The following is a 143315-nucleotide window of genomic DNA, read 5'->3' as shown; positions in this document are numbered from 1 at the left end:
GCCCTCTGGGCTTCTGGGCTACTAGGATATGGGAGTCCCCAGGAATTATCACCCTTTCTTTAAGGTGGCTGACACCCCCTTAAGATAGCTCTTCTGGTATGGAAGAAGAACACTGTATACATAATAAATAAATAAATAAATAAATAAATAAATAAATAAATAAATAAATAAGTAAATAAATAAATAAATTTTTTTTAAAAAAAGATGGCCTTCAAGCTTAATTACCCCACAACAAGCCCTGTCCCAGCAACCTCCAGGTGACAGGAACAACTGTCTTCACATACTTGGGAGGGGAAGAGGGGGACCCTGAGGCAATGCTCTTACCCTTTGTTCTTGGGTGGCACTGGAGAGGATGGACTGAGACAAGATTTGACCTGTAATCTAACTAGGCTGACCTCTTCAACCGAAGACAAGCAAGGCTCCCATTGTGAGCTGAGAGTCAGCCTGCATCTTGTCCCAGTGGATTTGGAGAGCCTCTAGTGTAAGTACTGCTTCATTTCTAAGAGGCAGGCGGGTTAGACAGTCAGTGACATGGGATGGCACTCCACTTGCTCCCTGGTTCTCCTCTGGAAAAGTGGAAGGCCCGGAGAGAAAGGAGGTTGTAACCACTCTGCCATGAATAGCCCATGGTGGGTAAGGGCTAGGCCTGTAAGCCACTCCAGCCTATGTTGGCACCTTTTTAAGAGCTGGGCAATCCAAACAGGCACGAAGATGAGCAGTTGGCCTGGTGACAGAGCTGGGCTTAACCCACTCTCAAGGAGCAAATTCACCAAGCCCCCATCTGTAAGTCGCCTGCCAGGCCAGTCCTGATCCTGAGAAAGAAGTCACCCCCAGTGGTCTCTGAGTAAACACAGTCTGAGCAATGGAATGGGTACCCAACAGGCTCAACCCAAGGCAATAGCTGTCCTAGGGACTAGGACAGAGCCCATGGTGGGGAAGCTGAAGCCCTTACAGGCCAGCAGAGTTCCAGGAGCCAAAGAGGGGGCAGTGATCATAGAAGAGTGCCAGGGAAGAAAGATGGGGTGTCAGAAAACCAGAAGGAATCTGAAGCCCAAAAGCAACAATGGTAAGGATTAGCCAGGGTTGATGGCCCCCATGAGTTGTTTGCTGGGTGTGATAACTCATGAGTGTCCATACTGACCATGGCTTTGTCAAGTCAAGCATGCATGGTAGGAGAGGAACCCTCCGAGGGTATGAACCCTAACTGGACCCAGTCACTGGCAGTTGGATTCTTGTTGTTTGTGACTAAGCAGGGCTGCCTCTTTATTCTTATAGGGACCTCCTGCCAATCTGGGCCAGGAGCCTGGTGCCAGCAGAAAGACCAGAGAAGAGACCAAGATAGTGGCAGGGACACCTCAGAAGCCATAGGCTATGTACAGAAGAGGCCAGGAAGTAGGCAAGGGCCTGGGCCTAGAACAACAGACTTAGGCATCACAAAGCAGGCAACGCTCTCCCTGCCATCCTCATGCTTTCTGGTCCAAATGGTTATTGCCTAACACAATGTCAAAATGAAACATGCCCCAACCCTGGGGGACCCTGGCCTGACCACATTCTTCCTGGCAGGTGGTTAACCCCTCTTTGCTAGCACCTACCCCCACAGCAGGGGTGAGGAGGATACAGACCTACATTCTTGTCCTGGCTACCCTTCAAAACAGCTCTCAGTCACTGTGGCTGCCTTTCTGAAACTCTTGCTGTGGATCTTGGTTAGCAGCAATGCAATGCCCTACTCTGGGACAATCAGAAGAACTGACTACTTCAAAGAAATGTGGGGGGGGGGGAAATTTAAGAGTATCAAAGGACAGAAGATGGTGCATGGGAAATAGTTGCTTGATGTGGACCCAGAATGAAACTGCCAAGATTCCAGCCTGCATGTTCCTGAGTCTGTCCAACCTAGAGTGGCCAGATCTGAGCAACAACAAACTGGACACCTGAGGTTTACGTGCCCATGCGTCCAAGGGGCACTGCAGCCTTTGCCTCCTTTCTGGGGGACCTGGGCCTGAATCTGGGAATGAGGACTACAAGTGGCCCAAAGGTTCCATTGCTTTGCATTGATCTACAATATCCAGCTGCTAAAGGTCAAGTCCAGAGAAGACACTGCAGGAAGCTCTCCAGCACGGTGAGTCGCATGATTTAGACCTACTGGGGGAAGTCCCCCGATCCCTTTACAGAAGAATATCCTCAATGGGTCTAGGTTCAACAACAGCTAGGAAGCCACAGTGAGGCCAGAGGGGTGTTGCTTGACTAGGATGGGCCTAGAATCATGCCCAGGAAGGCTTATGCCCTGAGCAGCAGATACACCCCCATCTTGCCTCCTCTCCCCTCCTCCCAGAATCGGAAGCAGCTGAAACCAACTTAACCTGAATGGAAATTCGCTGTAAACATTGCCAGGCTTGCCCCTCTTCCTGCTGGAGTTCAAATGCAATGATCACTTCCTGCAGGGTCTACAGCACAGAAGCTTATAGAGTGCAGGCAAGGGGAATTGTACCAGGGCAGCTGGAGGAAGCAGCAAAGAGGCACAAGCAAGGGAGCATTAGAGTTAGTTCACCAAGCCTCTCTGCCTTCCCCAAAGGGCTCAGCCATCTGCTGATGCTGGGAATGCAAGGGAATGAGTTGCATGATAGGAACATCTCCCCACAGGTTTTTTCGACTCAACACAAGCTAGAGTTACCTGGGAAAGGGGAGCCTCGATTAAACTGACTCCATCAGATTGGTCTGTGGGAATGTCTGTTACATATTTTCTTGATTAAAGATTGATGTGAGAGGGCTCAGCCTACTGCAGATAGTACTGCCCCCAGACGGGTAGTCCAGAATTATTTAATAAAGCAGACCGAGCAAACCATGAGGAGCAAGCCAGTAAAGAGCATTCTTCCATGACTTCTGCTTCAGTTCCTGCCTTGCCTTTCCTTTGTGATTAACTGCAAACTGTAAGCTAAAATAAACCCTTTCCTCTCCAAGTTACTTTTGGTCTTGATGGGATTTTTATTGCAGCAATAGAAAGCAAACTAAAATAGTTGGCATTCTCTCCCTTTTTATTCAGTTTAAGACTCCAGCAACATAGGGTGGTGCCACTCACATTCAGAGCAGGTCCCCAGTTAATTTTCTATGGAATTCCTCTCTCTCTCTCTCTCTCCCTCTCTCTCTCTCTCTCTCTCTCTCTCTCACACACACACACACACACACACACACACGTGCGCGCGCACGCGCGCGCGCACACACACACACACACACCACAGGTGTATCTCACTAATGTCCTAGGTGCTTAGTAATCAAAATCAAGCTGGCAATAAAAATTAACCATCACCTTGAGTAAAGACCACGCCTTCTTCGACCACACCATCTCCTGAAATGTCTACCACCATTTATTTGGTGGTGCTTTCTGGAGATATGAGCTGTGAGACTCAGGGGAGCCACGGCCTAGCTAGCCAGTTGGTGCTCCCAGAAACCTTGGCACAGATGGAGCAGTGTGCCTTCCTCATGACCCCTGGTTCTAAGAGCTTGGCACTAACTTCCTTAAAAAGATGATAAAGAGTATGCTGAATTGTAGCTATACCTGAGTGTGCTGGGATCCAACAGCAACTAGCTGCGGGAGGACTTCCTGGCACCCCAGGCATGGATCAATTCCATGAGTGTCTACTCTGTGGGGACATTTCTCTGAAAGACATACAGAAACCAGAAAAGAAGGAAAGGCCTCCAAAAACCCAGGAAAGTATAGAGGCCACTGTGAATCAGGAAACCCCAGCACCATAGGCCTGCTCTCAGATGGGTCTTCAGGTCACCTTCTATGCTCACAATCCAAAGAAGCCTAGGCCCTGTCACCACCTGCTCCTCTAAGTTTGTGCCAACTTCCAAGGCCTTCCCCCAACACTCCTCAACCTCCCGGTCCTCCTCCCTCGGCTATGTCCATGCCTGTCCTGACAGCACCCAGGAAGCCCATGTGGAGCTGTGGTGACAGATGGAGCTGGCCCAGAGCTGGTTTTAGCTGAGGCAATAGGGACAAAGAGGGACATGAAAGGGAGAAGCAGGACAGAGAGCTGTGGTGTCCTAGAGCTGCCGTCACAAAGCTCCACAACTGGGTGTTCTAACACGACAGAAACGTGGAATCCGGGTAGGAGGGAGCGAGCTCCCTCAGAAGGCTCTAGAACAAGATCCTTTCCTCTGGTTTGAACAGCTGGTTAGAGTGTTGGCATGAGCAGACCTTTCACTAGGGCAATGGCCAGTGGCCACAGGCTTAAGGGGACAGGAGAGAGTGGGAAAACCTAAGGGAAGTTAGGAAAGGACTGTCAAGAAGCTAATGAAGGTCTGTTGCTCACCAAGACAGGACAGGCTGGAGTAGAGACAGAAGGCAAGGGCCCACAGACAGTCCCACCCATCATTCCCAGGACCAGAACCTCCCGCCCTGTGTCTTCTTGTTCCAGGAAAAAGTTACCAGGACGTTTGGGTTTAATTATTCTTTTTTCCTCTCCCCTTCTTGCCAAGGGGGCAAAAGAAGCAGACGGCAGCCTGGGAGGGGCCACCCAGCTGCTTTCCACTCCCCCTCCCCCGTCTGCCTGCCGACAACGTGGGGCCTGGGCAGGGGGCTGGCGTCTAGTCAAACACAGGCTCAGCCCCTGTTTCTCCTTGACTGTGGCACTGTGCAGCTTTCTCTGATGATGGAAGGCATGGGGGCTGCAGCCTGCAAGGATAGGCGGCAGAGGAGGTGCCCCAATGGCTTGCCACACTTGGAGGTCACTGGAAAGAAGCCACTTTTCCTGTCTTCACCCATCCTGGCCATTACCCCCCTCTGTTCTTTCAGACTTTGAGCAGAGCAAGGGCCTCGGAGGTCCACCATGGAGTAACATGGGCTCATAGTGGCCCAGAGGAAAGTGGTGAGCTGAACTTTACCCTCAGCCTAACCTCCTTAAATCCCTCTGCCCTGGCAGATACCCAGTACTCATGCTCCATTCTCACTCTTGCTCTCGCTCTGCCATCTGATTTCTGCGTGGTGGAAGCTAAGCCCCATTAGATCTTTAGATCTTTGTACCGCTGCGACAGTCTTATATGTCACACACACACACACACACACACACACACTTCTTCACATGATTGATGAAGGTCTTTTCATTTAGCATATGACCTGGTGGAGTTCAAGGGACTGGGGGAGCACTGGTTTGCATTAACTGTAATAAATGCACCTCATCCAAGCCTCTAGCAACCCCCACCTCCATCTCAAATTTAAGTTGCATGCACTGAAAGCTCTTGCTCTCTTTTCCATGAAGTCCCTGGCTACATCCTAGATGCTGCTTCATCAGCAAGGGGCTCAGAGACCTGGTTGCCACAGCTCCTCTGTAAGCCTCCCCATGTTCCTGTCCTCATCAGAGTCCTGAATCCTTGCAATTGGCCCTACTTGTTCCAGGAACCACCTATAGCTGAGCCTCTATTAAGTTTCCTATGCAGGGCTAAGACCTACAGTGACATTTGGTTGCTGGTGCAGGTTGATAGAGAAGACCTAACACTTGTCTTTTGCCCTAAAGCAACCAGGAGCTGGTGACTGCTGCATATTAGTACCTTTGAGGCTCCTTATCCATTCCATATCCCATGATCCATATCCTTGTCCATGCATACCAATCCCAAAGTCAGCCTGCCCAATCCCCAGGGCTGTACCCACAGTTTGAAGATGAGAAACTAAGATGCAAGCAGGCAAAACAATTTGCCTAAAGTTATACGTCTCACTTCCTGAAGGACCAAGTTATAACTTATGTAGTCTGATATCAGAAAATAGGATGGTCACATTCACTTAGCAGGTACTGGGGACTAAGCCTTGATCTGTGCAAAGCCATGCCTACATCAGACGTCCAGGCCTGGGGATCTAGAAGTGACTATTCCCTGATCCAAGTTATTGACTGACTACCTGAACAAGACCGGCTGAATCTTGAAGACAAGGCTGGCCAGTTGTACTAGGTTGAGGATCTCGCTCTGAGGAGCCCCAATGAGGCCATGAAACACTTCCTTGCCTTGCCTGTGTTAAAGGAGCCACAGGGAAAGTGGCTGAGATTGCTGCATCAGCTTCTACAGCTTACAAAACCAGAGCACTGTGTGACAGGCAGGTGGAATGCAGCAGGAGAAAGACACTGCCACCAGTTCCAGCTGGGCTCTGGGCCTGAGAATACAGTCTTGCTTTGGTCTCATTTTGCAGCAATTCCCTCCTACCCCCACCCCCATTCTCAGCAGAAAAAGGACAAGCAGACTGGGGGTGGGGTGGCTATGAAGCTGGTGGAATGTTTGCTTTGGACTCATCCATGCATTCCTTCTCCTCTGGGGTCTGGGCCCACAGATATGGCACTTCCTGTTTGGGCTGGGTCAGAGGTCAGCAACCCTGGAGGCACTGGACCTGCTTTCCCAGCTTTCCCAACTCCTCCTCTCCAGCCTAGCCACCCCAAGCCCTGCCCATCCCGCCCTGGCCTCCTAGTCCACCCAGCCCCACCCTCTTCACAGTTGAGTTCAGACATAAATAGCACAGAATGTGTGGGATAAGTAACCCCAACATCCCATCCTCCCAATGCTTAGCCCTGTTGAGCTAATGAGTCAAGGAGGCCTACTGTATGTCAGGGCAGCAACTTCCAGGCCTTGATCTAGACCCTTCGGGTGGGAATCCCTTACATAGGTGGAGAAGATCAAGGGACAGTCACTCCTCAAGGATAGCTCCTGAGTTATTTCCAGTTTGTCTATTAGGCTGCTATGGACTGGCAGAGCCTGGGGCAGAGAGCGTAACTGCTGTGATGTTCCCAACACAATGCAGAGAATTTAAATTTAGAAATTCTATGAGATGATTTTTTGACTCACCTCCTGATAGAAGTTGAAATTAGACTGTGATCAACATAACCTCCATTAGTCCTAAGAGCAATCTAGAATTGGGCTGGTACCAAGTTGAGACAATGGGAACATGACTTTATGTTCCCAGATCATCACCAATTAAGGATACCTAGCAAACAAGACACAGTTGAGGCAAGGATGATCCAATTCCCCAAGAACTATGGGATCTTGGAGCTAGAGGATCCCAGAAGCTGGAGACCAGGGCCTCCAGTTCTGTGTTAATCTTAGAGGGGCAAGCCAGCAACCAGAATCGGGGCTGGTAATACAAGGAACATCCCACCAAAGAACCCCAGGTGGGGCTGAGCTTCCCAGCATCCTCTATTCCTTGATGCCATGCTTACTTTGCCTACTTTTCCTTAGGCACCAGGAGTATAGGCAGTCCAACTGGAACCTCAGGGTGCTGAGTCTCTGAGAGAATACAACAGTAGCAACCCAGTTGGTGGTGATGGCAAAGAATGGGTCCTAGGGTCATGTGGCAAAAAGGAGACATTCATCAGTCTCCATATTAAGATGGGGCCCTGAGGTAACAGAGCAGGACTGAAGGCAATGGCAGTAAGGACCAGAAGGGTGCTCCTATGACTGTTAAGTTTAAGTGGAAAATGAGAATGGGGAACAATGTATTTGTTGGGGTTGGCCTGTGGCTCCTACAGACCTTAACAGGACCTTGCACCTCTACTCCCTTTCTCCTGTTCCCATACAATCAGCTTTCTAGATTCTACAACCCACCAGCCTCCCTGCCTGATCTGCCCACATTCTGTTACACCAATCCTCCCTCTTGCTTTACATCCAAGGTCCGGATAAGCTTTGCTTAACCTGTTGCCACCCCCTAGCCCCTACCCCCTCAGCAGCCGCTAGCATCTCGGAGAGCCTGGACTCTGCAGTCCTCAGGCCTATGCACTGCCCTCTGTCAGGCACCTGTAGAGGTTCTGAAAGACAGGGCCTGGCCTGCCCTTCCCCAAACCTACTAGAGTGAGAGGAGCCTTCTGTTTCCACGGGCCATAGGCAGAACCAGACAGTACTCCTAAGATCTAGCCTTATTTAAAGAAAGAGCACAGGTCCCTGCTGCCTCATGGCCTCCTCCTAGCTCCCCAGCTTTGAAGACCATCCATATAGTGCACAGTACAGTCCTAGTTCACTTTCTCTCTTCTGGCCATGCTCCAGACTGTGCCTCTAAAGATAGCTAGACACACGCAGGCTGGGTCTTCAAGGAGCCCCCTTCAAACCCTGAAATTACAGCCCTGGTGACCCAGAGGGGAGAGATGCTGTGTGATTATGTCCTCAGGGGAAGGTCAAAAAAAGCTCCTGACATAGAGAGTGCCAACTTTTACCAGCCACGCCTTGGCCATCAGCACTGGGAAGCTTCCAGACAGTGGAGGCTCGACTCACTAGCACTACCTCAGTTATCTTTTGGGTGTGTAGACAGAAGCTGGGTCCCTAATTGCTCTACCTCCTATACTCAGAGCCCCCTCTCCCCCCCCCACTTACCGAGCATCTATTTCGTACATCTTGAGATTCCAGGTCATTACTCAGTACTCACTCTAGTGGTAGCAGGGGCTGCCCTCTAGAGTCTGTGGGTCTCATACTCTGACTCTGTTCATTGACGGTGTGGGCATCAACCATGAGCATAACTAGAGGGCCGAGAGTGAGGACTTATCAAAGCATTCTGGGAAAGATGCTTGCTAAAGAAGTGGCCCTGGTGTGCAAGTAACATGTCTCTAGCTGGGCTTTGTACTGGAGGCTGAGGCCCCCTGCTCAGGACTGGCTTCATGGGAGCCCACAGGAGCACTGCAGAGGGTGCTAAAAGGCGGCCCAGGATACTGCCTTCTCCTCGGTAAGTCTTCCCTGCCCCCTTAGGCTGATATGCTCTTGTCCCAGCATCTCTTTAATTCTTCAGGCATGACCACAGTCCAGCAGTATTCAAATTCCACGTGGACAGGGCCACTATCTGTTCAATTTATGAACTGTGGATTACCGTGAGTTCCCAAGTATCCCTTGGGTCTCTTCAGCTTATCCAGAAGCCAGACATTGGACTGTCACTTAATACAAATGGAAGAACCATTGTCCAGTCACTCTCCAGGTGGACTGGACACACTAGGGAAATAGAAGGAAAAGACTCAAAGGGAAGACTGGCATAAGAACCCCCAAACCCAAAGACTCATGAGTCAAGCAACTGGGTTAGCAGGAGCTCTGGTGGGTAGGAGTCCCTGGGAAGTTTTCTCAGAAGCTGCCACCTCTGCAAGAGGCACCTGCCAGGCTCCCAAGCCCTGTCCCCCAAGGATTCTCACCAAAAGTCAGTATTTTATATTCAGAGAACTAATATGTTTGCAGCTATCCTCTGGTTTCCCTGTCTGTCTTTCAGCACGGTGCCCCTCTTTAGCAAGAACAGCTACAAACCAGCTATAGGGGGTCAGGTTGCAGCCAATGCCAGATCCATTTCCACACATGCCAGGCTGAGAGTCTCCTGCCTAGGAAAAGGGGCCTCTAGTTTTCTTAGCTCCCTTCCTCCCTGCCCCTTCTACAAGACATAGACCCTTCTATATGTTCCATCAGCTACTGTCCTATCAGCTCTTGCCATGGGGTCTTCCCTGGGCAGACTAGGGGAGTAGTTGCCTAATAATGGATGGAGGGCTGGCTACTCAGAACAGAAAGCCAGCAATGTCTCCTAGCCAAGTGCCCAAGAGTGCAGGTGCCTGTGGCAATGGCAGCTGTTCACAGCAGTGCACCTTCTCCCAGAAGCAGTGCTGGATGCTCTAGAATGTGCTTCTCATCTATCTAAAGGGCTAGCTAGGCTCCTCCTGCCATTCTCGGCTCTGTACAGCAAGAGAAAGGACTTCCTAGGCTGTGAGGCAGGCCAAGGAAGACTAGGGTAGCTCCCCAAGGTAGCCTAACCTTCTCCAGACCTCTGGGGAAGCATACAAGCTAGAGTTGAAGGGGTATACAAACACAGAAGCTAGCCCCTCTCTAGGATAGCCTGGATCACACACAGACGTGTTGACAATGATGAGCTCTGTCTCCCAAGCCCTGCATAAGGCTGCCACTGGTTCCTGAGGAGCTGAGACAGCTGTGTGATTGCCTCCTCTTCAGGAGTCCTGGGGCCTCAGGAAATGCCTGTTCTTCCTTCCTATCTCCCTCCTCGCCACTACCCTCCCCCTGCCTTTCCAGTCTCCTCCCAGGCATGGGAGGCCAGAGGGCAAGAGATTGCTGCTGCTGTTGCTGATCTTTTCTGCTGGCCAGCAAGGATGTTCTGTTCCCAGCCTTGCTACAGCCAGCCTGGGTCCAGGTTGTTTCCTCAGAGAGCTGAGGCATAAGGAGAGGGAAGTAAAAGAGGGAGAGGGGAAGGCTCAAAGACTGAGAGGTGCTGCCTGGACGGTCTGGGAGTTGCCCCCAAATTAGAGGGCCAGGCTGAGTGACTCAATGGGCCCTGGGCTGGACATGCAGTTATAGCTTATTGCAGACTGCAAACCACAGACACAAGGACCTTCCAGGCACAAAAACTGTATTTACGGAAGTTTTGCCCTGACCTATCCCCCAACTTTGAGGAAGAACCTCAAAGTGCACAGTGCACCTCTCTCCTTTCCCCCCATCCAGGAAGACAGACTGGCAGGTTTACTGCTCAGCCTCCTACCTAAGCCTAGGGCACATTTCCAAGGCTGTTCCCTACACCCTCTGCAAGGCCAAGGCTCTCTCTGCCTGTCCTAGTCTACTCACTGTTGGTGACTCCTCCAGAAAGTCTTCCTGAGCCTCTCCTTGATGCTAGGTGTTAAAGCTCTGTCGAGACCAGAAACAAGAATACATACCTACCTCCTTGTGGAACTCAGCTATGTCCTAGGAAACCCCTAGTGTGGTGGTTCTCAACCTGTGGGTTGGGACCCCTTTCATAGGGGTCACCTAAGACCACCGGAAAACATTACAATTCATAACAGTAGAAAATTCCAGTTATGAAGCAGAAACAAAAATGATTTGGGGTCCCCACAATGAGGAAGTGTATTAAAGGTAGCAGCATTAGGGAGGTTGGGGAGCACTGCTCTAGGTCACGGCAGATCCATCTTGTGATTACTATCTCCAGGGTACTTCTCCCCACTGGTGCTCTTGGAGGCCTGGATAACAATTCCTAGAATGGTACAGACTCAGGTCAAATGGTACCATATCCAACAAGGAATTTGCAGGTGGGTGCCTGGAGCAGTGAATAGATATTCTGTGAGGTTTCACCCTTAAAATAAAAACCTTGACTAGGCATGACAGCATATGTCTCTAACTTCGGCACTCAGCAGGTGGAAGTAGAAGGTCGTTCTGGACTACGCAGTGAATTTGAGTTCAGCATTTACTACCGGAGACTATCTCAAAAGTCAAAACAAACCTGGCGGTGGTGGTGCATGCCTTTAATCCTAGCACTTGAGAGGCAGAGACAGGTGGATCTCTGTGAGTTCAAGGCCAGGACATGCTCCAAAACTACACAGAGAAACCCTGCCATGAAAATACAAAAAAATCAAAACAAAATAAAAAAAGGAAGATTGGTTAAGATATAATTATTGAGTGTAGTAATGGCCCACTCTTGTAATCTTAGCACTCAGGAAGCAGATACAGGAGGATCACCACAAGTTCAAGGTTACTTAGTGAGAGTTTATCTCAAAAATAGAAAAAAAGAGATAAAAGATATATAGAACACTAAGCATATAGTTTAAATGAACAACTCAGCAGCTTCCGCTCAGTATGTTTAGAGCATTCTTATCATTTCAGTCTGAAGACTCAGAACTGCTGAGATGATTTAGTGAATCTAATAATCTGAGTTTGGTCTCTGGGACCCACATGGTGTAGGCCGATAAACAACCCTCAGTGCTTGTCCTCTGATTTCTACTCAAATGTCATGATATGCACACCTATCCACCCACACACAAAATAAATCAAATGTAGTAATTGTTTAAGACCAGAAGACCTGTGTACTTGGCTGTCACTCCTCTATTCCCCCTGTTCTCACCCATTTGCTGTTTTTCTGTCTCTATTGAGGAGCCTATTCTGGAGAGGCCAGATATATTGTGGCCTTTTGCCGCTGGTTGCACTCACCAAGCAGAATGTTCCATATGTGCCTTGGACCTGCTTCAGCCTTTGCCACCTCTCTACCCCTGGTCTCTGTGACATGTTTAGCCTGGATGGTAAGTCTCAGAGTTCAAATCCACTGGAGAGAGAGCCAAAGTTATCACGAAGTGGCTGTGGATAAAGAATCTAAGGCTCCATGAGATTCTGTGGCTTCCAGAATGTTACTCTGCCAATGGCCATGTATGTTTGAGTATGGCTAGAACAAACGCAAAGCCAGGGGCTGGGAATAGTTCAATGGGAGACCATTTGCTGGGTATATACAAGGCCCTGCTCCCGTCATGAGTATTGAAAAGACAAAAAGAAAAAAGAGAGAAAAAAGAAAAGTCTGAAAGATATGAACCAAATGCGACTTGGTAAAGCACTCTGTAATCCTAGCATTCATAAGATAAAGACAGGAGGATCAGGAGTTCAAGACCAGTTTAACTTACATATTCAGTTGAAGGCCAAATAGGCTACATGAGACTCTCTCTCTCTCTCTCTCTCTCTCTCTCTATATATATATATATATATATATATATATATATATGTGTGTGTGTGTGTGTGTGTGTGTGTGTGTGTGTGTGTCTGGGGGTGCCTGTGTGCTCCCCAGTCTCCTGGTCTGGAACATAGAATCCAAAGGTGCTCACAGGCTCCCAACACATATCCAGCTTCTTCCATTTTTCTCCTTTCTGCAACAAGAGGAAAAGCATCTTGAAGGAAAAGCACCACAGCTGGACACTGAGCTGATTCTGGCTCCAGGCAAAATACTTACTAGAACCTCTGTCCCCAGCTTGAAACTTGTAGCGACCCTCACCCCTCACTCTGATTTCTAGCCAGTGGGCTTCTGCTTCCCTCCTTGTTTGCCTTTCCCTACTCTTGGTCCCTCGCTCCTTCTTCAGATTTCAGTGGGGCTCCCTGATTCAATCTCTCACCACCTAAGGGCTCTCGCCTTTATATCTTGCAAGCTTCAGTAGCAAAGGAGAATTAGATGCCACACTAGGGACCATGACTCATTTGGGCCCTCAAGAAGCAGCTGAGGCTTGGCAGGTTAGTCCAGTTATGCCCTAAAAGTGACCACAGGAAATGCCCCCAGCAGAGACCATGGTTATGGTATCCTAGGCACCCTGTAGGGGTTGAGCAAGATGAGGGACTTGGTTCTTCTTCTCCAAATCAACTTTGCCAATTTCTCAAAGGCTTCAGGGAGGTGAGCCAAGAAGGTCTCCAGAATCTGGGGACAAATCCCTTTTTAAAGGAGGAAGGGATGGAGAGGAAAGGCTTACAGAGCCCCTAGGAGCCTGGATCAAGCCCTTCCAGAAGCCTACCATACACTACTCTCTGATCCCCAAACCACCCACTTATTTCAGAGCAGGCAGAGGTCTGGGTAGAATTAGGACAGAATTCCCGGGCCTCTCACTATCCTAGCCATAAGGCTACCTCCCGTCATCTCTCATTTTCTTCTGCCTGTCAGCATGCCAGCAAGCACCTCAGTGTCCCCATTTGGGCAGTGGAAAGTTTGACTCTGTGAGGCTGTCTGCCCAGAGACACCAAGGGTCTGTCCCTAAGTAAGTGTGTGTGTGTCCTTTCAAAGTGTGCTTGAGGCAGGGGCCAGAGTGGGGGGCATAAGGGGGAGGGGTGTAACACAGCCTAGCCGTCTACAAGAAAATTGCTTCCTTTGAAGCTGCCAGGGGGCCGGGAAGCCTGCCCCCTCCCTCCCAGCTGCCCTTCCTCCCTCCTTTTCTCCCTCTTAGCTCCACCAGCCCCCTCCCTCGTCTCCCTCTCCGCCCCCTCCCTGTTCGTCCCCTCCCTGTCGGCCCGCCCAGCCTTTAGCCTCCCTCCCACCGCCTCTGTCTCCCTCTCTCCACACGAACTGCCCAGGAGTGAGCTGCTGCTCCCGGTTGGCCCTGCCTGACGGACAGACACACCGACAGCCTGACATCCTAGCCCACCAAGTAACCAGCCTGCACCTGGCTGCTTCCCCCTCCCCAGGTAGGGCCTGCTCAAGCCCCAAACTGACTCCACTCTCCCACAAAGACCCCAATCTGTCCTTGCTGTTTTCATTCCTGGCTATGCTGTCGCCTCACTAACCCAGAGATGCCCCATAGCAGCCCTACTGCATCTGCAAGCTCAGTCTGGCGTCTGCTGTCCCACTGTCTGTACCTCCACTGCTCCCTCCACACCCCAGGGCACCCAACTAAGGCTCCTGGTTTGTGTTCTTTCCTAGATACCTTGTGGCCCCTTTGGTCCTTATCCCATCTCTGCCTCTTCTCCCCACCCTCTTCCCTGAACTTTCTTCCCACTCTTCCTTTCCCTTTCCCCTCTGACCTTGCTTAGCTGATAAACTCATCCATGCTTTCCCTCTCTACCTGGGGGGAAAGGGGGTAGGGAGATTCCCCTTGGCTGCTGCCCAGAATATCACTGAGGCAGAGCTGGGTGACTGGCATGCTGGCAAGGCCCAGGCACACCCTTCATGCCAGCTAGCCTTGCTCTCCCAGCTCAGCCTTTCTTAGGGGCTTGGCACATGGCCAAGTCAGGGAGGATGGAGCCAATGAAAAACTCAGCACTGGCACAGTTTCCCCTTGGACTCCCAGGCACCCCTCAGGCACCTTGCCCTGATATTCCATACTCACCACAGACTAATGCCCTGCCTCCACCTTCTTCTGGGCAAGGGGTGGCTCCACCAGTGATAGGGGTCCTGGGTTGCCTGCCTGGTTACCTCAGTTCTATCTGTTTCCAGAACCCTAAGATGCACAATTGGCAGAGAATGGTATAGATGTAGAAAATTGGGCAATTGTGCCATGTTCCCAGGTAACAAATATGGCTTAGGGCCTTGAGGGACCCGTCAAGGAAAGGAATCAAGAGAGAGAGAGTCATTTGGGAATTCACCAAGTCTAGTGAAGTTTGGGGGACTGGAGTGCCCTGTCACTACCCCAGGGGTGGGGTCAGGCTCCCATATGCCCAGAGTCAGAGGCACAGGACCCTGCAGGGAGGTGAGGCAGGCATAGGAAATCTTCATTAAGTCAAGGACATAGCATCAGGGTGGCTCCAGTTTCCTCTTTAGTAGCTTCTGTCCATGTTCCTTTGCCCTGCCAGCTTTTTGCCTTGTAATGACTGGGATTGAGACAAGCTAGAGATGCTTCTTCGATGCCAGCAAGGTTTCCAAGGACTGACATCTGGACTTGCAATCAGTTGCCTGTGCCACCCACACCCTAGGAGAACTTGTGGGTGGCAGAGGTACTTTGTGTGGAACATGGCTGTGTGTGACTGCTGTATGGATGCTGAAGGCCAAAGCGGGTGAATCTTCAAAGGCAGGCGGTGCGGCTATACTGATGGGAGGATGGCAGTCTGCCTCTAAGCCACTAGGGCAAGGCAGCAGGAGAAGGCTCTGAGCCAGGGAGTGGACAGGGCTCCACAGCCAGCTGGCCACCTGGGTGTGGCAGCTGTGCCTCTCTGACCCACTCGTACACTGGCCCACTTTCATTCCACAGGACTCCAGTCCAGCGCTGCTTCTGCACCCTGCCCGGAACAGGGGTCAAGTTCCTACTGCATGCAATGCGAATCTGGGACCAGCTAGCTTTAGGGACCCAGAGGGGTGTGCCAGTCACTGACCATCATGTCAGATAAGTTGCTAGCGCTGGCTCAAATCTTTCTCCAGTCCCTCCCAAGCCCTAGGCTGCTGGAGGATTGGCAACATAGTGGGGTAGAAGGAGAAAGGACATTGTGGAGGTGAAAAGGAGCTTTCTTCAGCCGCATTCTGTAGCCATCCCATGACAATGTCTGTATTCCTCCAGTCACAGTGTCAAGACCTCAGAGGAAGAATTTGTAATTAAGGCTATACTTGACAATTTGCACTAGGATCCCCCCTAGGTCATTCAATTCCTGTTCCCTGGTGTTGAGGTGAAGTGGGGACTCCATTTTAGTCTCTATTTTGCCTGGGCTCTCTCATCATGATCTTTCTCCTGCTCTCCCTGGAGAAACGGAGTCCCATGAGTCTACCCAGAAGTCACTAGTCCTTAGACAGGATTCTCAGCATGCCTCCCCCATGAGGCAGCAATACCGAGAGCCCCTAATACTCCAATTACTGGAACTTCTCAGCTTCCTCGATCCCCCACAACACCCCCCTGACTACCTCCACATCCACCATGACTCCCTCCGGCTCTTCCTCCTTTGTCCCTGATCTAAAATGCCACACCCATCTTCTAGTCTGGCCTCCACATGCCAATAGTCCAAGCAGCAGGCCCACCCCATTGTAAGGAGGCACCCCAACACATGACCTCCCTCATGCCAAGAAGTAGGGGAGCAGTGTGAATGAATGTTCCCGGATACCTAGCCATAGATAGACCAAAGATTTCAGGGCAGGTCCAGTCCCCCTAAAAGGCAAACTAACCAGGGGACTCCTGCTCTGGCCCTGCCCACTGAATTCTGGGGCAATTGGCATTGTTTCTCACCCCTTCCTCACCCTCAGGAGACTTCCATTCCTTTGTGCTCAGGCACACTGGGATGGGGAAGGCCAGCAGCATCATCACATATTACACCTGGACCACCCACAGAGTCCTTTCTGCAAATCTCACAGGGTGGGGGCATGGTTCACACTTGTCCCACCTAAGACCATCCTCCAGCCTTCCAGAAACAACAGATTCAGGCGTTCTCAGAGGGAGGCTAGGGTTTGCTGGGCCAAATCCTCTGGTTCTTGAGAGCCAGGCTTTGTCTTCTGTCCTCTTCCAGGCCATTAAGTCCCTTACCCCACTTTTATATCCCTCAGTCAAAGACGCCTCGGATAAATGTGGGACTCCAGGTGTGTTTCTTCACTTTAATTACCTTCTTCCCTGATTCCAAGTCCAGAAAGCCCCAGGTGTGGCCTTTCCATGGGCTTTAGTGGCTGAAAATGAAGAGGTCTTTCCCAACTGACTGCATAAGGCTGGGAACCTCAGGCAGAGCTCCTGGCAACCTGGTACTGGGGAGAGAGTTCAGAAACCCCAAGACATGGGAAGAAAGGGGACTTTCTGGGATCTGGAACGTGTTGCCTTGCTACTCTCTCCAGGAGTAGAGATCGGAATGGTCAGGTAGACAGACACAGTAACCTCTCAGCCTGACTCTTACCTCACTGTGAGGCTGTGGGAAAGAGTTTGGGACAAATTCTCTTAGCCTCACTTACTAGGTGCCTATCAAATGTTAAAAGCATTCTGGTCACCAGGGGCTGGGTAGGTAAAGAAAGCACTTGAGTCTCCTCTTCCACCATTGAGAAGTGACGGCATCCTCCTCTCCTTTGAAAACTCTAGGAGCCCAGACTTTGTTACTAAATGGGAGGAGGTGGGTGGACACATGGGTCAGGTGCAAAGGGACCAGGAAATGTAGTACCTCCAACTGACCAGGGTCATCTGCCATCAGGCCCCTTTCCAGAAGTTTCTCAGTAGAGCATGAGCAAGCAATAGAAAGCTCTCCCTCAATGCACTCACCACCTCTCTATACATACTCCAGGCACTTCTGACTCCTGAATTCAGGTACAGCCCACCCCAAGTCTGTTGGAGAGCTGTATCTGACTGCCCAGATACTCTGCCAGTGCCAGGGCCACAGGTGGTAAGATGTGACCCTGACCAGCTTGACTTGGACTCTGCTCACCTTAGGGCATACAGGAAAGAAAGTACACATCCCATCCCTCTGGTTGACACTTAAATGTTAGACTGGAGCTAGGTGGCCTTAGAGGGCAGCAAGAAGCAGGTCAGTCGTCAGCTCACCTTTGATGATCAGAGGAAGGCAAAACAGTGCCTAGTGTCTCCCGTCTCTTACACATTTCCCCACCTGCACAGTCCCAGGAGCCCAGCAGAACTTAGTAGAAGGCAGCATCTTCCATTTATCCCAGTTGACGTAGGGTTACTCAGCAGGGCCCAATCCCCCAGAAGGAGGCTGCTGAAACTGTACTTGGTGTCTGCTCCTTGGCAGCTGCCAGCTCCACATCTGCAGGCAAGCTCCCATAGCCTGCCAGACCTCAAGCCTTGCCCCTGCCGCCCTTGGCCTGGCCTGAATGCCTGGCACAGCCCTTCCATGTTCTCAGAGACTGCCAGCATGTCTTGCTTGGCTGTGGCCAGGAGCAATCATGAGTGGAGAACTACACTGGCTTTCAGAGGGACAGACAAGGAGGGCCCTATTGGGGTGGCAACGCAGGCTCCAGGAAGCCCGTCCCCTTCCCTTGTTCGCACTTGCCCTTGCCAAGCTCAGCTCACCATGATGATCACTTCTTTCCTTTGCTCTGATGAGCTAGCACTCAGCTAGATCAGAGCTCACTTTGATGGAGCAGAAGCTCAGCAGAAGAGGCCCATGAAGGGAGACTGAGGCCTGGAAGCCCCCATGGCAGAAGAAAGTAGGGTTGGAGTAACTTTCTATAGGTCTTACAGGGTCTGCCCACAGAAGATCCCTTCCTGACTACAACTTTGCCTGTCTCCTCAGTGTATGGAGATGAAGACTCAGTTTGAGGGAGCTGAGGAAGGGAGGCATGTGAGACTCTCTGCAGCACCCCACTGTCACCATAATCCCACTTAGTGATTTAGTGACTCGCCCACCCATCCTGGGTCTCTGCATTACCCATGTATAGGCCCAGCATTTCTCAGAAGCTACCCTCATTCGTGGATGAAAAGCAGGACTGAAAGCTCAGACCCTAGAGTGACCAAACTGTACTCTCTGTTCAGGCTGTAAACAGGGGACTTGGGAGCAATCAGTTCTCTCACCCATAAAGTGGTACTATTGGCGGTGCAGACCTACCCTCTGTACTCTCTTAATTTAATGGATCCCTTTCTCTGGCTCTGTGTCCAGCACACCCCCTTCCCTGAAGAATATGGGAACTGAATCTAGTGTCAGTTTTTGAGTGAAAATGAGGGCTGTGCTAGGAAGCCTGCCTGGTCCCCACCTCTTAAGGAACATTGCACCCTGAGTGTCTGTGAACCACACAAGGTGTCTCAGGAGATTCCTGCCTAGGGAAGGGGTGCCCTGTGGAGATCTCCAGGTCACTCTAGTTCCAAAGGACCTGGGTTTGCCCCAAGAAGATGGCGCTCTGTCCAACTGCATCCCCTATCCATGCCGCCACCCCCCCCCCGATTCCTGGCCTGTACAGGAGGATTGTGGGTCCTGCAGCTCAGGTGGGCATAAATTTTAGCCTTGACTCATCTTTCTTCAGGATAGCTTTGGCAGAGGGGACAGGCAGGTGGGTGGGGCAGTGCCTAACTCCTTCCCTGCCATTCCATCTTGCTCTCTGGCCTCCCTTCTGCCTCTTTTGCCTGCTCTGGGCTGCTCTTGCTCCTCCTCCCAGCCCTTCTGGTCCATCTGCCCTGGACAAGATCCCCATCCTGTTCTAGAGGCCATGGGCTGAAAGATGACAGATCTTTCTAGCTACTCTGGGGTCAAGACCTTCTGGGGAATCTCCTGTGTCTTGCTAGGCCAGGCTTGGATGGGCATCTTGAGGTACTTGGGAGGAATGAGGGAAGACGGACACTCACCAAGCTGAGGACTTCTGCAGATAAAAAGGAAACTGAGCCGAGCCTTTGCCTGTGGCCCCTACTTTGCTGTGTGATCTTTGGGTATCAGAAAGGCTGCTCTATTCTCTCCAGGAAGCAGCTCATCACTACCTATGTGGAGGCCCTTCTGTATACTGGTATAAGATAGGAACCTGGGCAAGCCATGAGAACCACCGGGGTTGGGTTTCTGTGTGTGTGTGGGGGGGTTGTCTCCCTACTACACACACACACACACACACACACACACACAAACCTGGAATTTTTCAAGCAATAACATAGGGTAAGATTTCTTCTGGGGCTGACATTCACTAGATGGGCAGTGCTTGTGCATAACCAAAACGGGGTGTCCCAGCACCCCACCTCACTGCTGCTGAGGATTTCAAAATAGCAAGGAGTGCAGCCTCCTCATCAACTGTGCTCCTTCCACTTTTGCCTCCAGCAATTGAGATCAGAGGGGTTTAGTTAGCCCAGATGGAGCCCCAAATATCCCAGCTTTCCCACCAAAATGTGCCCCCATATGAGGCCTCCTTGAGCTGGGGCTGCTTCAAATCTTCAAGAGGCTGGGCTTCCTTTCCACACATGCACCAGGATAACCCCCAGACATCCAAGCCTGGGAGACTAGCAAGGCCAACATGGATCCCCTATTTAGAAAATGCGATGAACAGGCCAAAATACCCTGAGCCCTTGCTATGGAGTTGGGCAAGGAGTGGTAAGTGAGGCAGGGGCTCGGCCTTGTCCTACAGACTAGGCCATGCTTGCGTACTTAAATGTAGGAGAAAGAAACAGAAGATGTGGGTTCTGCAGGTTCAGGCAGCGCAGTCTCCACCCCCACCCCACTGCCTCAGCCTGGGGGGCCTCTAGACAAGCCCAACCCTGCCCTGTTACTCTGGCAGCAGCCTACCCTGATGCCAGGGCCATGGGCATAAAGAAAGCAGAGATAGACATGGGAGCCCTGAGTTCTGCAGACTGAGTCCTGGGAAATGAAAGGAAGGGAGCTGCCAAGTGCTGATCCCCTAATTCCCAGGACCTTTGCTTGGTGTTGCTACAGCATTAGAGAATCTGTCTCTCTGTCTCTGTCTCTCTCTGTCTCTCTCTGTCTCTGTCTCTCTCTCCCCTCCCCTCCCACCTCCTGTCTTGGCCTCTGAACCTTCTCAGAACAGCATGGGCACTGTGGAGAGGTTCAGACTGTGAAAGGATGACTCACTCACCGCCCACTTAAACTAAGAGCATCCAAATCTCCCAAGCTCACACTCTCAGGAAAGATTGCGACGGGGGGGGGGGGGGGGTGGAGGGGGCAATAGCTGGGCTTCCTCTCAGCCTCCAGTTGGCCTCACTGACCTCTAGCCCTTGGGGCAGGCTCTCGCTGACTCAATGGTGGTGGGGGCAACCTTGAGCTAAATGGGAAGACATTTCATTGCCCAATGAAACCAACTCATTCCAGCACTCCTACCCCAACTGGTGCTTCTTACCCATACCTCCTCCCTCTGCTGCCTCTTGTGAGGGATAGAGGAACACAGTGCCAACACGGTGGCCCTTCTCACGTTTTTTGCTCCCAGGAACATTCACCATGAGTCCCTTGTGGCTACTCACCTTGCTGCTGGCCCTGAGCCAGGCCCTGCCCTTTGAGCAGAAGGGCTTCTGGGACTTCACCCTGGACGATGGACTGCTCATGATGAATGATGAGGAGGCTTCAGGCTCAGACACAACCTCAGGTGTCCCCGACCTGGACTCTGTCACACCTACCTTCAGTGCCATGTGTCCTTTCGGCTGCCACTGCCACCTGCGGGTTGTTCAGTGCTCCGACTTGGGTGAGTCACTAGGCAGTTTAAGGTGAGAGTATCCAGAGAGGTACTGGCCCTGCCTGGGAGCCCCTCCTAAAGAGGACACATGGGCTGTCCTGTGAGATGGGTATAGAATGGTGGGGGTGGGGATGTTATGAGTCACCACAGGCTGAGGTATTGTGGTATGAGTGTTTGCGGGTGTCCAGTGTCTGGCATGTGAAAAGCAAGTAGAATGCAAGCTTGGAGCTGGCACCCATTAGCTCAGAGTCTCTGCATTTGTACTAGTGTCTCTGGGCGTGCCCATATGCATGTGTGTGCCCAGCAGCTGTGGGCACCTTTACACCAGCTGTGACAACAGACAGGATGAGCCAGGCTTATGCTGGTGATGATGCTGGTCCCCAGGTCTGAAGACTGTGCCCAAGGAAATCTCACCTGACACCACACTGCTAGACCTGCAGAACAACGACATCTCTGAGCTCCGCAAGGATGACTTCAAAGGCCTTCAGCACCTCTATGTAAACCTCCTTTTGCCCCCTGTCCTTTCTGAGGAGCTGGGGAGAGTTTGATGTTTCTCTAACTGGGAGGAGGGATGCTCACAAATGGGACTTGGAAGAGGGACTGGGAACCAATGGAGCTGAGATAAGTCTGGCCCTGGCTGAGGTGGGAACACCCAAGACCATGGATTATGTGCACGGGTACAAGACAAAATTCCTCAGGTCAGTTCCCTTTTTGACTGAAAGCTTTGCATTTTATTGGCTCCTCTGAGCAACACAAAAAGAGTAGATTCTGTTGTTGCTCTTGGAGAAACTGACTAGCAGACTGTGCTGGGCAGTAATGGCATTCCCAGGGCAGCTTGGAACTAAACTTAACCTTAGTTCCTTGCCATGTACTCTGCTCACAAACACTGACTGACCTCCAAGAAACCAAACAGGTTCAGATGCCTCTCAAGTGCTATCAGTAGTTAAGTTCAGGAGGCAGAAGAGGAAAGGTGGTGTCAGGGGTTGGGATGCTCACCTTGGTCCCCTGCCCTGCCTCAGGCCCTGGTCCTGGTAAACAATAAGATCTCCAAGATCCATGAGAAGGCCTTTAGCCCTCTGCGGAAACTGCAGAAACTCTACATCTCCAAGAACCACCTGGTGGAGATTCCTCCCAACCTGCCCAGCTCCCTGGTGGAGCTACGTATCCATGACAACCGTATCCGCAAAGTGCCCAAGGGCGTGTTCAGCGGGCTCCGGAACATGAACTGCATTGGTGAGAGTCAGGCACAAAGGAGCCGGGTAGAGGAGATCCCTTCCAGCCAGGGCAGCTGGGTCCTGGACTGTCCTGTACTCGTGGGGAAGCCCTGTATGCCTCAGAATGTTCCAAAAGCTTGTTTCAGGGCACAATGAAGGACACTGGGGTGGGTTTAAAGACTCAGGTAAAGAAAGAGTCTCAAAAGTAGTCTAAAAGAAGATTATTATGCTTCTTGACAAAAGCCCAGTTTGCATAATCATCGTGGGTAAAGGGATGGCATAGGACGCAGGAAGACCAGGCTAATCGAGAGAATGGAGAAGGGCAGCAGACCACCATAGCAGCAGAAATTGGAAGCCCTGACTTTCTGGAAGTTCTGACTTTATCTCTGCCTCTCCTATCTAATACTTTCCTATGCCTATCTGATACTTTCCTATTGCTTCCCAACTCCCAGAGGCCAAGAACAGTGCCAGATCTTTGAACTAGTCATCTTGAACAGCTGGAGTTTTCAATTAGTTAGCAGGGCAAATTCTTAAACTGCTTTCTAGAGGAGGTAGGAAGAGTCAGCAACCAGCAGCTCCCCAGCCCAGAACAGAATGGTGTGTGGGGTGCCACTGATTGGCTCCAGGCTGATGGGGCTTCTCTCCTAGAGATGGGTGGGAATCCCCTGGAGAACAGCGGCTTTGAACCAGGAGCCTTTGATGGCCTGAAGCTCAACTACCTGCGCATCTCAGAGGCCAAGCTCACTGGCATCCCCAAAGGTAGGAGAGTGACAGTGCCCGACCTCCAGGAGCATTGAAGGGGGTTTGTCCAGTATACTGGATCAGGGCCGCCCTCCTGGAGCAGAGTGGGATTTCTTTCTACCTGCTCCCGACTCTGCACTTACCTGCCAGCATGCTCTCTTCTGAATAGATCTCCCTGAGACCCTGAATGAACTTCACCTGGACCACAACAAAATCCAGGCTATTGAGTTGGAGGACCTACTTCGCTACTCCAAGCTGTACAGGTGAAGCTGGGACAGTCCTTGGGGGCTGCAGGACTCCATCAGAAAATGGGGCAAGTCATAGGGTGGCACCCAAGTCCCTGTGCTCCATTCCAGAGTCCTCCTCCCCTTGAGCCTCTGATGACTTCTAATTTACTTCTCTTCAGGCTAGGCTTAGGCCACAACCAGATCCGAATGATTGAGAATGGGAGCCTGAGTTTTCTGCCCACCCTGCGGGAACTCCATTTGGACAACAATAAGCTGTCTCGGGTGCCTGCTGGCCTCCCAGACCTCAAACTCCTCCAGGTGAGAGCTGGCTCTCCAGGGCTGGGTGGGAGCATGACACCAGCCTCTGAATTGCCTGGCTCCCCTGACCCCATTTTTTAAGGGACCCAGGGTAGAGAGCATAAGAGGACCTAGATTACTCCCTGGGTCCCAGGTCCTCATTCAGACCCCACCGGAGTGGTGCCCACTCTCTGTTTGCACCGAGACAGTACTAACTCCCATCTGTGGGATCTCTTGGGAAGGGGAGCCTCCCTCTCTGACTTAGCTTCCAGCCACATAGGCAAACTAGGTCTTTCCCAACCCTGTTCTGGACCTCAATTTTATGTCAACTCCATTCATGATAGAAAGCACATTCATCCTCCCCTGGGGCAGCACATGCCAGGCTGAGAGCACCCTCTACTGGCCAGTGACCTTACTACACCAGTGAGCTCCTAACCAAAGCACTATATCTCCTACATAGATAACCTCTCAGGTACACTGTTTGCTTCCTACAGCAGCCTCATTCTACCAAACATAGTCCCCACCCCATCCACCGCAACTCACCTCTCGCTATACACCTCACCTGAGCCCCTCATCCTGATCTGGGTTCAATCATACACTAGTACTCTAATCACAGCCAATTCCCACTAACACACTCGGGTCATTGTTCTCTTCTGAATTGGGTGAAGCATCACCAACTAGCCATCAAAGGGTGAGCATGAAATGACACTAGGAAGTGATCGATGGAGTTAAATATGGAGGCAGACCCTACCACTCTTACATCTGCCCTCCATCTTGCCTCCAGCCTATAACACCCACCCAGGCTGGGACAGAGTGGGAAGGGTGGTCTGTGGCCCTGGGCCCCGATGAAAATCCCCAGTCACATCCCCTCTGCCCCCAGGTGGTCTATCTGCACTCCAACAACATCACCAAGGTGGGCATCAACGACTTTTGCCCCATGGGCTTCGGAGTCAAGAGGGCCTACTATAACGGCATCAGCCTCTTCAACAACCCTGTGCCCTACTGGGAAGTGCAGCCAGCCACCTTCCGCTGCGTCACTGACCGCCTGGCCATCCAGTTTGGAAATTATAAGAAGTAGAGGCAGTAGTAGCCACAATGGTAGCCTTGGTGAGAGTCTCTGAGGAACATAACCAGATAGATGTTCCACAGGGGAAGGGGAAGCAAAGAAGCAAAGCCCCCCAACACACACACACAGACACACACACACACACACACACACACACACACACACCTTTGTTCCCCAACACTAACTCACTGCCCCAGCTCAGCCTCCCCCGGCTCCCAAGCCTGCACATATGCACATGGCATGGCCCTCTCGCCCGTTCCCTTCAGCTTTTGAGATTTAACACTCACCTTCCATGTCCACTCAAAGACTCCCTATAAATCTTTCTTCTTGTCTGTTCTGACCCCAGCTGCCGGTGGCAGGGGGAGCTAGCAAGTGTGGACACAGAACACTAACTACCGCAGCTACTGTTCTCTCCAGACATGTGTTCCTCTTCTTCCTCATCAATGTCTGTCTTGGACCCTACCTGCTGCCCTTGCCCTCTGGTGATCCCGAGTTTACAACCTGTCCATCCTAGGCATTACCTGGCTCTACTAACTCCCAGATCAGTCCTTTCCAGCCCTGCCATGCTTCCTTCTAGGGTAGTAAATATCTCCCCTGCCATCTCTGGACCCCATTCATATCTCTCTAGCTCTGTCTCTGTTTCTCTTTGCCTAGGTCTCTGTCTATCTCTCTATTTCTGTCTCTGTCTCTCTCTTACACACACACATACACACACACACACACACACACACACACACACTGACCATCCCCTAGGCTGCTTTCTGCTTCATAGGTCTCTGACCAGGCCTTGCACAAACAAATCTGTGGGCAACTATCTCCGTGATTGCCCTGCGCAGCACTTGACCCCCAGCCCTGGAGGAGGCTGGAAAGTAGAGGCCTAGAATTCTGTCCATATTGTCCAGGAAGGGGCCATACTCTGCTACCAAGATGAGGAGCAGAAAGCTTCATAGGCCCTGAAGAGGCTCAGCAGGCCACCAGAGCCTCTAGAACCAGTTTGCATTGGCCTGTGCCTTCACCCCAAGATGGCTAGGTCCCTTTCCCTCACCCCTGGGTCCCTGCTGAGGTAGGGGCTGGTGAGCAGTTGCACCCAGTTGGAGGGCGTGCTGCTTCTGAGGTCGGTTGTCTTTGAATTAAAGAAACACTGTGCAATATGACTCTGTGCTACTTCTCTGGAACATCATTGGGCATCAAGAAGAGAACAGAGGTGAAACGAGGGACCTGCTCAGGCCACCTCCGAGGTTCTGCATTTCCATGCCCCCTTCCAGTCCTTGCCCTCAGAAGAAGGCCCTCCTTACCACAGGTCCAAAGATATAAAAGCACATACCAATTGACCAGACATAAGACTGAGGTCTTGTCTGCTTTCCCGCTCCTTTCTTGGTCCTTCCATTGCTCCAGCTGTTCTTGATCTGAACCCAAAAAGCAGGCCACACCTAAGGTGATATCTGCCTTCCCGGAGTGGAGCATTTGTAAAGCACCTTCTGGCTATGGGATAACAAGCTCGGACCTACTCTCTTCAGAAGGGGAACTTCAATACCCCAGCAGATCCCTGTATGCCTGTCTAGATGGAATTAGGGGAAGAGAGTAATTCCAGAGCCCTGTTGCAGTTTGAGTAGTGACTAGTACCTGTGCTGACACTAGGAAAGGGCAGAGGGGAGGAGCCCTTGGCATCAGGCAGTATACTGGTACAGCTACTTGGGCCAGTCTGGCTTGCCCTCCCATTCAGCACCCCACAGGTCCCTGAGAGCTGAGAACAGGCTGCAGCTGGATCATGATGGAGGCTCTAGTTTGGGTTCAGGAAGGCAAACCCACTGGGAATACAAGCTGCCCTGAAAAGAAACAGAAGCCCCTGAGGGCTGAAGGGAGCCCATGCTAAGCACAAGGCCTCCTGCTCAGGTCATGGGAACTGGAGCTTCCCTATGCAGTGACAGCCAGACAGCAAAAATAGAGCAGCCAAGGCCAGCGTGAGTGACAGACCAGAAGGGGTTCACCCAGAGGCACTGTCTGTGGTTTCTCACACACAGCCATACTCTTATGCCTGGCCTGGCAACCAAGGCACCAAGCGTCCCCAGGTTTCTCCTTTTTGGGATGGGAGGCACCACTCAGTGTGGTCGCCCAGTGATAGAATGTCACCGAGCAGCATCATAGCACTATTCTGGGGCATGTGCTCCACAGCCTGGCAATCTCTGCTGAGCTGGGCAGACACAGGGCAAGGGCACTGGCCCAGGGCCAGGAGTCAGGGCCTCAGTCCGGTCCCTGTGCTGGTGGGAAGGAGGGGCAGACAGCAATGAGCCCTGGTAGAGACAGAAAGATGAAGTCCTCAGTGTGTTTCTCTGGGGTGTGTTCTGGGGGCAGGATTCACCTCAACAGGTCCCACACTGCGTTGCTTTTCTCTTCCTGCCTCTCTCCCTGGCTATTCACCTTTTTTCTCATTTGACTTTTTCTCATTTCAGTAAAGTTTACAAAGCTATCCTCCGCAGATCTCAGATGAGGGGCCCAGTAGGGCACCACCAGCAGCTCAGGAGACAAGTGTTCCATAGGTGTTAAGTTTAGAGAAAGGATTCCACAGGCAGCTCCTCACTGTCTAGACCAAAGGCTGTAAGGCCCCAGAGAGGAGCCCATGAAGCTGGGCTGTCATGGTTAAAGATGGACTCCATCTTCATAGCACTTGGTCTTGGTCACAAGGATAAATTCCTTTGCCCTGGGACTGGAGAGATGGCTCTGCAGTTATGAGCATTTGCTGCTCTTGCAGAGGACCCAGGTTTGGTTCCCAGAACACAAATTGGTATCTTACAAACAGGGGATTCAAATTCCTTCTTCTAGGCACCAAATGTCCTCTTGCATGGGCACCAAGCTTATGCATGGTGCACGTACATACACTTGAACACACACATACTCATAAGATAAAAATAAATAAATATTCCATTATGTGTATTTAAATTCTTCAACCTCACTTTACTATTGAATGCATTTCAAATTACCAGATAATGATCTGAAAAAAATCACAATGAAACCAGGTATGGGGGTGCACTCTCTAATCCTAGCATTTGGGAGGCAGAGGTAAGAGAATCGGAAGTTCACGGCTGACCTTAGCTACATGCGACTCAGTCTAAAAAACCTACAATTGTATTAAAATAGACCCTGGGACCCAGCAGTTCCTACCTCAATTTTCGTTAGGTTGGAAAGTAGATTATATTCTGAGCATTGGCTTTGGTCATAGGTAGCCCCATGGTGGTGGATTATGCAGAGCATAGAAGACAAGTTCCAGCCCAACATTTGTTTGAGTATGAGTTCCTGGACTTTGGGACAGACTAAATGAGGAGTGAAAGGAAGGGTACATTGCAGAGTACTCATGACACCAAAGCAGCCCAATGTGCTGAATGGGGGACAATAGGGGAAAGGGGCTGCGGGCACCAGAGCTACCAAAGGCAGTGGGCATGTTCATATGTGACTCCAAGCAAAGGCCAGCCGGGCAGCCATAAGACTGGCAAACACTCACGTGTGCACTTATGAACACACTGAGACAGAAATACATAGATGCTCACACAAGGATACAAGCTTACATGAATACGTGCAAACATATATGAACATACACGCACAGAAACCCACATGCACACAGACACAAATTAACACATACACAAGTATACACAAATATATACACAAGCACATATGCACATACAAGTCTATGTATGAAGACAGAAGCACATGTACATAATGTACATAGAAACTCAAGCAAACACACATTAATGATACACAATGTAGACACACGTGCACATGCACATATATAAAATAAACATATCTACACAGGCATACCCATTCATGCACTGCATAGAGAGAAACACACAAATAGATACAAATAGATGAGCATGTAGAAGTACATACACAGAGTACATAGGAATGTGTGCCATTAGTAACAGCTGTTCTATGAACAAGGTAGCTGCCAAGGAGTGGCCGTGGCATGGGGCTAGGATAAGGAATTTTTCTGAGCACTAACTACAGATCAGGTGCCTTCTGCATTCAGTGGGTCTCAGCTGGAGCCTAAGCCAAATCCACTGCTTAGGTTTAAACAAGTCAGATCTTGTAGAAGAGGCAGTTGGCCAGGTATCCTGGACCAGGGCCTAGATGGAAACAGGGCCCCTGGGGGGAAAAAATCTCTCCTTGAAGGGCTTGAGCAGAGGAGGTGAAGGACCTGGAGTGGGGGCTGTAGGGCTGCTCTGAAAGTGTGGTTCCAGGCGCTTCCCATGGGTTCCAGGCTCTCCTATGCACTCTGGGATCTCTTGGGAAAACAAAGATCATAGGAAGAGGTAAAGATTCTATTCTGGATACATAAGGTAGAGCCCTTGTTTCCCTTGGGGACCCAGAGAATCCAAGGTAGCCTGGTGATGAAGAGCCCCAGTGCCCACTGCACAAGGAGCGACTAGGGAAGAGGGCAGTGCCCTAGATAGTGAGCTGTCCCTGCTCAAGAGAAGTGGTGTTTAAAGAGTCATTGTGTGCATATGTGCAACCCACACACATATGCACACACACAAAACATAGCTGATCAGAGCTTTTCAAAAATCCCAAGTGTGGGATCTATTGAGGCTAAGCAGGCTGGGAGGTGGCGGGTTATGCAGTAGACAATACTTTGAAAGATGACTCTCCTTGATAACTAAGTTGGGGTTTATATGAGGATCCTTGGACTTCTGTGACAATTATTGCAGTTGATGAAAAACAGTATTATTTATTCTTTTATGTTTCAGGGGTCATGTTGGCAGGGTGGTACTTCCTGATAAGATCGTGCCTCTTGCAGCTCCTGGTAACTCCTTGTCTTGTGGTTACTTCACTAAGTCTCTGTTATTCACAGTCCCTTATTTCTATATGTGTTGGGAATTTCTCTCTGCCTGTCTTAGGATACTGTCATTGCACATGGGGCCTGCCTGAAACACCAGAGAACATCTGCTCAGCTCACCATTCTTCACTTAGTCACATCTGCAATGACCCTAGTTTCAAATAAAGCCCATTCCAGCAATGGCAATCAGCCAGGATGACTCTCTGGGTTCCTGTCAACCTGTTCCAGGGCTGCAGGTGAATACTGACCCTGGAACATTGGAGACGAGCTGTGATGTTAGCCTGGGAAGAGTAGACATGAAAAGGGATGGATAGGTCAGTGTCTACCAAAGGGACCAGGGCCTCTGGGCCTGACCAAGAAACTGCCATTCCAGAGGAGGTTGTGACAATCACACTAAGTGGCAGAAGTGAAGTTGAACAAGCAGGGGACATGACCTGGAGGCCAAAAGGAAGCAAGGTGGGTAGCCACAGGGTTCATAGAGTGGGGGTGGCTGGTAGTCGTGACAGAGTGGACTGAGGACTCAGGAAAATGAGAAGGGCTGGACATAAGGAGACCAGCCTGGAAGGTGGTCAGCTGACTGCTTCCTGCAAATTTCTAAGGCTAAGGTGACCTTTTTTGAGATTGCCCAGGAGTAGCATGAAAAACACAGGAGAGGACTGAGGTCCTGGAGTGGCAGATTCAGACACAATGGGGGTAAGGGTAGGACCAAGAGGAAAGGAGGGACAGGACAGGGAGGGAGCAGAGAGTCAGTCTAGTGGCTCTCCCCATCATAGACATCGCTGGATCTGTCTCCCTAAGGATTTCCAATGTATGGAACTGGGACAGGGCTTGGTGTAAGAAAGAACTTTCTAGCAAAGGTCACTAACAACTGGATCCTCCCTCTTCTCACTCTGGACTCAGGGCCCTCAAGACTGGCACAGAAGGACAGTGATACCAGGGATCTTCCCACATTGTGAAAGGCCACAAAGGGGACCCAGTCTGGTGATCTGGGGGAGGGAGGCCATGTTCCTGTGCTTGCAGTTCCTCTGCCCTCATTTGACACCTCATTTGCTAACTTTCTCTAGGTGATTTATCAAGACCCCCACAAGCCTCCACTTGTTTATGGAGAATGTGGGTGATAAAGAAGAGCAACTGGAAAGTGGCCAGCTCTGGTGCCTGCAGCCCAGAGTTGCCCTTCAGGGAAGCTGGGGCTGATTCCACTCTTAGTCCCCCTGTTCTAGGCAATGGAAATCAGGAAGTGTACTGGAGGCTCTGAAGTCTACTCAGTCCCTAAGGAACCAGCTGCTGATTCCAAGCATGCCCAAGTTCCAAGACAGCCATGAATCCTCCAGCAGAGCCAATGACACTGTGCTGGGGGTGGGGGGAGCTCTCACCTGGAGGATAGACAGAAGAAAGGGGAAATGGGGACAGTGTAGTGTGTGAGCAAACATGTGAACAGGGGTGTGAGGGAAAGTGAGTGAGCATTAATTAGTGTGGAAAGTAACTAAGTACTCATGTGTGAATCCCCCCCCCGTGTGTGTGTGTGTGTGTGAGAGAGAGAGAGAGAGAGAGAGAGAGAGAGAGAGAGAGAGAGAGATGAGGATGATAAGTGACTTTGTGAATCAATAGGCATGTGTGGATGAATGAATGCAGGCTAGCTTATATGAGTGTGAGGAAATATGTGTAAGTGACCTGTGAGTGTGACTGAGCATGTGCCATGTATGAGTGCATGAATGTAGGTACGGGTGAACATGTGAGTAGTGTTTAATGAGTGTGAGGGTACGGTGTGTGACTGAGCACATGTGTGAATTGCATGAGCATGGGGGTGTGGGGGTGAACATGTGAAGATATGTGTTGGATGAATGAGGAGTGGGGTGAGCTTACAAATATGTATGTTGGGTTCTTGTGGTGTGGGTGAGCACTTGAATGTACATGTCATGTGGGGGGGCTGAGGGTGAGCGTATGAGTGTGCATGTTGGTGGATGTGGACTGAATGTGGGATGGCATGAGTATGTGAGTGTACATGTTGGCAACTGTGAATGACTGTATGTTTAGTGAACGTGGCTAGGTGTGAATGAGAGAGTGTATATGTTGGGTGACTGTGGGATGGAGGCAAGCACCTGAGTGTACATGTTGGGTGATTGTAGGAAGTGGTGAGCATGTGCATGCTGCTGAACGTGAGTGTATTGGGTGAGTGTGGGTTGGGACGAGCACATGAGTATCCACTTTGGTGACTGTGGGATGGTGTGAATGAGTAGAAATGTATGTTGGGTGAGTGTGTGCAAGTGAGCACATGAATGAGCATATGGGGGGAGTGTAAGTGAGCAAGTGAATGTGGACATTGGGTACAGGGTAGGTACAAATATGAGTGTTCGCACTGGCTGAGTGTGGACTGGCTGTATAGTAAGCATGCTGGTGAGTGTGAAGCGGCTATGAATGTGTGTGTGCTCATGTTGTGAGTGTGGGGTAGTTGTATGAATGTGTATGTGAGTGTGCAAGTAGTCTGCCTAGGCTGAGAAGTGCCAGTATTGGCCCTGGCTTTTCCACAGAACTAGATGCTTCCTGGGGGAGGGGCTGACTATAGGGGTGTGACCTTCTCTGGTTCCACCACAGCAGTGCCTTCCTGTGCTTTAGATACGTGTCTTACACAGTGTCAGCTCTTCAAAAACTGCTTTCTCTGAACTCCAGAACCATATCATTCCCCGTCAATGGTTCCCCCATATCCCTTATCCCAAAGATCTGAAGAATCACTGTCTGGCAGCCACTCCCTTTCAGCAGACACTATTGCATCCCCATCACGCAACCCTGCCTGGTACATAGGCTCCCTTGGTGCCCTGTGTGTTCAGGTTTCTCCCTCTCTTCAGCAGGTTGAGTGACCCCAAGGTTTGGCCCATAGCCTTCTCCTCAGCCCCTACACCTGTTCACAGACCAAAGCAAGGTAGGATCTAGGGTCAGCTTCTGCTGTCCCAGCCACTGGAAAGCTCCATGCTACAAAGACCAGTGAAAGGTGCAGCTCCCCTCTTTAGGTCCAGGGGCACAAAAGGGTGACTGCCCTCACTGGTGCGCATGGGTGTTAGTGGGTACATGTGGGTGTCTGCTCTAGGGTATCCCCTATATCTGTGTTTAGGTGTCTACTTTATCCTGGAAAATGGTTGTGGCTTGATAACCTTTAGGGGTCACAGACTGAAAAAAATCTGTTATAAGCTCTAGCTTCCCTTTGGGGAAATGTGTTTGAATGCCTGCACTCCCAACGTTTACCAGGCGGTTTCAGACAGCCATCAACCACAGGAGCCCACCAAGAGCCCAGAGACCCCAAGCTACAAATCAGCTCCAAACTCTAAGGGTAGAGGGTCTTGAGAGGTGCTGTCCAGTCATATGCGGGGGGGGGGGCTTTCTTCACCAGCAGCTTATCAGCCCCACTTTCCAACCACGCCCATCGCTATTCTGCCAGTGTCCTTGGAGGGCCATGCCAGGCTAGGAAGTGCTGGCATTCCCTCACATCCTGGGGACAGAAGGGTGCACACCGGGTGCAAGGCTCAGGAGCACCTTGTCCCCAGAGCCTGTTCGTCAGTACACTGCCCCTCCATCCGCTCCTCCTCCTCCTCCTCCTCCTCCTCCTCCTCCTCTTCCTCCTCCTCCTCCTCCTCCTCCTCCTCTTCCTCCTCCTCTTCCACCACCACCACCACCACCAACACCAACACCTCCTCTTCCTCCTCCTCCACCACTATCTCCTCCTCCTCTTCCACCATCCACCACCACCACCAACACCACCACCACCAACACCACCACCACCAACACCACCACCACTAACACCAACACCACCAACACCACCACCAGCTCCCTCCCTCCCCCACCCCTTCCTCCCTCCCTTCGTGCTTAGAGCTGCGGCTGGAGTTGAGCGAGCGCGCAGCGTCGCCGCCTCTGGTGCGGAGCGTGGGGAGCACTCGGCCACAGCCCTCGCCTGCTGCGGAGGGTCCTGCTCCGCACTGCTGGTCAGGCCGCCGCGTGCCCGGGCCCTTCCGTCCTTGGAGCGGATTGTTGCCCGCCAGGCGCCCTCCCGCAGCAACAGCGACAGCCAGAGCAGAGGCCGCAGTGGCGGCTGTGTCCATGCCGGGGTAAGTGGTGCCCGGGGCGCACAGGCAGGCGCGGAAGGGGTGGGCGCGCTAGCAGGCGGGGGCGAGAGAGCGGCCCAGCAGGTGGCGCGGTGGCAGGTGGGGGGTACGCAGGATCCTGCCCCAAGGCACCTGCTCCCTAAGGGCCTTGCCTGCCTGTCCTTGCGGCAGTATGGGTGCGCGTCACCCTGGGGCCTCAGAGCTGGCGGGCAGCGCCCCGCACCCTGCACCTCGCATCCCGCGCGCACGCGCATTTGTGTCTAGGGAACAAGGCCGCTGGGGGCTGCGGGCTGTGGGCTGGGGCTCCAGGCAGGCATAGCCAGGGGCGCCAGGCCTGGGCCAAGAGTCTAGCCCCTGCGCACACACCTTCCCAGGGCTTCGAGGCAACCCCTCCCCCTGCCTCCCCGCACTGTATCATCCTCCCCCTCACATGTTCCTACACTGTCCCCTGCACGCCCACATAGCTGCCTAGCTGACCCTGCCACTGGCATGGACAGTGCCACCGGCAAGTGGCGGAGGCACACTTGAACAAGTCCTTTATCTTTGCCAACAGCTGCCTTCCTCTCCTCACCTGTGTGACCTTGGCCAGAGGGTTTCTGTGATGGGGAACCTCAGTGTTCTTGGGGTTGAAGGCTCCAGCTCTGCTATTCCAGGATGTGGAGCCACTGGCATCATCTCTGGAGCCCAGAAAGACCTGCTCCTCTCTCTATGACCTGGTCTCCCCCTCCTGTGAGCCACTATGGGGCTTAGTGACTCAGCCAACAGGGAGAGGCAGAAGGCAGGGTCCAGGGTCAGGGTCTTGGTGCCTCACCTGGGCAGGACAGGCAGGCAGGAGCTCCCTGTCGGAGCTCTGGCCAAGGGCTCAGGGAAGGAAGGTATGGGAGTATGCAAGCGTGCCTCCTTCACTCTCCTGCTGCAAGGTAGGCAGGGCCAGGATCTCCTCCTTCCCACTGAATGTTTGCCACTCCAAGACCAGACCCTGAAAGAGGCTACTACTTCTTTCACAGATGGGGCCTTGAGTTGCTGGCCTAAAGTGGGCTGCTACATAATCAAGTCTCCATCCCAGTCTCCCCTAGCTCTCTACAAGGATTTTGGCCGCATCCTGCAGATACCACCTGCACATACACCCCCACCCATAGTTCTGGGATCTGGATCTCTACCCTTGCCCCTTCTATTATGCGACCAGTTAAAGCAAAGGTTTGATTCTTAATCTACATGGACTTCCCAGGTGCCTGGCACAGGCTTGACAGAGTGGGCACTTGGTTTTTGTGTGGCACATTCATGACCTTGATTCTGCTAGATCTGCAGGCTCACTAATAAGATGAAAAGCTTTGGTCTCTGTCCCCATTTCACAGACAAGATTGTTGAGGCTTCAGGAGGGGAGAGACTTGTCAGTACACTGAGGGTATAGATGAAGGTCTCTTTGTTTTGTTTGAGCAGATAGCTGGAGATGCTTCTGTATATCTGTGGGTTGTGTGTATAAATAATGCCATATCACCCCCTTCCTGAGTTCCTCCTGCATCCACACATGGTTCTACGCAGGCTCCTGGACCCCCTGGTGGAGCCTTCCATCCACCGTATTCATGAACTGAAGTATTTACACCCACCACCACCACCCTCCCTCGACAAGGAAACTAAAATTCCCTGGCTTGGAGAGGGGACCTCGGAGGAGTGGTCTGCGAGGCTGTCAAGTTCCCTTGGGGCCCAGATTAGGCCTAGCAGAGGAGCCAAGGGTGAAGCTGACCCCTCAAGTCTGCACCAGGACAGCCAGTTGGTCAGTCGGAAGGAACTGGGCACTTGTGGTCCTGGGGCATTGATTGTCTGCCACTAGCCTTGAGGCAGGAGAAGGCCAAGGGCACAGGCAGCTCCACCTGGTCCAATCCCAGCCCTGCCAGGTGGTTTGAGTGGAAGGCAGCCATGCTCTAGCACAGAGGAGGTGAGGCAGGCAGATGGGAGCAGGGTGGGCGTGGGAGGGGGTTCTGCACAGAGCCAGAAGGAGAGCCAGTCCTTGGGGAAGGGAGCCCCTGAAGCTGGGAGTATGTTTGGAAGAACGCCAGCCTCAACAGAGGGAATGCCACTATGAACCCCTAGGGGCAATCAGGGTCACCAGCAGCCTGTGGCAGACACCTATCTTGGTCTCTGATGACAGGGGCTCCAGGGTATAGTGCCTGCTCTATGCTTGATGGTTTCTGTGACCTTGGCTGAGTCTTTCCTTATCTAAATCTGAGGAACAGGGTGCACCTTGCAGGGCCTGCACTGACATTTCAAGATTCCTAGCTGGAGATGCTAGGTTGAATCATTCGAGAGAGAAGAGACGGAAAGTTAGCCAGCAAGTGAACAAGTGAGCAAGAGAGAGAGGCCAGCCTGTGGATCACTGCACAATAGTCCAATCTGGCCCAACCAGTCAGAAAGGCATCCAAAGTGGACTGCAATGAGCTACCAAAGCCCCTCCACGTATGGCTGCTATGAGATGAGCCTAGCTGGACTCTTAAAGTTAATGTAGCCAGGTCCAACTTCTTCCAGCCATTTACTTTGATCGCCCACCACCTCTCAGAGCAAGTTGATGTACTGTATACCCTTCTGATTTTAAACTGGTGGAGCCTGTGATTCAGAAGTGATGGCTGTCTCCATCCCAGGTTACGAGCACATCAAATGGCAACAATGAGAACACTAACAGTGGGAGTCACCTTGTGCCAGATACTGTTCTGAGTGTCCCACAGACATCCTTTGTCCTGCCCTTCACTGAAATAATAACTGAATAAAGCAAGTGCTGTCCTTATCTGCAGTTGACACATTAACAGACTGAGGCCCAGAGAAGTTAAATAATTTCCTCAAGGTCACACAGCCAGAGGATGGCAAAAACACCTGTTGTGATATCTCCAGAAGTTTCTTCCATTGTCTCTAGAAATATGTGTTGAACTTTACTGAAGGGAACACCGAGTGTTTGAGTGGACTGTCTGGGGAACACTTCTGAGGTAGAGTACATACTCTTAGAAACATTCTGCAGCTCAGGAGCTGAGATATTGGTGTCCCCACCCATGTGCCCAGTGAGAGAAAAGGATAACATTTCTACCCATCCAAAGCACATGGAGAATGATTCACTTTCAATAAATTATCTATGTCATGCCTTCAGGGACACCCCTAAAAAAGAGCAGATAATGAATGGAGACCTGGACTGTGGCATCAAAGTTCCCTAAAGACCCTCCAGGGCCATCTCTGACTTCAGAGTGAGCCCTAGCTGTACCCCAGACTGGCTATGAGAAATCAAGACCTGCAATGAACACATGGTTCCTCCTTGTCCCCTATCATTTCCCAGCTCCTCACTGTAGCCTTCCTCTTTGCCCTGGCTGGGCCAGTGTAAGCCAGGCCAACAGTGCCCAGCTGGATAGCCCTCCCCTGCCGGGGTACCTTCTGTTGGGTGGGCAGTGCTGGTTCTTAGATTTAGAGGAATTTGGGCATCTGAGACCGTGCCAAGGTTTGAAAGGGAACAAGTCCAAGGTCACATGGCTGAGGAGATGACAAAACTGAACTAGATACATGGTTCAGGCAGATTCCCAAGGCTAGCAGCTAGACTCTCTTGGAGCCCCAAAGCTTTCCGGAGACTTGTGCCCAAGCCAAAGATATGTAAATGGGCGTTACTGTCATTTACCTCAAACTTTTCTTCTCTTTAAATATTTATTTCTTTTATTTTATGTGTATGTGTGTGTGCTTGAGTGTATATATGTGTACCATGTAAGTGCATACCACATACATGCAGGAGCCTGTGGAGATGCGAAAGGGGCATTAGACCCTCCAGAACTAGAATTGCAAGCAGTTGAGAAACCACATCATGTAGGTGCTGGGAACCAAACCAGGTCCCCTGAAAGAGCAGGAAGTACTCTTAAGCCATCTCTCCAGCCTGAAGTGTTCAAAGGGATATCGAATTCACTGTTCTTGGTTCTCCCAGGAAATGGACAGCCATTCCTTCAAATGAGTTCTTTCATGAGCCACAGTCTTGAGACACTTTCTAAAGCAACATTATCTGATATGCCATTTATTATCCACAAGTAAGAATTTAATTTAATTAAAGCGAAATTACAAGTCCCCATCTTCGGTTGCACTGAATGTGTTACAAATGTTTAGTAGCCATGCATGGCTGCTGGCTTCCCTATCGGATGAGGAGGTATAAATAAATGTTCCCATTGTTGTCCAAAGGTACCACCTCAGCTTAGATGCAGACCTAAGTCCTTACATGTCTCCTAAAGCTACCTGTACTACACTTCCCTGTGGCATTCAAGCTACTAGTCCAACTATGGCTCAAGATTTCCCAGAAAGCCTGCCAGAAATGAAGTCCCTAGCGAGTTCTGGGCACTCATAAACATTTGATTAGCTAGACTCTGATCGGAGGGCTTAACAACTGAGGATACAAAGTGCCAGAATGAATGTATTCTATTGTTGAGATGTGCCCAGCCATGCCAGGGGCCACATCTTATTGGTGTGATGGCCCTTGGGGACTCTGTTCCATAGTCATTCAACCGTATTTCTAGTGACCCTTGTGCCCTGTGTCTGCTTCTGTGAGAGCGGGGAGGAAAGCACAAGCGAATGAGCTTCACTGTGTTCATCAAAGATGCTGCTGCTACCAAAGCGCCCAGCTGGCTGGATCCAGCAGCTTCAGTGGAGGCTGTGAGGCTTTGAGGCCAGGTTGCATCTGTCACAGCACAGTCCCCAACTTTACCCCTGCCCTGCCCATTCTGCCTAAGCAACTCAGACTTAGCTAGACAGCCTGAGCTCCAACTTCTTAGGAGCCACGCAGGGCTGGTGCTTGCTAGACTGGTCACAGGAACTAGAGACAATCTAGTCATTCCAGCATGCTCAACAAGGTCAACTCAAAGTCCCTACACAGACCCTGAAGCACTCTCATCTGACTCCTTGAAAGGGAGTAACGGAGATAGATGTGGACATTCCAAGTCAGCTCGCCCATTCCTTGAAGAATCCATTATGGCCAGAGCAGTGCTTCCTGAGGACCTTTCAGGGACCTGGACACTTAAGAGCATAAAGCCCACTTATCTGGCGGGTGGGGGATAATTGTGCCAGGCATCCTGATGACTCCAGGGGTCCTCACACACCCAACTTGGAGCCAGCCCCGAATCCTAACACTACAAAATCCTGATGGTGCTAATTAGTCCCCATCGTGGCAGGGTACTCCCAGCATTTGGTAGCTGAAAGCAGAAGTCAGGACTGGGAGGCCACAGTTTAGAGGCCTGGGAAGCTCTGTATAGATGGGTAAGGTATTGTCTGGGGTTTAAAAAATAACATTTGTGTTCCTCCTATTTTTAAATAATGAATGTTTTACAGACATACTCTTTTTTAACTATTAAAAAATAAAACACAAAAAAAATCTAGGATGTAGGAAGCTCCTCTCCACCTCATTCTACCACCAAAGTACAAGCCAGTTTTCCATTCTATTGGACTTACTTCTGCTCTCTTTTCTTTGCATAAACCATGTATTTTCACATTACTGTAGTTAAACCATGAGCTCAATTGTGTGATCTATTTTTTACTTTAATAAGTATTTTCTTTATTAATATAATCCTCCCTAAATGAGCTTTTTTCCAAAATGGACATAGTTTACTTTGTTAAAGTATTCACCACAAAAAAGTCAACTTGAACTGTGACATAAACACTGCAAATGATCATTCGCTCATCTGACAGTTATTGTCAGGCACGCTGATGTATCAGGGCAGTCCTCAGTAATTACAATTTTTAATGGCAAAATAGTATTCTCTTAAGACATTGTAATTCTCTTAATTATTTGGCTATTTTTGGAAATCTAGGCAGCCAGATTTGTCTCACTCTTTTGCATGAGGCTCTCTGAGCATCTTGGGAGAGAACACTCATGCTGTCCTGAGGAGAGGACCCAGACAACAGTATAGCCTGCCAAGTGGCTCTCCAGAAGGGCTTCTGAATGTGCCAGAAGGGCTCACTCACTGCGGCCTTGCCAGCTTTAGGTATTCCAGTCAAACAAGCTGCCGTAGGTATCTAGGTCAGAAAACATCTATTTTGCTTTATCTTCAGTTAATTACCATTGAGGGTGAACATTTCTACATGTTTCTAAACTATTTTGTTTTTAGTAAAATACCTGGTTTTAACTTTAATTTACTGAGTTTTTCAATGTTTTTCCTGTGTGTTTGAATCAAGGAAACTAATTTATACAAGGGAAATAATGGTATGAAATATTTGCTGCAAAACATTTTAACCTCTTGATTCTTTACCTTTTGATTTTTTTCAACCCATAAGATAAACACTTTTGTGATATCTTACTTGGATTCTAGGTTTACAGAATCTCTTCTTTTTAATTAACATGTTTTTTATTTTATGTGTATGTGTTTTGTTTACATATGTGTCTGTGCTTATGCCAAAGGAAGCCAGAGATGGTGTCAAATCTCCTAGAACTGGATTTCCAGATGGCTGCGAGCCTCTAAGTGAGTGCTGGGAACCGAACTCAGGTCCTCTGTAAGAGCAGCAAAGAGCAGCCAGGACTTTTACTCACTAAGCCGCCTCTCCAACGCCATTACATGATCTCTTTACAAAATTCTAAGAACTATCAATTCTGGGTTTGTTCTCTCCCTCCTCTTTTGTAGTTATGCTTCTTAAGGTGTTTAATTTTTTCCTTTCTTTCTATACTGGGGATTGATGCCAGGGCCTTGGGCATGCTCCCACTGAGCTGCACCCACATTCTTCCTTAATTCTTTTTAAATTTAGAGTTTTAATTTATTACCCAGACTGGCTTTGAAGTTCCAGTCCTTTTGGCCTCAGCCTTTCCAATAGCTGGAATTATATGTATGGGATCACATATAAGTACATACCACAGCTCGTAAAATATTTAAGTCTCTAATCCAGGGGTCAGTATCTTCTTTGGTAAAGTGTCAGATGGCAAATATTTTCCACTTTGCAGAATACATGGTCTCTATCCCAGCTACCATGCTCTTTATGAAAGCACAAACATAGACACAGACCATATAAAAATGAATGGATATGACAATGTGCTAATAAAACTTTATTCACAAGCACAATTTTGCGGGATTTGGTCCTTGAGCTGTAGTTACTGAACCTCGTTTAATCCAAAAGAGATTCCTTTTCAGGACTATGAAGTGAGAAAGCAATGTGTCTCCTCAGTCAGGCTGCTAGCCACAGGTCCCCATTTTCTTTATCAAGGCACTTGTTCCCTGGAGAATTTATATGGGATCTTTCATCTTCCTCTCAAAATCCCTCCCCCCATTGACATGCCTGCTGGTATCAGTGGAGTTCCTGAACTGCAAAATCACAAGCAGAGCTTCCTGACTAAACAGGGAGCAAGGAGGGAATCCAGGAAAAGGAGAGATGGAGAAGGCTCTGGGGCCATTCCATTCCCATTGATGAATAGTGGCCACTGGCCTCTTGGTTTCCCTGAATAAAGAGTATTTGAAAGTGAGCCATCCCATTTTTCCTTTTTGAACTCACTTTGGAACTTTGTTAGTCCCTAAACTATCCCAGAACTCAAAATTGCATGTGCTCTGGTATTATTTTGACATAAACCAGACCTAGGTTATACGTTGAGTTTACTTCGATACTACTGAACCAAAGTTTGCATGGATGGATGGCCAGGGCCATGATGGTGGTGGCATGGGACATAACAGAGAAACCATTTGGTGTTTTCAGAGCACAGTTCTGTTTCCATGGCAGAGTAAGGGTTCTGTGTCATATCTCAGGCTTCAAACTGACTGCCTATGTCTATGGACTTCAGCTGCATTTCTCCCAGAAGAATGTGGAATCAGACACACTACATCTTGGCTTGGAGCCACAGGTCCAAAAGGGATGACTGCGGCCCAGGAATAGCTGGTCCAGGGTCCTCAATTCCTGGGGACTTCCAGGAGGGAGACTGTCACTAGGAATGGTAGCCTAGTGCAGAATACAAGGAAAGGGGCACACAGACAGAACAAGTCTGTCCTCAGCACTTCTCCCACACCACTAGTCTCCCTTGTGGCCCATGACTCATTGGCCTCCAGCTCAATGAATACTGGCTGGACATGAGTTTGGAAAAGGCCCTACCTATCCTGGGGGCGGAGGGAATCAGAGCAAGAATAGCCATCACATTCTAGTCTTTGGTCTAGGGAGGAGAGAGGGCTCGCCTGGGGTGGCTGCTTAGGATCCTTGGACTGATGGTCCCTGGGGAGGTCTATTGGGATGTCTGGACATGTGAGTCCAGGCATTGCAGTAGGAGCTGCGGGCTGTGTTCCTGCCGCCCCAGCTCCTGGTCGCCCGGCTAGCTCAGTCGGTAGAGCATGAGACTCTTAATTTCAGGGTCGTGGGTTTGAGCCCCACGTTGGGCGCCAGATGAAGACGAAGGCGTAAGTCACAAACAATCCCACACTAGTTTGGAATTATGATTAATATAATGGTTATTTATTTAAAGGGGAAAAACTTACAGATCACCATCACAGACAACAGCCCTCTGTGCAATCAGGAAGGGAGTCTAGTTGCCGGAAGCAGAGCAGGAAGTAAGAGAGAGCGAGGAGGGAAGTGCCCGCTTTTTTAAAGGGAGAGAGACCACGCCCCAATGGGCTGGTATCTCTGCGGCTATTGACTGGAGGAGCGGAAGGACCTCCCGCAACAAGGCATGGTCAGAACTCTTGGGCCCCTGTGTTTCCTGCTGCCCTTCCAAAGAGGAAGCAGAACCATAGCATCATTGGAGTCATCTTAGGGGACAAGTGGAAGAAACTCTGTGTCTACCTCCCAGAGAGAAGAAGCCTTTTGCAGCCTCACTACCTATCAGTGCTTCAAGCTCTCAGCGTCATAGAGCATCTACTCATGAGCATCTACAGGGAAACTTAGAGGAGGGCCTGGCTTGGGCCCCTGATGGCCTCCGTAGCCTGCTGAGGAGTGCACTTGGATTCCTGACTTAGTGCTCATGTGCCCTAATGTAAAGGGACCTCTTCAGGACCCATTCCCTCCCAGGCCACCCCACAGACACTGCATGACTTTGGCCGTGCAAAGCTCAGTGTATGTGATCCTGGTGGCAGCCAGGCCCTGGGTGACCTTCAGGTCCTGCTGTCACAGCCAGTTGGGATTGTTAAGGATGTTGGAGGTGTACCTAACAGCCTTTTAGGTGACCCTCCCCCTGCTGCAGTTTCTGAGGTATACTTTCTCAGGACCACCATGGGTCACTGGCCTTTTCTTCCTTTGTCACTGTATTTGCCAATAGGCAGAAGTTGGGACAACTCAGCTGAGGCTGAGTCAAAGAGGTGGCAGCGACTGTTGCTTCCCATCTCTAGTGTTTTCTGTCCCCAGTATCCTTGACCTCTTCTCTCTAAGAATAGCATGGTCACGGATGTTTCAAAAGAAAGAAAGGTAGTTTGGAGACCCCTGTGGCCTCAGAATTCCACGCAGTGACAAGCCCATTTCTTTACAACTCCTTTTCCACATGGGCTTGGTCCTCTGGCTGAGAAAGCTAAGTAACAAAAGGGTCCCAAAGAGACTACTTTATGAGCATTTGGAACCCCTAACCTCCAGCTCCTGACCTTGACCCCAGTGAATTCCTCCTACCCTTGCCTCTGCCTGTTGGCCCAAGGACTTTAACCTGCTTCCAGAAACAACCCTCCTGACACACACATGAGGCTTGTGTCCCCAAGAGGGCGCCTGCATATCCTGGGAGTCTTCTTATCTAGTCCCTGCCTGTCCTGGCCTGTAGCCCCAATGGCTTCCAGCTGTCTATAATTTCCTTAATTACCTGTTTAGGCCTTGGTTATTTCCGGTTGTTAGGCTGACTCTGGGGCTGGACTGGAACCACAGTAGCCAGCAGAGCTGGGAGACTTGAGTGTCCCTCCTTCCAGCAGGGGTTTTCTGGATATGATGGACTGGAGGATTAGAACCTGCTGCCTCCTCGGCAGGAGGCTTTCACAGAGGCTAAGCCATGGTGACTTTGGGTCTCCTTGCCCCTCTAGAGAGCACAGGCTTGCCCAGCTGTCTGTGCTTCAGGGCAGGAGGAAAGTGGGGGCCTGCGTGTGGCAGACGCGTGCGGGGGCGGGGCGCGGGCCTGGCTTGGCTCCTGCTGCAATGCAGCTCTCTGCCCGCACAGCTCGCTGTAATTGGATAATTAGTGTCATTATGCTTCCTGCCCATAGGCTTCTCCAGCTCCTGCTCTCTCTCTCTCTCCTTTTTCAGCTTCTGCCTTCTCTGGCAGAAAACAAATGACTGTCCCCTTTCTCCATGTAGAGTCATGACCCCAGTAACTATACTGCATGGCCCCAGCCAAAAGGGAGTTTCTAACTTTCCTTTGTACTCAGGGCCATGCAGCACTGTAAGAACCACTTGTGTGAGCATGTTGACTCATCCCACAAAAAATATTCTAGGGACCCCAGAGCAATGTGGGATCCAAGCAGACCTAGGGATGGCCTCTGGCTTCAGCAGTGGAGCCTGGTCCTGACCCTTGAACTCTGGGGTCTGGCTGATGTCAGCTTCGGAATAGGCAGAGATGGAAGGTGTGGGAAATACATGTGAAGAAAAACTAACAGACTAAACAATGAGCTTTGCCTTGCTTTATTTTCCCTGGCCTAATGGTCAGGAGGAAGCCTCCAGAGCAATGGATCAAGCCCCCCGAAGGGTATGCACTGGGGGCATACCAACTCAGCAAGGAAAAATTAAGTCCTGTTTTCAACTAGGCTGTGTGACTGCAGCCAGTGCTTGAGCTTCACAAGGACACTGCCTATCCAGCCACTTTATTAACTCTTTGAATTGGTTCTAATCAGGTGTCCATTGCTTTTTTGGATGTTCTGAGCAGAAGAGCGATACAGAATCCTCTGAAGACAAATTACTCAAGTTTACATCAGCCTCCACTCCTTGTTGGTAATATGACCCCAAGTAAGCACCTCAATCTCTATTCCTTAGATGCCTCTATTCCACAATAGGCATCTCCATCTCTTAACATAGAGCCTCATTGTGCAGGGCAATCATAATCATTTCCACAATGTCTTGGCTTGCATGTAACAGGACTGACCTTTTGTCTCTCTGCGTTGACTAGAACATCTAGGACAGTGTCAAATAACACAGGTAAGAGGGAGTCAGACTACAGATGCTCACGTGCTACACAGGGATACCATGAAAGTGGAAAGCTTGGAAAGGCTCCTAATTCCCCACATCTAGGCCTGAATTGGGCACATAGTGAAGGTGGGGGCTCTAGTTCTTCCCTCTGCATTTCCAATATCTTCAGGTTATGGGGTTACCCTCTTTAGTGAAGATCAGGAATAATAGCAGCTGTGTGAGCAAAGAAGTCCATTCCTGACTGCACACTTGTGTCCGCTGTGATGGCTTCTTAGTCTATAAGGATGTGGGCTCCTATATGATACACATAGATCCATGTGCAAGATGACACAAGATAACTGTTACCGTCTGATCCTCACACCAGCATTTTAGCTAACAGGCAGAAGAGGAGCAGGGGAGAGTATGTCCCTTCTCTTTTATACCTCAACTTGAACTTTGAAGTTGTCCCTGTCACTTCTGTTTACATCCAATTAGCCAAAGTATAGTTACATGGTCATATGTAGCTGAAAGGGAGTCAAAAATACAGCCACTGAATTGGACATCAAGACATATAGCTAGCAAAATATTATACAATCTCTTTCAGAACATTCTGGGGGTTCGTTAGCACTTCCCAAAGCTGTTTTGGCATAAGGAGTTGAACTCAGGGCTCATGGTGGCTAAGAGCTCTACTATGGAGCTGTGTCCCCAGATGTCTTAGTTAGGGTTTCTATTGCTGTGAAGAGACACCATGACCACAGAAACTCTTAGAAAAGAAAACATTTAATTGGGGTGGCTTACAGTTTCAGATAGTTAGTCCATTATCATCATGGTGGGGAGCATGGCAGTGTACAGGCTGGTGTGGTGCTGGAGAAGGAGCTCAGAGTTCTACTCTTGAGACAAAGGCAACATGAAGTGAACTGAGACACTGGGCGTGGGTTGAGCATATATGAGACCTCAAAGCCCATCTGCACAGTGACATAGTTCCCCCCAAAAGGCCATACCTACTCCAACAACACCACACCTCCTAATAGTGCCACTCCCTTCGGAAACCATTTTCAAACCACCACACCAGTCCTTCTTTTATTATTTTTGTTTTGAGACAAAGTCCCATTAAGTTATCCAGACTGACCTTGAATTTATTATAAAGCCCAGTCAGATCTTGAACTTTCAGTCCTCCCATTTCAGTCCACTACGTACCTGGAATTACAGGCCTTGACCAACAGGACCTGCTTCCAAAGTCCTATTTTGTATAAAGAATTCACCCATCTTGAGGCCAGATTTTTTCCCCCAAGTGATTAGATCGTCCCTTCTGAGGATGGACTGGGCTTGATGCTCTCCAGGCAGCTCTGCCAGTAGCTTCAAGAATGGGACTACATGCCTGCTCCAACCGTTTCCAAGCAGGAGAGAAATTTGCACCATGACAGTGAAAGACCACTTGTTTAGAATGCTTGGACCAGGGGGTCTGCCCCTAGCACCACAAGACAGAAACAAAAGTGGTCCAAGTAGGTGGGCAATAATGGTAGTGGCAGGCAGCAAGTCGCAGGGATGAGGACATAGAAGCTATAAGATATGAGCAGGGCATATGAGGAAGGGGCTCCTTAGGTTGACATTTTCCTGAGAGGAGTCTCCATACAAGCTCATTTCCATGTGAGTAGAATGGACCACTGATTTGACCTGCCTAGGAGGTGAGACAGTATGACTTAGGATACCACAGGAAACCGCTCAGGCCACCTTGGACACAAATGAGAAACGTGATTGGTTGAACTTACTTCCTTTTGGCATTATGGAACACACACACACACACCATGAAACAGGACATCACCATTAGAGCCAAAAGACTTGAAATATGCCCCACATCCTCACTGCTGGACCACCATCAGCACCATCAATCTCCAGATCTTGCTCATTATCTCGAGCTTCAGCTCAGCCCCACTAAACACCAGCTCCTCATCCTCTTCCCCAGTCCTCAGCACCCATCATCCTATTGACTACTGCCTGTCTCTGTAAGGCTAGTGACTCTCAGGACCTCCCAGAACTGAAGCCAGACAGTCTCTGTCCTTTTACGTCAACCACATTAGCATGGCATGCGTGGGAATTCCCTGCCTTTTAAAGGTTGATTGATGTTCCATTATGTGCAAATGGAGGGACACATAGTCTGTTTGTTCAGTCATCCATCTATGGACATTGGGCTGCTTTCACCTTTTGGCTATAATGAGTAATGTTTTTGCAAACATGGTTATACAAGTCTTCATGCTGCTGTAATATGATGGTGAATTTTTTCAGAAACTGCCATGGTGTATTGCATGGTGGTTGCCATATCTATCATTCTGTCCCGAGGCCTCTTTTCACTGGAGAGCTTGGGGCCCTCGCAGAACCTCTGAAAGCAGACAAATATGTAGTCACAAACTTGGCTGGTCATGGGATGCTCTTGAGGGGTGTTAGATTGGGTGGAGGTCCCAAATCTCCCTTTTGGATGGAGTAAGCAGTTCTCCAGGAAGGGAGGTCCATTCACTGCTTGCCTGGGCTGCCCTTAGTGAGACTAAAGTGACTGACCATCAGTTTGATACTGACCTACCCACAAGCAAGGGTAAAATTAAGCAATGTCTGGATCCCTACCAACCCCATGATTCTGGATGTGGGCTTTTCTGGGATCCATACACCTTAACTGGATCCTCAACAGGGACTTCCACTTTTCCTGTGTACATTGGTCTTTCTGCAGAATGAGCAGGGTCTCTATGACTATGCTGGCAGTCACCAGTCATCCTCCAGGTGGCCTTGGAAGACTTGCCTGCAAAGGCAGGACTTGAGGCAGGTGGATGAGTGAGCAGGGAGGGAGTACCATGGTGACAGTTGACCCTCTTCTGTTATTATTGTTTTTGCCCAAAGCTGTTCTGGGCTTAGAGCTATTCTGCATCGGTGGCAGCAATAGCAGAGTATGTACAGATTGTACCAGGAATAGGGGGAGGACGAAATGGAGTATGGGGGTGTGGCTGTCCCTTTAAATCTGTTTTCTCGGTTTTATTTCCTTCTCTTTTCCCATCCTCCTCTCTCTACAAGCAAAAGTGGTGGGACTGTGAGGATTCAGGAGCTGCAATGATAGTGTCTCTGAAATATTAATGAGGCTGTTCTCTGCCTGGCTTTTCCCCTCCCCCTCTCTGGCTGTATGCATGCCTTGTCCTTGGGTGGTCACCAAGGTGCATCAAGCAGAGGGGCGGAGCAGAAGTGGCCAAGAAGACAAGAGCCCTGTGCTGAGAGGGAAGTTGTGGAAAATCAAGGGTTAAAGCACCACCCCAGGGCCCCAAGCCAAGCCTATATCTGCCCCATCATGTTAGAGTGGACAGCCAGCTGCCCTGCAAACTCCTCCCAGACCTTCTCCCCACCTGCTCCCTTAGCTGGGCCCCAGGCCCCACCCAGTGTGCAAGTGTGGCTGGGATGTCTGACTATAAGGCAGGGTTTAGGCCTCTGTTCCTGCTTCTGGATCTGTTCTCTCCACCACATGGGCAGGCTGGTGTCTTCCAGGTACCTGGAGATAGAGACAGACCAGGGCCTATTATTTCAAGGAAGCCCGAGTGAGTCACACTGCTGAGTCCTAACCTGGTGAGTCCATAGGGAGATACTAGTGGGTGGTGAGGGGCCCAAGGTAGAAGCACATGCCACATCAGCCCAGGCTTCTGCCTGCTGCCCGTCCAGGATGGACTGTTGCCTTAGGTCCTGGACCTGGCTCTAGCACCAGGACATTGGCAAGTCCAGGAGCCATACACTTGGATTTGTGCAAGGAGACTGTTCTTATCTCTCAGGGCCCAGAAAGTAGGAAACAACTTGGGACTGGGAATTTTTGGCGTAAAACTAGTGCTGGTATCCAGCTGCATCTACCCCAGGAACAATGGCAGCACTTGGTGGCCAGATAGCCCACCACTAGTATGGGTCCTGTGTCCCCACAGACTTGGCTAGTGCTGAGTGAGGGCAGCCTTTGACTGTTTCTAACTTGACAGTGTAGTGGATTTTGATGCATGGTTTTTTTTTTTTTTTTTTAGTTCTGACACGGGAAATGGCAATGGGCTTTGCTCTCTTTTCCTAGACCTTCTGAACATGAGGCAAAGCAGCTCCACAGAGCAAGTCAACCCAAAGGGTTCCCTCTGAGCCTGCTAGGGAAGCTTCTCAGGGCAGTAACAAGGTGTCCTAACATGGGCAGCTGAGACTCACCTCCGGCCATCAAACAAGTGTTTGATACCTGAGGTCTCTGATTCCACCTGAGCCCTAATTCCCCCTGTGTTAAACGGGTATTGTGCACAATGAGTTGCAGCAAGCCTTGGTGGATATTGTAGGTACTGTTACTGCATGGACATTGGCAACTCAAAGGTCAATGCTAAGAGTGGTGTCACCAGAGGAAGCCTAGAAGCAGAGGGTCCTTCCCTCAGGACTTGCACCGCTTCCTGAAGGGCAAGGGCTGTCTAGGGTCACAGGAAGCACACATATATTAAATTGAAGGAGCTGGCAGAGAATCCATTCAAGGTAGTGAGAGAGAGAGGAGAGAGGAAGGAAGGGAGAGAAAGAGGAGAGGGAGAGAGAGAGAGAGAACCAGAAAGGAAGAGCCTTGGTCTTCTGGTCAAGCAGATTTGAGTCACTAGAAGAGTAGGTGCTAGAGGGAAGAGACCAGAAGGAATCTGTGTGATGGTCACACAGTGAGCGTGAGCTAAACCAGGGAACCAATGCAGGTTTCTGCTCTCTCTACCCTATGATGTTGGCCAATTTCTGCCAGGATGGAGCAAATGCCAGAAGGTTCAAGGGCCCCTCTGAGGAGGTTCTCAATTCAATTAAGCCAATTAAGGTTGGAAAGATGAAAGAGCACAGAAATGGTACATTCCCTGCCCTTTTGATGCCTACAGGCCTCTCTCGGCAACCAGCCCAGGCCGGAAATTCTGTCAGGCCTACAGAACTGATAGGCCCAGTCATTTCTGTTCTTGGTCATTTCAGTGATGGTTGCTGTCCTTATTAAAACTGGAAGAGACCATCATCCATGTTTACAGACAAGCCAGGGATGAAGAGAACATATGGCTTCTGCTCTCTGCAGCAATCAAGAGTCACCCACAGGAGGCCTCCCCTTAACTGGTGCCTTCCATCTGAACTGTGGCCTGTTGAGTGAATGAAGATGAGGAAAATTTGAGTGCCCACTCCTATTGGCTTCATGCTGCCACCTTCCAGAGCTTCAAGCTCCTTCTCTGTGGACCAGGCGCCCACTTACTAATTCCTCCAACCCCATCGTCATCTGGGATAGACCACTCTGTGCACTTTGGCAACTCAGTGGTCAACAAAGTGTCTCAAAGAATTAAGGATGCAGGTAAAGGCAATTCTGTTTACGGCTGTGCCAGGCCTGGGAAGTAGGAATGGATCATGGGATCTTGGGTTCAGCAGCAATTACTTATGACTGGAAAACTAACTGGTAGGTACATTCTAGAGAACATTCCACAGTAACTATAACTAAAGGAAGCCATTGGATGTCAGCAGGTGGTGATGAGAGAGAAGGATGTATTGTTGAAGCTCAGAGATGGTCTCTGGTAGAGGAGTGATGGCCAGTGTAGGCTGGTGTGGGCCATGGGGAACACGCCAAAGGCAGAGGAAGAGCCAGAAGGTGCTTTGAAGGAATTTGGTCTTCTTGATTGGGGCTGGAGAATGAAAATGTGTGGCAGAACCAGTCATGGACTACAGGAAGAGTTTCCTAGAGTGGCGGTGCCCAAGCCAGGCAAAGGGGATTTTAGGGCAACATGGCCACTAGTTGCTAGCCTATAGGGAGATCTCTCTGCTGGCAGGCAGGGTGTTAGGGTTGCTTAGTGGGAGATGGGGGGACAGGAGCTAGACACAACTGGCAGTCAAGGTGTTGGGGGATACTGAGGTGGTAAGGGCAACTTGACCCCAGGACAGTCACACAGGAGCAGGGGTGCCATGAGCTCCAGAAGTCCCTCTGGCTACAGGGAGGTACCATGGCTCGACCTCTCTACCCAGGACCCTTACTATGAGACACCAAAGGTCCAGCCATCTTCAGGGATGACAGAATTCCAAAATTAGGAGTAATTCTATGCCGCAGATCAGGGACAGGGAGGAAGGGGTGGCAAAAATGCTTCAGTTACATTAGGGGAGCCCTGGCCTCCTTCAGGACTCCTAGATCTGGACCTAACGATCCTGTAGTTGTGACCTACAGATACATGCTCTGTAGAGCATGCAGACATCTCAGCGTTCACTTCACACCCCAGGCCTAAGAGCACCCTTATTTCCAGGTGGGCAAAATGACTGAAAAGATTAATGGACTTTCAAAGAGTAAAATCCTTCATCTGGCTTCCCTTTCCCAAAGAGTCCCTGTGGAGTCCTTAGGCAACTCAGCTGGGGACTTGCAGGTTCTCAGCTGGAGCCCTGAGGCTTCAAGCATGGGGTGAGTGAATACAGTACTGAGCCCTTGCCTGAGGCGAGTACTGGCCACCCCTCCACAAGGACTGAAAGAGCCTGAGGGCCAATGAGGACCCTTCTGTGATTTCACTTGCCAGTACTGGGTCCTGTTGATCAGGCCTTTCCTCCAGCTTTGTCTGACTAGGGCCTAAGAAGCTGACTCATGGGGGGGGTGTTGTGCTGACTAAAGACAGTGTCTACCCTGACAAACTAGACCCATTCATCTTCTCCAGCAGCCAGCAGACTGGGGGTGGCGGAAGTAGTAGAGGACAGAATGCAAACCTGACAGGTACATCCAATTGCTTTTGCACTGGGACTCTGGGGAGCAGTAGAACTCTGGTCAGAGACAGGAGGGAGGAGGAACACCCTCCTGTAGTCAGCACACCATCCTGAGCCAAGGCCACCTGGGGTAGGGGTTGGGGAAGGCAGACATCAGTGGGAAGATAACAAGCCTACCTTGAGGCTGCAGTTTCAATTTCCTCTAACTCTGTCATTTCCCTTAACGAAACCTTGACTTCTTGCACTGACAATTGAGCGATACTTGTCACCCCCCTCCTAGGTGGTTGGCATGGCAAAGTCACAGAGCGCCAGTGGAAGGAGCACACTCTGCCCAGCTTCCTGTGTGCCCACTGCTTGCCCCTGTCATCCCGAGTCACTGCTTCAGGCTGCTGCTGCTCAACCAAGCAGAAGGGCCATGTCCCTGTCCCTCTCCCGGCCTTGCTTAGCTGTTTCTCCTTTCAGTCTTTTTTTTCTCTTTGTCTTTCCTAGAGGCCTTCCCTAAAACCCCAGCCGGAACTTTAGTTTAGATTTGTCAATCTCTAACACAAAAAGTCAGTGCCTGCCATGTAATAGATTAATAGATACCAAATATATATATATATATATATATATATATATATATATATATATATATATGATATATATGATAACCAACTGGAAAAACTAGTGGGAGAGGTGCAGAGGATTGAGAGAAGATGGGGAAGTCATCTTGCATTTGCCGTTTTCATCCCATATCTTCCAGAAGTGAAAGCTGATCCATGTAGAAAGTGATAGAACAGTTACTATTCGGATGCCCAAATTGTGAAATGGTGACCAATTAGGACAAACATTTTCTAAGTGCCCCTCAGACCTTGTGAATAGGCACATACACTTTTTCTTGAGAACCAAAGTCTCCATATTTGGAGCATTATAAGAATGCTTCGTTGCCCACCACCCCCATGCTTGTGCTCTTCTTCTATTTGTGACATTCTCAGTTCATGGCACCCGACAGGGCTCAAAGGTTGTAACCCACTGGACCCTCCTGACAGTGAGGGCCATGGACTTAACCACCTCTATTTTAGCTGCATGACAGCCTTTTTGCCTTTCTTCTAGGCTCTGGGTTATTTTTTGCCCTGGGTGCTTCTAGATCAGAAACCTAGATGAATATCTGAGCTCTGATTTTTGAGAGGATTGTTCTGAGCCAGGATTTTTTTGCCCAAGGTGAGAGGTTTAGTCCAGCCAAGCATGTTGCCAGGACGGTTGTTTACTGATGCAAAGACCAAAGCCCTGTGCTCTGAGAATAATTCAGTTCTAGGGGAACCAAGATGGCAAGTTTGGCACGTGGCCCTGCAGGAGGAGGGCAGGTCCAATAGGGCCTAGTCAGACCCCAGGAAGGCTGCTACAGGGGCAGCCGTTTCTTGGTAAGGTAAGGAGCACTGGTGTGGAGGATAGGGAGATAAGAGCCTCAGGAAGCCCTGCAGAAAGGGAAAGTGCTATGACCTGCTGGGAGTCTGGATGGCTTTGTTTGTTTTGTTTTTTGGGTTTTTTCTTTTTTTCATTTTGAGACAGGGTTTCTCTGTGTAACAGCTCTGGCTGTCCTGAAACTTGCTGTGTAGACCAGGCTGGCCTCGAACTCATAGAGATCCACCTGCCTCTGGCTCCCAAGTGGCTAAGAGTAAAGGTGTGCTCCAACACACCCAGCCGGATGTTTTCAGAAAGGCAAACCTTAGCTCCTTTATTGGGGTGTGGTAGCAATACACTAGGGAGCAGAGTGTCAGCAGAGTCACTAGTGACCTGTGGTTGCTTTGAACTTTCTCCTGTGTGCCCTGTCCTGGTCACCTCCACTTTTATTCCTCTTGTCCTTACTCTCTTTTACCTATCAATTTCTCTTTACCTCCTTCCCTCCCTCACCCCTTTTTCTGCCCTCCACTGGGCCTCCTCTCCGCCTCCTATCCCCAGGAACCCCGAGGGTTGTGAAAACACCCTGCTCACTCAACCTTGACAAGGAGTGCAGCTGCTCCTTTCCATGGCTCAGTTTATCCCCTGGAGCCCTGGACAACCCAAGCCTGAGCCATTGAGGACTTCTGGGGACTTAGATCATGGCAGTAGCACTGGGCAAGTGGCACTAGGCAAGAAGTAGGCGGGAGGGTCAAGCAAGAAGTGGTGATAGGCCCTGATCGCTTGTGCATATGAAGCAAGAGTAGCTACCAATGACCCCAAATTGCCTTACTTCAAGTAGGTTTCCAAATGGTTTAGAGAGGCAGTGAGAGCTGGCTGGTGCTGGTGGCAGAAGGACCCCACTACTTTCCCACCTAACAAACCCTCTAGCTCTGGATGCTCACGATAGGCAGGACAATGGGGGCTGGTCTAGAGGGTCAATCTAGCATTTGTGAGTCACAGAGTACACTGAATGAAGATGGGGAGAAACGTCCATTTTGTCTGAACCAGTCCCTTGACCTCTTCTTGTCTCATTCTCCTCAGGTGTTCACATTTAGCCTCTTTCCCACCACCACCTTGCCTCACCTCAGCACTGGGATCTTAGGTGGCCACCTGTCCCTTACTGCGACTGAGTCAAAGCTGCACCTGTGAGAAGGCCTGCCAGACAGGATGGGGGACATGGCAAACAGTTCCATCGAGTTCCACCCCAAACCCCAGCAGCAGCGGGAAATGCCCCATGTGGGTGGCTTTGGGTGCACACTAGCAGAACTACGCAACCTCATGGAACTCCGAGGTGCCGAGGCACTGCAGAAGATTCAGGAAGCCTACGGAGATGTCAGTGGGCTATGCAGGAGGCTGAAGACCTCGCCTACTGAGGGTAAGTTCATCGGGTTTGGGGAGGGAAAGGGTTATCCTAGGAACTCGGGGTCTGCCTTACACCTGGAAGACAGTTGGAGCGCTGTACTGCTGCTCTGACTGCCTTGAATGGCTCGAGTTGACCTTGGAGGAAAGCCAGCCCCTGACTGTTGCCTTCTGCTCAGTCACTTTGTCTTGAATGGAAGGTGCCTTGTGCAGGGGTACTAAATTCTGAGGGTGTGGGTTGAGCCTCCTCCCACCCCACAAGAAAAAAGAGAAGGAAGGGCAGATGAGAACCGTGAAAAGTGGAGGGTTCAAATGGAAACCCTGGATTCTTTTCAAGAAACAGCAGTGTCAACTGTCTCCTACCGAAGAAGGAGGAAGCCATGGCCTCTGTTAGGGGGAGAGCAACCGAGAAGACACATGAAACTGACCTTTGGTCATAAGCGCATATGAGCGTAGATGAGCACACACGTACATAGTGACAGCAGCCGCTGGCTGTCCCAGTGAGGTGCAAGTCTGAGGCACTGCCAGGACCACACCGGTGGGCTTCCGGAGAAGAAACATGGTGAGAGTCCTCTAGAGTATCTAGAGTGGATACTCTGTGACTGTCCTCTTAGGTTTTCAACTCCCTGATGCCTGGGTCTGCTGTGAGACTAGGGTCACCAAAGAGCCAAATCTAGCCCCAGATTTCAAGAGTTGGAACCCTTTCTGGTTCATCTGACACTGGCCTGGCAGGATTGAAGGAGCTTTCCCAACCTGATGCCAGGCCTGCTTCCCAGACACTGCTAATTGATTTTATCAGTCACCCATCTCAGTGGTGGCGTTTTGACCCACCCAGTCCTGCAAGTCCTAGCCACCACCTGGGTTCTTCCGACTCCCTGGCTCCTCTGTCCCTCCCATTACCAGGCCTTGCCCATTCTTGTTTCTAAATCAGTCCTTTGGTTGCAACACTCATGCTCATCACCTCAAGCCTCCTTGTTCTGCCCTTGCCCCCATTTGGAGCCGCTAGGACACACACCAGATGCTCTTACTCTAGCCTTGCCCTAGGTGGATTGAAGAAAGCATCATGTATCCATAGGAAGTGGTGTATGGACCCAAGGAAGTATTAGAGATGGGAGAAGGCGTGCCCAAGGGCCAGGTTAAGAACTTCAGGCAAGGTGGCCTCCCTGGGCCATCTGGATCTTCCTTAAAACTGTAGAGTTGCAGAGCTGCTCCATCCATGGATAACCTATTCAGCCTGCCCACCACACACACATACTCCAGCCTGAAGCACTGTTCTGCCAGGACAGATGGCTGGGCTTCATGCCAAAGGCTCTCTTTCCGTCCTCCTCCTTGCCCACCCACCCCCTTGAGGACTGGGGGCCTCTGAGAAGGCTGGGGTAGAGGGTCATTTAGCTACAAGGGCTCTGGCCTCTCCCAGATCAAAGGAAGCAGATGGGCTTTGGCTGGCAGCTCTTCCCTCTGCCTGTCAGGCCTTGTTAAATATTTAAAATGTCAAGGCCCCTGGGAACCTGCCCGATTCTGCCACAGAGCTCCAAGGCTTGTCTGATGCCTATAAATGTGGTGGGCATGTAGAAGAGCAGGTGCCCAGGTGGGTGGCTCAGTCCCTGACAGGCCTCTGAGACCCTATGTCCCCATGGCAGCCCAGGGACCAGCCCTTCCCCCTAGCTCCTAGGGCCCAGCTGTCTGGGGCCAGGAGCAGGTGATTCTCACTCCCCCATTTCCTCAGCGCAGCAAGCCTGGAGCAGGCAGGCTCCTCAGCAGGCCTTCTTAATGGAAGGGGCAGACTTAACTGTACTTCCGGCCCCATGCCAATCCTCTGGGGCCCAGAGGGGTTTGACAGAGGAAAAGCGGGCCAGGTAGGTATGTGGCATGTTGGTGGAGGGGACTTTGGCAGTTATTACCTCTGCAGAGATTCAGAAGGATTCTAGAATCCATCCTGGAAAAGGGTCTGCCTGCTGATCAGGATCCTCCTGGTAGGCTAGTTAGGGGGCTCTGCACCCTGCCCCTGTCTTATCTGCTCTCCACTGACAGTCAAAAGAAGGAGGGGGCAGATGAGCTGAGAGCCAACACAATGTGGTTCTAATCCAATTCTGATAGCATCTGGCCTCTGCTCTGGGCAAACAGCCCATCTGTGTCCATGCCAACCGCCCAGCCTCTGTCCCCATGTCTTAGGCCTGCTAGGTGGGCACATGTTTGAAACCAGAAGGACCACAGCTGCCTTCTCCACCACACCCATAAGCAATGGTACCATGGCAGTTGTGACAGCTGTTGGGACCCCCAACCCTACAGAAAGGCCAAGGCTCAATCTGAAGGCAAGTGCTAGTCTTGGGCAGAGGAGGGAGGGGAATTGCTGCAGTAGCAAGGGCAATCCAAGGACAAGGACAAGGCAGAGGAGGGAAGGAGGGAGATTCTGTGGGAAAGGGACTAAGGGCCTCATTGGCTTTGGGAACAGTCTGGACATGTGAAGCACAACAATCAGGAAGCAGAGTCACATGGTGCCATGGGTCTCAGGCTTTCTAGAAGCTAAAATGGATCACTTCCCCTCTCTGGGGGCTCCAGGCCAAGGGCAGTGTAGACCCTAAGTGTCTAGGAGCTTAGAGTTCTGGTGCATCCCTTGTAATGTTGCGTCTTTCATAGCTCCTGCAGTTGAAGGTGAAAAGGCTCAATCTGGGGAAAAGACTGAGGTCTCCCAGATACCCTACTGGGAAAGCTGTGGTGGGGGTAGGGAGCAAGCTGAGGAGGCCCAGCCTTTCTTCCTAACACCTTACTAGGAAAGCTGTGGGACTTCAGAAAGAGGACTTTGGCCCTAGTAGAAATCTGAGATGCCAGCCCAGCCCAGGCTCAATGAGGGCAGGGAGAGAAAGGCAGGGACAGCTGCAGCCCTTCTGGGTGGGAAGGACACTGTGGCTGGATGCTATGGACGTGCCAAGGCTGTGCTGCTTGCAACTTTTGCTCTTGTCAGTCCTTCCATTTCATTCAAGCTCCGCCCTGCTCCTCTGAGAAGGCCCATTGTCAGCGCTTCCTTATTGATGAGCGATCTGGGGCTCAGTCTTATTGCTTTCCTAAACTCCACCTGCTGTGCATGCTCCATGGACCAGAAGGCTCTTTTGATCACCACTCAGCTCCTTCAGCAGGTGGTAGAAGCCATGTCAATGACTCTGGTGGGAACTTCAACCTACCGCCCATATACCAGGTGTCAGTGTAGAGCTGGTCCCTTTGGGGTGTAGCGCTGGAGTCCTGGGTGAACCTAAGGAGGGGCTGGATCAGTCTGCAGAGAAGATTGCCAGCTAAGGGTAAGGCTGTGGCAATTTCTCACTTGTCTGAGATCTACATGGAGGTTACCTCCAGGGTCCTGGAGCCATGAGTTAAGGCCTTCTCTGCCCCTGGACCCTACAGTGATTGAAGTGTCTCATGTTAGGCCTGAGAGGAGCTTTGCTTTTCTTCCCTTTCCTCCCCTTTCCTCTCCTTTCCTCTCCTGTTCTCTGCATGAGCCAGTGACAGTCCCCTTAGTCTCAGCCATCCCCATCTCCAATCCCAAGAAGGTGTTGGGTATATGGGAGCCACGTGCCTGGGCACTTCCCGGGCACTGTGGGCACCAGACCTTGGGTCATCCTCTCTTCAACTCTGTGTCATGGTATCTCGGCCCTGTGGAACTGTTGTCCTTTCCTGGTGCTGGTCCTTTCAAACTCCAGCCACCTCTGGAGCTGGTAAATGGAGTCCCTCCTCCCCCACTGCAGAACAGGCTCCCTGCATGACCTAGAGGATCAGTTCCCCATAGCAACAGCTAGCTATGAGAAGCCATAAACCTCTGCCTTCGTTTCTTCCTGCAAGCCCCATACTTCCACCTTGAAGGACTTCCGAGCCTCCCTTTCATAAGACCTTATGTAGATCTCTGGAACTAAGAACTTGCTCTCACACTCATTCTCTCTGAGACTTCCCTGGGAAACTTCTAGAAAGTAGGCCTCTATCCATGTCCAGAAGACATTGTTCTATCTTCTTCAACAGCTATGCTCCTGGATACACCCATGTCCCTGGTTCCCCTGTGCCTTGCCCCCTTTGCAGATCAGGCTGGGTAGCCCTGCATGTCTTTGGAAAAGGTAGGCCATAGGGTAGGGTGGCCAAGGTCCAAAGGCTGCCTCACTTTCAAGGTGTCAGAGTCTCAAACACAGTCCCATCTTTCATACCTGTGTGGGGCCTAGTGACCAGCACTCTCAAGGAGACATGGAGTCTAAGTGTTAGGAGACAGATAACTTTGTCCGATCCCTCTAGAGAGGGCCCTGGCCAATTCTTTGGCACTTGGGTGAAACTGGGCTAATATTACCTGGATCCCCTTAATTGGTAACCTCCCCACAAATCCACTGAAGCCACTTAGATATTGATTCACCTCTCTACCCACCCTCAATCCAAGGAGCCCTGGGGTGCTCTATTCTGCTCCTATCTCAGCTACCCTTGGCCACATAGCATCCTCCTGGGTCCTTGCTGTCCTTTCCTTTGTTGGGTGTTAGCGCTTCCCTGCAAGCATCCCTCAAAGATAACTTTGACACGGAAGTGACAGCAGACATGAAAGGTGCAGAGTGTAGGCTAGTGTTTCAGCAATTGAGACATCTACAGGCCTAAGACCTCCTTCCCTAGACCTGCTGTCTTATAAGTGCATCAGGATATGCATAGCCTCTTTTCCTGGGTTACCATCTCTTCCTCAGGCTGGGTACTCACTATGAGGGCTGTGCTTGGTCCCCTATGCTTAGTCCTGTGCCTGCAGAAAGGCTTGTAGCACTTGGCCTGTACCACTCTGCATTCTCTAAGCATCCACTCCGGAGTTCCAGAGAGGCAAGCTTTAGCTAGAGAGCCACAAGGGGCACTCTTGCTGTAGCAGCAGCTTAGTCAAAGATGCTTATGGTAGTAAAGGCTAGCCTGTGCCATCTTCTTCTGTTCTTCTGTCATTTTCCCGGCACACTGTGTAGGCCTGGCAGACAACACCAATGACTTAGAGAAACGCAGGCAGATCTATGGGCAGAACTTCATCCCTCCCAAGCAGCCCAAGACCTTCCTGCAGTTGGTATGGGAAGCCCTGCAGGATGTGACTCTCATCATCCTGGAGGTGGCTGCCATCGTCTCCCTGGGCCTCTCCTTCTATGCACCACCTGGAGAGGAAAGTGAAGGTAAGGGGCGAGGCTCTGGGCTAGAAAGGGGGGGGTCCCAGCACTTGGTTTCCATGACTTTACCTCTCCTTCATGTTCTCCTCCATCCTTGGTCACAGCCTGTGGGAATGTATCTGGTGGGGCAGAGGACGAGGGAGAGGCTGAGGCTGGCTGGATCGAAGGGGCTGCCATCCTACTCTCTGTCATCTGTGTGGTGCTGGTCACGGCCTTCAATGACTGGAGTAAGGAAAAGCAGTTCCGAGGTCTTCAGAGCCGTATTGAGCAAGAGCAGAAGTTTACTGTCATCAGAAATGGACAGCTCCTCCAGGTCCCTGTGGCAGCACTGGTGGTGGGGGACATTGCCCAGGTCAAATACGGTAAGTGTGCCCATCTTCTTCTACCCTGCCAAGAAAGCCTGAATGCCATTTCTGAGAAGGGTGAGCCAGAGGAACCTCCCCAGCTTAGACTGTCTCCCCAGTAGTCTGTATGTTTCCCCCTACAGGGGCCTGGGATTGGAGCATGCAGGGTGTGATTAGGGGCAGAAAAGAAATTTGAGATACAACAGTACCCACAGGAAGCAAGCTGGCCTCAGCCTCTGCAGAGGTATTCTTCTACTACTATAGGATACAAGTGTTGTCCCTGTTCTTTGAGAGCTGGACAACATGATTAGATGTGGATGATCCCACACACACACACACACACACACACACACACAAAAGAGGAGGCAGAAAGAAGAGAGACCCCCAGGCCTCTCCCAGATGATAGGACCTCCCCTGGGAAAGGCAGGAAGAGGAAAGGGTAGGGAGGTTCTATGGATCCATAGCCTTCGGTTCTGGCCTGGGCTGGCTTATAGGAGACCTTCTGCCTGCCGACGGTGTGCTAATCCAAGGCAATGACCTCAAGATCGATGAGAGCTCCCTGACCGGCGAGTCGGACCATGTGCGCAAGTCGGCAGACAAAGACCCTATGCTGCTCTCAGGTAAGGGTTACCTTCTCAGACAGCCCAGGTAAGGTTGCTTGGAAACCTGGCCCCAGCATCCCCAGGCAAGCCATCCTGGTGGACTTGCCTTAACTAGGATCTCCCTGAATAGCTCTTCTGAGAATTCTACCCACTGCCATGCCAGAGCAGGTCACTGGAGGCCTGGTGGTATGTATGGCTCCAGCCACAGGACAAAGAAATGAGACTCCACTGTTCAAGAGGGCCTTTGATATCATGAATGGAACATCCTAAGAGGAGGGCTTTCTGGAGTCAATGGTGTGCTCCATCTACATATAGACTCTGAAGATGACCCCATATATGTTTTGTTCCTTTTCTAGAAGGTTCTCATTCAGCACACTTTTATCTTAATGGGAAATGTAATATGAAACTGAATAGAAAAACCAGAGGTCCCCTGATGGGCCCCGTAATGGCTCAGACTGTGCTTCTGACAAAGACCCTCCAGTCTGTGGTACTTTGGCTCATTCCCACTACAGCAAGCCTATAAACAGGCTGCAGTCTAGATGAAGGGGTCAACAGCTGCAAGAGAAGTACCTGCCTCAGGGAAACCCTAAGAGCCAGCCTATGGGTGCTAAGTGTGTCCTACCAGGTTGTCTTAGTTCCTCTATGTTTCTGTGCCAGGCACTCATGTCATGGAAGGTTCTGGAAGAATGGTGGTAACAGCTGTTGGCGTGAATTCCCAGACAGGCATCATCTTTACATTGCTTGGAGCTGGTGGAGAGGAGGAGGAGAAGAAAGACAAGAAAGGTAAGGCAGCCATGATTCCAATGTCCAGAGATGATGAGACAGCTTCCTTCTATGTTAATGTCCTTGCTTCTTCATCTGCCTGCTGGCCAGTCCTGGCTCCAGGGAGATGGGTGGGAAGCCACCACCTTCTTCTAATTCTTCTTGAGGATCCTTCTGGTATTTTTCCTAAGAGTCAGCAGGTCAATAATCCTTGTGTAGGGAGCAGCTTTCCTTAGATGGCTATTCTATGATAGCTTTGGTACATCTGTCCCTGGGGTAAAGTGTGCTCACAGAAATGTGACCTCTTATCTCAACTTTGAAAGATACTGCTGGGATCTTCAAGCTCACCCTCAAAGTACTCAACTTCCATAGGGAAGATTCGGGGGTGCTCACAAAATCCAAAGTGGAAGTCTTCCGAGCAGATAGGGATAGGTCTCAAAATGACAGCCAGGGCCAGGGGATGCTGGATGGGGTGGGCAAGGTAGGCTCTTTAGCAAGTGGCAGCCCTGTCTCTGAGGATAGCAATGGATAGAAACAGAAGATTTTAGAGAGTCCAGCTTCCTTATGACCCTGGGATCCCTGGCCGAAAGCTACTATACCGCCCCTTCCAGCCATGGCACTCAAAACCATGGAGTTACAGAACTTCCCCTTGCCAGGCCCTGCTCCTCTCTGACTCGGGCACACACCCGAGCTCTGGTGAGCAGTTTGCCCTTGGTTCTTTTCCACAGCCCCAGGTGACTATGGAGCAGACACTTCCAGATGCATGCCCGCCTGTCTTAGAGGACCTGGAGCCACAGACTATACAGGGACAGACCAGCTTGAGAAAGGACAAGTTAATAGTCCTGGCCTTAGGCTACTTCTTGAGGTCCCCTGTCCCTGGCAGCCTGGAGACATGACTGTCAGGGCTACAATCACTGAGAAGTTCCTATTATCCTTATTCCCTGGCAGCCTGGTCCTGTGCCTCCCTGTATGGGCACCTCCCTGATGTTGACAGGCCAGGTCTTCTGCCACCTGCACCAAGTCCCCAATCTCCACTGAGCCCCTCCCAGTGTTATCCCACAACTTTAATGTGTGCTCCAGGAATACACAGACAAATGATAGGTTAGTTTGAGTCCCCAGGCATGATGACCTTACCTAGTGTCCTCTTGGTTCTGTTAGGTTGACAGGACACACCTTCCACATAAATCCCTTTAGGAAATCCACTCCCTCCCCTTGAAGCCAATGGTCTCTCCCTTGAGCTGCTATCACCTGCACTTTCCTGGTGTCCCTGGTGGCTCCTTTCCAAGCTCCTAGCCTCCTGTTCTATCTCTTAGATAGTCTTCACAGCTTGGGCCTAGGCCACGCCCTCCTCATTGAACTTGATCTTCTTCATCCAGACCCTCCAAGACAAGCTGCATGTACTTCTCCAACACTGCTTGGCTGTGATACTTAGGGAACTGGAGTGGGCCAGCTTCCTGGAGAAGTACCCCAAGGGGCTCTGAGGAATAGCATCTATCTTGGCCAGTGCCCTCATCTTCTACTGTCTCACTTACTCCTGTGGTTCTGTCAACCCACTGGGCATGCTCTGAAGCTGTTCCCTATCAACCTGCCACCCTTACATTCTATTGCTGTCTCTTCTCATGACTCCTATATGCTCTTTTCTTCCTGAGTCCCTCCCTCCCCTCCTGTGCTCTGTTTTACTCCAGGTTACCTCTTCTAGTCATGTTCACTTTGCTTCCTAGCACCAGTATTGGGAAGTTCACAACCCCCTGCAACTCCAGCTCCAGAGGCCCCAAATGTCCTTTCCTGACCTCCATTGTCATGGACACACACACAAATAAAAGAGACATAGGCACATGCATGCACTCACACATGCATGAACACACACACACAAACAAACAAATAAAAGAAGTCTCTTTCACCTCTAAACTACCCCTAACCCACACAGGGGCCCTGGGCAAAGAGGGTCCAATTTATGATCTGCTTATGGTTGGAGATGTCTCTCATTCTTGGGACCCCAGATTGTGGTTCCATTGCCTACAAGCTACCCGATACTCTGTCTTTTGATTCCCCAGTGACATGAGCTACTGGGTAGAAACTGATCCTGTGCTGGCAGATTCCTCCCTAAATGGGGACCAGTGAAGATGTGGCTCCCAGATAAACTCCTCTAAGTGCCACCTGAGCTGTGCAACCCTCAGAAAGAGTGGCTGGCACTTATGGGCTGTACCCAACCTGAGGCTTCAGACAGAGCCACCTGGAGTCTAGTATTTGCACCTTCTCCCTAGTGCTACTGGGTACTCACCACTTAGACCTCCTTTGCACAGTGGCTCTGGACCTACAGTTTGGATGTGCCCACCAGGGCCCTAAAACAGACAGAACCCTGTCCCTTTAAAGGACACACATCTAGTAGTGGCCTCAGAGAAGAGTACAGGGGTTGGGTTGGTTCAGGGCTTGGGAGTTACCTCCTGTTGGGTCTGAAAGATCAGATATCTAAGGGAAGTGGGCCTTCCAGAAACTGTCAACAGCTACTTCACCTGACCCAGAAACCACCCAGGACTGGCTTTAGAGACTCACTGTGGAGCAGAGGTCAAGGCCCAGTGGGAAACACTGGGTAGGAGCTTGGCCCAGGAAGCCCAGAGTATATGCAGTTAACATGTTCTGGGAGGTACTGACAGCTTGCTCCTGGAAAGTATAGGACATCAAGAAAGCCCATCCATAGGCAAGGTCATGGCTAGCAGCAATCAGGCCTTTCCTTTCCCTCCTCTACCCCATGGAGCTTCAAACTGCTGTATGTGCCCAAGTTCTTCCTACTCTCCTGTGCTTCTGTGTATGTCATGACCACATGGGTGTTCTCAAGTCTCTCCGTGTCTGTCATTCCTCTTCCATTGTAGGCAAGCAGCAGGATGGGGCGATGGACAGTAGCCAAACCAGAGGTAACGTGCGTGCATGGCTCAGGGCTGCTGAGGAGCTTGTGGGGAGGAGGGAGAGAGAGGGGAATGGGGAGGGACCACCTACTGCCAAGGAAGAAGCAGCACCTAAAGACAGGTGAGTGGGCCCCAAAGTCCCATCCTGGCTTGGCAGTGAAGGGGACACTCTTGGAGGATGCTCCAGTTTCTACCAGACACTGCTTCCATGAAGCCTAGATGAGCCACCTGGAAAACGACTGGTCAGTGCCAAGGCCACCAGCATGGCTTGAACTTGTCCATGTATGAGAATTCCCCATGGACACCTGAGACCACTTTGGCCAGATAAGGAAACGGAGGCATAGAGAGGGTGACTTGTCACAATCCCTAGGTGACAGCCCTATGAGTTTCCCAGGTAAGAGGAGTTAGTCAAAGCCCGGAAGATAACTGAGATTGCTAGGGCTTTGCGGACTAGGAGGCATCTGGCTCTGGCCCTTGCTTGGTGGGATAACAGAAGGTAGGGACTCAAGGCTAGAGTGACCCAGCTAGACAGGGTCTGGCATGTCCTGAAGGCTGCTAGGAGGAAAGAGCTATGGTAAGTAGTCTCGAACTGCCAGGTGAGGTGAAGGGATGCAGAATAAGAGGAAGACAAACTGAAGCCGGGTGGTGGCGGTGCACACCTAAAATCCAGCACTTGAGAGGCTGAGACAGGTAGATCTCTGTGAGTTTAAAGCCAGCCTGGTCTACAAAGTGAGTTCCAAGACAGGCTCCAAAGCTACAAAGAAACTTTGTCTCAAAAAAAGAAAAATAAAACAAAAAAGTGTAGAGTTGTGCTATGATAGCCATGGTCACCTTTAGCTGGGTGGCGGTGGCGCACACCTTTAATCCCAACACTCGGGAGACAGAGGTAGGCAGATCTCTGCTCTACAGAGCTAGTTCCAGGACAGCCAGAACTGCTACACAGAGAAACTCTGTCTAGAAAAAAGAAGGAAGGAAGGAAGGAAGGAAGGAAGGAAGGAAGGAAGGAAGGAAGGAAGGAAGGAAGGAAGGAAGGAAGGAGACAAAGACAAAGACAAAAACAAAATGGGGGACACCCCTACAACTGCTAGGTCAGACAGCCCCTTCCTTAGGAAGAGTGGAGGAAGCAGGTGGAGTGGACATGGTTATTTTTGGCAATGTAGCTGGAGAGTCCCGAGCCCAAGGACTGTGTAAAACTTGACAAAGAGAGAGAGATGAGGAATCCATGTCACCACCACAAAGGCAGAAAGAATGAAAACTAAGGTGGAGTGGAGCCACATGATCTAAGAGGGAGGTAGGGAAATATCAGTAGGAACAGAACAGGCTTGCCCACAGAGGAGGCAAGCTGGGCAGGGTTGTCTAGGCTAAGAGGAGCATACACTAGGGCCCCTTAGTGATCTTGAGGGGAAAGTAGAAGTGGCTTGGATATCTGTGGGCAAATGAGTCAGATTTTGGTTCCAGAACATTCCTTGGACCAACCACAGGACTTCTTTCAGGTATTGAGCTTTGGGACATTACTGGACTGACCACCTTGTCTGTCACAAGTTCCTTATGCTAGTGTGTCTGTCCACCCTTCCCATAAAAGAATCATCTCTCTGTCCCACCTAGGACAATGCTGCAACTGCCTGCCTACCTCAGGAGGGCCTGGGTTTAGGATGCAACAGAAGCCTACAGATTCCCTTTGCAAAACTTGAAGTTAAAAGTGCTCCATTGAATCCCATATGATGAGACATGTCTTTCCTTGTGATAACCCTCTATAGCCCCTTTACCCTTGATAGGCCCTAACTTCAGCCAAGGGTTTCCTCTATGTACAGCTAAGAAGCAGGATGGGGCTGTTGCCATGGAAATGCAGCCCCTGAAGAGTGCTGAGGGTGGGGAAATGGAGGAGCGAGAAAAGAAGAAAGCCAACGTACCCAAGAAGGAGAAGTCAGTTCTGCAAGGAAAGCTCACGAAACTCGCTGTGCAGATTGGGAAAGCAGGTATGTTCAAGCCAGAGATGGCATGCCAGGAACCTGGGGGACACTGGGCTCCTGGAAGGAGTATGACTTCCAGATGCTGTGAGTGCAAAGGACAGAATATTGTCCTGGCCCTAGGAAAGCTCGCGTACAGAGAAATGGATAGTATTCCAGAAGAATGTCATATACTGTTAGGCCAGAGGTGCAGGCCAGAGCCAACCATGACTGCCAAGGTCTGGCTTAGCACCCTCCACCCCAATAAGGCCTAAGCCACACACTCATGTATTACTTAGCAAATCCCCTGATTCAAGGTTTCTGGCCACATCATAATCAACAGGTAGCCAACTTCACCTGCTGGCCAGAGCCCCAAAATATGAGGATGGCTAGTACCTCACAGATGTACCTTTCATACCCTTAGCTTTCTGTTCTTTACCCCACACTGTCCTGGGGAAGTAGAGCAAAGGCTACCCTAGGACCTCTCATTTCATGGAGTCATCCTTCAAGCTGTTTATCCCAAAAGGTACCCCAAATCCATCAAGCCCTTACAACGACCCTGACTGGGCTCAGTCCAGCCATAGCTACCCTGCCCTCAACTTTTCTTCCTTCTCTCCTCTCACCTCTTGTGGCCCCTCTCCATCATGGCTGGACAGGGTTGGTGATGTCTGCCATCACTGTCATCATCCTGGTCCTCTACTTTGTGATTGAGACCTTCGTCGTGGATGGCCGGGTGTGGCTGGCAGAGTGCACACCTGTCTATGTGCAGTACTTTGTGAAGTTCTTCATTATCGGAGTCACTGTGCTGGTTGTGGCTGTCCCTGAGGGCCTGCCTCTTGCTGTCACTATCTCCTTGGCTTACTCTGTCAAGGTAATAATACTACTCCTTTCAACTAATTCCATCACACAGACCCCAAAACTAGAGTGGGATGTCATCAAAGCACCTTAGGTGTAGTGGGGACTAAATAAGGCTGGGGATGCTAAAGGAAGGAAGGGTACTGGCTGAGATGGACTTCGATAATACATCCTAACAGACAGTCCCACTGTGACCACCCATCCCTTGGACACAGTGAAGGGAGCTAGAAAAGAAGCTGATGTTGAGAGAGACCTGGGCTTGGGTCTGTAGACCACTGACAGGGAGATTCAGAGGAGTCAAGACAAAAAAGAACTAGTGCTGCTTGTAGAGACAGAGACAGAGAGGCAGAGCCTCAGAAAAGGCTTGGGGCCACTGGGAAGCAGTTGGAGAGTAAAGAAGAACCAGGGGAGTGTGGAGGAGCACAGATGTAGGGACGAGGGAGCTCTGGCAGAAAGCATCCAAGTCAGTCATGCAGAGAGTAGCTTCTTGGAAGCTCACTGTTCCCCATCTGATGGCAGCCCTTGCATCTTACTCTCTCAGTTTGATTACCACCCATCCCAGAGATGACCAAGGTCACCAAATGGACTGTTAGTATCATTTGCATTGCATTTATCCTTATAAATAAACAACTAAGTACCCCCCCACATACTCCATCTTTGCTCTTTACAGAAAATGATGAAGGACAACAACCTGGTACGCCACCTGGATGCCTGTGAGACCATGGGCAATGCCACAGCCATCTGTTCTGACAAGACAGGCACACTTACCACCAACCGCATGACCGTGGTCCAGTCCTACCTAGGAGACACCCACTACAAAGAGATTCCAGCTCCCAGTGCCCTGACCCCCAAGATCCTTGACCTTCTGGTTCATGCCATCTCCATCAACAGTGCCTACACCACCAAAATACTAGTAAGCAAGGCTAGGAGGGCAGATGAGAGAAGGGGGCAGGACTGGTGCACGGCATGAGCTTCTTGAAGAGACTCACTGGGCTTACTTATAAATCTTGGGGTGCTGAGAAAGTAACTAAGTGGTATTGCTAAAGAATCTGCCTAGTGTACAAGAAGTTTGCCCAAAATGGTTTGCCCCATCATACTATAAAAAGAAACACAGAACAGGGGAGAACAGATGGACTTTTTCATCAGGACCATTGGCTCCCCCAATAATGGCATGAAGATTCATTATTAATTATGAAAGCTCAGCTGATAGCTTAAGCCTGTTTCTAACTATCTCTTACAACTTAAATTAACCCATTTCTATTAATTTACTTTCTGACTCATGGCTTTATTACCACTTCTCTGTAGTGCACATCCTGCTTGTTCTGCATCCCTGGCATCTCTGCCTTCTTCTTCCCAGTATCCTCTCTGCCCAGAAATCCTGCCTAACTATTGGCCATTCAGTTTTCTTATTAAATCAATCAGAGTTACACATCTTTATAGTATACAAAAAGATTATTCCACAACAGAAATGCAAAAAACAAGGTTAAGGAGATATACCAGTCAGTAAATTGCTTGCCTTACAAGCATGAAGACTTGAATTCACTTACCAGAACCTATTAAAAAAAAAAAGCTAGGCAGAAGCCTGCTTGTACTTCCAGCACTAGGGAGGCAGAGACAGGCAGATATCAGGGTCTCCAGGTTAGTGACAGACTCCATCTCAACAAACCAAGAAAAACTACAGACTTTCAAGAGGAACCTTTAGGGTGCTGGTTGCCTTTGTCCCTGTCCTCCTGTCCTTGGCATTACAGAGTACTCTTGATACTGAGTGAGATAGGTTGTTCTAGAAGTCCTTTCAAAGCATGCTAAATGATGGAAAACCTACCTATAAAGGGCCACTTTGCAGTCAAGTCATGGCCTGTGTAGTCAACAAGGGTGGCCTTACTCTGTTCCGTGCCTCTGCCTCCTAGCTACATGATGATCAAAGCCAAATGGGAACCTTTGCTTTGGGGATGGAACAGAGGGTGCTCTGGGCCCTGATGCCAAGCTGACTGTCCTTTCTTACAGCCTCCAGAGAAGGAAGGCGCTCTCCCACGCCAAGTGGGCAACAAAACAGAGTGTGCTCTGTTGGGCTTCGTCCTGGACCTGAAACGAGACTTCCAACCTGTACGGGAGCAGATTCCAGAAGATAAGCTTTACAAAGTATACACCTTCAACTCTGTCCGCAAGTCCATGAGCACGGTTATCCGCATGCCTGATGGTGGCTTCCGCCTCTTCAGCAAGGGAGCCTCAGAGATCCTGCTCAAAAAGTGAGTGGGTAACAGGAAGGAGACAGGGGATGGGTGGCTGAAAGCTAAAAGGGTACAAAATTTCTTGTTTTATTCTTATGATAAATAGATCTAACACAATATTGACCATGTTAGCCACTTTAAAGTATATAGTTCAGTAGCATTAAGTATACTCCTAATGTTTGCAGTCATCACCTGTAGGCGGAGGCTGTTCATTTGTTCCCAGACACCCAGACCTGAAATAATCACAAAGAGACTATATTAATTGCAATACTGTTTGGCCAATGGCTTAAGTATATTTCTAGCTAGCTCTCACATCTTAAATTAACCTGTTTCTATTTTATATTTTACAACAAGGTTGAGGCCTACTGGTAAATTTCTGGCATCTGCATCCTTAGGTGACTACATGGCATCTCCTTGACTCCACCTACTTTCTATATCCCTGTTTGAATTTCTCACCTGGCTTTACTCTGTTAAGCCATTGGCTGAAAGCAGCTTTTTTATTAACCAATGGCAACAAAACACATTCACAGCATACAGATGGGAATCCTACATCATTATCACCACTATGGAACTCTAAAAGATCTCCATTACCCCCAAAAGAAACACTAGGCCCCATTAAGGAGATTTTCCTGCCCCCTCTCTACCTCTGAAAACTTCTGGCCTTGTGGTTTCACCTATCCCAGAGACTTCATAAAAGTGGAATTCTGTACTTTGTAGCTTTTGTGTCTAGCTTCTATCATAGTTCATAATGTCCTCAAAGTTCCTTTATCAGAACTCCACTCCCATTTGAAGGCTGAGCAACCTTCCATTGTATGGATGACTCCACATTTGGTTCAGCCATTCATCTATTGTCAGACAGCCAGATTCTCTCTACATTTGGGCTCTTGTCATTCAAGTACAGGTACTAGTTTGAACACACACATTGTCAACCCTTTGGGGTAGGCACTGTGTCAGAATACTTGTTCTAGCTGCATCAGATAATGAGTCAGGAAGATATCTTGAATCTAGGAGTTTGAGGCCAACATGAGCACATAGGGAGGCCCTCTCCTCCAACCACCACCAAAAAAGGAGAGAAATCAACTCATAGAAGATTTATTTAGAATTATAATTTTAAAAGTTCAGTCCATGCTCAGTTGTCCCCACTGCCTATGGAGCTGTGACAGGATAAACCACCATGGCAAGGAGTATATGGTGAAGCAAAAGACTAGGAAAAGAACAAGGAAGAGGAAGAGACCATAGTACCACAAATCTCTTCAAGAGCAATGAAGATCCCCCAATGACCTAAAATTTTCCTAAAATGCCCCCATGTTAAAGGTTGTACCACCTCCCAACAGCATGAAAGTGGAGATCAACCATTTGATCATCCCTGCCCCTTGAACTGTCCACTCCTAAGATTCCTCTATGTCTTAACTGTTTCAAAAGTCTAAGTTCAAAGTCTCATTCGCACTTAGTATTGAGTCCCTAAAAATTCAAACAACAATTATTTTAACATACAATGGCACGGAGTCAATATTCCCATTCAAAAAGGAAGGAATGGAAGGAAGCATAGTGAGTACAGATTGAACCAAAGCAAAACAGAAAATGAAAAACTTGTGACTCCATGTCCAATAGCATCTGAGCCATGTGGTGATGTGATAAGAGCTACAAAGGCCTTAGGCAGCCCTACCTCTCTGGTTCTCTCTCTCTCTCTCTCTCTCTCTCTCTCTCGCTCGCTCGCTCGCTGGATTTCCTATTTCCTATAGTTTTCTTCAGCAGGAGTTACATAGTGTGAGAATCTGTAACTTCCTGCAATCTCTCCGGTAGCTTCAGCCTCACACTCACAGCTGTGTGTACTGCCTAGAGGGATCCTGACACAACCACACATCTATCTCCTGGCTCCCCAGACTTTCCTTTAAAATCTAGGTGGAAACATCCACAACTCTGTAACTCTTGCATTCTGAACCTCTGCAAAATCACCACATGGGAGATGCCAAGGCCTTCCACTAGTTTGAGCTAAATCTGGACCCACTTGAACCTCAGCTGCAGTGACTTCTGGGTTTCTTTCTGGGTGAATGAGTAGGACAAGCAGGACATCCTAGAGCTGTCCCCTCAAAAGACTCTGCCTAGAAAGTCTTTAAAAGCAATTAGTATTTATGCATCCCTGAACTGTGGTGACTGTGGCCTTGCTCATTTCTGAGATTCTGTCCAGACATCGTTCCTATAGTATCAGGGTAATGGTTGCCCTTTTGAGGTAGCACTACCACTTCAGCAACGTCCTCCTGCCTGGGACATTATAGCACATCTTCTCTCGGTAAAACTGCAAGTTTTCTTTTCAAAACGTTTAAAATTGCATTTGTGTGTGTGTGTGTGTGTGTGTGTGTGTGTGTGTTTATGCACACACACAATATGTGGAGACCAGAAGACAAATGTGAGCGTTAGTTCTCTCCTTCCACAATGTGGGTCCTGGAGATCAAAGGAAGTCATCATGCCTGAAGGCAAATGCCTTTACCTGATGAACCATCTCACCAGGCCTCTCTTCCTTCTTACTCTGATTACATTAAATTAGGCTTAAAAAAACAACCACAGACTGAATGCTGGGATGCTTGAAATTTCCTCTGCCAGATTAATTAGTCTAACCTCCTTTACATTTAACCTCACGCTGAGTGTGAGGGCATGGACAAAAGTGTAGACAAGATCTTTTCCATAGCATAATACAAATGGTTTCCAGTCCAATTATCAATCCTCGTTCTCATCTGCAAGCTTGCAAACACAGGCTTTACTGTTTGCATCCCTATCAGCATTCTAGTCCTCTGAGTTCCCAACAGAGCTACCTGTTAAACTCTGTTTGCAATTTACAGTTCTTAAATACTAGTAAGAATGAGGAGATATTAGAATATTTCTATGATGCTGGTGGCAACATGAAATAGTATTATTGCCATGCCAGGGGAGGTAACTCAGTTGTTTAAAGAGCTTGTCACACCAAGCAAAAAGATTAGTATTCGAGCCAGGTGGTGGCACACACCTTTACTCCCAGCACTTAGGAGGCAGAGGCAGGTGGATCTCTGAGTTCCGAAGCCAGCCTGGTCTACAGAGAGAGTGTCAGGACATGCAAGGCTGTTACACAGAGACACCCTGTCTCCAAAACAAACAAACAAAAAAAAAAACAAGAAGAAAAAAGGTGGGTATGTAACTTGGTCCTTGGAGAGAAGGGAAGGGGCAATGGTGGTAGGGAGAGAGACACACAGATGACTGGATTTCATTGGCCAGCCATTCTAGCCAAGTAGATGAGCTCCAGGTTCAGTGAAAAACCCTATCCAAAGAAATAAGGTGGAGAGTAATTGAGGAAGACATCCAAGGTGACCTTTGTCTCACACATGCACACACCCATGTGCATATACTACACACACACCACACACTAATAGTATTATTTTGGAAAATATTTTTATATTTTATATGGTTTCTCAGAAAGTTAAACATGGCACTACCATGTGACCCAGCTGTTTTATTTCTTGGCATATGCTTGGTAATTCACTGATTGTCACCTTGACTGTACTGAGGGATATTTAGAAAACTGGTACCTAGAACTAGGATCATTGCTGTCACCATGCCTGATCCTGTGAAGGAAAACTTAGGATTGACTTGTAATAAGAGTTAGGAACATTTGGAAGCATACACTAGAGAGTTGTCTGCCTTTTGTTGTGTTTTTAAAAATCCTTGCTATATACTGACTACTAAATCCTCATCAAACATAATTTGCTCTTTTCATTCTCCTTACAGTGCCTGTAGATGCACAGATATTTTCAAATCATGATGAAATGCAATTTGTCTGTTTTTGCTGTTGATGTTTATGTGGGTTGCTTTTGGCTTACTTTGTTATCTTTAGTTTTTATTCCATTTATTTATTTTTAAATTATTGTTGATTTATGTGTATGGATGGTTTGCCTACATGTATGCCTATGTACCAAGCATGTATTGTGCCCATGGAGGCCAGTGGGGGCATTGAATCCCCTGGAACTGGGGTTACAATAGTTATGAGCTACCATGTGAGTGCTGGAAATCAATAGAGTCCTCTGGACAAACAGCTACCTACTCTTAACAACTGAGCCACCTTTCCAGCCCCTATTTTTTCAATATATGTGAGGTTTTTTTCTATATGTATGGCTGTGCACCACATGCATGCAGTGCCTGTGGAAACCAGAAGGGGCATCAGACCCCCTAGAACTGGAATTACAGGTAATTAAGTAGGTGCTGGGAATCAAACCCCTATCCTCTGTAAGAATAGCCAGTGTTCTTAACTGCTGAGCCATCTCTCTTGTGCCTGCTATATTATTTATTGTTTATGTGACTTCATGTGTGTCACACACATGCATATGTACACACAAGTGGAAGTCACAAGACAACCTATAGGAGACTGTTCTCTCCCTCTACCATGTGGGTCCCCAGGATTGAACTCAGGTCATCAGGCAGAAATAAAGCACCTTGACCCTTTGAGCCATCTCACCTGTCCCCATTTGGTTTGTTTTCTGAGACAGACTCTCCACTCTATAGCCCAGGCTAGCTTGGAACTTGCGGTCTTTCTGCCTTAGCTTCTCGAGTTCAGGAAAAACAGGCATGTGCTACTATATCTGTAGTGGAGTTTCTTTCAGAGATGATAAAAATATTCAAAAGCTGACTGTGGTTATGTTTATGTGCATCTGAAGATATACTAAAAATTGTTGAGTTGTATACATTAAATGGGTGAATTGTATGGTTTGTGACTTGTATCTCAATGAAGAAGAAGGAAGCATCTCTGCTTCTCCTACTCCTCATCCTGCATACTTCCCCTTGCTCTTGGCCTTACTCTTTTCCTGAATCCCTCTGCCTCATGCACATGGCTTTTGTCATCTACTCTCAAGGCCTTGAAAACAGAATCTCCAATAGGACACCAGGATTCTCTGCCCCCAGGCTCAGTCTGTTCAGTCTGCCCCGTGCTCTCAGCAGATCTGACCACCAAATACATCTCTACTTGGTTGCCTTACTCAGAATACTGTCCCCAAACAGCCCAGTCAGCCTTTGCAGCCCATAGTGAAGGCCACCTCTCACCTGAAGCACTCCCTACTGGGGTAAGATGAAGTGCTACATTTGAAGGCCCTGGTTCTCTTTCTGTGCTGCTCCTTTGATGGGTACTGAGGCTGCTCACCAGCCACTCTGCCCTTTGCTGACTGGGACATAAGGAAGTTACTACTCTGTCCTGCCAGCTCAGCCTCCTCATATAATATGGAGATTCTGGAAATATGAACCTCCTGGGAGTGTTGAGAATTACATGAATGAATCCATAGAAGATGTCAGTCTATGGTGGCTTTTGTTAGTTTCTCTCTGTCACACCCCCCCTCAATCTTGATAACCAGCTTTGCCAGTCTCATGGCACCTTCCAAATAAGGCCCCAGTAAGTTCAAACGTAACTTTGCTGTAGCTGCTTTCCCTAGGCCTGTCCCCTTTGAAGCTCCCAGACTGTCAGAACTGGGGCTGAGGCAACTACTGCCACATGTCGTTCCTGCTCCACTCTCTCAGAGGACTATCCATTACATTCCACACCCTTGTCCTATAGAGTCTGTAGGGGAGCTATCATAAGCTTCAGGCTTCCACCCCTCACCTGGCTATCTTAGCCAACCAGGGTGTGAGTGTTCATAGGTTGCTGTAACAAATGGCCCTATGATGGCTTAAGATAACGAAGTCTTAGACTGATGAGATAAATGAATTGGTAAAGTTCTTGCCTCAAAAGCACAAGGACCTGAGTGTGATCCTCAGAAGCCATGTAAAAAGCTGGGTGTGGTAATCCTTAGAGTTCCAACCCTGGGAGGGCAGAGCAGAGATGGTTGATCCTTGGGGCTCTCTGACCAGTTAGCCTACCCTACTCGGCAAGTGTAGACCAGTGAAAGAGCCTGTCTCTAACACAAAACAAATAACAACAGGTGGACAGTGGCTGAGGAACAATACCCTAGTTTTGACTTTTGATTTACACACACACACACCAACATAAATTTATTACTTCACATTTCTAGTGGCCAGAAATCGAAAGTTGAGGTGTGGGCCAGCTGTGCTCTCTCTGAGAGTGGGAAGGGGGGATCTTTGCTTGCCTCTCCCTAATTTTGATGCTTAGAAGGCATCACTCCTATTTCTTACCTGTGGTCACATTACCTTCTCCCTGTTTGTGCACATCTGCATCCTCTGTTCTTTAGAATATCACTGGTTAAAGTCCCATCATAATCCAGTATGAGGGGAGGAGAAGTGGAGTGGGGATGGGGGAGGGGAGCGGGGGGAGGGGGCAATATGTGGGAGGAGGGGGAGGGAAATGGGAAACGGGGAGCAGTTGGAAATTTTAAGTAAAAAAGAATAAAAAAATAATAATAATCCAGTATGACTAGCACTATTTCCTCTTGTTCACCCCCCCTCCCCTGCCAGGTGTACCAACATCTTAAACAGCAATGGTGAACTCCGAGGATTCCGTCCTCGGGACCGGGATGACATGGTGAAGAAGATCATTGAGCCTATGGCTTGTGATGGCCTCCGCACCATCTGCATTGCCTACAGGGACTTCTCTGCAATCCAGGAGCCCGACTGGGACAATGAGAATGAGGTGGTGGGTGAGCTTACCTGCATAGCCGTCGTGGGCATCGAGGATCCTGTACGACCTGAGGTAGCTGCCCCTTTTCTGGGAACTGCTCTAATAAATATTCCCCAGGTTCAAGGTTGTCCTATAGTTGACAGGGTGGCTTTTTCCACCCTGGACTTCCACACTATAGGCTTGGGACACAAACATGCATGGTGAGAGTCACTTTCTTCTGACTTTGCAAGATGTCACACCTCTTCCCACCCTATTTATAGATAGAGCAGCCTGGAAAACAGAGTCTTGGAGTCCCTCAGGCCCATGGAACTTTCCTCAGTGCTTTTGATGCCCTTGCCAAGGCCTCTTGTCCTTGACCTATGGGAGCTCCGTGGGCCTGCCTGGCCTCTGGACAAGGCTCACACTCCACTTCTCCTGAATGTCTGTAGGACCAGTGGGCTGAAGGCCGAGATGAGGGAAACTGAAGAACTGGAAACAGCTGAATTGGGTGGATATTGGTTTGGGGGCATGGTGAGCAATTGTCAGTCAAAGGCTTAATTGTGTCTGAATGAGATTAAGGGCACACCCATGGAAATGTCAACTAGGCATGTAACTGTGGGAATGGAGAGCTTAGAGCATACGTTCTGACTGGAAAGACATCCTAGAAACATCTTCCTGTGCATGTGAAGTCACTGAGAGTTAGCTTCCAGTGATAGAGGCCAGATGTGGGGGAGGGGATGGTTCTCAAGGGTCATATGGGTGAAGCAAGCATAGAATGAAACAGGTTGTCTGCCTATTGATGGTCTTGACATTGGGAGGTCACTGAAGCCTTTGACCCAAACACATTTTATGTGATGTTTGTATTTCTTGATCTTTGAAGATGGGGGATTCTTGTGAGTGGATCCTAAAGAAAAGATTGTGAAAGGGCCCTCTATCTTCCCAGCCCTATCTGCTGGTATCCGCCTCATGTTAGACTACCTTGCTTCTGCTCATTAGCCTGAAAGCACATATCTGTGGGAACTGCTCTGGAACTTTGGGTAGGACAGCGAAGGAGAAACTTTGCATACAAGGTCACAAAGCAAAGGCACTGGTTCTAAAGCGAATACTCCCCACATCTAAAGAATGGCCACGGGTCACTGTCAACTGTATATCCTTGTATTCATTGGGAATGGTGTAAAAAATAGAGTCAGCACAAGAGACCTAGGCTGGGCTGGCAGCAGAGTGAGCCCCAGGGCCAGCTATACAATAATATTTTTACAAGTTTTCACCTCAGGATATGTGAAACACAGACAAGTGTTAAGAAAGATGTAACCAGGACCTAGCCTCAGTGGATACCATGGGGCAGGGGTGGTCCAGGGTTGAAGCTCAGGACAAGAAGAATGTATCTCAGTTTAGGTGATAACTGAGGGATCCAGGGAACAAGGATTGCTGCGGCCAGCGCAGCCTGGATAGCTGAGACTGGCAGGGGGTGCCCGGATTGAGACACGGAGGCTTCCTTTTAGGTGGAAGAATAGCAGCCTTTATTTTGCCCAGTGACCTTTTATACTTCTACTCCTTCTGTGGAGACCTACCGGCCAGAAAGAACACAAACATCCTTGTCAATTACAGACCACAAGGAAGTTCCCCTGCCGGTCAGGGGGAGTGAGGGCAGCTGGATCACAACAAAGGATAACTCCTCTGTGACTTAAAATGGCTGAGAAGGAGTGCTTGGTGGTAGTGGTGGTGGCGCATGCCTATAATCTCAGCACTCGGGAGGCAGAAGCAGCCTGTGAGTTTGAGACCAGCCTGGGTCTACAAGAGCTAATTCCAGGACAGCTAAGACTGTTAAACAGAGAAGAATCTCTGTCTCTAATTCCCCCACCCCCCCCAAAAAAAATGGCTAAGAGGGAGTTCGGCAATAATGTTACTGGGAGACCAGACATCAGGTCCTGGCTCTGGGGCAAGCACAAGGGATCAGCAAAATCTCCATGAGTCTTAGCCAAACTCTCTGGGCATTGGAGAGCACAGGATGGCCACCAGAGGGGAGAAGAGAGCTGTGTCTAGAGAAGTCCCACAGATGAATACTAGACCTAGGAACTTCTACAGACATCCTATCCGCTCCCTGCTTATGCTAAAGAGGCCTTGAGGAGAAAACAGGAAACTGGTCAGAGCAGACGAGGAGAGAACAGTCTTTCCTACAAGGTAGGGTATCTTCTGGGGTGGTGTCCGTGCCACCTGGCTGGGAGGCTGAGAGCTTGGAGACTGAGTATGTGGGTGGGGCCTTGGAGTGGTGGCTGCACCTGGACCCCGGGGTAACTCTGTTCAAAGTTCCCAGATTCCAGATTCAACATGGTCACCTGGAAGCAGCAGAGAAGGCGGCTTCCAGCCAGTTTGGGAAATGAAGCTGCAGAGCGCCTTACACCCCTACTTGAGAGGAAGTTCTCTGTACTCAAGGTCACCTTAAGACCCTAAGAGAACAGAATGTGTTCTTGAGACTGAGCATAAATAAGAAGACACATCACACACACACACACACACACACACAGAGACAGACAGACAGACAGAGGCAGAGAGACAGAGGCAGAGAGACAGAGGCAGAGAGACAGAGGCAGTGAGTGAGCTACCACTCTATCCGAGGTATGTCCGTCCTTCCCTGTCACTTAACAGTTCTGGCTTTGATTATCAGATCACTATCAAAGCCTTCAATAGGGACACTCTGTTCTTGTTTGCCACAGTCTACTTCTTTCCTGATCCTGACTATCCCCAAACTTCTCTGTTCCTCTTGCCCACCCTGCCTGCTCTAGGCTCACTAGTTTAGGCAATTAGGCCAAATCTAGAGATCTCCTACATTCTTTCCCCTCAGGTTCAGCAGACAGCCCACCACTGTTCACGGGGTACCCACCAAGGAAGTCAAAGACCTAGACCTCTCTTCATCCAACTCTTCAAACACTGAGCTGGCCTTTATCCTCCTCAGTGCATATGCTATTCCATCCAGCCTGGTCTGCGGCCCCAGGGCCTGAAGGACCACACATACCATGTGTTTGGGAACTGTCCTTCCCATCTGGCCACTACTGGTACGATGCTGCAAGGCCCAGGCTGGTCTCATGGCTTCCCACCCTCTTGTCCTATTTTGTGCTTTGTGCTTGGGGTTCTCTTTCCCAAGTAATGTCCAACTCCCTCTAGTGAGTACTTTATATAAAAGCTACAGCTGAGACAAAGATTAATTCCTGAGGAAAATGGTTGAGTTCTATGCTGAAAAACTAAAACAAACTAGACAAGAGTGGGGGGAGTTCAGCATAGCTGGGTCTAAGTCACTGCACATCCTGTAACCAGCCACAGTGAAGGAAATGTCAGGGACAGTGGGCTGGGGGGCTGGGGTGGGTACCTGCCCACTGCAGGCCATCCTCTGAACTGCTTCACACCACACTCCACAGATCCTGCCCTTGAACAATAGGGTTTACTATACTTCCATATTTGTTGGAAGTTGGGATTCTGCAAATCTGTACCAGACACAAAATATGGACTTGTCTTGCCAGCCCCACCCATTCTTATATCTCCCAGGTTCCTGAAGCCATTCGCAAATGCCAGCGTGCTGGCATCACAGTCCGTATGGTGACTGGAGACAACATCAACACTGCCCGGGCTATTGCAGCTAAGTGTGGCATCATCCACCCAGGTGAAGACTTCCTGTGCCTGGAGGGGAAGGAATTCAACAGAAGGATTCGAAACGAGAAAGGCGAGGTAACTCCCTGCATCTGTTCCGGGCTGCTGCTTCTCCCATCCCTCTCCCATCACTACCAGCCATGGCACCTGTCTGCAGCCTAGACACTGAGGCCTCCATTATTTTCTCCAGATAGAACAGGAGCGGCTGGACAAGGTGTGGCCCAAGCTGCGAGTGCTTGCCCGGTCGTCTCCCACTGACAAACACACACTGGTCAAAGGTAACCAAATGTGATTGTCTCTGGCATCCCTGAATGTTGTCACCTGCTCTTAGATTCTAGGGTGGAAGATTCTAAAAACTACGACTAGAAAACATCAAACTAATAATGGCTCATAGAAGCAGCCCTTCATTGGAACAAATGGGGAAACTAAGGCTGGGACAGGGAGACAATCATTCAGTTCACACAGTGTGGGACCTTCCCTTCTACCAAATCTTGCCAGCCTATGTTAGTGAGCAAAGGACCTTGGTGGAAGTAGGGGGATGAAGTTACCCCATTAAAGCCTGAGGACTTGACCCCATAAGTGACAAGGAACACAGAAGCAGGCCGTACCAAACATTGGCAGATACCTTCAACCCTACCCCTAACCCATTCTGTGTTCCAGGCATTATTGACAGCACAACTGGTGAGCAGAGGCAGGTGGTGGCTGTGACTGGGGATGGTACCAATGATGGGCCAGCTCTCAAAAAGGCAGATGTGGGCTTCGCCATGGTAAGCCATCTGGTGCCAGACCAGTTCATCACACAGATAAAATCATGTTTCTCCTGGACTTAACTTTGCACCAGAAAATGGAGAGCCAGTATCAGGGCAGGTGACAGACTGCTAGAAGCATCTTGACTGCTTGTGGCTGTGTGGGCTCTGACCATTAACAAATATATATGTGATTTGTTTAAATACATCTGGTGTGAAGACACCAGAGGTTACAGTGGAGCCTAACTGCACCACTGAAGAAAGGGAGAAACGCTGAACAGTGGCTCGACAACAGTGATACCTGCCCACAATCACCTATTCTTAGTCCACTCGAAGTAGCCCCTGGCCCCAAGAGTGATGAGCAGAGACCACAGGGAGTTCTTCCTCTGGTTTCTCTCTTTCTGTTCATATAGATCTAGCTCTTCTTACTGAGCAAGGCGGCCTTCTAGATACTGCCCACATGGTGAGCCCTGCCCCCAACTCACAGTGGTTAGCAGCCTAATGTCACCCCCCCCAGCAGAAAGGAGAACCTTTCACTCAGTCATATTTGGTTCAGCAGTGGGATGGGGAAGTACAGCATTCCTGGACCTCACAACCTGGAGTAGAGAGCAGGCTGAACTGTCCAGTGTTACAAGACCAGGTCCAAGATGGAGTGGCTGAGGGCTACACAGACTTGATGTCTATTGCTATGCCCAAGCTTATGCGGTGGAGCAGCAAAAATCTGCCTTGGAGCCAGGGGATGGGTCCTTTCCCCTACCCAGACAGACAACCCACATTTCTCAGGGTTTCTTCAAGTAGCTAGACAAAGGACTGGTGAGTAGCCGCCCAGTGGCAGCTGGGCCTTGTGGAAGGCTGTATGGATGGCCATGTTGTTAACAACATGTTGTTTAGCAGCAAAGGCCCCCCTCACAGCCAAATGTGGCAACATGCAGTTCCCAGCATAGAGTGTGTTAGATTAAAACAAGTGCTGTTCAATTAAGGCCTTATTTGGAAGAGAAAGGCAGGGGACCATCCCAGGTGGGCTGGGTGCCCAAGGAGGACTTGAGAAATAAGCACTATGCTTATATACCATCCCCCAGGGCATCGCAGGCACTGATGTGGCCAAGGAGGCCTCTGACATCATCCTGACTGACGACAACTTCACCAGCATTGTCAAGGCTGTCATGTGGGGCCGCAATGTCTACGACAGCATCTCCAAGTTCCTGCAGTTTCAGTTGACAGTCAACGTGGTGGCTGTGATCGTGGCCTTCACAGGTGCCTGCATCACTCAGGTGGGCACCAGGGGCCTACAAGAGGCAGTTGGTTTCTAACAGCAGTAATGTGGGCTCAAGAGGGCCATATTAAGAACAAGTGTTTTGCTTGTTGCAGATTCTTTTTATTGAAATCAAAATCATATACGAAAAAGTCTTATCTCTTCATGGTAGCTGTTTAGTAGATTTTTTAGTATATTCACAGTGTGAATCATCACTTCCTTCTAGTTCCAGAACACATTCATCCCTCTCAAAGGAAACCTTTCGCCTACCAGCAGTCATTCCCCACCCTATCCCCAAGCCCCTGACAACTGCCACTTCTTTCTGCCACTATTTATTTGCCTGTTGTAGATAATTTGTATCAGTGGAATGAAATGGCATGTGACCTTTGGGGTTTGTTTTTTACATTTTTTGCCAAGGGGGATGGGCACGTGTATGTGCTGCAGTGCACATGTGGAGGCCAGAGGACAACTTGCATGAATAACTTCTCTCTTTCCACCATTTGGGTCCCAGATAATTGAACTCAGGTTTGCACCTCTATCCACTGTGCCAATTTGAAGATTTAACATATGGCCTTTGCACCCCACATCTCACTTGGCATGTTTGCAAGATTCATCCATCTTGCAGCTTGGCCCAGTGCTTTATTCATTTTCATAGCTGCACAAGAGTCCACTAGGCCCCATTATGTTTGTCATTCATCCATGCTTTGGACCACTTCTGCTTCATTGCAGTGTGGTGTTGCTAGGAACGCTCATGTCCAAGTTTCAATATGCATATGTTGTCCACTCTCTCGGGTTGAGATCTGGGAGTAGAATGACTGAGTTTCAGAGAAATTCTATATTTCCCCTTTCTCAATGCTTTCATCTTCCCCATTGGTTGGAGACCAGAATTTATTGATTTCTTGTTAGGGATGGTTGACTTTATTGTCAAAAAGTAGTTAACTATTTTGAGTGATTAGCTTGATCCTTTAGTGTGTGTGTGTTGGCAAGGTGTACATACACGAGCATTCATGTTTATTTAGAGGTCAGAGGTCAACCTCTGGTGTTCCTTGGAAGTTTTTCACCTTGTTCTTTGAGAGACAGACTTTTTTCAGTAGGACCCCAGCCTCACTGATTAGGACAGGCTAGCTAGACAGCAAGCCTTAGAGATCTTCACATCTTCATCTTCCCATCACTGAGATTACAAATTCACACTGCCATGCCAAGCTTTTGTGATACAGATTCTAGAGGTTGAGCTTAGGTTTTCATGCTTGTAAGACAAACACTTTACTAACTGAGCTAACTCCCCAGACCCTCAGGGACTTTCTCTTGATATCTAAGTCAAGTAGGAATGATATCGTAATAACCATCCTAACCATTTGTAAGTACAGAATCCATGCCTCGGCATATGCAGTTTACTCTCAGAATATTCCCATGATTCCCTAGAGGACACCTCACACCCATTAGCAGCCACTCCCCATTGCCTCTCCAGCTTACGTGTTCCTCGGTATGTGAAATTCAGACCACAACTTTGAGATCACTGCCACCAGGCAAGAAGAGAGGGAGGTAGGTGGGAGTTAGGAAGCCAAGTGGAAAACATCTGCAAACCTGAGATTCCCATGACATTGGCAAAACTGAGCTTTTCCCCAGTAGTGGCAGGCTTTCATATCCTAGCATCCCAAGGTTACTCTATGTAGTTCTGCATGGCCAGCATACATGAAGGTGACTGCCCTTCTCTGCAGGACTCTCCTCTCAAAGCTGTGCAGATGTTATGGGTGAACTTGATCATGGATACATTTGCCTCACTTGCCCTGGCGACGGAGCCCCCAACTGAGTCACTGCTGCTGCGGAAGCCATATGGCCGAGACAAGCCCCTCATCTCACGTACCATGATGAAGAACATCCTTGGCCATGCCGTCTACCAGCTCACCATCATCTTTACCTTGCTTTTTGTTGGTAAGTTAAACCGGAGGCACATGCTTCATGTGTGAGCCTTGTCTGTGTCCTCAGTCTGGCACAGGATGGGATACAGCACTTATAGACTGAAGAAAGCAGGCCCGCTCTATGCCTTTGACCCATACCTCCCTGCTTCAACATGTACCCTACTGTACATCCCTGGGGCAGATGTGGTGGGGGAGAGTGGCCACTGGGGCTGAGAGATCTCCCTTTTCAGCCCCTGCCTCTCTCCTCCCTTCAGGAGAGCTTTTCTTCGACATCGACAGTGGAAGGAACGCACCCCTGCACTCGCCCCCCTCCGAGCACTATACCATCATTTTCAACACCTTTGTCATGATGCAGCTTTTCAATGAGATCAATGCTCGCAAGATCCATGGTGAGAGGAATGTCTTTGATGGTATCTTCAGCAACCCCATCTTCTGCACCATTGTCCTGGGCACCTTTGGAATTCAGGTAGGACATGAAGGTGTAGGGGCAGTGACATTGGCCTTCTTGTACCCAAATCTCTTCCACATTCTAGAGCAGATGTTTTGCGTCTTCCAAGCATTGCTGAGATCAGTTTTTCATCTAACCTCCTAGCTTCCAGGGGGCTATGGGTAGCCTTTATCCTCATCCTTCTCACATGGTTTCCAGAACTCTTCTTCCCTAACTCTCTCTTGGTCAACCATGTTAATTTCTAGCACCTAACTCCTTGGTGTTCTAGAACAATAGAGATTCTTTAGGAAAAGCTTGCTGTGCACATGGTTGATATGTTAAACTTTGGCTCCCACAACACTGTGGTCAGGGTGGCAAGCTCAGCTCCCCAGGAGGGGCTAAATGCCCTAAAGTATAGTGTCTTCAAACAAAACATCATTTATAGTTAAGTCCCACAAATCAGGAAATGGCTGTCATAGAAATGTAGCTCACTGTTCACAGATCCCAAGAAGAAGGGCATGTCATACATTGGTGGCCACCTCTAAATGCCAGTAAGGAACCACTGAGAGGGGAATTTTACTGTGGTTTCCCAGGACCAAATGAATAAGGGGATCAACAGACTTCATCTTGGTTAGCATGAAATCATTTCAGCCCACCATGGGGTATAGACTAGCCCCGGTTGCCTGGAAAATGGCTCTGAGCAAGGTTGGGTAATATGCTATGCATCGCTTGGTTAGCATTTAAGATATTGTCCTGGGTGTAGGACTTCTTCTAAAGTAGACAACGAGGAAGTCAGGAGGCCGAAGCAGGGTGACCCTTAAACTATAGGGCCATGCAGAGCAGGCAAATGTGAAAACAGCCTTGATGAAGCGGAAAAGATGGTGCAGACAGCTGAGTCTCACCTGGAGGGTGGAGGCATTAGAGGGTAGGTGGGAGTGGGTGACAGCATGTGAAGCTACACAATGACACATCCTGGTACCAAAAGGCAGGACATGCCAGTAAACATTTGTCTATGGCCAAACTGGTCTGGCTCCCAGGAGACAAAGTCAGTCTGGAGGGCAAGGTTTGTAGAGGGCTAGACAGGATGCAGAGAAGTCAGGAGCCACCCTGGTAATAAACTGCTCCTCCTCCCACCACTCTCCATTCCTTCCCCCAGATTGTCATCGTCCAGTTTGGTGGGAAGCCCTTCAGCTGTTCACCACTGTCCACAGAACAGTGGCTCTGGTGCCTATTTGTTGGTGTTGGGGAGCTGGTCTGGGGACAGGTGAGTGTCTGCCTCGTCAACTTTCTCACCAATACCTTCATTCCGGTGGCTTCTGTTCATGGCCCTTGGAGTGGATAAGACGCCAGGCATCCTGTTCCACCTACGCCTCTCACTATCCCCACTCCCTGCCCCACAGTCTTGGAGCCTATGGCCCGGAACTTGTGTGGTGTGTGCTCAGGCTCAGGCCTATGACATACTGTAGCCTGGGGGTAAGGTCACAAGTGACAACCTCAGGAATGAGAACATAGAGCAGATAAGTCACACACTGTCCTAGGAAATCATCTAGTTTCCTTCCCCATAGTATAAGCGAAAAATTGCCCCTTAAACCTGGATATTTGGGGGACTGCAAGTGAATCTGGGTGTAGAGCACTTTTTTAGCTGTCATAAAGTCCTGGGGTCCATCCCCAGCAGTGCAAAAAAACAAGATTGAAAGAGAGCCAGCCTGTGGGGCTTGGGATGTCCCAATAGATTTGAAATTAAACAATGCCCTGCTATGACATCTATGGGACAAAGACAACTTGAGAAAAAGGAAGTGTTTTGGCTTCATGGAAAGTGGCAGGACAGCACCTGTGGACCTGAAAGTCGCAGCTGTCCCAAAGGAGCAGTTGTAGTACCCAGTGATGCGATCAGGAAACAAAATTTTGGGTGTCAGCAGCCAGTACAGTCTTAGGCACCAAGCCAGCTCCCTCCATGGTACACTGAAGCATTTTGTCCAGAGTTCAGGAACACTAGTTTGGGAAGCCACATCAGGATCTGCTTCTCTTTGGGCCTTGGTCAGCTCAGGCTGCCACAGCAGACTACCAGAGACAGGTTACACGAAGGCATGTATTTTCTCACAGCTCCAGAAGCTTGAAGTCTAAGATCAAGGGTAGCCAATTCAGTGTCTGGTAGGGGTTCCTTCCTGGCTTCTGGCTAGCTACTTTCTCACCATGGGTTCCTAGAAAGTTCTCTGGTATCTCCTCTTATAATGGTACAAATCTGGTGGGATCAAGGCTTCAACCAAATGACTTTATTTACCCTCTATTATCTGCCTCCTCCAAATACTTCCAAACTGATGGTTAGGGCTTACAACTAGGGGATAAGAAGGTACCATTTAGGTTTATAACACTATGAATTTTGTTTCTTTATCCTCTTGGTATGTCCTCTACCAAGCTGGCCGCAGAGGCCACTTCGACTATATGGCAGTTGCTGACCTCTGACATTAATCATGAGAGACCACTCAGTTTTTCCATCTCATTTTCAAGAAATCTCTTCCTTTCCATCAGTGCACCTCCTTCCTCTTATACTTCTGCCGGAGAGCCCAATGGAGTCCCTTCATGCTCTGCAGTCTAGACTCCATATACTCCACTCTGCCCTATCTATGCCAGCCTCTAGTTAACCTTTGAACTCCCTGATGTAATAGCCACTGCAGTTCTCCCGGGGTGTGTGCTGCCTGCCTGTAGCTCAGAGTATTTTTAATTATAAAAATAATGCACATTCAAAGTGACAAAACTTGGAAAAAAGGAATCTCTATAATGAACCTTAAAGCCACTCCTCTCATGCTGACAGGAACCTAAGAGGGACAGAATGACCTGCCACCCTCCACCCAGACAGCTGAAAGGCCTTTCCTTCTTGTCACCTTTTCCTCCCTAGAAGGGTAGTGTGGGATTTCCCTCTGTATGTTGTGATTACCATTGATTAATAAAGAAAACTGCTTTGGACCTATAGCAGGGCAGAACTTAATTAGGCATGGAAAGCTAGGCTGAATGCTGGGAGAAAGGAGGCGGGGTCAGAGAAAAGCCACATAGCCCGGCTGGAGCCAGACAGAACTTTACCCAGTAAGCCACAGCCACGTGGCGATACACAGATGAATAGAAATGGGTTAAATTAAGATGTAAGAGTTAGCCAATAAGAAGCTAGAGCTAATGGGCCAAGCAGTGATTTAATTAATACGGTTTCTGTGTGATTATTTTGGGGTTAAGTGGCCGAGAACTAATTAGTGGCCTCCTCCAACAAAAGCCCCTGATCACAAGCCCTTTTCTAAGTCCTTCTTTCTCCAGGAAATGCCAGGAATAAGCTTCCATGGGGCTCAGTCTCAGAGAACATAGCAGCCAGCTTTTCTTCCAGTAACCATGAAGGCCAGCAATGTGTAGTGTTATCAGCTAGGAAGCTCACCTGAGTCCCGGTGTACAGTTTCTCTTTGAGGTCAATCACATGTGTAGAGTGGGTATTATACTGTACTGAGATGGCTGGCCACAGTATCCATACCCTCTGTGCCCCATAAAGAATATATACACTAGCAGGTGTCCCAAAGCCCCCAAATGAGCCCATTCTTCTCAGGAAGCATGCTCCAGGCACTTCAAGATCCTTCTCAGAAGTGGTCAGAGGCCAGCACCATCTTCCTCACATGGTACTCTATACATTGGCCTCTCTGCTCCATGGTCCTGGATGAGACTCAGTAGATCAGGAGTCTTCTACAAGAAAGCAGCAATTTAGGGTCTACCAGGCCCCGAGTGGGCTTTATCTCTGAGAGGTGGGGCCTCTGGTTTATTCCTGGTCATGGTAGAGCCTGCTCTCATGGCCACCTCTGTTTGCTGCCCTTTGACTCTGGCTTTCCCAGGTCATTGCCACCATCCCCACCAGCCAGCTCAAGTGCCTGAAGGAAGCAGGGCATGGGCCTGGGAAGGACGAGATGACTGATGAGGAGCTGGCCGAGGGGGAGGAGGAAATCGACCATGCTGAGCGAGAGCTCCGCAGGGGCCAGATCCTCTGGTTTCGGGGCCTCAACCGGATCCAGACACAGGTAAGCTGCTGTTCCACGTGACTCCTATTTTGCTGCCTTAAAAAGCAGGCAAGAAGCAGAAACTGGGCATACAGAATCCCAAAGCCAGCAGGGAACTCCCTGGATCTGGCCCCCAAGTATGCAGAGGCAGTGGCTAGTTCCCCTCCTACCACACAGAGGTGCCCACCACTGGCTGGCCATTTAGCTCACATCTCCCTGACACGTCCCTCAGTGCCCAGGTAGCTTCTCTCCTAGATGGGTACGAACATGTGCTCAGGGCTCTCTCCGAGGCACAAACCAGCACTGTCTGCTTTCCTTGACAGGGCTACTTAGGTAATGGGCAAGTTGCATTTGAGTGTAGAAAAGACTCTGTTTCAAGGAGTCTTCGACTAGTTCTCTGATCACTAAAGTCTTTTGTAATCGCTGTGCAAAAGCCTCTCTAGGAAGTGGACTCTGCCACCAAGCTAGTTCAAATCTCAATAGTCTAGGCTAGTCAAGGCTAAAGTCATCAGCTACAGTTCCCAAAAACATCAGACTGCCAACAAGAGGCAGTAGTTAAGGCTTAAACAAAAAAAAATCTCATGTGCCAGGCTACCCTGATCTCTGCCCCCAATTCCTTTTTGGCCAGCTTTCTTACTAGAAGGTTCCATACTTGCTGCCTATTTCCATCTTGCCCTCACACTCTGTCATGATTGCACTGCCCACCACTCCCACTATGGCTCTCACCACAAGGCCTTCTTCCACTCCGTGCTTTCCAGTTGTCCTTTGGAAGTGTTGCTGGCCCTGCTCATCCTGACAGCTTGTTGTTCCTTCTGAATTTCCATCTCCTCTCTGACTTTATATTCCTGGTATCTCCATCTCCCACTTCAACCCTGATCTCTCATGCTGAAAAGCCCTGGGAGAGCCTGCTAGGGAACTAGCTGAGACCAAACATTGCACCAGGCCAGCAGGCCTCCTCACACTGCAGCCTCCGGGACTGACCTGGAGGCGATTCCCCATGGCCTAGCTGGTATCCTCTAAATTACCGTGGCACTGTTACTCATTGCCTTGTTCCCATCCAAGGCCTTGGCTACCGTCTCTCTGATGCCAGTGTCACTACCTCGGCTGTAGGTACAATCACTTTTCCTCTCTGGGAACTTATTGGCTAAGGCAGAATCAGCTGGGTAGATTCTCCTTGAGTCTGTCTGACAACTTACGCACATGATTCCACACCCTCCCCATGTATTCTTTCAGCTGCCTTGACACATGTGACCCAGAACAGGCTATCCTCTGGACTCTAAGGTACACACAGCTACTCCAGTACCCCTAGTGATCTAATGGTGTCCATCCTGAGAGTGCCCCCTCTTTTCCCTTCTAGGCTCTGTGGGTACACCTGCCACTGGCAAGGCACCAGGGTCATTCCTTGCCTTCCATCTGTCTTTGTTTATGCCTGCCCCTCTGCCACCACCATGGGGCCTATGGAGCTTATCTCCATTATCCCCAGGATGAAGTTTCAGCTTCTGACTGTAGTCTTCAAGCTCTAGCTTCTTGGCATCACTGCACTCCTCCCCTACATATCCCAATGACTCTGTGCTGCTTTTCCAGATGTGCACCCTGCCCACCCATACTGCTGTACCTCCCTGCTTGCTGCCGTGTACCCTCAGGGCTCTTTTTCCATGCTACAAAAGCCTACTTAAAGGTTGCCAAGTCTATGCTTTCTTCTCACATACTACCCCCCTACCGCTATGGGCCATCTGTGTGACTGAGGCCAGCACACTGAATCTGAGAATACCAGAATTCCGTGGGGGAACTACGTAGAGAGCAGGATCCTTTAAGACTGGGCGAGGTGGTACCAAAAAGTTCAAGTTGAAGGACCAAGCATCCCAAGAACCTACTCCAGTGTGTCCGGGTAGAAATATACTGGGTTCATATCTGAGCCATGTTACCCTAGCTATGATTCAGATGGATCCTGGGAAAACGGGAACCACCATTAGATCCCTAGCCCGAGCCACCTCTCCCCACGGGGTGAGACAGTGCTTTCAACACAGTGCCCAGGACAAGCATGGCTGCAGCCTAAGTAGCTTTGACTTGTTTCCTGTAATAAATGTTTACTCAGTAGCATGAATGTATAGCAAATGTCAGAAAACAGCCCTCATATCTTCCCAATGTGCATGTGGCCACCTAACTGTGCCTTCCAGGAGACTGTGACTATGACCACCCCCAGTAACCCATCCTTTTCTGATTCAGGGCAGATCTTATCTGCCATGCTCCAGTTCTGATGCAAAGCACAGAAATAGAGTACAGCAGTGACCCAACTCCACATCAGCCTCTTTTATTTCTGTTAGGTAATTCCACATAGAGTTAGTATTTCTATCTGCTTAAGCAACCCTACCCCAACCTAGAGTGTCAATGGTAGCCTGGCCACCAATCTATGTTGTATCTTTGTGTGTCTGTAAACTTCTGGGCCTGCCACTGCTGCCCATCCACTTGGAGTCTTGGTGTTCTGTGTCATTCTAACTGTTCCATGCCCATGTAGATGCTTTGCAAGCAAGGAGACGGGACCCCAGAGAAAGAGGGAGTGGTACAAAATCAGCCAATGAGAGCCAAGGCTTGTACCAGTTCCTCAAGCACACTTCTTGGCCCTCAGTAAAGCCACACTGATTCCCCCATGGGATCTCAACTTCCATGGCTTTTCCAAGTGGGGCTTTATCATTTCAGATTCGTCATGACTCTCAAGAATACTGAACCGGTCACTTTAGCTCAACTTGTTCTATTTGATTCGGAAAACCCGCTTTTTAAAAAAAATAATAATAATAACTAAAGCCTATGGAAGGCTTTTCAGGTTGTATGTGTTTCCTAGGCAACTGGCCCCAGATTTCTGGATCTTGTGAACCACAAAATTGCTCCCCGGATTTCGGAGGCCTGCACACCATTTTCTGTTGCAAAGTAACTTGATGCCCGCTCTCACGCATGTTCTATACTAATGTATCCATGCACCAGATGCTAGGGTGCTGCTCCACAATAAAAGAGAGTGCCTCAAACCTGGATCATGTAGCTTTTTGGATGTTCATGACGTGGTCTGTCTTTTTTGCATTCCATTACAAATTAATGAGATTCTTTACCAATGGCTGAGCCCTTGTTCCTGGCCAGCTCTGGGGCCTCTGGTAGGGGGAGGGTGGTGATGGTGATGCTTTCATAGATATGGTTATCCTGCGGGGACATCACAGAAGATATCATGGAGACTGATGCCAAACTGAGGCATCAAAGGCAGCTTTCCCATCCCTCCTCTTTTCCATCGCCTAGAAACCATGCAGTCCAAAGAAGCAACGCCACACCCCAGAGTCTGCAACACCACCACATCCACACATCTTCCTTACATGAAATACCCAACCACGTGTACAACATATTCCTCACAGATGCACTCACGGCCTCAAAGCCTGCCTTCTCTCAAGGAAAGGAGTGAGGAAGTGGGTCATACTGGGTGAAAAGCAGCCCTGGGCAGGTTAAATGGAAGGATAGCAAGTCTTTCCTCGGGGGCTGAGGTTGAAAGACATTTTGTTTGGAGGAAGGTGTCAACAGTGAAGCTGCTTCTTTTGGAGAAGCTCTGTCAGAAAGCCAGAGGAGACTGGAGGCCAGGGAGTTCCCACTGCAGGGCTTGGGGTGCCAGACAGTAATGGGTCTTTGGACTCCAGAAATGCATGTTGGCTTGTCTGCTCATTTTATTCAATGAACTGCATGATACTTTCCAGAAGTTAGATCCACCATCAAAGGTTCTCTCCGTGCTGAGGCCGTTCTCCAGGAGAAGGCTGCCAGTGTGCCTTGCCTCTGGCCTCCCTGAGTCTAGGCATGTGGTCTCCCAGTGTCACAACTGGATATGGTTGCTCAGCTACAGTTCCTTCAGACCCTGCTTCCTGTATTTGTCACAGCGTCATAGTCAGAGACAGAGTCAGAAAATCCAAAGACAATGAGTCAGGAGGCTTATAGCAGGATTTATTCACAGGGCTCTCCTATGGGTCTGATCTTCCCCTTCATCTTCTAGAAAGCGCAAAGGGTTGTCCCCCAGTCCTCCCAGCCTCCATGCATGGGGGCTGTAGGAAAAGTTCTGACAAAACAAAGCCTCTGATCTTGGAAGCCCCTCTTCTACCTAAGTCTATATTCTGCTGAAATCCGAGTGATTATCAACCCCCCGCCACAGTGGAGCAGGACAGAACAAGAGACCCTCTGCTAAGAGGACCATGAACAAGGGCAGTGATTTCCCAGGGATCCAGGCAAGAGCCTCCAGCCCACAAACTGCTGGAGAATGCTTCCACCTTCTAATAAGAGCATGTCATATCCCTCAGGTGTGTTGGGGCGGAAAAAAATGTTGAGAACTACCGAAGTAGGATAAGGAAGTGTTGCCAGACACAGGTACTTACTGACGAGCGGCTCTCGATGAGCGTATCGTGAACGCAAGTGACTACCTACAAAATGTTTGCAGTGTGCTTCCACCGGTGACCTTTCCTTCCCACACTCCTGACCACTAACCATTTGCCCAGCAAAACCCTCTCCAGTCATGGCTTTGTCAAAAGCATTGTCAGCTTCCAGGAATGGGGCTGACCTAGCTGAGGCTTTGCTGGCCCCATATGTCCCCAGTGTGGCCCCTGCCCTCATCTAGTCCCACCCTGTGTGGTAGCCTGGACCTCCATGCAAGCCAACTTTTATCTCATTTTCTCTCCCACAGATGGAGGTAGTGAGTACCTTCAAGAGAAGCGGGTCATTTCAGGGTGCTGTGCGCCGGCGGTCTTCAGTCCTCAGCCAGCTCCATGACGTAACCAATCTTTCTACCCCTACTCACGTAACTCTCTCTGCCGCCAAGCCCACCAGCGCTGCTGGCAGTGAGTCTTGACTTCCCTTTTCTCTCATAAATGGCACCTGGGGGAAGATAAAGCGTCCCTGACTCTTCCTTCTCTTTTCCAGTCTTGCATTTCTGCTCACCGTGGCTTTTCTGTTCCTTCTTTACTGCCCTGTCCAGTCCTTCCTGCCAGAAGGTGTCTCTCCAAAGCCATATTCTCTTTATGAAATGACCCCACAGCACTGCCGGGCCTTTCGTCCTTTGCTTTGTTTGGGTTTTGGTTTGCATTTAGTACCCCTGCTACCATTGGTTTTCTTTTCTTGGATTTGTCTGCATGTACCCATGGTTCTTCATGAACTCAGGCTTCTTCCAGTGGTTTCTGGTGTCAGGCTGGGGACTTGCTCCATGTTCTGGGGTGAGTGTCAGGAAAACATGTGGCCCATGGCTACCCTTCTGGAGTAGGTAAAAGTCCACAGTGTGGTATCATTTGCAGCAGAAGAATCCAGCCTATCTCCCTGGAGAAGAAAGTAACAATTTCCAGCATTCTCCTTGAGGTGGCTTCCAAAGGATGCCCCTGTCTCCAGGTGGCTCAGTGGTGACCAAGAGTGCCTCTGTTGAGCAATTCGTGCCTGCCCTGAAGGCCCTTCCCTGAGTCAGGATCTATTAGAGGAGCCCTGATAACAGGAGCTCAGAGGCCAGACAGGTGCTGTTTTGTGTGTTCCCGGGCATCTTGTTCTTTCCAAACAGGCCTCAGTACTGGAGGATCTGAATCCAATCTTGTGCAATCCTCCCTACTCCTTCCTCAGAGAAGCCAGGGCATTTCAATGACAAGTTCCCACCATGCAATTCACATTTTGAAGAGAACCCTGGGTTGACCTGACTAGATAGAAGCTTCCATAATTGCTCACATCTTTTTATAAAGACAAGGAAGAGGCCACTAAACTGCTGAACCTGTCACCCTACAGTGCCCCAGCAGGAGAGAATGCAGGCAACTAGATGGAGGCGGGGTCACTCCTCGGAGGTAACAAAGTCGGGAGGTTCCCAAAAGTGAACAGTAAACCTTCGAGTATGAGTCCAGGGCCCCTGCTGGGACGGTTTGATGCTAAGTCTTTCCTTTCCTTCCAGTGAGCCCCTGCAGTTCCCACCAGACGGAAAGCCTTAACTACCTCACCTTTTTCCCATCACAGACTCTTCGGGTTCCTTTCTGCTTGGTTTCTTTCTGTTCTTTTCTTTCTTTTATTTATTTTTTTTTTAGGAACTGGTGAGAGGTCCCCAGTGGGAGGTGTCCCTCCTCTTCCTTAAGCTCTTCTTTTGGGCTGCTCTGTCTTTTACGGAAAGGATAAGTGTCCCCCAGGAACAACACAGATGTATGTGCTCCACAACCACAGGCCACATGCACCTCCAGCTTGTACACTGCCTGGACCAGCCACCGAGGCCCCAGATATGGCTTGACACATATCACTGTTGGTCTGGAAAGCAGCCAGTGCTCCTGGCATACCCCAATGGGACCAAGAAAGATCTCAAGGCTACTTTAGATGCCAACAGGAGGCTCTCTATCAAATCAGTTAAGGACAGACTGGCCCATGGCCTTCCAGCACATGTTGCCCATGTCCATAAGAACCTCCTACACCAATGCCCAGGTGGGCAGCACTAGCTTCCTTCCTCTACACAATATGAAGAGTGGATGTAGGACACACATAGATCTGCTCAGCCCTTCTCTTCCCATTGACTTCTTTCTTCACTTTCCACCTGTCTGCCTACCCACCTGTCTGTCTGTCTGTGCATCCATCTACCTGTCCACCTATTGCCTCAAGGGAAGGGCAGTTGGCAAGATTCTTCTATGTATGCCACCCCAAGCCTCTTCCACAGCTCTGATCTTAGCCCTCACTGGAGCCAGTCAGCCTCGGAGACCCTGCCTCACCTGTCTCCATCACCTAGGGTGAGGCCTACTGCCTCTTCAGCCCCCATTTCTCCTATTTCCTCCTTAAATGTGGTCTTTATTTTCTTCCTTGGCCCATAGTACCTTGCTTCTTTCCCTCCTTCCTTCCATGATCATCTGTTCCCCCCTTCCGGCCTTCGGATCCCACCAGTGCCTGGTAAGCACAGCGGGAGAGACACTCCCCTCCTGCTGATCATGAGCCAATCCAGGGAAACCTAAGCAGCCGTGAGAGCTCAGTGGCAGGGTCTTCTGAGGAGGGAGACGTGGTTTGCTTCTGGAAGCCGCTGGTTCAAGTTTATAGTTGCCCCACATCAGTCCCAGCTAGAGCTCAGAGCCTCACTTCTGAATTCTGAGGGTTTTCACAAATCCCGCACCCAACACCCACACAAACTAGGAGAGGACCCCACTCAGGACCCCATAGGCAGAGTGGCCACTAGCTCACCTTCCCCCTTTCCTTGGAACTCTTCAGAGGACCAAATCTGCTTGAAAGTAAAACAGGGTAAAGGTCATGATGGAGCTCCCCTGAACAACGTGCAACATTGGGCAAGGTGTTTTGACCACAGCTGCCCCGGCTGTCCTGACTAGCCCTAGAATTTCCCCATATATGAGGAATTTTCCATCCTCTTCACTTGCTCTAGGTCGTATTGCCTTTTACCCCTCAGAGTCCAGAGGCCTGTGACCCTTGGGTACTGGATAAGCTTCCTGTTGAAAGGTATTCCCACTAAGAGCCTCAGGCTCTCTAGGGATAAAGCCACTCATCATGTGCGCTGGGGCCAATTCAAGAGTGGCCAGATGGAGAAGTGACCAGAATCCTTTGGGCTCAATATGCTCTTCTCATCTTTTCTAATGTCTCACTCTGTGTGTGTTCTCTCTCTCTTTCTCTGTCTGTCTCTCTCTCTGTCTCTCTCTGTGTTTGTCTGTCTGTCTTTCCCACTGCTGTTTCTGGACACAAGAGTCTCTCCACATCCCCACGTTCCCCTTGTACAGTCTGAGCTGTCCATGACCTCCTCACTCCTAACTCCAGAATGGCCTGTGCAACTTCTACCCTACTCAGCTATTTTTCCTCCCTTGCCTGGCCTCAAGGCCGTCCCTATCACAGCCATTTCATTCATAATCCTCTGGGTCCAGGGCGTATTGTCTTCCCCCTCATGGCTGCTACCTCATTTCTTGTGACCTGGGCCATTATCTGGTCAGCCTGTCTGGGATGGCTCAGGAAACAATGAGGCTGTGAAATCCTGTTTGCTGTGGGTTTCCATCATGCCCCTTCTCACACCAGCCACACACTCACACACTAAGGCTGCAGAACTTCATTCTCCTAATGAATGTCAAGAACCTCAAAAGGGTAGTCAGAGAGGGGTTTATGCAGTCATCCAGCTTTGCTAGCAAGCACAAAAACAAGGCGCTAAGCATCTCCCTTCTAGTGGGATCAGAAGGAGCATGATCTTTGGAAATGCAAGCCTGGATCCTGGCATCACTGAAGCCTCTCTGTGGGCTCCAATGCCCAAGAGTTCTTTTGTGTCTCTTTCCCATGGGAACACAGAGACATACCTTTGACCCTCTTCTGCCAAATACCAAACTCTTTTCCCCATCAGCTCACCCTGGGGACCCTCTCATTCCAACCAGCAGCCAATTCCAGCCCATCCTTCGGGTAGCAGCACTGGGCCTCTATACTCGAATGTTTACTGTCTCAGTAGTTTGAGATAAGATACCTTCTGACGCAGGACAGCAAAGATTTGAGCACCATATCGCCAGAGGGGCTTCTTCCAGGTTCTGATGAAGAATTTGGAAACCGATAACAGCAGTTGCTTCATTTTAAATGGTTTTCGCAACATGGAAACCTTTCACCCATTGGGGGAAGGGAACTAAAACCAGCCAGGTAAGCCCCTGCAGCTTTGCTTTGACATAAACTTCCAGAGCCCAGGAAGGCATGCTTTTCACTCTCACACACCCAACAAGGAAGGAGCTGGCAAATTGTTTTAAGTTTGCATCATTGTCAAGAAATTAATTAATGCTGAGCCAAATCACCCCGCTTACGCTTTCTGGGAGAGTTTATTGGCATTTTTTGTAGCTGTTTGACAGTGTGCACACTGGATCCACACTAGGAAAGGTATCAATTAGTTCTCTAGTTGGGGTCCTGTCCTACCCTTTCTGGAAATAGAGGCTAAACCCCATGGAGAACAAGCTTCCAGGAAATTACTAAAGCACACAACAAAATGTAGTGTAGACATAGGCCTGGCCCAGGAAATTGGGGTTCTGAGGCCCGGTAGGTAGGTGCTGTGAGGACTGCCGCATGGTCAGCAGCTGGGAGCTTGTGGAATTTCTTCTAGCCCCACCTTCTCTGCCCACCCATACTCCAGTCTGCTACCATAGCTGCCCTTGGCTACCGAAAGGACAAGGCAATAGGTAGGGCTTCCTCCTGTGTTTTCTGTGGCCTGACCATGTGTTTGGGCCAGGCTGCTGCTGTCAGGAGCCAGGCTAGTTCTCATGTCCTGGGCAGTTAGTGCAGAACAGTTAAAGGGACTTAAAAAACTAGCCAGTTTCTCCTCAGTTCCCACACTTACTGGGCCAGAATCCCAGGGCACCTGACAGGTCTCTTTTCTCAAGGAGGTGTTGGACCAGTGGTTATAAAGAGCAATGAAAGGTGAGGAATGAATCAGACAGAAGTATGTGGACCCCATGAGCCTTAGCAGCTGAGACCAAGCAGAAAACATGGGCAAGCCTCCTGGGGACCCTACAGCCTCTGGCAGCAGTGGCCAGGTTGAAATTCTCTCTGGCCAAAAAATTGGAAAGAAGAGGGGGAAAGGTGTCAGGCATTTTCTACTGTTGCTTTCGCCATTATGATCAGGAGCCTTTGCTTTTTCTTTTTCTCTCCTTTTTTTTTTTTTTCATTCTTTTTACTGGGATGAGCCTTCCCTCAAGTCCCTTACTTAGTTCCCAGCTTTTACATTCTTGCTCCACCCTACACCCACAGCCTACCCTCCACATGGAAACCCCCAACACACACATACACACAGAGAGAGACATCACAGACATACACATACACACACAAACATACACACACGCACACATGAAAGCTTAGGCATGAACATATATAACCCAAGAGGGCTTGAAGATCCCATCCCTCAGAACATCCTCAATTCCTTCCCACTACAGCTTGTGAGCTGGTGCTTGGTCTGCAGCATCTCCACCAGGCTTATGCCAAGTTATCAGCCTTTACTCTGCATGCCCTGCTGTCTGGGTCACATAGAGAGGAGACACTGTGAGTCTCCTCTGGGCAGCAATTGGAGTGATCAGCAAAAGGAATGAATGTAGATAGTCATGGGCCTACTAGGAGAAGTGAGCAGACCACTCAGAGCATTAGGGGTGCTCTGCTAGGTTCCAGGTTACCCAGGATAGACACTGAATTTGGTATGGAGAGAGAAACGGCAGTTGTAGTGGGTCTGGGAGAAACTATGTTGGATCTAGAGTTTGGGAGTTAGCAGGTGTTGGGGTTGGGAACCTTAGGTGTTCTAGATAGCTTCAGCTAGCTGGCTACAGTCAAGTGGGTAGAGAGCTTTGGAGGGGTGATGCTATACCATAGGAGACAGAGGCAAGGATGGACCAGATATTTCATACCCTCTAACTGTATGCTTAGCAGGAGCGGTTCACGGGATAGTGCGGCCACCATTGAACGCTACAGAAAAAGTAGCTAACCACTCTTAGGAGGAGTAGTTAGCTTCCACTGTAGAGAAAACAGAGGAGAAAATAGCTATTGTTACTGACTGGGTACTGGGGGAACAGGGCAGAGCTTACTGAAAAGGTGTGGAGGGAGCCCTGAGGCGCACTGAGGAAGAATCTTTGTGGTAGATCACACAGACAATGCCCTGTGAGAGGAACATGTCAGGGGCTAGAGATGAAATGAAAGAGCCCAAGGCAGGCCCTTGGTTGGGGTTACAGGTCTTCTTCTTTGGGAGATGCAGCTAGTAATTCCCTTGCATTGGAAACCATTGACTAGCTGCCACGTGAAGGAGAGAGTGTGAGGTAACATAAGGGTAGCAAGGAGACTACATAAAAGCTCCTGCAGCATCCAGCTTGAACCTGGTGTTGTGGCACTGGTGGTGATGTGTGTGTGAAGTGGGAGATTCTGGATGTCACTTGAAGGGAGGGAGTGGTGGGATTGGCGAGGGCTAAGGACATGTAAGGGAATGAGATAGGACTCAAACAGCCACATTTGGAGCTGAGAGAGCAAACAGAAACTGTTGGTAGGTAGGAGCACCCGGCCTGAAGGAAGCGGCTCCTGAATACTAGGGAAGGGTCTAGGGAAAAGTGGCTAAGAAGGAGTTCAGGGGAGGTGGAAGGAGCACCAAGTACTTCACTTGGTTAGGGATGGCGTTACAAAAAAAAAGTATCAAAAGTCTTCTTGGGATGGGTTTCACAAGTGGGGCAGCAGCTGAATGGGACTGTGGAAGTGGGGTGGGAACAAGTAAATCATGGTCAATAGGCTAGTGAGGACAGCACCTCAACCAGGTGCTGAGAAGCAATTGGAGACTCCCCTGCCAGACCAACTTGATTCCCTTGTTTCTCCCAGAAGCCTCAGTCATAGTCTAGGCTTTATCTTTCCTAGAGACATCTTTTATGTAAAATTATCTTGTAGAGCTGGATCTAGTGGTACATGCCTGTCATTGCAGCACTGGGCAGTGCCGAACAGGAGATCCGGAGTTTGAAACCAGCCTGGTCTGTATGGTGAAACCCTGTCTCAAACAAACAAATAATGCTTTATCCTACAGGTAAATGGATTGTAAATTAAAGTTCAATGATTTCCACCCCCAGTCAGCACCCAGGCCAGTTCCATCACTTACAAGAATACTTGAAGTCAGGTAGGGAAATGACAGGGTCTGACTCAGTGCCCAGAAAGCCTGGAAGTATCATCTGGACATGGGACATTGCAGGCCACCATAGGGTCATCAGACCCTTAGCCAGACGATGTGTGTCCGCCACAGAGGCAGGATGGAGGCTCCAAACAAACAAGGTCATCAATCTTCAGGCAGCACATGGAGGCTGTAGTGGAGGAGGAGGAGAACTCTGGTGAGATGTTTTGGGGTTGGTCCTATTGGACAAGCTGACAGTGAAGTGTTTAGAGAAGATGGGCCCGGAGCTGGCGAGGATGGGAGAGTGAGAGTTCCAGTGTTAGAGAACAGAGACACCTGGGAGCAGTGGGAGTGGGCTAGGAAATGGGGCCTGGCTAGATGTGGTACTCAAAGCATTGATGGCACCTAGGTGGTCTGATGTGCCTTGAGGGTGTTGAAGGTCCTGGGAAAGAGTAGAGGTAGAGGATCTTTGGGAGTAGCGCCCTGAGAAACCCAGGCATGAGGCTGAAGAGAGGCCAGGGCAGTCTGTGAGCTGGGGCATAGCATGGGCTCAACCCAGCCTTGGCTGCAGGTTAGCCAGAGACGCCAAACTCCGGGTCTGAAAGAAGAAATCCCAAGGTCTTGGAGATACCTTCAGGCACCTGGCACAAGCCGTGCCTTCCAGAACAGGCCACACTTCAGGGCAGTTGCTGCTTTGCCTGGACCACTCTCCCAGGAGGTACCTGTGCCCTGCAGCCTTTAGGTGGCTGAGAATACTCCCAGTCATAAGATCAACAGCAAACCAGTTTGTTCTAGCCCTAGATTTCAATGCAAGGAAGAAAGGAGCTGAAGAAAAAGCTGACTCACTCTCAGATGTTGCCCTCAAGATGACTCAAAACAGTGGAATGGGTGGCCCTCTGTGTGCATGTGATCCCCAGGTGTTGGTACATTGGGCACTCTGTGCCTGGATCTGGCAGCAGGAGGAAGCCAGAGCAGCAGTAGCTGCAAGAGGCAAGGACAGCATACGAGGGTTGCCTTGTGGCCAGGGCTTCTCTCTTCAGGGAAAGACTTTGGAGCTGAGCCAGGTGCGGTTGAGACCCATGAATAGGCCTGGCCATGTGAGGTCCAGTTGAGGAGAATGTTATGGCCAGTCACCTGGGCATTGCTGGAAGACTTAACAGAGTCAAGGGCAACAATGTGAAGCTCATTCACTCTTTTGTGACATAATGGTATGGCTGACAGCTGGAGTTAGGTGACGTCCCCCGCACCAACATTCCAGTCTTGCCCTAGAAAAGCTAATTAATGAAGCAACATTGGCATTAGATACAAAAGGTGAATTATTTTCTCCTCATTAAAACTGGTGATGGTTTTCAATTTCTATGTTAACCCTACATAAGCAACCAGTCTGAAAATAGTGGCCTGAGGTACGGCTAGCCATCCACAGTCTGACAGAAAAAAATCCTAAGTGGACCTCAAATGTGCATTTAGAAAACCCCGGTTCTCTCTCACTTCTTTGCATTCCATAAACTGTGAGGTTTGCCTCATTTAAAGTGATTTAGGAGCACTGCGCTTGACCTGGTTGAATTTTCAGGCCTACGGTCCTGACTGGAGGCCTGAAAGGGACTCATTGTAGTCCAGATGATTCATTGTCAACTGTTCCTATAAAGGACCAACAAGTAAACGTATTTAGCTTTTCAGGCCAGGTCTCTGTTACAACTGCACAACCCTGCCCTTGTAGTGTGAAAGCAGCCACAGACGGGATGCAGATGAATGGGCATGGCAGCTCGCCAATAAACTTTATTTACAAAACCAGAAGAGGTCCAGGGTTCGTTTATCTTTTGGCCAGAGTTTACAGATATGTTACCTAAACCATGAAAACCAAATCCTAGCTCCTTGAAATGCTGTAGAATGTCTCACACAGGGAGAGCATGACTGAAGCTGGGAGCACAGTTCTCCTCCTGGGGAACCCACAGTCCTTCCACTGGCCTCTATACTACCTGGAGGCCAGCAGGGCTGGCTTTGTTGTTGCAGTGGGACCAGCTGATGTGGGCGGCAGTGCTGGCACTGGCTTGTGTGAGGTCTAGCAGAGGGCTATTCATTGGCCTCTGGTTCTAGAAGCAGGAAGGAGCCCAGCATCTGGGGCCAGGGAAACATCAGAGAGGCAGTTGTTCTGTGGCTTGAAAGGATGAGACTGGAGTCAGTGTGTGAGTGACCGTGGAAAAACCAGAGAAGGGAGAGGCTGATTCTCAGGCAAGTTCTAAAGCCTTGTCCTGCAAGAGATGCAGGAGACTGGAGGGGATGCAAGCTTGGCTCCGAGCACATGGCCACAGTGGTGGGGAGGGCCAACTATTGTGGGAAGCACTTCCTTGCAGAGTATAATGCTGATGTGAACTGAAAACAGCAGTGGGGGGGACGAGGAGCATTGGCAAAGCACAGGGCTGTCTGAACAGAAGCTCAGTGAGGAGAAAGAGGGGAGGCGGTTTGGGGAACTGAAAGCACCAAGTATCTAATGAGACACATGTAACTAGGACCAAGAGGATAACTGATAGACCAAGACAGCTGGATAGGAGCACGCTTGGTACGTGCAAATTCAAGTGTGGCCATTTGTAGTCTTGGCCTCCAGGTAAGGGCCAGTGGACTCTAGGGCCCAGAGCTCTACCATATCCCTAGATAGCTTCCAGCACTGTACAGAGATAAACAGGGAGGAACAGTAACAGGAACAGTCCAGAGCTTTGGGACAAAGGAGAAGCAGAGGAAGCACAGCTGCTCAAATGAAAGAGGGCCAGGCAGGAACAACAATGTTAGGGAGGCTTGAGAAGTTTTCAAAAATGGGAGTTCAAGTGTATGGTGTGCCCCTTAGGAAGGACTAAGATGAATGTGCAGAAGTGGCCACTAGCACACTCTTTGGAGAATCTCAGTATATTTGTCTTCTACCAAATTAGAGTTCAAATTGAGCAAAGACCTCAGATGCCACCTAAGCCATTCCTGTTCCCAGGGCAAGGACCAGGAAGGTAGCATGCATCTGCCTATTGTTCCAGGATATCTACCCATATCAGAATGTTTTCAACACCAGGGCCGAGACCTGTAAACCCTTGCCACAGTCCAGCAAAGCCACTCCATTCCCTACAAGTCCCCAGGTGTGTGAACATTCATCATGCAATGTGCCAGCCTCTGATGTGGGCACAACTTTCCAGCACCAGCTACCCATTGACTGTCTCCTCTCCTCTCCTTTCCTCTCCCTCCCTTCTCCTTCCCCTCTCCTCTCTCTTCTCTGCCCTTCCTCACCCTTTCCATCTCCCATGTGGGTTCTGTCCCTCCCCCTTGACTTCAGATCCGGGTGGTGAAAGCATTCCGTAGCTCACTTTATGAAGGCCTTGAGAAACCGGAATCCAAGAGCTGCATCCATAACTTCATGGCAACGCCCGAGTTTCTGATCAATGACTACACCCACAACATCCCGCTCATCGATGACACAGATGTGGATGAGAACGAAGAGCGCCTGAGGGCCCCGCCTCCCTCACCCCCTAACCAGAACAACAACGCCATAGACAGCGGCATCTACCTGACCATGCATGCCACCAAGTCAGCTACCTCTTCAGCATTCTCTTCCAGGCCCGGGAGCCCACTCCACAGCATGGAGACGTCCCTCTAACCGGAATTTCTCTTATCACACATGTATACACACACATACACACACATACACGCAGTCACACATGGACACACATGTGCATGTACACACAGAGAGGGGAGTCGTGCACCTGCCAAAAAGAGAAAACCTGCTAAAGAGGTTAAAGACTTTTCTTATGTGGTATTTGCAAGAAGCCAATTGCATTCAATAAGGGCACAACCCACTAGGCTTCTCACCAGACTTCCAAGAGGTGGAGGAAGAAGGAAAAAGGAGGAGAGGAAGTTCTTCACCCAACGTGAAGGGAAAAAAGGAGAGCATAAGACAAGATGCGCTTTCCACCTTTTTTCTACTGATGCTTCTTTTTTAACAAACACTAGTTCCGCCATGTTTTCACCATTCGAGCTGTGCAGTGTGGTAGGGGCTAGCTGAGCTTGTTTGAAGCTTTGCTGCACCCATATTTAAAAAAAAAAAAAAAAAAAAAGATACCAAAACCAAGGAGGTCATTGTGCAGACAGGCCACCGGAAGGAGCCACCTGCAAAGGTACCTTCTACTGCAAAGCACACTAGACCCATCTGCGGACCGCATGTGTGTGTGTCTATATGTATGTGTGTCTGTATGCATATACATATATATGGCAAATGCATATTTAAAGAATAAGGAACTATTTATCGGCATGATATTTCCATTCCTCTCACCAGGCCTTCTCCTTTTGAAGTTTCATTTTTTGGATGTAGCAAGACTCTTTTCAGGGAATGAGACTGCAAGAACATCCTCTCGGTACTGGACTTCCCTCCCCAAACCCCTGACCTGAGGATCTCCATGCCTGACCCTGCCGAGATTCCAGAGGAGGCAGTCTGGGGAGCGTTGTGCAAGACCTAGAGGCCTTGCACTTAGAACCTTTGCACTTTGAGACCTCTGCTTGTAGAGGAAAAGGACTTTTCAATGGCATTTTTTAAAAAGAAAAATACCAAAGTATTGATGACAGTGGTCCCCTCCAATACAAAGCAAAGCAAGTTTTGGTTTTGGCTTCCTTCCACTTCATTTCCAACACCTTCGTTTCTGCTGGTGACTTTCTTTGTCCAACTTTGAAAGCATGAAGAACCCTAGGAGTAGGGTGATAGAGCAGAGACGGATGGCAGGCCTAACCTCTACGGAGGCCACCTGAGGAAGAAGGGTCATCAAAATCAAGATGCCAACTGTGAGGACAGTCCAGGTTCATCTCTGTCATTTCTCTCGATTTGCACTTTGTGCTTTGGCAAATGGCAGGGACCACCTCTGCCAGGACATGGGCATGCTACCCACCAAAGCATGCTTCCAACCCTGGTCTTCTTGCCCATGGGGTAAATACAACCCAGGGGGCAACACTATAGAAACATGGCCTCTTGGAAAAATGGCCTCCATCACTGTTGCCATTTTTTTTTCTGGCTGGGCCTATGGGGGCTGAGCACAGGGTTCGCAGGGCTTGGTGCCACCTAGGCAGGCAAGGCCAAGAAAGCAAGGTCTGGGATCCAGGAGCCTGCCCCATCACTGTAGTCCCCCACTGTGCCAAGCCTGCTTTCCTAGAAAAAGCGCCAGCCCGAGGGAAGAAGGCAGAGGAGAGGAATCTAATGCCTGCTGCCCTGCAGGGAAACCCACGCTGATGAGTCTCTTCCTAGTGGTAACCTGCCCCTCCCTTGTGCTCTTCAGCCCTGAATCCGGACACCCACAATGACATCCTGCCCTTGAGGGTCCTTCACCTTGTGAACTCATGGCTTCCTGAACTTCTCAGGAAGATGTCTAGAATCTCACTCCACTCCCACACATACCTGTCACTTGGGCCTCAGGTTTTGTGCCAGGAGACAGATGTAAGCTTAAAGATGGAGGGTAAGGACAGGCACCCTCAGGAACTGCATTTGCTCCACTCCCATCCCACGCCACCCCACAGAAAGCTTGTCTCAGCTCCTGGGCATCCACACAAAGTCAAATGAAAATGTGCTTTGTCCTCACCGGTCACACCAATACCATGTCACCCCTGAGCAGAAGTAGCCACATCTCGGGCAAAAGAATTTCAGTTACAAGAGAAACTCCACTTTAAAATGCCAGCTATAGATCACTTAAAGCCATCCCTTTTTTATAAAGGGCATATTGAGAATGTTTCCCATTTGTAAATTGTTCCCTGATGTCCTCGTTTAAACCACCACAACAAAAAGGCAACTTGGCTTGCTGAGGGTCTTTGTGTTCTTCAACAAGAAATTGAAACGTGGAGTATTGCGGTTGAAGTGGGTCAGCTGTGCCCAGCTATGCTCATGAGCTTCTTGCCATCCTCTATTATAGACACACAGATAGAGCAAATGGCCACTATATATTTTAAAGCCAACCCTCAATGCTGCTGTCTAAAGTTGCCTAATGTCAGTGTCGACTGTGTGATACCCAGGCTGCCTTTGTGCTGAGCTGTGGGGTTCATCTGTTCTGGGTCTTGTACAGTCTTCAGGCCGAAGAGACCTGTCTCACTGGAAGCTTCTCTTTATAAAGCATTATACTATATGGAATGGCTTGGTCAACTGTGTTCAGTTCATAAATATGTTTTACATTTTTATCTGCCTGTTATAAAAATGAACAAAATATCTTAATGAGAAAGACCACAGATGTATAATAAATTAAAGTCTGTAGTTGAATTTCTTAATTTAAAGAATAGACCAAAATTTCTGTGTATAAAAGAAAATGAAAGGCTCCTACAATCTTGGTCTGGGTCACATGTGTGATTTATTATTTGTCAACTTCCCATTTGGAACGAAACAAAGGTACCTGTATGTCACTGAGCCAAGGTGGGAGAAGCCACAGGCATGGCCTCTCTTGTGGACTGCTGCCCTGCTGACTTCTATGACAAGAAGGAACACTGGCTCCGTGGGCAAAAGGTGCCCCACCTGTGGCGCCTCCCACTGACTGATTTCACCAGGTAAAGCCTGCTGTGACTATCTAGGTCAGTGTCCTTGGATGGGTCAATGGGAAAATTCAAAACTTTTTCACCTTTCCAAACTTAAACTCCATGCCATTTCCCTCCAACTTTCCACTCCTCCTCCCCAGTCCCCTCTTCCATTGTCTGTTGGCAATGCTTGAACTACTCCCATCTTTTAGGCATTGTGAATAATACTACTGTGAACCTGGGTGCACAAATTGCTCTTTGAGATCCTGGTTTCCTTTGGGAAGTAATATATACCCAGCCACAAGATTGCGGGATCTCATGGTAATTGTTTTTAGTGTGTGTATACATGTGCACGAGTGTGTGCATGTGTGTAAGGGTGTGAGTGGCCACAAGTGTGCGTACATGCATGTATGTATGTAAGGTGGAGACCAAAGGAGAATCTCCAGTATCATTCATCAGGTACTGCTCATTCTGCTTTCTGTGACGGGATCTCTCGTTGGTCTAGAACTCACCAATTAGGCTAGTCTGACTGGCCAACAAACCCCAGGGACCCTCCTGTCTCTACTTTCTTACTACTGGGGTTATAAGCACCCAGATTTTTTTAAAACAAGGATTATGGAGAGCAAACTCAGGTCCCCATTCTTGCAAGGCAAGATCTTTACCAACTGAGCCAGTTCATCGGCCCATGTTTAACTTTTGAAGGCCTCATTAGACTTTTTCTCCAGCATCTGCGCACTTTACATCCTCATCACTAGCGTACCTGTGTTCTCATCATTTACTTCCTGTTTGTCCTAAAGCCTCAAAAGCAAAGCCCATTTCTTATTTACTAACTCTTAGTGCCTCTCTCTTACCGTCTCCAGATCCCTCTGAATGCCTTTGTGTAGACATCCATGCTCTGTGGCACTCCCTTTGAGCCCACAAGAGCCCCCAGTTCTGTGGTTAGGCCTTACAAATGAACACCATGGTCACAACACTATGAGTCGCCTCCACAGCACTCTGCACATTACCCTCAGCTTATCTTCATGATATTTCTTTTATTTTCTTTAAGGTTTATTTCTATTGATGTGGATATGTGTATGTGCATGTGTGTGCAATGTCTGTGGGGGCCAGAAGAAGTCATCAGATCTCCTGGAGCTGGAGTTAACAGGCAGTTGGGAACTTCAGTCTGGTTCTCTGGAGGAGCAGCAAGTTCTCCCAACTACTGAACCATCTCTCGGGCCCACCTCATGGTATTTCTATTTATCTGGTGCACACAGTGTCCTTTTAGATTTGTTAGCACCAGAGGACAGTTTTCCAGGGCAAGAGCCAACAAGAAGTAGCCTGTTTCCAAAGATCCCTTATGCCTCTGCTTCCATAGCGAAAGGCAAGCAGTACAGCTTGAGTCAGAAGACTAAGGAAGTCTAGACAAGACATATTCCCTATCAACACTACTGGCTCCACATGAAGAGATAAGGCGTGATGCTGCCCATAAAGCTCCTCAGTCAAATGACTGGGAGCAAGAACACATCACAGCAGTGGAGCCTGGGGAATTAGGGAAGGTCTGTGTGTCTTGAAGCTGTTTTGGCAGACTTCCCCACACTGGTCAAGGAAAAAAAAAACCAAGAGAAATGTAGCTCTCACAGTTCTAAATGCCCAAAGTCCAAAATCAAGACAATAGCAAGGCCAACATCCCTCCAAGGATCCTGAGAATGTGTTCCAGACCTTTCTTTTATTTTCTGGTGTTACCCATCTAGGTATTATTTGACTGGTAGACCCTTCCTTCTACCTCTGCCTGTTGTCATACAGCTCTGTCGTGTACATATCTGCCTATGTCTCTTCTCTTCCAAGGGTAGTAGTTTGTGGAACTCACTATAGTGGCCTCACTTAGCTTACTTACGAATGGATCAGAATTCACTATAGTGGCCTCACTGAGTTTGATTACAAATGTGAAAAGCTCTTTCTAAATAAGGCTACCCTTACAGATTTCAGGGTGAGAACATGGACAGATCTTTTGAGAAACACAACTCAGAGCACCATAGTCAGGAAGAAAGGGGCCAAGCGATTCCCAGGACCTGGTTGCCCTCCTCCTCATTCCATTGGGTTCATGGGCTAACTGAGACTCAGCCACTTATCACTATGCTGTAAGATATGTTCTGTACCACAAGATCCTGGAAGCTTCAGGCTCTAGAATATCTTATCTCAGTCTGTCATTGCTGACCTTTTAAACTTAAAATAAAGGAGATGGAAGGCTGAAATTCTTTAATCTCCACCATTTTGTTTACAAAAGCCTTCGTAACAAGAAGTAAAAAAATAAAATCCAAAAGACCCAGAGTACAACAACGACTTTACTTTTATGATGCCTAGAAACAAGGCCTTATCCTCAGTGTCCCACGGGCCAAGTGACAAGCACTGAGCTGATAGGCCCAGAAGGCAGCACCCCAAGTAACCCCAAGTAAGGCCGGCAAGAGTCCTGGGCTATGTGACAGGCACACAGCACAGTCACTATCAGGTTCTCTGGTACAACCAGCTTAATCTACAAAGTAGAAACTGAGTCACAGGTAGAAAGAGAGGATGATAATCAGCGAGAAAGCAAGTATCAGCTTTCTAGGTGCTATGCACTGTGTGTGGGGCACTCTCACAGGGAGGGGTGCCTGTCCTAATCCCTGGGGAGTTTTATCAACTATCTGTCCCATTCTATGCTCTGCAGAGGCCCTGAGAAGGGGAGTGCAGCGACCTGAAGTAGATGTGGGCCCTCCTTAGGCTTTGAAAAATCCCATCATCCACCACTGCTAGTCCAAAGGGAGGGTTCTGACTTCTGAGAGCTGAGAGAACACATTTTGTAGGTCAGGGGAACTCAAAGGACTGAGATGGTACAGGGCTGAGGTGTAACTTGGTGATAGACCACTTGCCCTGGCTTCTTGCCTAAGTACACCAAGAAACAAGGAAATGTGAGCACCCAGGGACCGTTACTGGAGGTTGAAGCCTGGGGCAGGGGCCTCAAAAGCCCATTGGGGAAGATAAAAGAAGCCAAGCATCTGTCTTGAAAGTCGGTTCAAGTATGGCTAGCACAGGGGTCAGGGCAGTCAATGCTAAAATCAGCACAGACAACATACTTGAAGACAGCGGAATGTCAGCCCACACACCATGCTCAGAGGCCTTGCCATAGGCCCTGAGTCGGCCACAGGTCTTCTCCAGGCATGTCAGCCACACTCTTGGGACAGTGGGACTCAGAGACAGATCCATTTGTACAATATCACAACCATTCATTCAGGTTAAAGGCTAAGAAGGAAAGATAAGAAAGCAGGAGACGCAGAGTGGATGACAGAGCAAGTCTCCTTCAAGCAGCCTCTGAGGAGCAGAGGCCTACAAGGAGTGGACAGAGGTTCAGGGCAGCTGATAGAGGTGGATGCACACTCCTCCCTCCCATTTCCTGAACTGTTTGGAAGGGTGGCCTATACTTCCCAAAGCAGGTCAATGGTGTCTCAGAATAGGTGGTGAGAGGACCTAGGGAATTTTTGTCAGGTCCACCACTGTGAGCCCTCCCAGATGGAATGTTAGAGATCTGACCCTCTTCCACTTGCCTCTTGGAGATTCTCTTCCACTTGCCTCTTGGAGATTCTCTCCACACTAGATATGGTGCGAAGAGGCCATACTTTTGTATTCAGAAGCATCCAGAGGTCATTTGACCAGCTGTGTAATGAACAAGACACTCAGGCAGGTTACTAAGAGGAGCTCATAGTCACAAAGTGTCCAAGAGTATCCAGTCCCACATACCTGTCCTGGTCACTTGTCATTCCTGAGACCTGGATTTCCTCCCATGCAGGTGTTCAGTGAAGAGATAATGAAGCTGCCACCTATATATTCAAGAAGCCAGGACCCAGGCACACACTGGACCTGTGGGGCACTGAAGCCTATCCCAGCCCGGGACAGCCACCTTCTTCCTCTCTTGTGCCTTTCACTGCCACCCCATGGGCCTTCCTCCCAGAAGTGAGGCAAGTTTTGTCAAGTTGCTGTGTGGTTCTGTCCCCCAGCTGACAAAGGAATTGGTACGCAGCAGCTGCTTAGTAAATGTTTCATGATTGCTGGTCTCAAACGTTTACAGTGAGAACAGCTCAAATGGGAGCCTGTAACGAGTTTCTCATTAGCACTCACAGGAGAACTTTAGGATATGGAAGCCAGCTCACTGGGAGAGACTGGCTTACCAGAAAAAAAAGGCTGTACCATTTTCTTGGCTTCCTCACCCTGGGGCTAGATAACACATGCACTTTGTAAAGTCAAGAAATTCTTGCCAAACTGTGCCTAGTATGTGACCACTCTCTTTACTCACCAGGAACAAGTAAGGCCCAAGTGTTGTGCCTTCTTGCTTGAAGCTCCATGAGCAACTGCTGGCGTTACCCCAATCTGCATACCTGTAGGTGCCAGAGTCCTTTCCAGTGGGGACAACTTACCATATGAGGGGAAGGGGCTGCCATGTGCTGGCTGCAGATCATGGCCAGCAAGAGGTTCAAGGAGCCCACAGCCAGCTGTCATTGATCCTATACTCAGAGTCAGACTTTCTGAAAGGGTAAGAATCAGAGGGGTGCCATCGGGTAGAATGCCCCTGGACTCTGGCTCTACATTGTCTTGACACACAAACCCCAAGAGCACTGGGAATTGTGGTGCAAAGATGGAGACCTCTGTTGATTCACACCAATTTTTTTTTCTCTTTAGCTTTTTGAGACAGGGTTTCTCTGTGTAACAGTCCTGGCTGTCCTGGAACTAGCTCTTGTAAACCAGGCTGGCCTTGAACTCAGAAATCTGCCTGCCTCTGCCTCCCGAGTGCTGGGATTAAAGGCATGCGCCACCACTGCCCGGTCTGGTTCACATTATTTTTATTATACAAAATAAAATTCCATCTTTATTACACATTCATACTTTCCATAAATCTGGCTTTTAAAAATCTAATGACAATGGCCCAGTTGTCATTAGAAAGGCGTCATCCAGAAAACTGATGAAGGCAAAGACCCATAACCAAACATTGGGTAGAGTTTAGGATCCTATGGAGGAGGAGGAGGAGGAGGAGGAGAAGGAGGAGGAGGAGAAAGGATTGTAGGAGCCAGAGGGGTCAAGGACACCCTGGGAAGGCTCACATAATCAACTAACCTGGGCTCATAGGGGCCCATAGAAACCGAACCATCAACCAGGAAGCCTACATGGGACTGACCTAGGCCTCTACATATATGTTACAGCTGTGTAGCTTGGTCCTCTTTGGGAACTCCTAATAGTGGGAACAGGGGCTGTCTCTAACTCTTTTACAGGCTTTTGGGACTCTACTCCTCATACTGGGTCACCTCGCCCAGCCTTAGTACATGGGGAGGTGCTTAGTCTTTCTGCAACTTGATATGCCATGTTTTGTTGATATTCATGGGAGACCTGTACTTTCCTGTTAAAGACAGAAGAGGAGGGGATTGGGGTGTAGAAGTAGGAAGGATGCGGGGAGGCTGTGGCCAGGATGTAAACTAAATAGATGAATTTAAAAAAAATCCCTAGGAATGTAGTCCCATCTGTTCTTTGCTGTTCCTGTCAATGACATCACACTTGGACTGCAGTTGAGTCTTCACAACGGGCTGAAGCAGAGCCCCAAGGCAGCCACCTTCCTGTAAGTTCCAGTCTGCCTGGCTGGAGGCAACTCCAGTCATCGTCTAGACCAGGTCTGCTGGGGACAGTCACAGTGGCAGAATGTCATCATCTTCACCAGTCCCTCTCCAGCAGTACAGCTAGTCCTCTCAGCTGCTCCTCTGGGGACTGGCTCTTACAGCGGTGTGGTGGCACCATCCCCAGGGAACCAACCATCCTGGGCTTCTTTGGAGACTCCTGGACCAGGGCCTTAGGGAATTTCTGTGTCCATAATGTTATACTTTTGAACATGTCGTGAAGAGAAGTCACACCATGCAACAGGGTTCACATGGGAGATTTATTGGAAGAGGAGAGAGAAGGGGCAGAGAAGGGGACAGAGGGGGCCAGGAGGGGTGGACACTGGCCCCTGGGAACAAGAGCGGTGGAAGAGAAAAGAAAGGAGAGAGAGAGGGAGGGAGGGAGGGGAGATGGGCAAGACCCACCTTTTATAAGGGGATGTAGCAAACGTGCACAGGAGGTGCTCTTAAGTGCCTGCAGCTGAGGACATCTCATGTCAGGACCCCAAGGGCAGGCCAGGACAGATGCCTGAATACTAACAGTCCTCCCTTTTACTTATTATAAAAAGGTGAAGAGTTAGAACAGGGTAGCAGGTGAGACTGGGATGAGGATGCCACATTCTCGAGACTGCTTCATGCAGACCTGGGGACGTTGGGGGACCTGAGAAAGCTGGGGTGCTGGCCATATCCTGGAGTATCTGGACGTTTTACTTCACTGTCCAGGCTCTGTGGACCTGCAAGATACTGTTCAAGGTGGATCCAAGTCGGCTCCCTGGAGCTCACAAGAACTTAAAGCACCTGTTCCTTTCCCATAGCCACAGCACACCTGAACACCCTCTTTCTCTCCGATTCACCAGGAGACACGGGTGGATTGCTGAGGGCAGTTAATAGTAAAAAGAGAGACAGAACAAACTTGTACCAAACTGGTAAGGCTGTCTCCTGAGAAGGCAAGGAAGAGTGATGGGAAAGTCACCAGGGACGAATGAAAACAGGAACTGAGTAAATAAAAAGAGAGAATCAGTGTGTGCTGACTTCTCCATCTAATCTGCACGTTGCTGCAAACAGGCAGGGTATTTAGAGAGGGAGAGCAGACAGACCCAAGCAGGTTTTGGAGCAATGAAAAATAGAGAAAGTGGAGAATTCTTTCTTGGTTCCCCGACTATCTGGTCCAGGGAATACCGAGGCCAGATTTGGTTTGAAAGGAGTGGTCAGTGGATCTCCAAAAGACATCCCAATGGGAGCGAGGAGGTGTATGACACGGTCCCCAAGGATGGGGCAGAGGAAGATTGGGCACAATGAGTGAGGTAGAGAAAGAAGATCCAAAGGCCTGAATACAACAGCATCCCAGGGATCCAGGGAGGATCCGGCTGAGTGGACACAAGCTGTTCAGTATGTCATCATGCAAGAACAGGGGCCAAGGGCTCTGAGCCCAAGAGAGACAGTCTCCTAGTACCAGGACTTCGAGAAAAGTCATATGGTGAGGAGAGGACTGTGCTTGAGAAATAGTCTTGAGAAATGAAGACCATACAGAGGAATGGTCAGAGGCAAGTAGCCCCACCGGAGACCCAATTACCAGTACTGAATGGAAGGCAAAGTCACCAGTTAACAAGAAAGCAGATTGGTTGCAGGTGGAAGACAGCGGGTCAGAAAGCAACGTCTAAGGGATATTTGGGCTGCATCTGACTGCATAGGTGGATGAATTTAGAAGCCCTTAAATCAGGCATTGAGTGCAAAAGTTGGAGATATAGACAACACTAAAGTTCCCATGAATGAGGCAGATGAGTGAGACCCAAGAGTCTGTAATTCCTAGCATCCCAGAGAGTCACAAAGGGTCAATTTTGAGAAGGCACAGTGATTCGTCAAACACCAAGCAGGGGCCAGGGACTCTGAGCCTGAGAGAGCCATGATTGCCTGGTACCAGGGCTTAATGAGGCCAAAAGGCAAGAAGCCATGCTTGAGAGATGAGTCTTCACTCATGGGAAATGGCCAGAGGTGGAGAAGAGGGGGCTCACCAATCATGTCGGTGTTGGATGGCGGGGCCCAGTGTTCATCAGTTGAAGAAGTGAGGCTGTCATATGTGGACCAAGTTCCAGGGTCCTGGCGTGCTTCAGACTGCTGGTGTGCAGGAGGAAGCAGCAGGAGAGCCATCCTTGTAATGGTACCAATGTTATAATTTAAAAAACACTGTGAAGAGAAGTCACGTGAAGAGAAGGGGCAGAGAAGTGGTTAGAGAAGGGGGCAGAGAGGGGGACAGAAGGGAGCAGAGACTGGTCCCTGGGGACAAGAGTAATGGAAGAGAAAGAGAGGGAGAGGGAGAGAGAGAAGGGAAGAGAGAGAGAAAAGAGACGGGGGGTGGGCAAGGGCCACCTTTTAAATGGGAACAGCAAATGTGCACAGAAGATGCTCTTCATGGCTACGGCTGAGGACATATTCTGTCAGGACCCCAAGAGCAGGCCAGTGCAGATGCCTGAATGCTAACACATAATATAAATCTGAGTGAGATCAGACACAATGTTATCAATAGTTGGCTTGGAAAGGTCGTCATCAAATACCTAGAAAGGAAAAGGAAAACAGGCTCTTATTAGGACCCCATAGTCAATGAAGTACTGACTACTAGAACACAATGGCACTGCCCATATGGGGCAGGGTACACTGGAACTTGGCTGGATTATGGTGGTGTTCCTGGCAAGCCAATCCAGTTTCAGTCTGCTGGGGCTAATCAAAGGTTTCACAGAGTTGAGGACATTCCAGATAAGGAAACCTTGGTGATGGATATTGACTAAAGAAGAGGGAGTCTCAGCCGGGCGGTGGTGGCGCACGCCTTTAATCCCAGCACTCGGGAGGCAGAGGCAGGCGGATCTCTGTGAGTTCGAGACCAGCCTGGTCTACAGAGCTAGTTCCAGGACAGGCTCCAAAACCACAGAGAAACCCTGTCTCGAAAAACCAAAAAAAAAAAAAAAAAAAGAAGAAGAGGGAGTCTCGTTTTCAGAAACAGGCAGGTTAGGCAGCATAGGGCCCCCCTTTGGCCTGGTCTGTGGAAAACCAGGAGCAGACAAGTGTGTGAGAGTACCCACAAAAAAAAAATGGAAGCATATTCTCAGGAAGCAACAGCAAGAGGGGCATGCAGTACAGGGCCAGTTCATAGGCCTATAGCCACACACTTTCTCCCAAGGCCACTGGGGACCACTGGGGATCATCTCTGAGCCCCCCGGGAAATCCTGCCTGATGTGAGTGCCCTGGTTTGCCAGGGTCTAAGGCCCTGTCAGGCTGTCTAGGCTGACAGCAGGGTTCAAGTGAGGGACCTAGAACACACAACATAGTAGCAGCTAAGCCTCGGGGTGGCTGAGGCCTAAGAGAGCCAGGTAAGGTTCTCATGTTCTCTCATGTCTGGATGACTGAGCCCAGGATAAACCCTGGCACTCCGGGTGCAGGTGGGGTTCCCAGATGATAGTACTTTGTGGACACTGCTCCCACTGATGACAAAAGCTCACACCTGGGCTCTCCTGATCCCTGTACTATGCATCTTGTGCCTTGAAAGATTTTCAACTGGACCCATTCACTGTAATAAATGAACTGTGTTGTGATGGCTTCTCTTGGTTCTGAAAGTCCTCCCAGCAATCAAATCCGAGGAGACTCTGAAGACTCTGAAATGTGCCCTGGTAAGAACCATACTCATATTACACCAGGATGCTGCCTAGGGGACCAAGAAACCAATAAGGTCAAGGCCCTGGACTGAACCAAGTCAACAACTGGACCTAAGCCCACTCTCTCCAAGCCCCCAAAAGGGAGGAAGATGCCTCTACTACCTCCTATAACCTCAGGTAGAAGACAATGACTGAAATCATTCAGGCTTGGCTCAGGAAGTACGTCTGACACTCTAGGCTATCTTGAATCATGCAGGCTTACTCTTCAGCCCTGGGGGACTTATTCTGAGAGTGGACAGTTAGTAATCAAAAACAAATGATTGCAGCTACCCAAGTGTCCATGAGTGGACATGGCTTATCCATACACTGAGATATTATTCCGCCTTACAAAGGCAGGGAATTTCAACATCTGCTACAACCCTGAGTATATGCTCAGTGAAATGAGCAGGTCACCAGACAATGAATTCTGTGTGGTTCCATTTTGATGAGGTCCCTACTAGGATAGCCAAATTTGAAACAAATAGTAGATGAACAGGGCCAAGGGATGAAAGAGAAAGGGAGCCTAGTGTTTAATGGAGACAGTGTTTGGATTTGTGTGAGAGTTCTGGAAAAGGATGGTGGTGAGGGCTGTACACCAACATCAGTGGACTCAATGCCCGTGAATATACAGTTAAAAATAGCAAAGACAGCACATTTTAACTTTCATATATATATATATAATCATGACTTATGAAAAATGTCCAGAGAAGTTGACAGCCCTTGATGGGGGAAGCTTTGTTAACCAATCACCTCTAAGAAGTGGAACCTAATTAAGGCGTGGCTACCTGGAGCCCAGGAATTAAAACTGAGACGGACCAGGTACTGACTCTCTCTGGGTGATTCCTGCGGGACACAGCGGAGCTTGGACATCCCATTCTCGAGGCGTGAGTTTCCCCTTATAATAAGTAAAAATATAATTGTTTATCTTCAAGCTGGCCTTGTTATTTCACAAATCGAGTTAACATTTACAAACCCTGTGATACCTGTCAGAAGAAAAGACACATTCCAAGTCTAGTGAGAAGACATGGCCGGCATCATTGACCAAAAAGACCTCATAACTTGATTCTGCCTGGCTAAGATATTGACTTCCTGTGCATTTGTAGGACAAAGAGCAGCAGTAATCAGACATAAATAAGTCATCCCTACTTTCAGAAAGAAGGTACGGGTGTCTCTGGCTGTGGAATGGCCTGTAGCATCTCTGTACCTACAACTACCCAGCACCTGTGGCTCTGAGTGAGCCAGAAACGCTCAACTAAGTTCGATGGCTTTAAGTAGAGCTGGGGCTGTGGAGGTGGACCAGAGAGATGGCTCAGGGATTAAGAACACTTGCTCCTGTGGAACAGCCAGGTTATATTCCTGGCACCCACATAGCATCTCACAACTGTCTGTCATTCCAGTTCCAGGGAACCCAGTGCCCTCTTCTGAACTCTGGGCACATATATGCAGACAAAGCACTCATACACATAAAACAAAATAAACCTAAAATATTTTTAAAAGAAGATTTGGTGTTCATGTGCCTGCTACCCCAGACAGGGCAACTTCTTTCCAGGCTGAGCAATTGCTGGGTAGATCCATACTACCCAGAAACAACTTCCTCTGGCAGTGTTTGATCAGTGTAGTTGCCAAGAGGACTGAGCCCTGGAGTGGAGGCAGTACCCATGTACCAAGTGAGGTTTAGACGCTACTGAAGAAGAAAAGGTAAAGAAAGAAAAATGGAGAAAAGCCAGAACAAATGAACAAATAACAATGTTACGGATCCAAGCAGTTGGGAGACAGGGTCATCATGCTTACTAGTTATTCCTCAGAGAGCAGCGCCAGGGAGTGACAGTCTCTTCTGCTGCCACCTGGTTCCAAGGAAGTAAGGCCACTCTTGTCCTCTTATCTGAAAGTCCTTACTGACTAAGCATTGACTAGCACTCTCTGTCTGCACAAGTGTCCTCTTCATCGCACATGACCTGAAAAGAACTCCTGGCTTGACACTGACTATAAATACATCTACTCAAGGACCATAGCACTGACTATATGCCTAACTAATCAAGAGTAGGTAGACAGAAAACCTGAAGGTCAGCTCTCCCATAGATGTCACACAGGCGAGAGAAGTGTATGTAAGAGACCAGGGCGTTTCTGCTTCTCATCCACACAGCTTCTCCAATGAAGACTTCAGCATGCTGCCTACCAATGGTGCCTTCAGCATATATATCATCCATCTATCCATGCATCCATCCATCCCATCATCTATCTATCCATATATACAATCCATTTACTAGGCTCAGCTACATATGAGCCCATCATCTCTCTTCCTGTAGTGTCCACTCATCCATCACTTCATCTGACTATCACCTCCCTATTGTTTGCCAATTCATCTTTACCAGTATGAACTGCAAGAATTCTGAGATGAAACTAGGTCTATTCATCTTGATCAATGCCAAGATCCTCCTAATTCAGTGTCTGCTTTATGTTCTTGGTTAATCTGTTGTTCTTAACTAGGGCAAGTCCTTCTTCAGGACAATTGGCAATGCCTAGGTGTAAGGCAGGGCTGCTGGCCAACATCAGACAGCCTCTACCACAAAATAACCTGGCCCCAAGTGGCAACAGTATCAAGAGGGAAAGCCCCAGCTGAAGACTACTAGCACAGATTATTTTAAAGCTTCAATATTCCCAAGTCCTCACAACCTTATTTATAGGTAACTACTGGAAAGGAATGGGTGAGCATCCTTCAGAAAGGAAAAATACAGTACAGCGCCCTGAGCAGCCACCTCAATGCCACCACGGTTTCTTAGCCTCACTCTCAGCAGACACCTCAACTTCAAAGACCTGCAGGTCCGGGTATAACACTGCCACCACTAGGTTCTGAGCCTATCTCAGCAGCACAGCCCCACATGGTATCTATCACGCAGCAAGGCACAGTCTGCAACAGAAATGGGAGTCTGCTGCCAGCTGTTCTTGGTGGAAGTCAGGCAGTGGAACAGAAGTGCTAAGACATACACATCAGCCTCCAGCTGCAGGTCCCACCTTCTCGCTGCTTCATTGCATTCTCTCCAGCAGCTAACTTCCTGGCAGTCTGCCTAGCACATTACCTCTTTGCCCAAGTCAGCCAATGGCACCCCCAAAGCCATCTATTGGCTGCCAAGCCTTGCTTTCTTCTCTGGTCTCATCTCCCAGTACCTTGAAACCACACTGCTGGAAGTTAAGATATGACAGACATGTTCCACTCTAATGAGCTAACATAACCCAAGTCCCCACGTGTACTCCTAATCTCTTCTTCAGGGTAATTTGCTCCTTTTTTTGTTTTTTGTTTGTTTTTTTGAGAAAGGGTCTTCTCTGTGTAACAGTCCTGGCCATCCTGAAACTCTTTCTGCAGACTAGACTGGCCTCGAACTCACAGAGATCCACCGGCCTCTGCCTCCCTACTGCTGGGATTAAATGGGATTAAAGGTGTGTGCCACCACCACCTGGCCTGTCCAGGCTAGCCTTAAATTCACTCTATGGCCCAAGCAAGCCTTGAATTTGTGATTCCTCTCAGCTTCCTAAGCAGTGTGGGGATTACAGATATGCACTACGCTGCCTGGCTTGACAAGAAATCATTTGAAACCTGGTGCTCCTAAAAGCAGCACCTTTATTTGCAGAATATAGAAGATACCGCTCCCTTGTGGCCTAAGTCTCATACAGTGCAGAAAGATATCAACAAGAGTTTCCCATATGCATGTGATCCTGGCATGCCAAGAGGGTGACACCTGTTACTAAAACCTGCAGCAAACAGAGGGAGGCAAAGAATCCTAGCAACACCTGCCACCAACTCTGATTTGGGCCCAGATCATAGAGCTTCCAGAGCCAGAATATTGTTCCTTTCCAAGTCTTGTTGTCTGGACAACCTCAGCCAGTATGCCATTCCCATCTTTGGTGATACTGATCAGACAGTCTGCCCAATAAAATCTACTGTGCAGTAACCCACAGCCATAGGTGAAATTATGAAGGGGAACCAAAAGGACACTTACATGAATGGAGTCGTCTCACATGTATGCTCTGGTAGTGGACACCTAAGGCGCCAAAGTGGTACATCCAAGGGCTCCATAGTAGGCCTTCTCCTGGGCTGCTTTTGTGAATGGTCTTCTGCTGAGACTTCTATGACCATGGAAGTTAAAAGAATTCAACTTAACAACTGGTTCTTCCTATAGATCTTTAAGCACAGCAGAGTCAGATACAATAGCAAGTCATGAGGATAGGGACTTTATCTAGTCACAAAGCTAGCCCTGCTTCTCTGAGGCTCTGTGAGCACCATTAGAGACAGGCTGCAGGTGGTGCAATGGCTTCAGAGAGCAGAAGGAATCCCAGATGTGGCCACAGAGAAGTGCACAGAAAGGCAGAAGCTGAAATGAAAACTGGCTGAGACCAGTCCCAGATAGGGCAGAGAAAGCTGCCCCAGATGTGGAATCAGGAGCCCCAATTCCCAGTTTCCTACGTCCTCACAAGTGCTCTTGCACACTGGACAGGATCTGTTTCTAAATTAGAGAGCAGAACCCGGTTAAAGCCAGTAGGAACAGTTCCCAGCGTCCAGCACACCGACACCTTGTGTGGATGCTGAAAGGAAACCTGGAAGTGCAAATTTCTCAGCATGAGAAAGTCACACTGCACAATGCTCTCAGAGCTCCCAGAAGCCATCATCCCGCTCTGGATAAAGTACCTGAAAAAAAAAAACTGCAATGTTTACAATAGCCAATGAAAGCCTCCTACTGCCAAGCAATGAGGTGGCTCCATCAGGCAAGCCCTTAAAGCAAGTGATTTCCAGCTGCACATTAAAGTGTCTTGTAATATTGTTGGTTGTCCACCAGAATAAGATGGTAAGACCCTAAAGTTGAAGATAACACATGCTCTGCTCACAGGATGTAGAGAAAGCAACTGGAATTAACCCAGAAGCTTCCTCCCCACTGGCTAGCCTTTATAGTACCAGAAGGTCCTATGCAGACTGCTGGGGAGGGATGGTCATCAGCACTCTTAGATTTGGACCCTGCATGCTACACTACCCACCAGGCAGGAAAGACAGGTATACTAACTACTGGCAAGTCTGTTATGAGGCAACCAACTGCCTTCTGACCAGATTTGATACCTACTCCACAGAAGGAGCTTATTTCTGGTAAGCACAGTCAAAAGTCAATGGCTAGGGAAGTAACAGGCATTAGCAGAGAGGTTACTACTGCTGATTTAACCCAGGAGGCTGTCCATTGTTAATAAGATGCTGAACAAAAAGATTAACCCTTTGCAATGGCTCCAGAGGAACCAGAGGCACAAGCACTGAAGCCAGTTATGGTCCCTTTCACAGGCAGTGGAGCAGAAGGGTGGCTCTTTATATCTGGAATACAATACCCAAGATTCTCACCTGGGGCTCAAGGAACTTATATAAACACAGCCATATATGTGTATGTTCTGAAATGCGAATGTTGGTGTTTTCATTTCCTATTTCTCATATTTTCTTTCCTTTCTTCCATAACTTTATGTCCTTATTTACACTCTTAACAGCTACCATCTCCTGAGAAAGAACTCCAAGAGGGCTACAAACAGGGTTCACACCAAGTGCTCACAACTCTGTGCCATGACTCATCCTTCTGAGCTACAGAACACCATCTCCCTCCCCAGGTCCACATCTAATTAGGGCTCCACACAGTTCCCTTCTGCTGCTGCTCCCTGCTGAGGACCAGGCAATTACAGGTGGAATCCAGTCACCCTTCCTCATCTCTGCTCTCTTTTTATCTTTGCCTCGCCCTGTCTACTGTGAACACAGCAGACTCGAGTGAGTGACAAGTGATTTTGTTGTGGTGGCTGTCACTTTTTTATTGAAAAAGCAGCAGAATAAAATAGTCTGCGTCTTAATGATTAGAGTTCTGGGAAAGGCCCATGACACAGTAATTTTCCGTAAATGTCATGGCTGTCTCCAGGGCCCCAGCATGTTGGTGCAGCCTCAAGGCTGGGCCTAGCATCTTCCCTTGGCAGGAACACAGTTGCACTGCCCAGCTATGCAGTATTCTACCAACATCCGGGGGAGACAGGCTGTTCAGTTACTGAGACTCAATTTTTTTCATAATCTTAGCATGGCTGTTGCCTAACTCTCTTTGTAGCCAAGGTCCTGTGGGCCTTGCAGGTCTGTGCAATCCCACAATGTAACTGGGAGAGTTTCTCTCCTGTGATCGTTTGCCTCCATCCATCCAGGTTCCTTTGTCCTACTCAAGACTCCACATGATTCCTCTCTGACATACTTCTCCAAGTCTTCTTCTCAAGTCTTCTATCCAGCTGGGGTGGCTGGGAGTGGGAGGCTTCAAAGCTTCCCTTCTATAAAGACCCCTGAGTAGGTACCTTTCTGATTTTATAACTAATGTTTTGGGACCTGCTTCCTATTGGTGCCTAGAGGACAAAGCACATACGAGTTTGATCTACTCTCCTTTCCAGGGTGGACAGTGGGATACCCTCCTACATGCCTCACCCAGTATGCTAATGCCTGTTGGACACATTAATGATTGGAACTCCTCTACTTTGCCAGCCAAGTAAAAGGAAGGAATAGCAACTAGGCAAGGGCCATAGGTGTCCACATTCACCTGTAGAAAAACTTGTAAATTGTAAAAGCAGTGGCAATGGAAATGGACTGCCTGCCCAGCGTGAGCTCTACAGCTCAAACCAGGTTGCTAGTCCTTCAGTTCAATGCTCACGACTCACTGGGCTAGGCTCCGATGCTACATACCCCACCAAGATCTTTTAGCTTTCACAGCACCTCCTGCTGGGTTGCTTGCTAGGTCTATAGGCTTCTCAAACGTCAATAGACTAGTAAAGCCCTTGTGGCTGGAATTGAGATGCAAACATCCTTCATGAGGCCTCCTGGGGCTTTGAGAGCCTATACTTCTAAGAAACCCCAAGGTTCTGCCTATTATATGATGTACAAAATACTGTTGATGAGCAAGAGTTAAGACTATTGTTCGGTTACCAACTGACACATCAGGGTATAGACAGAAGCTTAGAAAGGATAATGCACTGCCCTATGTGTGCTTACACCAGAGCAAGCACTTACCTAGAGGTCACCCAATCCACAGCTCACCTAACTAAAATCCTGCCAAGATGACGAAGGAGAAAGGACCCCTGTGTCACCAAATTGATGCCCAAAGTCCTAGTGTTATAGTTAAAGATTACACTCAGCTTCTAGTTTGTCAAATGTGGTGGTACACATCCTTAATCCCAGCACTTGGGAGTCTGAGGGTGGTGGATCTCTGTAAGTTGAGGCCAGCTTGGTCTACACAGTGACTTCCAGGCCAGCCAAGGCTACATAGTATGACTGTATCCAAAAGAGAGGACCAGGCAGTGGTGGCACACGCCTTTAATCCCAGCAATCAGGAAGCAGAGGCAGGTGGTTCTCTGTGAGTTTGAGGCCATCCTGGTCTACAGAGCTAGTTCTAGGACAGCCAGAGCTGTTACACAGAGAAACTCTGTCTCGAAAAAACAAACAAACAAACAAACAAACAAAAATGGGGAGTGAGGAGGAAGAAGAAGAACAAAAGAAGATAAAGTGACATTAAACAGACCAACCACAGTGCCCTCTAAGAAATTAGATTGGTCCTCTGTGACTGTTGTAAGAAATAATAAATACTCGTAAACTCCGTGGCTGAAAAAAACACACATATTTATGTTCTTACAGCTCTGGAGGGGTCAGAAATTCAAGAAGAGCCTTAGGGAGCCAAGTCAAGATGTCAGCAAGCCAGGTTCCTAGACTTTTCTAACTCCTGGAGGCTGCCTGCATTCTTCTGCATCTGGCCCCTTCCTCCACCTCAAAACCAGTAGCATGGCATCTTCTAACACCGCTTTGTTCATCATATGACCTTCTCTGAGTGACTCTTGTCTCTCTCTTACACAGACAGATATAGTGAAAACAGGCCAGCGATCTCACTATCTCAAGGTTTCATACCTACCAAAATCCCCTTTGCTACACAAGATGACTTTCACAGGTTCCAGAGATTAGGGCAGATTCAGAGGGCAAGGATGTAACACAAAGAGCAACAGTATTGCAGGGAACCATGGAGTTGGTTTGGCCTGCCTGCCTTAAGAGGTGTGCATCAGAGCTTCCCCAGGTTACAGTCCAGGACTCCTGGAGCACACTGTGTCTTCCTGTTCCTGGGACACTGATGCACTGCCTCAGGCAGTGACACATTCAGACCACTTTGTGGTTTTCTGTCTGTTCCCTTAGTAGTCAAGGAACCATGGAAACTTGACAGGACAATTGGTCTTAGGCATTAATCTTGTGTATCCTGTATGACTTGCAAATTTCATTGTGTCCTGGCAACTACAATGTATTGATCCTGACAATTGCCATTATATTCTGTTTCTGATAAAGGTATAAGAAGCTTTATTGCTCTCAATGAAATTGTCACTGCCTCAGTTGTTCTATATTCAGAATGGCTTCAAGGCTGCTGGCTAAGATGATCCAGTCTTACAGAATTCTCCAGTCAGGACTTGACCAGAATTCTGGATTTTTTCAGGGTCCCCCAAAGATTACCAGTGCCACCAATCAGCAGTAAGTAGTCTAGAGAACTGTGTCCAAAAATGGGTCATGGATATTTATTATCATTTAAAAAGGGGTTGGGTATAAGTTGTAATTGGGAATTGTCAAGAAAAAGACTGAACAAAGGAGATTAGATTCAGGGATCTTGTTGTAAAAAGGAAAGGGAGATATAGAAATGTGGTAAAGCAAGGTAAGGTAGAAAGGGAATTAGGTACAACACTTTGGATTCACCAAGATAGGAGAGATAATGGAGGATTTTCTTTGAATTTGTCAAATGTTAGTGGACTAGACATTGTTGATGTAATTATTGCCTGTATATATTTATATATGATTATTGTACTTAATGTATTTAGTTTTTCATATATTAATTATAACCTTTTTTATTTTAGACAAAAAAGGGGAAATGTGGTGATGTTTTGTCTGTGCTTTAACAAATAAAGCTTGCCTGAAGATCAGAGTTTAGAGTTGGCCACATTAGTTAGCCTTAGAGGCCAGGCAGTGGTGGCACAGACCTTTAATCCCAGTACTTGGGAGTCACATGCCTTTAATCCCAATACTAGGGAGGTGGGCAACAGGAAAGGATATGGCTGGACAGAGAGAGGAATATAAGGTGGTAGGAGACAGGAGCTCATTTCATTCAGTCTGAGGTTTCATAGAGACAGCATTCAGTCTGAAGCATTAAGTCCGGGAACTTGTAGAAACAGAGCACCCTTTTCAGTCTGTGGATTTTGTGGAGGTGAGAACTAGTGGCTGGCTGCTCTGTTTCTCTGATTTTCCAGCTTTCACCCCCTAATATCTGACTCTGGGTTTTTATTATTAAGACCAATTATAATTAGAGCTACACCTAAGGAAATACTGTGCCAAAATGTGAAGATGGCCTTTTCTGATGAAAACATTAAGGGTGTTTATGTCTGCCCTTCACTGCTTCCCAACAACATTTGTAGCAAATGTGGTTGTTTCTTACCTTTCAAGCCTGGAACTCAGTAAATGTTTTACTGAAAGAAGATTGAGTATGAAACTCAGCTGCTTAATATTCCATATAATTTCTGTCTTCTACAAATAGGAAATTCTGCAGCATAGAACATCAAAAGAATTCCTAAACTAATGACTAACTCAGGTCATTTTGATACATCCAAATAATTACTCTGATTCCAGATCCCAGGAATATGGAAAGAGGTACTGTTCCTTAAGCCCTTATGTGTAACTGGTCTAATCACATGAGAATGCAGAAATCCCCATAACCTATTCAGTCTCATTCTCCTTCTTCAACATGGCCTGCCTCCACCAAGCTCCTTAGTGTTCCCTCCATGCCAGCCAGGATAGTGTTCTAAGACTGCTATAATAAATGGTCACACAGCAAGTGGCAAAAGTGGCAAAATTGTGTTCTCTCACCACTCTGATGGTCAAAGGTAATCAAGGTCAATGGGTTGGGCTTCATCTCTAGAGGTTCTAGTCCTCCTTGCTCTATAAACTTCTTATAAGCTGGAAGCAGAAGTTGTGCTATGTCTGCTTCCCAAATAACTGACTCAGAGACTCAATATTTATTATAAATGCTTGACCCATAGCTCAGACTTATTACTAGCTAACTCTTACATTTAAATTAACCCATATTTCTTATCTATGCTTTGCCACGTGGCTCATGACTTGTTATCTCATTCTCTACACATCCTGCTTTCTCAGCAGTTGTCTGGCCTCTCCTTTGACTCCTCCCTTCTCCTTCCCATCAGCCTTAGTTTAGTTGCCCTGCCTGTACCTCCCGCCCAGTTACCAGCCAATCAGCATTTTATTAAAGCAATTCAAGTGACAAATCTTTACATTGTACAAGAGGATTATTCCACAGCAATAACCTGAGTTGTTCCTAGCCTTCTAGTACCATCACACCAGTCCTTATTTTTACCTGGCTTTCTTAACCTACTGTGTGGCAAAGTGCATGTGGAGCTGGGATACCTCAGAGAGGTTACAGAAGACCTGAGTGTGTGTGGGGGGGATCCATGGTGTGTGTCAATTCTCATGTGAGTCATCAGGTCACTTCTATCACTACCATCAACATCTCATCTTCCAAGATACTACCAATATTACCAATTCCTAAGGCCCTTTCTCTACCCGCAAGGTCCTCCTCCCTCGGCTATGTCCATGCCTGTCCTGACAGCACCCAGGAAGCCCATGTGGAGCTGTGGTGACAGATGGAGCTGGCCCAGAGCTGGTTTTAGCTGAGGCAATAGGGACAAAGAGGGACATGAAAGGGAGAAGCAGGACAGAGAGCTGTGGTGTCTGTCCTAGAGCTGCCGTCTCACAAAGCTCCACAACTGGGTGTTCTAATACGACAGAAACGTGGAATCCGGGTAGGAGGGAGCGAGCTCCCTCAGAAGGCTCTAGAACATTGTGCTTGGCAGTTTTATGTTACTTCACACAGCTAGAGTCATTTGAGAAGAGAGACTCTTAAATGAGAAAATGCCTCCATGAGATTTTCCTGGAGATAAATCTGTGGTACACTTCCCTCACTGATGTAGGAGGGTCCAGTTCACTGGGTGGTGACATCTCTAGACAGGTGGGCCTGAGATGTAAAAGAATTCAGACTGAACTCTGCAATGGCACATGCCTTTTATCCCAGCACTCAGGAGGCCAAGGAAAATGGATCTCTGAGTTAGTGGCCAGCCTTGTCTACAAAGCAAGTTCTAGAACAGTCGGGGACACACAGAGAAACCCTGTCTCGAAAACAAAAAACAAACAAACAAAACAAAACAAAAAACAACTCAGACTGAGCAAGCCATGAGAAGCAGGCCTCCTCCATGGCTTCTGAATCAATTTCTGCCTCCAGATCCCTACCTTGAGTTCCTGCCTTAGATGATTGTTTATAAACAACAAGATGAAATAAACCCTGTCCCCTCAAAGTTTCTCTAAGACAAATGGGATCCTCATTTTCCTCTCTAGCTTCTACCAGCCCCGAACTGTCCCTTGATTTGTGATGACATCACTCTGGTCTCTGTTTCTGTGTCTCCTCTCCTATATGTTTCCTCTGTCCTTTCTCTCTTCTGTCTGTCATGTGGACATTAGATTTACAACCCACCGCAGTAATCCAAAGCAACCTCATACCAACATCCTCACTACATTTACAAAGGCTCTTTTGATAGATAAGGGTAGTTTCAAAAGTTCTGGGGATTAGAACATGGAAACATTTTGAAAGACTATCATTCATCCATGACACCAGATATCAAAATGAGCTTCCTGGAACAGTAAGATGAACAGGCCCTGCCTTGCCTGACACTTGCTGGGGGGCATTTACTTCAAGAAAAAGCCAGTAGCTAGGACTGACCTTCCAGTCCCTGCCTAGTCACTCTGTTGACTGGCCAGCCTCAGGCCTATGAGTCTCATGATGTGGACCTCAGGCAGCTCCCCTAAAGATGGTGGTCTCTCAGCTTAGCAGCTTGGTCTGGTGTAGGAACTCTGCCATACATCTTTCTGTCCAGCTTGTTCTGGTCTGTGTTGCCCTGGGTATTTAGAATTGGAGGGGGCTCAGGCCCACAGGCTTCTGGGTTGTGACATTTGTCATGCTCTGAGCCCTGTCTTGGCTGTCTATCTCCAGGCTGTGAGCAGCCCCACTTCCCTCTCTGCCTGAGGCTGAAAATTCTCCCTCATCCTGTCTGTCTGGCCGAGTCCATGATGTTTCTTATACAACACAATGCCTGGGCCAGACCAATAGCTCTGAAAACTAACAGCTTGAAGTTCACACTCCCTAAAGTGACATGGACCTTGGGGGATCAAGCTGCTGTCTCTCAGTTTCTTACCCTACCTCCACCATGCTTTCAAGCACATGACACCCTCAAGTGTGTGTGCATACACACACACACGCGCTCACACACACACACACACACACACACCCCACGTGATATTTCTCCCTCTCCTGACAGCCAGCCTGCTTAGCCTCTCAGTTAAACAGTGTTGTGTGGCTGCCTGCTTCTCCCTTGGGTCTTTTGTGGTATGAAGAGTCTGGGCTCAACAAGTAATAGGTGCCTGTGAATGTGAGCCAAGGGAATGACTCAATGAACACGTTCATTTTTAAAGCCCTGGGTCACAGGGCACTCTATTGGCCGGCAGTCTCTGCACAGTGGTTGATAAATGAATAATTCACAAGTGACCAATAAGAACTAGCAAACCTCTAAGAAGGGCTCTCCCTCTGGCAAGCCACACTTATCACAGAGTCTCTCACTTACATACCACCTATCACCAATGTCCTCAAGTAGTACATCCCCTCACATCATCCTGGTCCCCTCATTCCTTGCTTAGTTGATGAGCTCCCTGAGGGCATAGACCTGGGATGGGATACCCCTCTGCATGATGTGAATATGTTTTATTACCATTGGTTAACAAAGAAGCTGCTTTGGTCTATGGCAGGATAGAATATAGCTAGGCAGGAAATCCAAACAGAGATAAAGAAGGTGGAGTCAAGGGAGACACAAGCAGATTCCAGAGAAGCAAAATATGAGGTCACAAGCCACAAGTCTCTATAGAATAATAGAAATGGGTTAAGTTGTAAGAGCTAGTTAATAATAAGCCTGAGCTAATAGGCCAAATGCAGGAAGTCCCCAGGAGTGGATGATATCACGGTGGAGGAGCCGAGATGGCTACAATAAGCTCAGGGGCTGAGACACTTCTCATACTCTTCAGAGATATGGAAACACAAGGTGATTCCCACGGAATGGACACACTCAGTTATAATTCCATACACAAAAAGGACAAGCTGGACTGCTCAAATTACAGGGGCATTAGTTTGTTGTGCAATAGCAGCAAGATCTTCTACTCCATTATCCTGCAAAGGATCAAGGGCAGAAGAAAGGAAATCCTAGCAGAGGCCCATTGCAGATTCAAAGCTAACAGTAGCACAATTGATCAGATCTTCACTTTGAGGCAACTGGCAGAAAAATACAAAGAATTTGGAAACAACTTATATGTCTATTACATTGACTTCAGGAAGGCATTCAATAGTACTTGAAGGAAAGAACTTTGGGAAACAATGAGATTCTAGAGGTACTCAGAGAAAATCATAAGAATATTAGAAAATGCATCAAAGTCTGTGGAGAACTAAGTGATGAGTTCAAGACAATTGTAGGAGAGTTGCAGGGGTGCGTCCTCTCACCACTACTCTTTAATATATCCCTGGAATTGATAATAACAACAGCCCTGGAGGATGAGGAGATAGGCGTTCAGATAGGTGGTGTGCGAATCAATAACTTGCATTTCGACGATGATACAGCACCACTTGCTGAAAGGCCAAATGAGCTGTCTGTCAGCCATGGTCAATAGAGTGGTGGAAGTCAGTGAAAACCTTGGTGTGAAAGTCAACATCGAGAAGACTGAGATACAACACATGGGAAGGGCACACAGGATTTTAACATTGTAATAAAGAACCAGAACCTCAAGCAAACAGTCAGTTTTGTCTCTCTGGGAGGAAACCTCAGTTCAAAGGAAGGAACTATTTCAGACGTCAAGAGTGGAGAGGGAAAGGGAGGGCTGCATTCCAGCCATTAGGAAAGGTTTGGTCAGCAAGAGACACAACGACAACAACAAAATTACAAGTATGTGAGACACATGTCTTGAGCTGCCTTCTTTACAACTCCAAAACCTGGACAATGAAACAGTCCTCAGAACAGCACCTGAATGTGTTTGAGATGGCGTGTCTCAGGAGGATTCTAGTGCCACACGAAGAGATCGATCAGCTGTGCAACAATGACATTAAGAAACATCTCCATCTACAGAAGGAAATAAACTATGGGATCTGGCAATGGCCATATTATGAGAATAAATGATGACAGATACCTATAGATAGCACTGCTTGGAGGAGTGCACAGGACAAGGCAAAGAGGTAGGCCCAAAAAATGCTGGATAGATGTTGTGACCCAGCTGCCCTCACTCCCCCTGACTGACAGCAGAACTTCCTTATGGTCTGTAATTAACAAGGATGTTTGTGTTCTTTCTGGCCGGTGGGTCTCCACAGAAGGAGCAGAGGTATAAAAGGTTGCTGGGCAAAATAAAGGCTGTTGTTCTTCCACCTGAAAAGAAGCCGTGTCTCAATCCCGGCACCCCTCGCCAGTCTTGGCTATCCAGGCTGCGCTGGCTGCAGCAGATAGACAGCGTAGAGGAAGACTGTGGAACCTTGGGTATAAGAACAACACAAGCATCTAGGGCTGCCCAGGATAGGAACAAGTGGAGAACCGCCATAAACAGGCTGCCCATGCATGCTCAAGTTTTGCTGGGGCATAAATGATGATGATGTTTTTACTTGGGACTGGGCAACTGGGAAATGAAAGCACAGCCTCTGGTTATACTCCTGTCCAGTCCCGGTGAAGTGAAGATGCTCACCAAAGGTAGAATGGGCAGTGACTAGCTGAAGCACTTCCTTCTCACCTCATGCATTCTACAAAATGGCAGCTACTCACTAGAGAGAGTAACTTATAGGCGGACTTTTCTTTCTCACTCGCCAGTTTCCAAACAACCAACATGGAGACTTAATATTAATTATAAATGCTCAGCTGATAGTTCAGGCTTACTACTAAGTGGCCCTTACAACTTAAATTAACCCATTTCTATTCATTTACACTCTGCCATGTGGCGTTACCTCTCTTTCATCTTGCATCTCCTGTTCCCTCTCTATGTTTTTCTGGCAACTCCTCTGATTCTGCCCTTCTTCTCCCCAGTGTCCTTAGTCCCACCTAATCTTATCCTTTCCAGCTATTAGTCAGTCAGCTTCTTTATTAAACCTCAATCACAGCATAATTTACACAGTATAAAGGAATATTCAACATTTTCCCCTTTTTGTCTAAAAAAGTAAGGTTTTAACTTTAACATAGTAAAATTATATATCAATAATATAATTTTACAGTTATCAAGTAAAAATTACAATATCCAGTCCATTTGTATTTGACAAAATTAGAGAAAATACTCCATTATTTATCTTATCTTTGTGAGTCTAAAGTTTCATACATAATTTACCTCTTATAGGGCAGACGCAAGCGCCAGGTGGAGACCGCACACAGCGGAGACCAGAGACCGGCACACAGACGCAGCGGATGTGGGATAGTCCAAGCATGAAATAGTGAAGCCCACACTGAGAGCAGATCGCCCCACTACAATTAAATCAAGTAGGTTTCTTGGGGCCTAACCTGCAGAGTGGGAGGCCTTTTATTGGTGAGGTCCTCAGGCGAACGGGGAGACTGGTCCTGTCCCTGAAGACCTTCCTGGGTGGGGAGAGTATTCTTGGCCCACAGCGGGACACAGGAAATGGAGCAGGGGCATTCCCTGACCCCCTTGACCCTCCAGTTAGTCTGTGAGGGCTGGTCCCCTCTGCTGGAGCTGCTCCTCCTCTGCTGCGACCTCTCTCTCCCTGGCCCATCCCAGCTTGTGCCCAGGGGCCTCCTTCACTCTCCCTCCCTTCTGCGGGGCGCAGGATCACCCAGTTTAGCCTGTTTGGGCTCTGGGTCGGGAGCTCAGGACAGAGGGCAGTGGGAGTTTCTCTGTTTTGGTGGCTGGCCTGCAGAGGGGTAGACCTTTTGTTGAGGAGGTCCCTGGCTAATGGGGAGCCTGGTCCTGTTCCTGAAGACCCTTCTGAGTGGTGAGAGGGATCTCGGCCCGTGGCAGGAACCAAGAAAAGGATCGAGGGCATCTTGTAAGTGGGGCCCCTGGCCAGCAGGGAAACCTGATCCTGCTTTAAAAGACCCATTAGATAGCATCGATAGGAGGAGATGGGCAGGTGCCAAGGCAAGAATTCACCCAACAATCTGAAAAACAACATGAAAACACGAGAACCCAATGATCTTACAACAGAAGGATTTGAAAACCCTAACACAGAAGAAGTGGAAAAAAATGACTTTATGAAAGCAATAGAGTCCCTTAAACAACATGTAAAAAATGCCCTCATAGAAATGGATGAGAAGTATAACAAAAAGTTTGAAGAAATGAATAAATACGTAAATGATACCCTGGGAAACCAAGAAAAAACGATCAAACAGGTAATGGAAACAGTTCAAGAATTGAAAACTGAAATGGAAGCAAGGAAGAAAACACAAACTGAGGACCAGGTGGATATGGAAAATCTAGGTCAACAAGCAGAGACTACAGAAACAAGCATAATCAATAGAATACAAGAGATAGAAGAAAGAATCTCAGATTCTGAGGACACCGTAGAGAAAATAAACACACTGATCAAAGAAAACAGCAAAGCCAACAAACTCTCATCACAAAACATTCAGGAAATATGGGACACAATAAAAAGACCAAACCTAAGAATAATAGGGATAGAAGAAGGAGAAGAGTCACAGCTCAAAGGCCCAGAAAATATTTTTAACAAAATTGTGGAAGAAAACTTTCCCAACATAAAGAAAGATATTCCTTTGAATATTCAAGAAGCATACAAAACACCAAACAGACTGGATCAAAAAAAAATCCCCTCGCCATATAATAATCAAAACACAAAATATACAGATTAAAGAAAGAATATTAAGAGCTGCAAAGGAAAAAGGGAAAGTAACTTATAAAGGTAAACTGATCAGACTTACACCTGACTTCTCTATGGAAACCATGAAAGCCAGAAGGTCCTGGATAGAGGTACTGCAGAAACTAAGAGACCATGGATGCAAACCCAAACTACTATACCCAGCCAAGCTATCGTTCACTATCAATGGAGAAAACAAGACATTCCAGGATAAGAACAAATTTAAACAATACGTAGCCACAAATCCAGCCATACAGAAAGTAATAGAAGGAAAATCACAACCCAAGGAATCCAACATAGCCAACACTGCCTACAATAACTCAGGCATCTAGCAACCCTCCACCAGCACAACTCAAAGAAGGGAGACACACAAACTTTTCTACCAAAAGCAATAAGAATAACCGGAGTTAACAACCACTGGTCATTAATATCACTTAATATTAATGGTCTCAATTCACCTATAAAAAGGCACAGGCTAAGAGATTGGATACAAAAACAGGATCCAACATTCTGTTGTTTGCAAGAAACACATCTCAACCACAAAGACAGACATCTACTCAGAGTAAAGGGTTGGGAAAAGGTTTTTCAAGCAAATGGTCTTAAGAAAAAAGCAGGTGTGGCCATACTAATTTCTAACAAAACTGACTTCAAACTAAAATCAATCAGAAGAGATTGTGATGGACACTATATTCTCATAACAGGAACAATTCATAAGGATGAAGTCTCAATCCTGAATATCTTGCCCCTAATATAAAAGCACCCACTTATGTAAAAGAAACATTACTAGAACTTAAGGCAGACATCAAACCACACACTAGTAGTAGGAGACTTCAACACACCTCTCTCACCAATGGACAGGTCAATCAGGCAGAAACCTAATAGAGAATTAAGAGAATTAATGGAGGTAATGAATCAAATGGACTTAACAGACATCTATAGAACACTCCACCCAAATAGGAAAGAATATACCTTCTTCTCTGCAGCTCATGGAACCTTTTCAAAAATTGACCACATACTTGGAAACAAAGGAAACCTCCACAGATAGAAAAAAAAATCAGTGTCCACCTGTGTCTTATCAGATCACCACGGATTAAAGTTAGAAGGCAACAACAATGCTACCCCCAGAAAGCTGACAAACTCATGAAAACTGAACAGTCAACTACTGAACCACACCTGGGTCAAGGAAGAAATTAAGAAAGAAATTAAAGTCTTCCTTGAATTTAATGAAAATAAAGAGACAACATACTCAAACTTATGGGACACGATGAAAGCAGTGCTAAGAGGAAAGTTCATAGCACTAAGTACCCACTTAAAGAAAACGGAGAAAGCATACATTGGGGACTTAACAGCACACCTGAAAGCTCTAGAAAAAAAAGAAGCAGATGTGCCCAGGAGGAGTAGAAGACTGGAAATAATCAAACTGAGGGCAGAAATCAACAAAATAGAAACACAGAAAACAGTCCAAAGAATCAATGAAACAAAAAGTTGGTTCTTGGAGAAAATCAACAAGATTGACAAACCCCTATCCAAACTAATTAAACGACAGAGAGAGAACACGCAAATAAATAAGATCAGAAAGGAAAAGGGGGACATAACCACAGACACAGAGGAAAATTCAGAGAATCATTAGATCTTACTACAAAAGCCTGTATGCCACAAAACTGGAAAATGCAAAAGAAATGGACATATTTTTAGATAAGTACTATATACCAAAGCTAAGCCAAGACCAGGTGAACGATCTAAATAGACCTGTTAGTCGTGAAGAATTAGAAACGGTTATCAAAAATCTCCCTTCTAAAAAAAGCCCAGGACCAGATGGTTTCAATGCAGAATTCTACCAGAACTTCCAAGAAGAGCTAATACCTATACTCCTTAATGTATTTAAGAATATAGAAACAGAAGAGTCATTGCCAAATTCCTTTTATGAAGCTACAGTTACCCTGATACCAAAACTACACAAAGACCCAACCAAAAAAGAGAATTACAGGCCTATCTCACTCATGAACATCGACGCAAAAATTCTCAATAAAATACTGGCAAACTGAATCCAAGAACACATTAGAAAAAATATCCATTATGATCAAGTAGGCTTCATCCCGGAGATGCAGGGCTGGTTCAACATACGCAAATCTATCAATGTAATCTACCATATAAATAAACTGAAAGAAAAAAACCATATGATCATTTCATTAGATGCTGAAAAAGCATTCGACAAAATTCAACATCCCTTTATGATAAAGGTCTTGGAGAGATTAGGGTACAAGGGTCATACCTAAATATAATAAAAGCTATTTACAGCAAGCCGACAGCTAACATTAAATTAAATGGAGAAAAACTCAAAGCCATCCCACTAAAATCAGGAACACAACAAGGATGTCCACTCTCTCCATACCTCTTCAATATAGTGCTTGAAGTTCTAGCAATAGCAATAAGACAACATAAGGGGATCAAGGGGATTCGTATTGGAAAGGAAGAAGTTAAGCTTTCATTATTTGCAGATGATATGATAGTATACATAAGCGACCCCAAAAACTCTACCAAAGAACTCCTACAGCTGATAAACACCTTTAGTAATGTGGCAGGAGACAAAATCAACTCCAAAAAAATCAGTTGCCTTCCTATACACTAAGGATAAGGAAGCAGAGAGGGAAATCAGAGAAGCATCACCTTTCACGATAGCCACAAATAGCATAAAATATCTTGGGGTAACTCTGACCAAGGAAGTGAAAGATCTATTTGACAAAAATTTTAAGTCTTTGAAGAAAGAAATGGAAGAGGACACCAGAAAATGGAAGGATCTCCCTTGCTCTTGGATTGGGAGGATCAACATAGTAAAAATGGCAATTCTACCAAAAGCAATCTATAGGTTCAATGCAATCCCCATCAAAATCCCATCAAAATTCTTCACAGATCTGGAGAAGACAATAATCAACTTTATATGGAAAAACAAAAAACCCAGGATAGCCAAAACAATCTTATACAATAAAGGATCGTCTGGAGGTATTACCATCGCTAACTTCAAACTCTATTACAGAGCTACAGTATTGAAAACAGCTTGGTATTGGCATAAAAACAGAGAAGTCAACCAATGGAATCGAATAGAAGACCCGGACTTTAACCCACAAACCTATGAACATCTGATTTTCGATAAAGGAGCTGAAAGTATACAATGGAAAAAAGAGAGCATCTTCAACAAATTGTGCTGGCAAAACTGGATGTCAATCTGTAGAAGAATGAAAATAGATCCATATCTATCACCATGCACAAAACTCAAGTCCAAATGGATTAAAGACCTCAATATCAGTCCGAACACACTGAACCTGATAGAAGAGAAAGTGGGAAGTACTCTACAACACATGGGCACAGGAGACCACTCCCTACGTATAACCCCAGCAGCACAGACATTAAGGGCATCATTGAATAAATGGGACCTCCTGAGACTGAGAAGCTTCTGTAAAGCAAAGGACACTGTCACTAAGACAAAAAGGGAACCCACTGACTGGGAGATGATCTTCACCAACCCCGCAACTGACAAAGGTCTGATCTCCAAAATATATAAAGAACTCATGAAACTAGACCGTAAAAGGCTAATCAACCCAATTATAAAATGGGGCACAGAGATGAACAGAGAATTCTCAACAGAAGTTCAAATGGCCAAAAGACACTTAAGGTCATGCTCAACTTCCTTAGCGATCAGGGAAATGCAAATCAAGACAACTTTAAGATACCATCTTACACCTGTCAGAATGGCTAAAATAAAAAACACCAATGATAGCCTTTGTAGGAGAGGTTGTGGAGAAAGGGGTACACTCATTGTTGGTGGGAATGCAAACTTGTGCAACCACTTTGGAAAGCAGTGTGGCGGTTTCTCAGGAAATTCGGGATCAACCTACCTCTGGACCCAGCAATACCACTCTTGGGAATATACCCAAGAGATGCCCTATCATACAACAAAAGTATATGCTCAACTATGTTCATAGCAGCATTGTTTGTAATAGCCAGAACCTGGAAACAACCTAGATGCCCTTCAATGGAAGAATGGATGAAGAATGTATGGAATATATATGTATTAGAGTACTACTCAGCAGTAAAAAACAATGACTTCTTGAATTTTGCATGCAAATGGACAGAAATAGAAAACACTATCCTGAGTGAGGTAAGCCAGACCCAAAAAGAGGAACATGGGATGTACTCACTCATATTTGGTTTCTAGCCATAAATAAAGGACATTGAGCCTATAATTCGTGATACTAGAGAAGCTAAATAAGAAGGTGAACCCAAAGAAAAACATATAGGCATCCTCCTGAATATTAAACTTCATTAGGCGATGAAAGGAGACAGAGACAGAGACCCACATTGGAGCACCGGACTGAAATCTCAAGGTCCAAATCAGGAGCAGAAGGAGAGAGTGCACGAGCAAGGAACTCAGGACTGCGAGGGGTGCACCCACACACTGAGACAATGGGTATGTTCTATCAGGAACTCACCAAGGCCAGCTGGCCTGGGTCTGAAAAAGCATCGGATAAAACCAGACTCGCTGAACATAATGGACAATGAGGACTACTGAGAACTCAAGAACAATGGCAATGGGTTTTTGATCCTACTGCACGTACTGGCTTTGTGGGAGCCTAGGCAGTTTGGATGCTCACCTTACTAGAGCGGGATGGAGGTGGGTGGTCCTTGGACTTCCCACAGGGCAGGGAACCCTGATTGCTCTTCGGGCTGATGAGGGAGGGGGACTTGATTGGGGGAGGGGGAGGGAAATGGGAGGTGGTGGTGGGGAGGAGGCAGAAATCTTTAATAAATAAATAAATTTTAAAAAAACACAAAAAAATTTACCTCTTATAATAACTAAAGAAAACTTTAATTATGACTATGTAGTCTTCAACTCCATCAGAGTTCTGGTGTGTTGTGAACCCTGAAAGTAAAGAAGAAGTGTGATTTCTGGGGGTTGGAAAGAGGGACTAAGAAGTGAGTGCTATTAGGGACAGGAGAAGAGGATGCCCTTTGACCTAGATTTTGATAAAAGATGAACATTTCTGAATATGTTTAAAAACCATTGAATTGCAGAATTTAAAAGGGTAACTGTTATACCATGTGAATTATATCTAAATAAAGCTCTTGTTTTAAAACATTATAAGGAAAGCTAGGTGGTGGTGGTGCACACCTTTAATCCCAACACTCGGGAGACAGAGGCAGGTAGATCTCTGTGAGTTTGAGGTCAACCTTGTCTACAAGAGCTACTTCCAGAAAAGGCTCCATAGCTACAAAGAACCCTGTCTTATACGGAGCAAATGTGCTATTGAGGACAAAAGCTTCCCAATGGGCAAGTTCAAGACTAACCAACAAAGGAAGCAGAAGGGCAGGAGGACAGGTGGAAGTCTTGGAGGCCTCAAGGCTCGCTCTATGACGACATGTGAGCTCAATCTGAGACATGAACAGGAGGACAATTGCAGTGAGGGTGGAAACACTATGCCATAGAAAAGACCCTTAACGGATAACATCTGTAAAGACCCTTTATTCAAAATAAGATCCCATTCACAGAGAATTATAACCTGATATCCTTGAATTAAAAAAAAATAGATCCAAGGTAAAATGACTTTCTAATGCCACTCAGTATGTTGGTAGCACTCTGCATATTGCTGAGGCTCAGGACCAGGAGTACTAGATTTCCTTCTTAGCAGGCTGTGTTAGTGAGCTTCCTGTTATAAAAAAAACTACTTCACCAGGAGATGGTGGCACATGCCTTTAATCCCACCACTTGGGAGACAGATGCAGATAAATCTCTGTGGACCTTGAGGCCAGCCCAGTCTACAGAGTGAGTTCCAGGACAGCAGTGGCTGTTACACAGAGAAACTTTGTCTCAAAAAAAGTTATAAGTGATAACTACTTGAAGGAAGAAAGATTTACTTGGACTCACAGTTTCAAAAGCTTCAGTCCATGGTCTCTTTGCCTCATCAGTGTGGGACTGTGACAAAGAAGGGCATTGTGACAGTGGAGACACAGCAGAGCAAAGCCGCTCACCTTATGACATCTGAGAAGCAAAGAGAATCCAAAAGAGAAAGAAAAGGCCTAGGAACACAGTGGCCTGCTACCTTTAAGAAGGCCCAGCTCCTGTACTTTCTTTTACCTCCCAATGAAGCTGTCAGCTGGAACCAGGGCTTCAACACGGGAACTATTGGGAACTGTTTAAGGTCTAAATCATAACATGATGGTCAATGAACAAGGTCTACCTTGTAGCTTAAGAAAAGCTGTGAAAGTTATTTGGTTAGCAACATGGAGGCAACTTAACAGAAATGTTCCCAAGCCTCACACAGTCATATTCATAATATTCAAATTATGGAATCAGCCTAAGTGCCCATCAACAGAATAAGGGATAAAGAAAGTGTATATACAAAGAAAGAAGTTTTGTTCAACCATAAAAAGATCAGAGCTGCTGTGGGAGTTCTTTCCATTCCTTCAGCCAATAGCTTTTAAGATACCAGCCCACTGGTAGCCAGCCAATGACTGGCCCATCTTGAGACCCATGCAGCAAGAAGGAGCCCATCTCTGACACTGCCTGGAGCACCAGCATCCACAGGCTGGGTGACCCAGAGACCTAGGGTAGAACCAAACAAAACTAGAGTAAAAATAAATGTTAATATAATGACACCTAACGATATTCTGCTATACTCATAGATTAGTGCCTAGCCCAACAGTCATCAGAGAGACTTCATTCAGCAACTGATGGAAACACACACAAAGACCCACAGTTAAATATTAGGTGGAGCTTGGGGAATCCTGTGGAAGATGGGGAGGAAGAAAGAATTGTAAGAACCAGAGGGGTCAAGGACACAAGAAAATGGCCCTCAGAATCAACTAACCTGGACTCATAGGGGCTCACAGAGACTGCAGTGGAAATCACAGATCCTGTATGGGTTTGGCCTAGGCCTTCTGCATATATGTAATGGTTTTATAGCTGGGTGTTCTTAAGGGAACAGTGAGGGCAGGGCTGTCTCTAAATCTTTTGCTTGCTTTTGGGTTCCTTTTTCTCCTACTGGGTTGCCTTGTCCAGCCTTGATATGAGGGTTTGTGCCATGTGTGGCTGATAGCCCTGGGAGGCCTGCACTTTTCTGAAGAGAAACTGAGGAGGATTAGATCGGGGGGAGAAGGTGATCTGGGGAGGGACTGGGAGGAGAGGAGTGAGGGGAAACTGTAGCTGAGGTGAATGTATGAGAGAAGATTAATTGTTTTAAAGTACATATGTATATAGATATGTGTACACACACACACACACAAAACACAAACACACAGGGTTCGGTACTATCCATGGCTCAAGTCATCTGTGTGATATGTTAGAATGTGTCCCTCTTGGATAAGGGAATCTTACTATTTATACATTTTTAAATTTCATTTTCCCTCAATAAATAAATAAATAAAAGATACCAGCCCACTTGGGCGTGGTCTCGTAAAAGCTATTGGCTGAAGAGCGAAAGGAGCTCCCACAGCACAGAACTGTGTCATTTTCTGGAAAATGGATGCAACTAGAGATCATCATATTAATTGAAATAAGCCAGATTCAGAAAGACAAATGTCATGTTCTCTCTCATATATAGTTACATAAAACCACACACATACACACACATATGTGAGACTGGAGAAAGTAGACTGGGGAAAAGGGGAAAGAAAGAAAAGAGTAAGGAGGGATAAAGTTGTTCAAAATGCATTATATACTTGAAACAAATTCTTTAGGCAACTCAGTACTATGTATAATAAATACTAATAAAAAGTAATAGTCGAGAGAATATTTCTAAAAATAAGAAGATAATAACATTTGTAACAGAATTTAAAAAATAATACCTAGAAAAAAATTGTTAAAAGAAGGGCAAATTTGTACAAAATTTTATTGAAAGGCATTTAAAAATCTAAATTTTAAAACCTCCAAGTTCATGGATTAAGACTTAATACCGATGGGAAGGCAATACTCTCTACCCAAGTGGTTTACAACCTTCCTAAAACTGTGACCCCTTAATACAGTTTCTCATGTTATGTGGACCCCCAACCATAAAATTGTTTTCATTGCTACTTCATAACTGCAATTTTGCTACTGTTATGAATCCTAATGTAAATGTTTGTTTTCTGATGATCTTAGGAAACCCCTGTGAAAGGGTCATTTGACTCTCCAAAGGGGTCATGACCCACAGATTGAGAAACCAATGCTCTAAACTGATCTACAAATCCAATGCAATCCGTATCAAAAGTTTCCTGACATTTTTGCAGAAATTAACAAGCTGGTTCCTAAAATTCATATGGGCAAAATATTCATGATGGGCCAAAAACTAAAGAGAGTTAAAATAAACATGGAGAAAAATATTTAGAAGATTCACATTTCCTTTAATCCCAGCATTAATACCTTGGGACGTAGTTGGTTCTCTGTGAATACAATGCCAGCAAGGTCTACCTAGTGAGCTCCAGGACAACCAGGGCTATGGAGAGAGAGAGAGACCCTACCCTGCCTCAAAACAAAATAAATTTAAAAAAAAAGGAAATTCCCAATAAAGTCAAAAGAGAACCTTTAAAAAAGACTGTGCGGTATTTGGCAAAAGGACAGACACAGAGGGGCTTAAGTGATGGCTTTCATGGACACTGCTGTGGGACAATGGTCTTGTACCCTGTAAAGATTTGTCACTTGTATTTTAATAAAACACTGATTGGCCAGTAGCCAGATGGGAAGTAGAGGTGGGGCGACAAGAACGGGAGAATTCTGGGAAGAGGAAAGTCTAAAGTCTGCAGTCGTCACTGAGATGCAGAGGAAGAAAGATGAACATACCTCACTGATAAAAGGTACTAAGCCACGTGGCTAACACAGACAAGGATTATGCACTAATTTAAAATGTAAGAATTAATTAATAAGAAGTTTGAACTAATAGGCCAACCAGTTTATAATTAATGTAGACTTCTGTGTATTTCTTTGGGACAAATGGCTGTGGGACCGGGCAGGACAGAAACCACTGTCAACAGTACACAGACATAGGAACAAGCAAAGCATCCATTAACATAAAATGCTGAACCTTGCTTAGCTTGAGAGATCAAATGTGAAGATATGATGTTGTATGTCACTTTCTTTTTAGAATAAAACATTCCATCCTAGCAGGAAGCTCTTTAAATAGGAAGATAAACAACTCAAAATAGCATCAGGAAGTCCCTAAAACTGACCAGATTCACTAGCCACCCCCCCCACCAGAGTAAACAATAAAACCTGAGAGTCCCCTCAGATGGAAGGAAATTGAGCTGTACAGAAGTTTCTGAAATGAACTGAACTTCAAAGAAGACTATCAGAGGAAAAAAAGCTGCAAAGAAGATTCTTGAGACCAGACTGTAAGAATCAGAAACCCACTGACCTGTCTGGGAGAAGTTTTAGAACAACTGAGGCACCTGGAAAGGACAGTCTCCAACCTGTTTATCTGCCTGCAGGCTGTGCAGTGTGTTCCAGATTCCCAGGTTGCACTCTATCACCTGTGCAGGGACGGGTTTCCGTGATGCAGCTGTCTTTGAGTCATTACTGCTCTTGTAACCCCTCAGCCACATTCCTATAAGTAACACCAATAAACTCATTGGTTCACAAAGTTGACTTTGGTGGTATCCAAACTTTAGTCTGTCCTGGGTTCCGTAACTAGGGTTAGTAGGCAAGTGTGTTTTGTGTTTGCAAGAAAAGTTTTGTCACACAAAATGTGATCAGAATGTTACGACTTTAGGTAAGATTTACTTATTTGAATCTTTCATACAGTCTACAGGTAGAAAATGACATGTAGTATATGATCCAATTCATATAAAGGATCCAAATAAATAAATCCCATTTACAGATCCAGCCTGATAGTGTTTGGATTGGAGAATAGTAAGTAAATCCTCAGGGACCGAAAATAAGGAACTGATGCCGGGGTTTGGAGGAGCAGGTAAAGGGAATGAATAATACAGTGATGGATGTATAATTCTGTGACTATTCCAAGAATGATGGAATTGTATGTTCTGATTGAATTAGGTATAGTATGTGAATTTGTTTTTTTATTTTTGATTTCATTTTATTTATTTACTTATTTCATTTTTTTTAAATATTTATTTATTATGTATACAATATTCTGTCTGTGTGTATGCCTGCAGGTCACAAGAGGGCATTACAGATGGTTGTGAGCCACCATGTGGTTGCTGGGAATTGAACTCAGGACCTTTGGAAGAGCAAGCAATGCTCTTAACCTCTGAGCCATCTCTCCAGCCCCTACTTATTTCATTTTTAAATGAAGAGCACAACTTATTTCATTTTTAAATGAAGAGCACAGTGGAGACCCCTTTATTGCTACACACAAACTTCAGTGGCACTGTATGAAGACCCAGGACGGGGGCTGGAGAGATGGCTCAGAGGTTAAGAGCATTGCCTGCTCTTCCAAAGGTCCTGAGTTCAATTCCCGGCAACCACATGGTGGCTCACAACCATCTGTAATAAAGTTTGGTGCCCTCTTCTGGCCTTCGGCATACACACAGATAGACTATTGTATACATAATAAATAATAAATAAATATTTTAAAAATAAAAAGAAGACCCAGGACAATAATCTCTGGAACCTGACTTGTACATTGTTCTTAAAGACATTGCTAATGGAGTGGTGATACACACCTTTAATCCTGGCACTTGAAAGGCAGTCTGGACTACATAGTGAGTTCTAGGACACCCAGGGCTGTCCATGTCAAGAAAATAACTACAAAAAGATGTCAGTACTGTGAAAAACTCGTTAAAGGGTTGTGGTACTTTAAATGTAACTGGCCCCCTTAATCCCATAATTTCATAGGAAGTGGCATTATTAGGAGGTGTGGCTTTGTTGGAGTAGGTATGGCCTTGTTGGAGGAAGTGTGTCACTGTTGGGCAAGCTTTGAGGTTTCCTATGCTCAGAACTGCCCAGTGTGTCAGTCAACTTCCTGCTGCCTTCTGGTCATGATGTAGCACTCTCAGCTCCAGCACCACATCTGCCTGTATGTGGCTGTGCTCCTTGCCATGATGAACTGAACCTCTGAATGATCAGCAAGCCACCACAATTAAATATTTCTTTTATAAGAGTTGCCTTGTGTCTCTTCACAGCAACAAAAACCTAAGACGAGGGTACACAGCTGCCTGTACTATCTTAGTAACATCCCATGTCATATAATTTAAAAGTAAAAATAAAAAAAATAAATGTTGAATGGACCAGGTTGCATCTGGGTAGGCCCAAAGAGCTTATGTAGATAGGAGTGGGCAGACAGCCATAGGATCA

The 143315-nt window shown here is 48.2% G+C and overlaps 2 protein-coding genes across 10 annotated transcripts; both read left to right on the top strand.

Moving 5' to 3' along the window:
- The first annotated feature begins 13768 nt into the window (after positions 1–13768).
- Bgn (biglycan) lies at positions 13769–25910 on the top strand. Its single transcript, XM_057759486.1, has 8 exons — positions 13769–13908; positions 20981–21232; positions 21608–21720; positions 22243–22456; positions 23086–23196; positions 23348–23441; positions 23585–23723; positions 24583–25910. Exons 2-8 carry the CDS (start codon positions 20992–20994, stop codon positions 24778–24780), a joined length of 1110 nt encoding a protein of 369 aa, XP_057615469.1. The 5' UTR covers positions 13769–13908; positions 20981–20991; the 3' UTR covers positions 24781–25910.
- A 7310-nt stretch (positions 25911–33220) lies between these two features.
- On the top strand, positions 33221–105504 carry Atp2b3 (ATPase plasma membrane Ca2+ transporting 3). 9 transcript variants are annotated; one of them, XM_057760015.1, is made up of 23 exons: positions 33222–33687; positions 53896–54229; positions 59175–59372; positions 59471–59728; positions 60205–60330; positions 60970–61095; positions 63945–63986; positions 65789–65953; positions 66580–66794; positions 67449–67691; positions 68783–69024; positions 75427–75661; positions 79109–79288; positions 79401–79488; positions 79871–79977; positions 81036–81227; positions 82927–83140; positions 83382–83593; positions 84711–84818; positions 87418–87600; positions 92279–92432; positions 102228–102291; positions 102486–102629. In XM_057760015.1, exons 2-23 carry the CDS (start codon positions 54022–54024, stop codon positions 102496–102498), a joined length of 3573 nt encoding a protein of 1190 aa, XP_057615998.1. In that variant the 5' UTR covers positions 33222–33687; positions 53896–54021; the 3' UTR covers positions 102499–102629. The 9 variants fall into 9 exon arrangements, with proteins under 9 accessions (XP_057616003.1, XP_057615998.1, XP_057616000.1 ...); XM_057760020.1 differs by lacking the exon at positions 102228–102291 and having other exon boundaries at positions 33221–33687; positions 92279–92392; positions 102486–105504; XM_057760017.1 differs by lacking the exon at positions 102228–102291 and having other exon boundaries at positions 102486–102648.
- Positions 105505–143315: the final 37811 nt, after the last annotated feature.

This window comes from Chionomys nivalis, chromosome X, assembly GCF_950005125.1.
Source record: "Chionomys nivalis chromosome X, mChiNiv1.1, whole genome shotgun sequence".
In the NCBI taxonomy this organism is placed as follows: Eukaryota; Metazoa; Chordata; class Mammalia; order Rodentia; family Cricetidae; genus Chionomys; species Chionomys nivalis.
The sequence above is the reverse complement of the archived record's forward strand: the minus strand, read 5'-3'. Positions and strand labels throughout refer to the sequence as shown.

Coding starts and splice junctions, on each gene's coding strand:
- Bgn (XM_057759486.1), top strand. CDS start 20,992: ATGAGTCCCTTGTGGCTACTCACCTTGCTGCTGGCCCTGAGCCAGGCC. Junction 21,233..21,607: donor TGTTCAGTGCTCCGACTTGG/GTGAGTCACTAG, acceptor GCTGGTCCCCAG/GTCTGAAGACTGTGCCCAAG. Junction 21,721..22,242: donor AAGGCCTTCAGCACCTCTAT/GTAAACCTCCTT, acceptor GCCCTGCCTCAG/GCCCTGGTCCTGGTAAACAA.
- Atp2b3 (XM_057760020.1), top strand. CDS start 54,022: ATGGGGGACATGGCAAACAGTTCCATCGAGTTCCACCCCAAACCCCAG. Junction 67,692..68,782: donor CCTACACCACCAAAATACTA/GTAAGCAAGGCT, acceptor CCTTTCTTACAG/CCTCCAGAGAAGGAAGGCGC. Junction 79,489..79,870: donor CAAACACACACTGGTCAAAG/GTAACCAAATGT, acceptor TCTGTGTTCCAG/GCATTATTGACAGCACAACT.